This window comes from Salmo salar, chromosome 06, assembly GCF_965601325.2.
Source record: "Salmo salar chromosome 06, fSalSal1, whole genome shotgun sequence".
In the NCBI taxonomy this organism is placed as follows: Eukaryota; Metazoa; Chordata; class Actinopteri; order Salmoniformes; family Salmonidae; genus Salmo; species Salmo salar.
The window spans coordinates 51777345-51921523 of record NC_138296.1 but is presented as its reverse complement, the minus strand read 5'-3'; positions in this window follow the sequence as shown (position 1 = coordinate 51921523).

The following is a 144179-nucleotide window of genomic DNA, read 5'->3' as shown; positions in this document are numbered from 1 at the left end:
TGCTGAAAAGTGTCAACAGGGTTCCTTTCATCGAGTTTAAACAGTACAGCAAAATGGTACTTACAGAGTGACCTTGTTTTTGAGAAACTGTTTATTTCTGTATTTCATGATTGCAACTTGCTGAAAAGTGTCAACAGTGTTCCTTTCATCGAGTTAAACAGTACAGCAAAATGGTACTTACAGAGTGACCTTGTTTTTGAGAAACTGTTTATTTCTGTATTTCATGATTGCAACTTGCTGAAAAGTGTCAACAGTGTTCCTATCATCCTGATTAAGCAATACAGCAAAAATGGTTCTTACAGAGTGCATCAAACATGATTTAGACCTTGTTTGTGAAAAACTATTTATTTCTGTATTTCATGATTGCAACTTGCTGAAAAGTGTTAACAGGGTTCCTTTCATTGAGTTTAAACAGTACAGCAAAATGGTACTTACAGAGTGACCTTGTTTTTGAGAAACTGTTTATTTCTGTATTACATGATTGCAACTTGCTGAAAAGTGTCAACAGTGTTCCTTTCATCGAGCTTAAACAGTACAGCAAACATGGTACTTACAGAGTGACCTTGTTTTTGAGAAACTGTTTATTTCTGTATTACATGATTGCAACTTGCTGAAAAGTGTCAACAGTGTTCCTATCATCCTGATTAAGCAATACAGCAAAAATGGTTCTTACAGAGTGCATCAAACATGATTTAGACCTTGTTTGTGAAAAACTGTTTATTTCTGTATTTCATGATTGCAACTTGCTGAAAAGTGTTAACAGGGTTCCTTTCATTGAGTTTAAACAGTACAGCAAAATGGTACTTTCAGAGTGACCTTGTTTTTGAAGAAACTGTTTATTTCTTTATTACATCATTGCAACTTGCTGAAAAGTGTTAACAGGGTTCCTTTCATCGAGTTTAAACAGTACAGCAAAATGGTACTTACAGAGTGACCTTGTTTTTGAGAAACTGTTTATTTCTGTATTACATCATTGCAACTTGCTGAAAAGTGTCAACAGTGTTCCTATCATCCTGATTAAGCAGTACAGCAAAAATGGTTCTTACAGAGTGCATCAAACATGATTTAGACCTTGTTTGTGAAAAACTGTTTATTTCTGTATTTCATGATTGCAACTTGCTGAAAAGTGTCAACAATGTTCCTTTCATCGAGCTTAAACAGTACAGCAAAATGGTACTTACAGAGTGACTCAAACATGACTTAGACCTTGTTTTTGAAAAACTCTTTATTTCTGTATTTCATGATTGCAACTTGCTGAAAAGTGTTAACAGGGTTCCTTTCATTGAGTTTAAACAGTACAGCAAAATGGTACTTACAGAGTGACCTTGTTTTTGAGAAACTGTTTATTTCTGTATTACATCATTGCAACTTGCTGAAAAGTGTCAACAGTGTTCTTATCATCCTGATTAAGCAGTTCAACAAAAATGGTACTTACAGAGTGACCTTGTTTTTGAGAAACTGTTTATTTCTGTATTACATGATTGCAACTTGCTGAAAAGTGTCAACAGTGTTCCTATCATCCTGATTAAGCAATACAGCAAAAATGGTTCTTACAGAGTGCATCAAACATGATTTAGACCTTGTTTTTGAAAAACTGTTTATTTCTGTATTTCATGATTGCAACTTGCTGAAAAGTGTTAACAGGGTTCCTTTCATCGAGTTTAAACAAGTACAGCAAAATGGTACTTACAGAGTGACCTTGTTTTTGAGAAACTGTTTATTTCTGTATTACATGATTGCAACTTGCTGAAAAGTGTCAACAGTGTTCCTATCATCCTGATTAAGCAATACAGCAAAAATGGTTCTTACAGAATGCATCAAACATGATTTAGACCTTGTTTGTGAAAAACTATTTATTTCTGTATTTCATGATTGCAACTTGCTGAAAAGTGTTAACAGGGTTCCTTTCATCTGAGTTTAAACAGTACAGCAAAATGGTACTTACAGAGTGACCTTGTTTTTGAAGAAACTGTTTATTTCTGTATTACATCATTGCAACTTGCTGAAAAGTGTTAACAGGGTTCCTTTCATCGAGTTTAAACAAGTACAGCAAAATGGTACTTACAGAGTGACCTTGTTTTTGAGAAACTGTTTATTTCTGTATTACATGATTGCAACTTGCTGAAAAGTGTCAACAGTGTTCCTATCATCCTGATTAAGCAATACAGCAAAAATGGTTCTTACAGAGTGCATCAAACATGATTTAGACCTTGTTTGTGAAAAACTATTTATTTCTGTATTTCATGATTGCAACTTGCTGAAAAGTGTCAACAATGTTCCTTTCATCGAGCTTAAACAGTACAGCAAAATGGTACTTACAGAGTGACTCAAACATGACTTAGACCTTGTTTTTGAAAAACTCTTTATTTCTGTATTTCATGATTGCAACTTGCAGAAAAAGTTAACAGGGTTCCTTTCATTGAGTTTAAACAGTACAGCAAAATGGTACTTACAGAGTGACCTTGTTTTTGAGAAACTGTTTATTTCTGTATTACATCATTGCAACTTGCTGAAAAGTGTCAACAGTGTTCTTATCATCCTGATTAAGCAGTTCAACAAACATGGTACTTACAGAGTGACCTTGTTTTTGAGAAACTGTTTATTTCTGTATTACATGATTGCAACTTGCTGAAAAGTGTCAACAGTGTTCCTATCATCCTGATTAAGCAATACAGCAAAAATGGTTCTTACAGAGTGCATCAAACATGATTTAGACCTTGTTTGTGAAAAACTATTTATTTCTGTATTTCATGATTGCAACTTGCTGAAAAGTGTCAACAATGTTCCTTTCATCGAGCTTAAACAGTACAGCAAAATGGTACTTACAGAGTGACTCAAACATGACTTAGACCTTGTTTTGAAAAACTCTTTATTTCTGTATTTCATGATTGCAACTTGCTGAAAAGTGTTAACAGGGTTCCTTTCATTGAGTTTAAACAGTACAGCAAAATGGTACTTACAGAGTGACCTTGTTTTTGAGAAACTGTTTATTTCTGTATTACATCATTGCAACTTGCTGAAAAGTGTCAACAGTGTTCTTATCATCCTGATTAAGCAATACAGCAAAAATGGTTCTTACAGAGTGCATCAAACATGATTTAGACCTTGTTTGTGAAAAACTGTTTATTTCTGTATTTCATGATTGCAACTTGCTGAAAAGTGTCAACAGGGTTCCTTTCATCTGAGTTTAAACAGTACAGCAAAATGGTACTTACAGAGTGACCTTGTTTTTGAAGAAACTGTTTATTTCTGTATTTCATGATTGCAACTTGCTGAAAAGTGTTAACAGGGTTCCTTTCATCGAGTTTAAACAGTACAGCAAAATGGTACTTACAGAGTGACCTTGTTTTTGAGAAACTGTTTATTTCTGTATTACATGATTGCAACTTGCTGAAAAGTGTCAACAGTGTTCCTATCATCCTGATTAAGCAATACAGCAAAAATGGTTCTTACAGAGTGCATCAAACATGATTTAGACCTTGTTTGTGAAAAACTATTTATTTCTGTATTTCATGATTGCAACTTGCTGAAAAGTGTCAACAGTGTTCCTTTCATCTGAGCTTAAACAGTACAGCAAAATGGTACTTACAGAGTGCTCAAACATGAGTTAGACCTTGTTTTTGAAAAACTGTTTATTTCTGTATTTCATGATTGCAACTTGCTGAAAAGTGTTAACAGGGTTCCTTTCATTGAGTTTAAACAGTACAGCAAAATGGTACTTTCAGAGTGACCTTGTTTTTGAGAAACTGTTTATTTCTTTATTACATCATTGCAACTTGCTGAAAAGTGTCAACAGTGTTCTTATCATCCTGATTAAGCAGTTCAACAAACATGGTACTTACAGAGTGACCTTGTTTTTGAGAAACTGTTTATTTCTGTATTACATGATTGCAACTTGCTGAAAAGTGTCAACAGTGTTCCTATCATCCTGATTAAGCAATACAGCAAAAATGGTTCTTACAGAGTGCATCAAACATGATTTAGACCTTGTTTTTGAAAAACTGTTTATTTCTGTATTTCATGATTGCAACTTGCTGAAAAGTGTTAACAGGGTTCCTTTCATCGAGTTTAAACAAGTACAGCAAAATGGTACTTACAGAGTGACCTTGTTTTTGAGAAACTGTTTATTTCTGTATTACATGATTGCAACTTGCTGAAAAGTGTCAACAGTGTTCCTATCATCCTGATTAAGCAATACAGCAAAAATGGTTCTTACAGAGTGCATCAAACATGATTTAGACCTTGTTTTTGAAAAACTATTTATTTCTGTATTTCATGATTGCAACTTGCTGAAAAGTGTTAACAGGGTTCCTTTCATCGAGTTTAAACAGTACAGCAAAATGGTACTTACAGAGTGACCTTGTTTTTGAGAAACTGTTTATTTCTGTATTACATCATTGCAACTTGCTGAAAAGTGTCAACAGTGTTCTTATCATCCTGATTAAGCAGTTCAACAAACATGGTACTTACAGAGTGACCTTGTTTTTGAGAAACTGTTTATTTCTGTATTACATGATTGCAACTTGCTGAAAAGTGTCAACAGTGTTCCTATCATCCTGATTAAGCAATACAGCAAAAATGGTTCTTACAGAGTGCATCAAACATGATTTAGACCTTGTTTGTGAAAAACTATTTATTTCTGTATTTCATGATTGCAACTTGCTGAAAAGTGTCAACAATGTTCCTTTCATCGAGCTTAAACAGTACAGCAAAATGGTACTTACAGAGTGACTCAAACATGACTTAGACCTTGTTTTTGAAAAACTCTTTATTTCTGTATTTCATGATTGCAACTTGCTGAAAAGTGTTAACAGGGTTCCTTTCATTGAGTTTAAACAGTACAGCAAAATGGTACTTACAGAGTGACCTTGTTTTTGAGAAACTGTTTATTTCTTTATTACATCATTGCAACTTGCTGAAAAGTGTCAACAGTGTTCTTATCATCCTGATTAAGCAGTTCAACAAACATGGTACTTACAGAGTGACCTTGTTTTTGAGAAACTGTTTATTTCTGTATTACATGATTGCAACTTGCTGAAAAGTGTCAACAGTGTTCCTATCATCCTGATTAAGCAATACAGCAAAAATGGTTCTTACAGAGTGCATCAAACATGATTTAGACCTTGTTTTTGAAAAACTATTTATTTCTGTATTTCATGATTGCAACTTGCTGAAAAGTGTTAACAGGGTTCCTTTCATCGAGTTTAAACAGTACAGCAAAATGGTACTTTCAGAGTGACCTTGTTTTTGAGAAACTGTTTATTTCTGTATTACATCATTGCAACTTGCTGAAAAGTGTCAACAGTGTTCCTATCATCCTGATTAAGCAGTACAGCAAAAATGGTTCTTACAGAGTGCATCAAACATGATTTAGACCTTGTTTTGAAAAACTGTTTATTTCTGTATTTCATGATTGCAACTTGCTGAAAAGTGTCAACAGGGTTCCTTTCATCGAGTTAAGCAGTACAGCAAAATGGTACTTACAGAGTGACCTTGTTTTTGAGAAACTGTTTATTTCTGTATTACATGATTGCAACTTGCTGAAAAGTGTCAACAGTGTTCCTTTCATCGAGTTAAACAGTACAGCAAAATGGTACTTACAGAGTGACCTTGTTTTTGAGAAACTGTTTATTTCTGTATTACATGATTGCAACTTGCTGAAAAGTGTCAACAGTGTTCCTATCATCCTGATTAAGCAATACAGCAAAAATGGTTCTTACAGAGTGCATCAAACATGATTTAGACCTTGTTTGTGAAAAACTATTTATTTCTGTATTTCATGATTGCAACTTGCTGAAAAGTGTTAACAGGGTTCCTTTCATTGAGTTTAAACAGTACAGCAAAATGGTACTTTCAGAGTGACCTTGTTTTTAAGAAACTGTTTATTTCTTTATTACATCATTGCAACTTGCTGAAAAGTTTTAACAGGGTTCCTTTCATCGAGTTTAAACAGTACAGCAAAATGGTACTTACAGAGTGACCTTGTTTTTGAGAAACTGTTTATTTCTGTATTACATCATTGCAACTTGCTGAAAAGTGTCAACAGTGTTCTTATCATCCTGATTAAGCAGTTCAACAAACATGGTACTTACAGAGTGACCTTGTTTTTGAGAAACTGTTTATTTCTGTATTACATGATTGCAACTTGCTGAAAAGTGTCAACAGTGTTCCTATCATCCTGATTAAGCAATACAGCAAAAATGGTTCTTACAGAGTGCATCAAACATGATTTAGACCTTGTTTGTGAAAAACTATTTATTTCTGTATTTCATGATTGCAACTTGCTGAAAAGTGTCAACAATGTTCCTTTCATCGAGCTTAAACAGTACAGCAAAATGGTACTTACAGAGTGACTCAAACATGACTTAGACCTTGTTTTTGAAAAACTCTTTATTTCTGTATTTCATGATTGCAACTTGCAGGAAAAAGTTAACAGGGTTCCTTTCATTGAGTTTAAACAGTACAGCAAAATGGTACTTACAGAGTGACCTTGTTTTTGAGAAACTGTTTATTTCTGTATTACATCATTGCAACTTGCTGAAAAGTGTCAACAGTGTTCTTATCATCCTGATTAAGCAGTTCAACAAAAATGGTACTTACAGAGTGACCTTGTTTTTGAGAAACTGTTTATTTCTGTATTACATGATTGCAACTTGCTGAAAAGTGTCAACAGTGTTCCTATCATCCTGATTAAGCAATACAGCAAAAATGGTTCTTACAGAGTGCATCAAACATGATTTAGACCTTGTTTGTGAAAAACTATTTATTTCTGTATTTCATGATTGCAACTTGCTGAAAAGTGTTAACAGGGTTCCTTTCATCGAGTTTAAACAGTACAGCAAAATGGTACTTTCAGAGTGACCTTGTTTTTGAGAAACTGTTTATTTCTGTATTTCATGATTGCAACTTGCTGAAAAGTGTTAACAGGGTTCCTTTCATCGAGTTTAAACAAGTACAGCAAAATGGTACTTACAGAGTGACCTTGTTTTTGAGAAACTGTTTATTTCTGTATTACATGATTGCAACTTGCTGAAAAGTGTCAACAGTGTTCCTATCATCCTGATTAAGCAATACAGCAAAAATGGTTCTTACAGAGTGCATCAAACATGATTTAGACCTTGTTTGTGAAAAACTATTTATTTCTGTATTTCATGATTGCAACTTGCTGAAAAGTGTTAACAGGGTTCCTTTCATCGAGTTTAAACAGTACAGCAAAATGGTACTTTCAGAGTGACCTTGTTTTTGAGAAACTGTTTATTTCTGTATTACATGATTGCAACTTGCTGAAAAGTGTTAACAGGGTTCCTTTCATCGAGTTTAAACAGTACAGCAAAATGGTACTTACAGAGTGACCTTGTTTTTGAGAAACTGTTTATTTCTGTATTACATCATTGCAACTTGCTGAAAAGTGTCAACAGTGTTCTTATCATCCTGATTAAGCAGTTCAACAAACATGGTACTTACAGAGTGACCTTGTTTTTGAGAAACTGTTTATTTCTGTATTACATGATTGCAACTTGCTGAAAAGTGTCAACAGTGTTCCTATCATCCTGATTAAGCAATACAGCAAAAATGGTTCTTACAGAGTGCATCAAACATGATTTAGACCTTGTTTGTGAAAAACTATTTATTTCTGTATTTCATGATTGCAACTTGCTGAAAAGTGTCAACAATGTTCCTTTCATCGAGCTTAAACAGTACAGCAAAATGGTACTTACAGAGTGACTCAAACATGACTTAGACCTTGTTTTTGAAAAACTGTTTATTTCTGTATTTCATGATTGCAACTTGCTGAAAAGTGTTAACAGGGTTCCTTTCATTGAGTTTAAACAGTACAGCAAAATGGTACTTACAGAGTGACCTTGTTTTTGAGAAACTGTTTATTTCTGTATTACATCATTGCAACTTGCTGAAAAGTGTCAACAGTGTTCTTATCATCCTGATTAAGCAGTTCAACAAAAATGGTACTTACAGAGTGACCTTGTTTTTGAGAAACTGTTTATTTCTGTATTACATGATTGCAACTTGCTGAAAAGTGTCAACAGTGTTCCTATCATCCTGATTAAGCAATACAGCAAAAATGGTTCTTACAGAGTGCATCAAACATGATTTAGACCTTGTTTTTGAAAAACTGTTTATTTCTGTATTTCATGATTGCAACTTGCTGAAAAGTGTCAACAGTGTTCCTTTCATCGAGTTTAAACAGTACAGCAAAATGGTACTTACAGAGTGACCTTGTTTTTGAGAAACTGTTTATTTCTGTATTACATGATTGCAACTTGCTGAAAAGTGTCAACAGTGTTCCTATCATCCTGATTAAGCAATACAGCAAAAATGGTTCTTACAGAGTGCATCAAACATGATTTAGACCTTGTTTGTGAAAAACTGTTTATTTCTGTATTTCATGATTGCAACTTGCTGAAAAGTGTCAACAGTGTTCCTTTCATCTGAGTTAAACAGTACAGCAAAATGGTACTTACAGAGTGACCTTGTTTTTGAGAAACTGTTTATTTCTGTATTACATGATTGCAACTTGCTGAAAAGTGTTAACAGGGTTCCTTTCATCGAGTTTAAACAGTACAGCAAAATGGTACTTACAGAGTGACCTTGTTTTTGAGAAACTGTTTATTTCTGTATTACATGATTGCAACTTGCTGAAAAGTGTCAACAGTGTTCCTATCATCCTGATTAAGCAGTTCAGCAAAAATGGTTCTTACAGAGTGCATCAAACATGATTTAGACCTTGTTTGTGAAAAACTATTTATTTCTGTATTTCATGATTGCAACTTGCTGAAAAGTGTCAACAATGTTCCTTTCATCGAGCTTAAACAGTACAGCAAAATGGTACTTACAGAGTGACTCAAACATGACTTAGACCTTGTTTTTGAAAAACTGTTTATTTCTGTATTTCATGATTGCAACTTGCTGAAAAGTGTTAACAGGGTTCCTTTCATTGAGTTTAAACAGTACAGCAAAATGGTACTTACAGAGTGACCTTGTTTTTGAGAAACTGTTTATTTCTGTATTACATCATTGCAACTTGCTGAAAAGTGTCAACAGTGTTCTTATCATCCTGATTAAGCAGTTCAACAAAAATGGTACTTACAGAGTGACCTTGTTTTTGAGAAACTGTTTATTTCTGTATTACATGATTGCAACTTGCTGAAAAGTGTCAACAGTGTTCCTATCATCCTGATTAAGCAATACAGCAAAAATGGTTCTTACAGAGTGCATCAAACATGATTTAGACCTTGTTTGTGAAAAACTATTTATTTCTGTATTTCATGATTGCAACTTGCTGAAAAGTGTCAACAATGTTCCTTTCATCGAGCTTAAACAGTACAGCAAAATGGTACTTACAGAGTGACTCAAACATGACTTAGACCTTGTTTTTGAAAAACTGTTTATTTCTGTATTTCATGATTGCAACTTGCTGAAAAGTGTTAACAGGGTTCCTTTCATCGAGTTTAAACAGTACAGCAAAATGGTACTTACAGAGTGACCTTGTTTTTGAGAAACTGTTTATTTCTGTATTACATCATTGCAACTTGCTGAAAAGTGTCAACAGTGTTCTTATCATCCTGATTAAGCAGTTCAACAAAAATGGTACTTACAGAGTGACCTTGTTTTTGAGAAACTGTTTATTTCTGTATTACATGATTGCAACTTGCTGAAAAGTGTCAACAGTGTTCCTATCATCCTGATTAAGCAGTACAGCAAAAATGGTACTTACAGAGTGCATCAAACATGATTTAGACCTTGTTTTGAAAAACTGTTTATTTCTGTATTTCATGATTGCAACTTGCTGAAAAGTGTTAACAGGGTTCCTTTCATCGAGTTTAAACAGTACAGCAAAATGGTACTTACAGAGTGACCTTGTTTTTGAGAAACTGTTTATTTCTGTATTACATGATTGCAACTTGCTGAAAAGTGTCAACAGTGTTCCTATCATCCTGATTAAGCAATACAGCAAAAATGGTTCTTACAGAGTGCATCAAACATGATTTAGACCTTGTTTGTGAAAAACTATTTATTTCTGTATTTCATGATTGCAACTTGCTGAAAAGTGTCAACAGTGTTCCTTTCATCGAGCTTAAACAGTACAGCAAAATGGTACTTACAGAGTGACTCAAACATGACTTAGACCTTGTTTTTGAAAAACTGTTTATTTCTGTATTTCATGATTGCAACTTGCTGAAAAGTGTCAACAGTGTTCCTTTCATCGAGTTAAACAGTACAGCAAAATGGTACTTACAGAGTGCTCCGAGACCTTGTTTTTGAAAAACTGTTTATTTCTGTATTTCATGATTGCAACTTGCTGAAAAGTGTTAACAGGGTTCCTTTCATCGAGTTTAAACAGTACAGCAAAATGGTACTTACAGAGTGACCTTGTTTTTGAGAAACTGTTTATTTCTGTATTACATCATTGCAACTTGCTGAAAAGTGTCAACAGTGTTCTTATCATCCTGATTAAGCAGTTCAACAAAAATGGTACTTACAGAGTGACCTTGTTTTTGAGAAACTGTTTATTTCTGTATTACATGATTGCAACTTGCTGAAAAGTGTCAACAGTGTTCCTATCATCCTGATTAAGCAGTACAGCAAAAATGGTACTTACAGAGTGCATCAAACATGATTTAGACCTTGTTTTTGAAAAACTGTTTATTTCTGTATTTCATGATTGCAACTTGCTGAAAAGTGTTAACAGGGTTCCTTTCATCGAGTTTAAACAGTACAGCAAAATGGTACTTACAGAGTGACCTTGTTTTTGAGAAACTGTTTATTTCTGTATTACATGATTGCAACTTGCTGAAAAGTGTCAACAGTGTTCCTATCATCCTGATTAAGCAATACAGCAAAAATGGTTCTTACAGAGTGCATCAAACATGATTTAGACCTTGTTTGTGAAAAACTATTTATTTCTGTATTTCATGATTGCAACTTGCTGAAAAGTGTCAACAGTGTTCCTTTCATCGAGCTTAAACAGTACAGCAAAATGGTACTTACAGAGTGACTCAAACATGACTTAGACCTTGTTTTTGAAAAACTGTTTATTTCTGTATTTCATGATTGCAACTTGCTGAAAAGTGTTAACAGGGTTCCTTTCATCGAGTTTAAACAGTACAGCAAAATGGTACTTACAGAGTGACCTTGTTTTTGAGAAACTGTTTATTTCTGTATTACATCATTGCAACTTGCTGAAAAGTGTCAACAGTGTTCTTATCATCCTGATTAAGCAGTTCAACAAAAATGGTACTTACAGAGTGACCTTGTTTTTGAGAAACTGTTTATTTCTGTATTACATGATTGCAACTTGCTGAAAAGTGTCAACAGTGTTCCTTATCATCCTGATTAAGCAGTACAGCAAAAATGGTACTTACAGAGTGCCAAACATGACTTAGACCTTGTTTTTGAAAAACTGTTTATTTCTGTATTTCATGATTGCAACTTGCTGAAAAGTGTTAACAGGGTTCCTTTCATCGAGTTTAAACAGTACAGCAAAATGGTACTTACAGAGTGACCTTGTTTTTGAGAAACTGTTTATTTCTGTATTACATGATTGCAACTTGCTGAAAAGTGTCAACAGTGTTCTTATCATCCTGATTAAGCAGTTCAACAAAAATTGTACTTACAGAGTGCATCAAACATGATTTAGACCTTGTTTGTGAAAAACTGTTTATTTCTGTATTTCATGATTGCAACTTGCTGAAAAGTGTCAACAGGGTTCCTTTCATCGAGTTTAAACAGTACAGCAAAATGGTACTTACAGAGTGACCTTGTTTTTGAGAAACTGTTTATTTCTGTATTTCATGATTGCAACTTGCTGAAAAGTGTCAACAGTGTTCTTATCATCCTGATTAAGCAGTTCAACAAAAATGGTACTTACAGAGTGACCTTGTTTTTGAGAAACTGTTTATTTCTGTATTACATGATTGCAACTTGCTGAAAAGTGTCAACAGTGTTCCTATCATCCTGATTAAGCAGTACAGCAAAAATGGTTCTTACAGAGTGCATCAAACATGATTTAGACCTTGTTTGTGAAAAACTATTTATTTCTGTATTTCATGATTGCAACTTGCTGAAAAGTGTCAACAATGTTCCTTTCATCGAGCTTAAACAGTACAGCAAAATGGTACTTACAGAGTGACTCAAACATGACTTAGACCTTGTTTTTGAAAAACTGTTTATTTCTGTATTTCATGATTGCAACTTGCTGAAAAGTGTTAACAGGGTTCCTTTCATCGAGTTTAAACAGTACAGCAAAATGGTACTTACAGAGTGACCTTGTTTTTGAGAAACTGTTTATTTCTGTATTACATCATTGCAACTTGCTGAAAAGTGTCAACAGTGTTCTTATCATCCTGATTAAGCAGTTCAACAAAAATGGTACTTACAGAGTGACCTTGTTTTTGAGAAACTGTTTATTTCTGTATTACATGATTGCAACTTGCTGAAAAGTGTCAACAGTGTTCCTATCATCCTGATTAAGCAATACAGCAAAAATGGTTCTTACAGAGTGCATCAAACATGATTTAGACCTTGTTTGTGAAAAACTATTTATTTCTGTATTTCATGATTGCAACTTGCTGAAAAGTGTCAACAATGTTCCTTTCATCGAGCTTAAACAGTACAGCAAAATGGTACTTACAGAGTGACTCAAACATGACTTAGACCTTGTTTTTGAAAAACTGTTTATTTCTGTATTTCATGATTGCAACTTGCTGAAAAGTGTTAACAGGGTTCCTTTCATCGAGTTTAAACAGTACAGCAAAATGGTACTTACAGAGTGACCTTGTTTTTGAGAAACTGTTTATTTCTGTATTACATGATTGCAACTTGCTGAAAAGTGTCAACAGTGTTCTTATCATCCTGATTAAGCAGTTCAGCAAAAATGGTACTTACAGAGTGACCTTGTTTTTGAGAAACTGTTTATTTCTGTATTACATGATTGCAACTTGCTGAAAAGTGTCAACAGTGTTCCTTATCATCCTGATTAAGCAGTACAGCAAAAATGGTACTTACAGAGTGACTCAAACATGACTTAGACCTTGTTTTTGAAAAACTGTTTATTTCTGTATTTCATGATTGCAACTTGCTGAAAAGTGTTAACAGGGTTCCTTTCATCGAGTTTAAACAGTACAGCAAAATGGTACTTACAGAGTGACCTTGTTTTTGAGAAACTGTTTATTTCTGTATTACATCATTGCAACTTGCTGAAAAGTGTCAACAGTGTTCTTATCATCCTGATTAAGCAGTTCAACAAAAATGGTACTTACAGAGTGACCTTGTTTTTGAGAAACTGTTTATTTCTGTATTACATGATTGCAACTTGCTGAAAAGTGTCAACAGTGTTCCTATCATCCTGATTAAGCAATACAGCAAAAATGGTTCTTACAGAGTGCATCAAACATGATTTAGACCTTGTTTGTGAAAAACTATTTATTTCTGTATTTCATGATTGCAACTTGCTGAAAAGTGTCAACAGTGTTCCTTTCATCGAGCTTAAACAGTACAGCAAAATGGTACTTACAGAGTGACTCAAACATGACTTAGACCTTGTTTTTGAAAAACTGTTTATTTCTGTATTTCATGATTGCAACTTGCTGAAAAGTGTTAACAGGGTTCCTTTCATCGAGTTTAAACAGTACAGCAAAATGGTACTTACAGAGTGACCTTGTTTTTGAGAAACTGTTTATTTCTGTATTACATCATTGCAACTTGCTGAAAAGTGTCAACAGTGTTCTTATCATCCTGATTAAGCAGTTCAACAAAAATGGTACTTACAGAGTGACCTTGTTTTTGAGAAACTGTTTATTTCTGTATTACATGATTGCAACTTGCTGAAAAGTGTCAACAGTGTTCCTATCATCCTGATTAAGCAGTACAGCAAAAATGGTACTTACAGAGTGCTCAAACATGATTTAGACCTTGTTTTTGAAAAACTGTTTATTTCTGTATTTCATGATTGCAACTTGCTGAAAAGTGTTAACAGGGTTCCTTTCATCGAGTTTAAACAGTACAGCAAAATGGTACTTACAGAGTGACCTTGTTTTTGAGAAACTGTTTATTTCTGTATTACATGATTGCAACTTGCTGAAAAGTGTCAACAGTGTTCCTTATCATCCTGATTAAGCAGTACAGCAAAAATGGTACTTACAGAGTGCATCAAACATGATTTAGACCTTGTTTGTGAAAAACTGTTTATTTCTGTATTTCATGATTGCAACTTGCTGAAAAGTGTTAACAGGGTTCCTTTCATCGAGTTTAAACAGTACAGCAAAATGGTACTTACAGTGACTCAAACATGACTTAGACCTTGTTTTTGAAAAACTGTTTATTTCTGTATTTCATGATTGCAACTTGCTGAAAAGTGTTAACAGGGTTCCTTTCATCGAGTTTAAACAGTACAGCAAAATGGTACTTACAGAGTGACCTTGTTTTTGAGAAACTGTTTATTTCTGTATTACATCATTGCAACTTGCTGAAAAGTGTCAACAGTGTTCTTATCATCCTGATTAAGCAGTTCAACAAAAATGGTACTTACAGAGTGACCTTGTTTTTGAGAAACTGTTTATTTCTGTATTACATGATTGCAACTTGCTGAAAAGTGTCAACAGTGTTCCTATCATCCTGATTAAGCAATACAGCAAAAATGGTTCTTACAGAGTGCATCAAACATGATTTAGACCTTGTTTGTGAAAAACTATTTATTTCTGTATTTCATGATTGCAACTTGCTGAAAAGTGTCAACAATGTTCCTTTCATCGAGCTTAAACAGTACAGCAAAATGGTACTTACAGAGTGACTCAAACATGACTTAGACCTTGTTTTTGAAAAACTGTTTATTTCTGTATTTCATGATTGCAACTTGCTGAAAAGTGTTAACAGGGTTCCTTTCATCGAGTTTAAACAGTACAGCAAAATGGTACTTACAGAGTGACCTTGTTTTTGAGAAACTGTTTATTTCTGTATTACATCATTGCAACTTGCTGAAAAGTGTCAACAGTGTTCTTATCATCCTGATTAAGCAGTTCAACAAAAATGGTACTTACAGAGTGACCTTGTTTTTGAGAAACTGTTTATTTCTGTATTACATGATTGCAACTTGCTGAAAAGTGTCAACAGTGTTCCTATCATCCTGATTAAGCAATACAGCAAAAATGGTTCTTACAGAGTGCATCAAACATGATTTAGACCTTGTTTGTGAAAAACTGTTTATTTCTGTATTTCATGATTGCAACTTGCTGAAAAGTGTCAACAGTGTTCCTTTCATCGAGCTTAAACAGTACAGCAAAATGGTACTTACAGAGTGACCTTGTTTTTGAAAAACTGTTTATTTCTGTATTTCATGATTGCAACTTGCTGAAAAGTGTCAACAGTGTTCCTTTCATCGAGTTTAAACAGTACAGCAAAATGGTACTTACAGAGTGACCTTGTTTTTGAGAAACTGTTTATTTCTGTATTTCATGATTGCAACTTGCTGAAAAGTGTTAACAGGGTTCCTTTCATCGAGTTTAAACAGTACAGCAAAATGGTACTTACAGAGTGACCTTGTTTTTGAGAAACTGTTTATTTCTGTATTACATGATTGCAACTTGCTGAAAAGTGTCAACAGTGTTCTTATCATCCTGATTAAGCAGTTCAACAAAAATGGTACTTACAGAGTGACCTTGTTTTTGAGAAACTGTTTATTTCTGTATTACATGATTGCAACTTGCTGAAAAGTGTCAACAGTGTTCCTATCATCCTGATTAAGCAATACAGCAAAAATGGTTCTTACAGAGTGCATCAAACATGATTTAGACCTTGTTTGTGAAAAACTATTTATTTCTGTATTTCATGATTGCAACTTGCTGAAAAGTGTCAACAATGTTCCTTTCATCGAGCTTAAACAGTACAGCAAAATGGTACTTACAGTGACTCAAACATGACTTAGACCTTGTTTTTGAAAAACTGTTTATTTCTGTATTTCATGATTGCAACTTGCTGAAAAGTGTTAACAGGGTTCCTTTCATCGAGTTTAAACAGTACAGCAAAATGGTACTTACAGAGTGACCTTGTTTTTGAGAAACTGTTTATTTCTGTATTACATCATTGCAACTTGCTGAAAAGTGTCAACAGTGTTCTTATCATCCTGATTAAGCAGTTCAACAAAAATGGTACTTACAGAGTGACCTTGTTTTTGAGAAACTGTTTATTTCTGTATTACATGATTGCAACTTGCTGAAAAGTGTCAACAGTGTTCCTATCATCCTGATTAAGCAGTACAGCAAAAATGGTTCTTACAGAGTGCATCAAACATGATGACCTTGTTTGTGAGAAACTGTTTATTTCTGTATTTCATGATTGCAACTTGCTGAAAAGTGTCAACAATGTTCCTTTCATCCGAGCTTAAACAGTACAGCAAAATGGTACTTACAGAGTGACTCAAACATGACTTAGACCTTGTTTTTGAAAAACTGTTTATTTCTGTATTTCATGATTGCAACTTGCTGAAAAGTGTTAACAGGGTTCCTTTCATCGAGTTTAAACAGTACAGCAAAATGGTACTTACAGAGTGACCTTGTTTTTGAGAAACTGTTTATTTCTGTATTACATAATCGCAACTTGCTGAAAAGTGTCAACAGTGTTCTTATCATCCTGATTAAGCAGTTCAACAAAAATGGTACTTACAGAGTGACCTTGTTTTTGAGAAACTGTTTATTTCTGTATTACATGATTGCAACTTGCTGAAAAGTGTCAACAGTGTTCTTATCATCCTGATTAAGCAGTTCAACAAAAATTGTACTTACAGAGTGACTCAAACATGACTTAGACCTTGTTTTTGAAAAACTGTTTATTTCTGTATTTCATGATTGCAACTTGCTGAAAAGTGTTAACAGGGTTCCTTTCATCGAGTTTAAACAGTACAGCAAAATGGTACTTACAGAGTGACCTTGTTTTTGAGAAACTGTTTATTTCTGTATTACATAATCGCAACTTGCTGAAAAGTGTCAACAGTGTTCTTATCATCCTGATTAAGCAGTTCAACAAAAATGGTACTTACAGAGTGACCTTGTTTTTGAGAAACTGTTTATTTCTGTATTACATGATTGCAACTTGCTGAAAAGTGTCAACAGTGTTCTTATCATCCTGATTAAGCAGTTCAACAAAAATTGTACTTACAGAGTGACTCAAACATGACTTAGACCTTGTTTTTGAAAAACTGTTTATTTCTGTATTTCATGATTGCAACTTGCTGAAAAGTGTTAACAGGGTTCCTTTCATCGAGTTTAAACAGTACAGCAAAATGGTACTTACAGAGTGACCTTGTTTTTGAGAAACTGTTTATTTCTGTATTACATAATTGCAACTTGCTGAAAAGTGTCAACAGTGTTCTTATCATCCTGATTAAGCAGTTCAACAAAAATGGTACTTACAGAGTGACCTTGTTTTTGAGAAACTGTTTATTTCTGTATTACATGATTGCAACTTGCTGAAAAGTGTCAACAGTGTTCCTATCATCCTGATTAAGCAATACAGCAAAAATGGTTCTTACAGAGTGCATCAAACATGATTTAGACCTTGTTTGTGAAAAACTATTTATTTCTGTATTTCATGATTGCAACTTGCTGAAAAGTGTCAACAATGTTCCTTTCATCGAGCTTAAACAGTACAGCAAAATGGTACTTACAGAGTGACTCAAACATGACTTAGACCTTGTTTTTGAAAAACTGTTTATTTCTGTATTTCATGATTGCAACTTGCTGAAAAGTGTTAACAGGGTTCCTTTCATCGAGTTTAAACAGTACAGCAAAATGGTACTTACAGAGTGACCTTGTTTTTGAGAAACTGTTTATTTCTGTATTACATGATTGCAACTTGCTGAAAAGTGTCAACAGTGTTCTTATCATCCTGATTAAGCAGTTCAACAAAAATTGTACTTACAGAGTGACATTGTTTTTGAGAAACTGTTTATTTCTGTATTTCATGATTGCAACTTGCTGAAAAGTGTTAACAGGGTTCCTTTCATCGAGTTTAAACAGTACAGCAAAATGGTACTTACAGAGTTACCTTGTTTTTGAGAAACTGTTTATTTCTGTATTACATGATTGCAACTTGCTGAAAAGTGTCAACAGTGTTCTTATCATCCTGATTAAGCAGTTCAACAAAAATTGTACTTACAGAGTGCATCAAACATGATTTAGACCTTGTTTGTGAAAAACTATTTATTTCTGTATTTCATGATTGCAACTTGCTGAAAAGTGTCAACAATGTTCCTTTCATCGAGCTTAAACAGTACAGCAAAATGGTACTTACAGTGACTCAAACATGACTTAGACCTTGTTTTTGAAAAACTGTTTATTTCTGTATTTCATGATTGCAACTTGCTGAAAAGTGTTAACAGGGTTCCTTTCATCGAGTTTAAACAGTACAGCAAAATGGTACTTACAGAGTGACCTTGTTTTTGAGAAACTGTTTATTTCTGTATTACATCATTGCAACTTGCTGAAAAGTGTCAACAGTGTTCTTATCATCCTGATTAAGCAGTTCAACAAAAATGGTACTTACAGAGTGACCTTGTTTTTGAGAAACTGTTTATTTCTGTATTACATGATTGCAACTTGCTGAAAAGTGTCAACAGTGTTCCTATCATCCTGATTAAGCAATACAGCAAAAATGGTTCTTACAGAGTGCATCAAACATGATTTAGACCTTGTTTGTGAAAAACTATTTATTTCTGTATTTCATGATTGCAACTTGCGGAAAAGTGTCAACAATGTTCCTTTCATCGAGCTTAAACAGTACAGCAAAATGGTACTTACAGAGTGACTCAAACATGACTTAGACCTTGTTTTTGAAAAACTGTTTATTTCTGTATTTCATGATTGCAACTTGCTGAAAAGTGTTAACAGGGTTCCTTTCATCGAGTTTAAACAGTACAGCAAAATGGTACTTACAGAGTGACCTTGTTTTTGAGAAACTGTTTATTTCTGTATTTCATCATTGCAACTTGCTGAAAAGTGTCAACAGTGTTCTTATCATCCTGATTAAGCAGTTCAACAAAAATGGTACTTACAGAGTGACCTTGTTTTTGAGAAACTGTTTATTTCTGTATTACATCATTGCAACTTGCTGAAAAGTGTCAACAGTGTTCTTATCATCCTGATTAAGCAGTTCAACAAAAATGGTACTTACAGAGTGACCTTGTTTTTGAGAAACTGTTTATTTCTGTATTACATGATTGCAACTTGCTGAAAAGTGTCAACAGTGTTCCTATCATCCTGATTAAGCAATACAGCAAAAATGGTTCTTACAGAGTGCATCAAACATGATTTAGACCTTGTTTGTGAAAAACTATTTATTTCTGTATTTCATGATTGCAACTTGCTGAAAAGTGTCAACAATGTTCCTTTCATCGAGCTTAAACAGTACAGCAAAATGGTACTTACAGAGTGACTCAAACATGACTTAGACCTTGTTTTTGAAAAACTGTTTATTTCTGTATTTCATGATTGCAACTTGCTGAAAAGTGTCAACAGTGTTCCTTATCATCCTGAGTTAAGCAGTTCAGCAAAAATTGTACTTACAGAGTGACTCAAACATGACTTAGACCTTGTTTTTGAAAAACTGTTTATTTCTGTATTTCATGATTGCAACTTGCTGAAAAGTGTTAACAGGGTTCCTTTCATCGAGTTTAAACAGTACAGCAAAATGGTACTTACAGAGTGACCTTGTTTTTGAGAAACTGTTTATTTCTGTATTACATAATCGCAACTTGCTGAAAAGTGTCAACAGTGTTCTTATCATCCTGATTAAGCAGTTCAACAAAAATGGTACTTACAGAGTGACCTTGTTTTTGAGAAACTGTTTATTTCTGTATTACATGATTGCAACTTGCTGAAAAGTGTCAACAGTGTTCTTATCATCCTGATTAAGCAGTTCAACAAAAATTGTACTTACAGAGTGACTCAAACATGACTTAGACCTTGTTTTTGAAAAACTGTTTATTTCTGTATTTCATGATTGCAACTTGCTGAAAAGTGTTAACAGGGTTCCTTTCATCGAGTTTAAACAGTACAGCAAAATGGTACTTACAGAGTGACCTTGTTTTTGAGAAACTGTTTATTTCTGTATTACATAATCGCAACTTGCTGAAAAGTGTCAACAGTGTTCTTATCATCCTGATTAAGCAGTTCAACAAAAATGGTACTTACAGAGTGACCTTGTTTTTGAGAAACTGTTTATTTCTGTATTACATGATTGCAACTTGCTGAAAAGTGTCAACAGTGTTCTTATCATCCTGATTAAGCAGTTCAACAAAAATGGTACTTACAGAGTGCACTCAAACATGACTTAGACCTTGTTTTTGAAAAACTGTTTATTTCTGTATTTCATGATTGCAACTTGCTGAAAAGTGTTAACAGGGTTCCTTTCATCGAGTTTAAACAGTACAGCAAAATGGTACTTACAGAGTGACCTTGTTTTTGAGAAACTGTTTATTTCTGTATTACATGATTGCAACTTGCTGAAAAGTGTCAACAGTGTTCTTATCATCCTGATTAAGCAGTTCAACAAAAATGGTACTTACAGAGTGACCTTGTTTTTGAGAAACTGTTTATTTCTGTATTACATGATTGCAACTTGCTGAAAAGTGTCAACAGTGTTCCTATCATCCTGATTAAGCAATACAGCAAAAATGGTTCTTACAGAGTGCATCAAACATGATTTAGACCTTGTTTGTGAAAAACTATTTATTTCTGTATTTCATGATTGCAACTTGCTGAAAAGTGTCAACAGTGTTCCTTTCATCGAGCTTAAACAGTACAGCAAAATGGTACTTACAGAGTGACCTTGTTTTTGAGAAACTGTTTATTTCTGTATTTCATGATTGCAACTTGCTGAAAAGTGTCAACAGTGTTCTTATCATCCTGAGTTAAGCAGTTCAACAAAAATGGTACTTACAGAGTGACCTTGTTTTTGAGAAACTGTTTATTTCTGTATTACATGATTGCAACTTGCTGAAAAGTGTCAACAGTGTTCCTATCATCCTGATTAAGCAATACAGCAAAAATGGTTCTTACAGAGTGCATCAAACATGATTTAGACCTTGTTTGTGAAAAACTATTTATTTCTGTATTTCATGATTGCAACTTGCTGAAAAGTGTCAACAATGTTCCTTTCATCGAGCTTAAACAGTACAGCAAAATGGTACTTACAGAGTGACTCAAACATGACTTAGACCTTGTTTTTGAAAAACTGTTTATTTCTGTATTTCATGATTGCAACTTGCTGAAAAGTGTTAACAGGGTTCCTTTCATCGAGTTTAAACAGTACAGCAAAATGGTACTTACAGAGTGACCTTGTTTTTGAGAAACTGTTTATTTCTGTATTACATCATTGCAACTTGCTGAAAAGTGTCAACAGTGTTCTTATCATCCTGATTAAGCAGTTCAACAAAAATGGTACTTACAGAGTGACCTTGTTTTTGAGAAACTGTTTATTTCTGTATTACATGATTGCAACTTGCTGAAAAGTGTCAACAGTGTTCTTATCATCCTGATTAAGCAGTTCAACAAAAATGGTACTTACAGAGTGACCTTGTTTTTGAGAAACTGTTTATTTCTGTATTACATGATTGCAACTTGCTGAAAAGTGTCAACAGTGTTCCTATCATCCTGATTAAGCAATACAGCAAAAATGGTTCTTACAGAGTGCATCAAACATGATTTAGACCTTGTTTGTGAAAAACTATTTATTTCTGTATTTCATGATTGCAACTTGCTGAAAAGTGTCAACAATGTTCCTTTCATCGAGCTTAAACAGTACAGCAAAATGGTACTTACAGAGTGACTCAAACATGACTTAGACCTTGTTTTTGAAAAACTGTTTATTTCTGTATTTCATGATTGCAACTTGCTGAAAAGTGTTAACAGGGTTCCTTTCATCGAGTTTAAACAGTACAGCAAAATGGTACTTACAGAGTGACCTTGTTTTTGAGAAACTGTTTATTTCTGTATTTCATCATTGCAACTTGCTGAAAAGTGTCAACAGTGTTCTTATCATCCTGATTAAGCAGTTCAACAAAAATGGTACTTACAGAGTGACCTTGTTTTTGAGAAACTGTTTATTTCTGTATTACATGATTGCAACTTGCTGAAAAGTGTCAACAGTGTTCTTATCATCCTGATTAAGCAGTTCAACAAAAATTGTACTTACAGAGTGACTCAAACATGACTTAGACCTTGTTTTTGAAAAACTGTTTATTTCTGTATTTCATGATTGCAACTTGCTGAAAAGTGTTAACAGGGTTCCTTTCATCGAGTTTAAACAGTACAGCAAAATGGTACTTACAGAGTGACCTTGTTTTTGAGAAACTGTTTATTTCTGTATTACATCATTGCAACTTGCTGAAAAGTGTCAACAGTGTTCTTATCATCCTGATTAAGCAGTTCAACAAAAATGGTACTTACAGAGTGACCTTGTTTTTGAGAAACTGTTTATTTCTGTATTACATGATTGCAACTTGCTGAAAAGTGTCAACAGTGTTCCTATCATCCTGATTAAGCAATACAGCAAAAATGGTTCTTACAGAGTGCATCAAACATGATTTAGACCTTGTTTGTGAAAAACTATTTATTTCTGTATTTCATGATTGCAACTTGCTGAAAAGTGTCAACAATGTTCCTTTCATCGAGCTTAAACAGTACAGCAAAATGGTACTTACAGAGTGACTCAAACATGACTTAGACCTTGTTTTTGAAAAACTGTTTATTTCTGTATTTCATGATTGCAACTTGCTGAAAAGTGTTAACAGGGTTCCTTTCATCGAGTTTAAACAGTACAGCAAAATGGTACTTACAGAGTGACCTTGTTTTTGAGAAACTGTTTATTTCTGTATTACATGATTGCAACTTGCTGAAAAGTGTCAACAGTGTTCTTATCATCCTGATTAAGCAGTTCAACAAAAATGGTACTTACAGAGTGACCTTGTTTTTGAGAAACTGTTTATTTCTGTATTACATGATTGCAACTTGCTGAAAAGTGTCAACAGTGTTCTTATCATCCTGATTAAGCAGTACAGCAAAAATGGTACTTACAGAGTGCACTCAAACATGATTTAGACCTTGTTTTTGAAAAACTATTTATTTCTGTATTTCATGATTGCAACTTGCTGAAAAGTGTTAACAGTGTTCCTTTCATCGAGTTTAAACAGTACAGCAAAATGGTACTTACAGAGTGACCTTGTTTTTGAGAAACTGTTTATTTCTGTATTACATGATTGCAACTTGCTGAAAAGTGTCAACAGTGTTCCTTATCATCCTGATTAAGCAGTACAGCAAAAATGGTACTTACAGAGTGACCTTGTTTTTGAGAAACTGTTTATTTCTGTATTACATGATTGCAACTTGCTGAAAAGTGTCAACAGTGTTCCTATCATCCTGATTAAGCAGTACAGCAAAAATGGTACTTACAGAGTGACCTTGTTTTTGAGAAACTGTTTATTTCTGTATTTCATGATTGCAACTTGCTGAAAAGTGTCAACAGTGTTCCTATCATCCTGATTAAGCAATACAGCAAAAATGGTTCTTACAGAGTGCATCAAACATGATTTAGACCTTGTTTGTGAAAAACTATTTATTTCTGTATTTCATGATTGCAACTTGCTGAAAAGTGTCAACAATGTTCCTTTCATCGAGCTTAAACAGTACAGCAAAATGGTACTTACAGAGTGACTCAAACATGACTTAGACCTTGTTTTTGAAAAACTGTTTATTTCTGTATTTCATGATTGCAACTTGCTGAAAAGTGTTAACAGGGTTCCTTTCATCGAGTTTAAACAGTACAGCAAAATGGTACTTACAGAGTGACCTTGTTTTTGAGAAACTGTTTATTTCTGTATTTCATCATTGCAACTTGCTGAAAAGTGTCAACAGTGTTCTTATCATCCTGATTAAGCAGTTCAACAAAAATGGTACTTACAGAGTGACCTTGTTTTTGAGAAACTGTTTATTTCTGTATTACATGATTGCAACTTGCTGAAAAGTGTCAACAGTGTTCTTATCATCCTGATTAAGCAGTTCAACAAAAATTGTACTTACAGAGTGCTCAAACATGACTTAGACCTTGTTTTTGAAAAACTGTTTATTTCTGTATTTCATGATTGCAACTTGCTGAAAAGTGTTAACAGGGTTCCTTTCATCGAGTTTAAACAGTACAGCAAAATGGTACTTACAGAGTGACCTTGTTTTTGAGAAACTGTTTATTTCTGTATTTCATGATTGCAACTTGCTGAAAAGTGTCAACAGTGTTCTTATCATCCTGATTAAGCAGTTCAACAAAAATGGTACTTACAGTGCTCAAACATGACTTAGACCTTGTTTTTGAAAAACTGTTTATTTCTGTATTTCATGATTGCAACTTGCTGAAAAGTGTTAACAGGGTTCCTTTCATCGAGTTTAAACAGTACAGCAAAATGGTACTTACAGAGTGACCTTGTTTTTGAGAAACTGTTTATTTCTGTATTTCATCATTGCAACTTGCTGAAAAGTGTCAACAGTGTTCTTATCATCCTGATTAAGCAGTTCAACAAAAATGGTACTTACAGAGTGACCTTGTTTTTGAGAAACTGTTTATTTCTGTATTACATGATTGCAACTTGCTGAAAAGTGTCAACAGTGTTCCTATCATCCTGATTAAGCAATACAGCAAAAATGGTTCTTACAGAGTGCATCAAACATGATTTAGACCTTGTTTGTGAAAAACTATTTATTTCTGTATTTCATGATTGCAACTTGCTGAAAAGTGTCAACAATGTTCCTTTCATCGAGCTTAAACAGTACAGCAAAATGGTACTTACAGTGACTCAAACATGACTTAGACCTTGTTTTTGAAAAACTGTTTATTTCTGTATTTCATGATTGCAACTTGCTGAAAAGTGTTAACAGGGTTCCTTTCATCGAGTTTAAACAGTACAGCAAAATGGTACTTACAGAGTGACCTTGTTTTTGAGAAACTGTTTATTTCTGTATTACATGATTGCAACTTGCTGAAAAGTGTCAACAGTGTTCTTATCATCCTGATTAAGCAGTTCAACAAAAATGGTACTTACAGAGTGACCTTGTTTTTGAGAAACTGTTTATTTCTGTATTACATGATTGCAACTTGCTGAAAAGTGTCAACAGTGTTCCTATCATCCTGATTAAGCAATACAGCAAAAATGGTTCTTACAGAGTGCATCAAACATGATTTAGACCTTGTTTGTGAAAAACTATTTATTTCTGTATTTCATGATTGCAACTTGCTGAAAAGTGTCAACAATGTTCCTTTCATCGAGCTTAAACAGTACAGCAAAATGGTACTTACAGAGTGACTCAAACATGACTTAGACCTTGTTTTTGAAAAACTGTTTATTTCTGTATTTCATGATTGCAACTTGCTGAAAAGTGTTAACAGGGTTCCTTTCATCGAGTTTAAACAGTACAGCAAAATGGTACTTACAGAGTGACCTTGTTTTTGAGAAACTGTTTATTTCTGTATTTCATGATTGCAACTTGCTGAAAAGTGTCAACAGTGTTCCTTATCATCCTGAGTTTAAGCAGTTCAGCAAAAATGGTACTTACAGAGTGACCTTGTTTTTGAGAAACTGTTTATTTCTGTATTACATGATTGCAACTTGCTGAAAAGTGTCAACAGTGTTCTTATCATCCTGATTAAGCAGTTCAACAAAAATGGTACTTACAGAGTGACCTTGTTTTTGAGAAACTGTTTATTTCTGTATTTCATGATTGCAACTTGCTGAAAAGTGTCAACAGTGTTCCTTATCATCCTGAGTTAAGCAGTACAGCAAAAATGGTACTTACAGAGTGACCTTGTTTTTGAGAAACTGTTTATTTCTGTATTACATGATTGCAACTTGCTGAAAAGTGTCAACAGTGTTCCTATCATCCTGATTAAGCAATACAGCAAAAATGGTTCTTACAGAGTGCATCAAACATGATTTAGACCTTGTTTGTGAAAAACTATTTATTTCTGTATTTCATGATTGCAACTTGCTGAAAAGTGTCAACAATGTTCCTTTCATCGAGCTTAAACAGTACAGCAAAATGGTACTTACAGTGACTCAAACATGACTTAGACCTTGTTTTTGAAAAACTGTTTATTTCTGTATTTCATGATTGCAACTTGCTGAAAAGTGTTAACAGGGTTCCTTTCATCGAGTTTAAACAGTACAGCAAAATGGTACTTACAGAGTGACCTTGTTTTTGAGAAACTGTTTATTTCTGTATTTCATCATTGCAACTTGCTGAAAAGTGTCAACAGTGTTCTTATCATCCTGATTAAGCAGTTCAACAAAAATGGTACTTACAGAGTGACCTTGTTTTTGAGAAACTGTTTATTTCTGTATTACATGATTGCAACTTGCTGAAAAGTGTCAACAGTGTTCCTATCATCCTGATTAAGCAATACAGCAAAAATGGTTCTTACAGAGTGCATCAAACATGATTTAGACCTTGTTTGTGAAAAACTATTTATTTCTGTATTTCATGATTGCAACTTGCTGAAAAGTGTCAACAATGTTCCTTTCATCGAGCTTAAACAGTACAGCAAAATGGTACTTACAGAGTGACTCAAACATGACTTAGACCTTGTTTTTGAAAAACTGTTTATTTCTGTATTTCATGATTGCAACTTGCTGAAAAGTGTTAACAGGGTTCCTTTCATCGAGTTTAAACAGTACAGCAAAATGGTACTTACAGAGTGACCTTGTTTTTGAGAAACTGTTTATTTCTGTATTACATCATTGCAACTTGCTGAAAAGTGTCAACAGTGTTCTTATCATCCTGATTAAGCAGTTCAACAAAAATGGTACTTACAGAGTGACCTTGTTTTTGAGAAACTGTTTATTTCTGTATTACATGATTGCAACTTGCTGAAAAGTGTCAACAGTGTTCCTATCATCCTGATTAAGCAGTTCAGCAAAAATGGTACTTACAGAGTGACTCAAACATGACTTAGACCTTGTTTTGAAAAACTGTTTATTTCTGTATTTCATGATTGCAACTTGCTGAAAAGTGTTAACAGGGTTCCTTTCATCGAGTTTAAACAGTACAGCAAAATGGTACTTACAGAGTGACCTTGTTTTTGAGAAACTGTTTATTTCTGTATTACATGATTGCAACTTGCTGAAAAGTGTCAACAGTGTTCCTATCATCCTGATTAAGCAGTACAGCAAAAATGGTACTTACAGAGTGACCTTGTTTTTGAGAAACTGTTTATTTCTGTATTTCATGATTGCAACTTGCTGAAAAGTGTCAACAGTGTTCCTTTCATCCGAGCTTAAACAGTACAGCAAAATGGTACTTACAGAGTGACTCAAACATGACTTAGACCTTGTTTTTGAAAAACTGTTTATTTCTGTATTTCATGATTGCAACTTGCTGAAAAGTGTTAACAGGGTTCCTTTCATCGAGTTTAAACAGTACAGCAAAATGGTACTTACAGAGTGACCTTGTTTTTGAGAAACTGTTTATTTCTGTATTACATCATTGCAACTTGCTGAAAAGTGTCAACAGTGTTCTTATCATCCTGATTAAGCAGTTCAACAAAAATGGTACTTACAGAGTGACCTTGTTTTTGAGAAACTGTTTATTTCTGTATTACATGATTGCAACTTGCTGAAAAGTGTCAACAGTGTTCCTATCATCCTGATTAAGCAGTACAGCAAAAATGGTACTTACAGAGTGCTCAAACATGACTTAGACCTTGTTTTTGAAAAACTGTTTATTTCTGTATTTCATGATTGCAACTTGCTGAAAAGTGTTAACAGTGTTCCTTTCATCGAGTTTAAACAGTACAGCAAAATGGTACTTACAGAGTGACCTTGTTTTTGAGAAACTGTTTATTTCTGTATTTCATGATTGCAACTTGCTGAAAAGTGTCAACAGTGTTCCTTATCATCCTGAGTTTAAGCAGTTCAGCAAAATGGTACTTACAGAGTGACCTTGTTTTTGAGAAACTGTTTATTTCTGTATTTCATGATTGCAACTTGCTGAAAAGTGTCAACAGTGTTCCTATCATCCTGATTAAGCAGTACAGCAAAAATGGTACTTACAGAGTGACCTTGTTTTTGAGAAACTGTTTATTTCTGTATTTCATGATTGCAACTTGCTGAAAAGTGTCAACAGTGTTCCTTTCATCCGAGTTAAACAGTACAGCAAAATGGTACTTACAGAGTGACCTTGTTTTTGAGAAACTGTTTATTTCTGTATTACATGATTGCAACTTGCTGAAAAGTGTCAACAGTGTTCCTATCATCCTGATTAAGCAATACAGCAAAAATGGTTCTTACAGAGTGCATCAAACATGATTTAGACCTTGTTTGTGAAAAACTATTTATTTCTGTATTTCATGATTGCAACTTGCTGAAAAGTGTCAACAATGTTCCTTTCATCGAGCTTAAACAGTACAGCAAAATGGTACTTACAGTGACTCAAACATGACTTAGACCTTGTTTTTGAAAAACTGTTTATTTCTGTATTTCATGATTGCAACTTGCTGAAAAGTGTTAACAGGGTTCCTTTCATCGAGTTTAAACAGTACAGCAAAATGGTACTTACAGAGTGACCTTGTTTTTGAGAAACTGTTTATTTCTGTATTACATCATTGCAACTTGCTGAAAAGTGTCAACAGTGTTCTTATCATCCTGATTAAGCAGTTCAACAAAAATGGTACTTACAGAGTGACCTTGTTTTTGAGAAACTGTTTATTTCTGTATTACATGATTGCAACTTGCTGAAAAGTGTCAACAGTGTTCCTATCATCCTGATTAAGCAATACAGCAAAAATGGTTCTTACAGAGTGCATCAAACATGATTTAGACCTTGTTTGTGAAAAACTATTTATTTCTGTATTTCATGATTGCAACTTGCTGAAAAGTGTCAACAATGTTCCTTTCATCGAGCTTAAACAGTACAGCAAAATGGTACTTACAGAGTGACTCAAACATGACTTAGACCTTGTTTTTGAAAAACTGTTTATTTCTGTATTTCATGATTGCAACTTGCTGAAAAGTGTTAACAGGGTTCCTTTCATCGAGTTTAAACAGTACAGCAAAATGGTACTTACAGAGTGACCTTGTTTTTGAGAAACTGTTTATTTCTGTATTTCATCATTGCAACTTGCTGAAAAGTGTCAACAGTGTTCTTATCATCCTGATTAAGCAGTTCAACAAAAATGGTACTTACAGAGTGACCTTGTTTTTGAGAAACTGTTTATTTCTGTATTACATGATTGCAACTTGCTGAAAAGTGTCAACAGTGTTCCTATCATCCTGATTAAGCAATACAGCAAAAATGGTTCTTACAGAGTGCATCAAACATGATTTAGACCTTGTTTGTGAAAAACTATTTATTTCTGTATTTCATGATTGCAACTTGCTGAAAAGTGTCAACAATGTTCCTTTCATCGAGCTTAAACAGTACAGCAAAATGGTACTTACAGAGTGACTCAAACATGACTTAGACCTTGTTTTTGAAAAACTGTTTATTTCTGTATTTCATGATTGCAACTTGCTGAAAAGTGTCAACAGGGTTCCTTTCATCGAGTTAAACAGTACAGCAAAATGGTACTTACAGAGTGACCTTGTTTTTGAGAAACTGTTTATTTCTGTATTTCATGATTGCAACTTGCTGAAAAGTGTCAACAGTGTTCCTTATCATCCTGATTAAGCAGTACAGCAAAATGGTACTTACAGAGTGACCTTGTTTTTGAGAAACTGTTTATTTCTGTATTTCATGATTGCAACTTGCTGAAAAGTGTTAACAGGGTTCCTTTCATCGAGTTTAAACAGTACAGCAAAATGGTACTTACAGAGTGACCTTGTTTTTGAGAAACTGTTTATTTCTGTATTACATGATTGCAACTTGCTGAAAAGTGTCAACAGTGTTCTTATCATCCTGATTAAGCAGTTCAACAAAAATGGTACTTACAGAGTGACCTGTGTTGTTTGAGAAACTGTTTATTTCTGTATTTCATGATTGCAACTTGCTGAAAAGTGTCAACAGTGTTCCTTATCATCCTGAGTTAAGCAGTTCAGCAAAAATGGTACTTACAGAGTGACTCAAACATGACTTAGACCTTGTTTTTGAAAAACTGTTTATTTCTGTATTTCATGATTGCAACTTGCTGAAAAGTGTTAACAGGGTTCCTTTCATCGAGTTTAAACAGTACAGCAAAATGGTACTTACAGAGTGACCTTGTTTTTGAGAAACTGTTTATTTCTGTATTACATGATTGCAACTTGCTGAAAAGTGTCAACAGTGTTCTTATCATCCTGATTAAGCAGTTCAACAAAAATGGTACTTACAGAGTGACCTTGTTTTTGAGAAACTGTTTATTTCTGTATTTCATGATTGCAACTTGCTGAAAAGTGTCAACAGTGTTCCTTTCATCGAGCTTAAACAGTACAGCAAAATGGTACTTACAGAGTGACTCAAACATGACTTAGACCTTGTTTTTGAAAAACTGTTTATTTCTGTATTTCATGATTGCAACTTGCTGAAAAGTGTTAACAGGGTTCCTTTCATCGAGTTTAAACAGTACAGCAAAATGGTACTTACAGAGTGACCTTGTTTTTGAAAACTGTTTATTTCTGTATTTCATGATTGCAACTTGCTGAAAAGTGTTAACAGGGTTCCTTTCATCGAGTTTAAACAGTACAGCAAAATGGTACTTACAGAGTGACCTTGTTTTTGAGAAACTGTTTATTTCTGTATTACATGATTGCAACTTGCTGAAAAGTGTCAACAGTGTTCTTATCATCCTGATTAAGCAGTTCAACAAAAATGGTACTTACAGAGTGACCTTGTTTTTGAGAAACTGTTTATTTCTGTATTACATGATTGCAACTTGCTGAAAAGTGTCAACAGTGTTCCTATCATCCTGATTAAGCAATACAGCAAAAATGGTTCTTACAGAGTGCATCAAACATGATTTAGACCTTGTTTGTGAAAAACTATTTATTTCTGTATTTCATGATTGCAACTTGCTGAAAAGTGTCAACAATGTTCCTTTCATCGAGCTTAAACAGTACAGCAAAATGGTACTTACAGAGTGACTCAAACATGACTTAGACCTTGTTTTTGAAAAACTGTTTATTTCTGTATTTCATGATTGCAACTTGCTGAAAAGTGTTAACAGGGTTCCTTTCATCGAGTTTAAACAGTACAGCAAAATGGTACTTACAGAGTGACCTTGTTTTTGAGAAACTGTTTATTTCTGTATTTCATCATTGCAACTTGCTGAAAAGTGTCAACAGTGTTCTTATCATCCTGATTAAGCAGTTCAACAAAAATGGTACTTACAGAGTGACCTTGTTTTTGAGAAACTGTTTATTTCTGTATTACATGATTGCAACTTGCTGAAAAGTGTCAACAGTGTTCCTATCATCCTGATTAAGCAATACAGCAAAAATGGTTCTTACAGAGTGCATCAAACATGACTTAGACCTTGTTTGTGAGAAACTGTTTATTTCTGTATTACATGATTGCAACTTGCTGAAAAGTGTCAACAGTGTTCCTATCATCCTGATTAAGCAATACAGCAAAAATGGTTCTTACAGAGTGCATCAAACATGATTTAGACCTTGTTTGTGAAAAACTATTTATTTCTGTATTTCATGATTGCAACTTGCTGAAAAGTGTCAACAATGTTCCTTTCATCGAGCTTAAACAGTACAGCAAAATGGTACTTACAGTGACTCAAACATGACTTAGACCTTGTTTTTGAAAAACTGTTTATTTCTGTATTTCATGATTGCAACTTGCTGAAAAGTGTTAACAGGGTTCCTTTCATCGAGTTTAAACAGTACAGCAAAATGGTACTTACAGAGTGACCTTGTTTTTGAGAAACTGTTTATTTCTGTATTTCATGATTGCAACTTGCTGAAAAGTGTCAACAGTGTTCTTATCATCCTGATTAAGCAGTTCAACAAAAATGGTACTTACAGAGTGACCTTGTTTTTGAGAAACTGTTTATTTCTGTATTACATGATTGCAACTTGCTGAAAAGTGTCAACAGTGTTCCTATCATCCTGATTAAGCAATACAGCAAAAATGGTTCTTACAGAGTGCATCAAACATGATTTAGACCTTGTTTGTGAAAAACTATTTATTTCTGTATTTCATGATTGCAACTTGCTGAAAAGTGTCAACAATGTTCCTTTCATCGAGCTTAAACAGTACAGCAAAATGGTACTTACAGAGTGACCTTGTTTTTGAGAAACTGTTTATTTCTGTATTTCATCATTGCAACTTGCTGAAAAGTGTCAACAGTGTTCTTATCATCCTGATTAAGCAGTTCAACAAAAATGGTACTTACAGAGTGACCTTGTTTTTGAGAAACTGTTTATTTCTGTATTTCATGATTGCAACTTGCTGAAAAGTGTTAACAGTGTTCCTTTCATCGAGTTTAAACAGTACAGCAAAATGGTACTTACAGAGTGACCTTGTTTTTGAGAAACTGTTTATTTCTGTATTTCATGATTGCAACTTGCTGAAAAGTGTTAACAGGGTTCCTTTCATCGAGTTTAAACAGTACAGCAAAATGGTACTTACAGAGTGACCTTGTTTTTGAGAAACTGTTTATTTCTGTATTACATGATTGCAACTTGCTGAAAAGTGTCAACAGTGTTCTTATCATCCTGATTAAGCAGTTCAACAAAAATGGTACTTACAGAGTGACCTTGTTTTTGAGAAACTGTTTATTTCTGTATTACATGATTGCAACTTGCTGAAAAGTGTCAACAGTGTTCCTATCATCCTGATTAAGCAGTACAGCAAAAATGGTACTTACAGAGTGATCAAACATGATTTAGACCTTGTTTGTGAAAAACTGTTTATTTCTGTATTTCATGATTGCAACTTGCTGAAAAGTGTCAACAGTGTTCCTTTCATCGAGTTAAACAGTACAGCAAAATGGTACTTACAGAGTGACCTTGTTTTTGAGAAACTGTTTATTTCTGTATTACATGATTGCAACTTGCTGAAAAGTGTCAACAGTGTTCCTATCATCCTGATTAAGCAGTACAGCAAAAATGGTACTTACAGAGTGACCTTGTTTTTGAAAAACTGTTTATTTCTGTATTTCATGATTGCAACTTGCTGAAAAGTGTCAACAATGTTCCTTTCATCGAGCTTAAACAGTACAGCAAAATGGTACTTACAGTGACTCAAACATGACTTAGACCTTGTTTTTGAAAAACTGTTTATTTCTGTATTTCATGATTGCAACTTGCTGAAAAGTGTTAACAGGGTTCCTTTCATCGAGTTTAAACAGTACAGCAAAATGGTACTTACAGAGTGACCTTGTTTTTGAGAAACTGTTTATTTCTGTATTTCATCATTGCAACTTGCTGAAAAGTGTCAACAGTGTTCTTATCATCCTGATTAAGCAGTTCAACAAAAATGGTACTTACAGAGTGACCTTGTTTTTGAGAAACTGTTTATTTCTGTATTACATGATTGCAACTTGCTGAAAAGTGTCAACAGTGTTCCTATCATCCTGATTAAGCAATACAGCAAAAATGGTTCTTACAGAGTGCATCAAACATGATTTAGACCTTGTTTGTGAAAAACTATTTATTTCTGTATTTCATGATTGCAACTTGCTGAAAAGTGTCAACAATGTTCCTTTCATCGAGCTTAAACAGTACAGCAAAATGGTACTTACAGAGTGACCTTGTTTTTGAGAAACTGTTTATTTCTGTATTACATGATTGCAACTTGCTGAAAAGTGTCAACAGTGTTCTTATCATCCTGATTAAGCAGTTCAACAAAAATGGTACTTACAGAGTGCATCAAACATGACTTAGACCTTGTTTTTGAAAAACTGTTTATTTCTGTATTTCATGATTGCAACTTGCTGAAAAGTGTTAACAGGGTTCCTTTCATCGAGTTTAAACAGTACAGCAAAATGGTACTTACAGAGTGACCTTGTTTTTGAAAAACTGTTTATTTCTGTATTTCATGATTGCAACTTGCTGAAAAGTGTTAACAGGGTTCCTTTCATCGAGTTTAAACAGTACAGCAAAATGGTACTTACAGAGTGACCTTGTTTTTGAGAAACTGTTTATTTCTGTATTACATCATTGCAACTTGCTGAAAAGTGTCAACAGTGTTCTTATCATCCTGATTAAGCAGTTCAACAAAAATGGTACTTACAGAGTGACCTTGTTTTTGAGAAACTGTTTATTTCTGTATTACATGATTGCAACTTGCTGAAAAGTGTCAACAGTGTTCCTATCATCCTGATTAAGCAATACAGCAAAAATGGTTCTTACAGAGTGCATCAAACATGATTTAGACCTTGTTTGTGAAAAACTATTTATTTCTGTATTTCATGATTGCAACTTGCTGAAAAGTGTCAACAATGTTCCTTTCATCGAGCTTAAACAGTACAGCAAAATGGTACTTACAGTGACTCAAACATGACTTAGACCTTGTTTTTGAAAAACTGTTTATTTCTGTATTTCATGATTGCAACTTGCTGAAAAGTGTCAACAGGGTTCCTTTCATCCGAGTTAAGCAGTACAGCAAAAATGGTACTTACAGAGTGACCTTGTTTTTGAGAAACTGTTTATTTCTGTATTTCATGATTGCAACTTGCTGAAAAGTGTCAACAGTGTTCCTATCATCCTGATTAAGCAGTACAGCAAAAATGGTACTTACAGAGTGCTCAAACATGACTTAGACCTTGTTTTGAAAAACTGTTTATTTCTGTATTTCATGATTGCAACTTGCTGAAAAGTGTCAACAGTGTTCCTTTCATCGAGTTTAAACAGTACAGCAAAATGGTACTTACAGTGCTCAAACATGATTAGACCTTGTTTTTGAAAAACTGTTTATTTCTGTATTTCATGATTGCAACTTGCTGAAAAGTGTTAACAGGGTTCCTTTCATCGAGTTTAAACAGTACAGCAAAATGGTACTTACAGAGTGACCTTGTTTTTGAGAAACTGTTTATTTCTGTATTACATCATTGCAACTTGCTGAAAAGTGTCAACAGTGTTCTTATCATCCTGATTAAGCAGTTCAACAAAAATGGTACTTACAGAGTGACCTTGTTTTTGAGAAACTGTTTATTTCTGTATTACATGATTGCAACTTGCTGAAAAGTGTCAACAGTGTTCCTATCATCCTGATTAAGCAATACAGCAAAAATGGTTCTTACAGAGTGCATCAAACATGATTTAGACCTTGTTTGTGAAAAACTATTTATTTCTGTATTTCATGATTGCAACTTGCTGAAAAGTGTCAACAATGTTCCTTTCATCGAGCTTAAACAGTACAGCAAAATGGTACTTACAGAGTGACTCAAACATGACTTAGACCTTGTTTTTGAAAAACTGTTTATTTCTGTATTTCATGATTGCAACTTGCTGAAAAGTGTTAACAGGGTTCCTTTCATCGAGTTTAAACAGTACAGCAAAATGGTACTTACAGAGTGACCTTGTTTTTGAGAAACTGTTTATTTCTGTATTTCATGATTGCAACTTGCTGAAAAGTGTTAACAGTGTTCCTTTCATCGAGTTTAAACAGTACAGCAAAATGGTACTTACAGAGTGACCTTGTTTTTGAGAAACTGTTTATTTCTGTATTACATGATTGCAACTTGCTGAAAAGTGTCAACAGTGTTCTTATCATCCTGATTAAGCAGTTCAACAAAAATGGTACTTACAGAGTGACCTTGTTTTTGAGAAACTGTTTATTTCTGTATTACATGATTGCAACTTGCTGAAAAGTGTCAACAGTGTTCCTATCATCCTGATTAAGCAATACAGCAAAAATGGTTCTTACAGAGTGCATCAAACATGATTTAGACCTTGTTTGTGAAAAACTATTTATTTCTGTATTTCATGATTGCAACTTGCTGAAAAGTGTCAACAATGTTCCTTTCATCGAGCTTAAACAGTACAGCAAAATGGTACTTACAGAGTGACTCAAACATGACTTAGACCTTGTTTTTGAAAAACTGTTTATTTCTGTATTTCATGATTGCAACTTGCTGAAAAGTGTTAACAGGGTTCCTTTCATCGAGTTTAAACAGTACAGCAAAATGGTACTTACAGAGTGACCTTGTTTTTGAGAAACTGTTTATTTCTGTATTTCATCATTGCAACTTGCTGAAAAGTGTCAACAGTGTTCTTATCATCCTGATTAAGCAGTTCAACAAAAATGGTACTTACAGAGTGACCTTGTTTTTGAGAAACTGTTTATTTCTGTATTACATGATTGCAACTTGCTGAAAAGTGTCAACAGTGTTCCTATCATCCTGATTAAGCAAGTTCACAGCAAAAATGGTACTTACAGAGTGCACTCAAACATGACTTAGACCTTGTTTTTGAAAAACTGTTTATTTCTGTATTTCATGATTGCAACTTGCTGAAAAGTGTTAACAGGGTTCCTTTCATCGAGTTTAAACAGTACAGCAAAATGGTACTTACAGAGTGACCTTGTTTTTGAGAAACTGTTTATTTCTGTATTACATGATTGCAACTTGCTGAAAAGTGTCAACAGTGTTCCTATCATCCTGATTAAGCAATACAGCAAAAATGGTTCTTACAGAGTGCATCAAACATGATTTAGACCTTGTTTGTGAAAAACTATTTATTTCTGTATTTCATGATTGCAACTTGCTGAAAAGTGTCAACAATGTTCCTTTCATCGAGCTTAAACAGTACAGCAAAATGGTACTTACAGTGACTCAAACATGACTTAGACCTTGTTTTTGAAAAACTGTTTATTTCTGTATTTCATGATTGCAACTTGCTGAAAAGTGTTAACAGGGTTCCTTTCATCGAGTTTAAACAGTACAGCAAAATGGTACTTACAGAGTGACCTTGTTTTTGAGAAACTGTTTATTTCTGTATTTCATCATTGCAACTTGCTGAAAAGTGTCAACAGTGTTCTTATCATCCTGATTAAGCAGTTCAACAAAAATGGTACTTACAGAGTGACCTTGTTTTTGAGAAACTGTTTATTTCTGTATTACATGATTGCAACTTGCTGAAAAGTGTCAACAGTGTTCCTATCATCCTGATTAAGCAATACAGCAAAAATGGTTCTTACAGAGTGCATCAAACATGATTTAGACCTTGTTTGTGAAAAACTATTTATTTCTGTATTTCATGATTGCAACTTGCTGAAAAGTGTCAACAATGTTCCTTTCATCGAGCTTAAACAGTACAGCAAAATGGTACTTACAGAGTGACTCAAACATGACTTAGACCTTGTTTTTGAAAAACGGTTTATTTCTGTATTTCATGATTGCAACTTGCTGAAAAGTGTTAACAGGGTTCCTTTTCATCGAGTTTAAACAGTACAGCAAAATGGTACTTACAGAGTGACCTTGTTTTTGAAAAGCTGTTTATTTCTGTATTTCATGATTGCAACTTGCTGAAAAGTGTTAACAGGGTTCCTTTCATCGAGTTTAAACAGTACAGCAAAATGGTACTTACAGAGTGACCTTGTTTTTGAGAAACTGTTTATTTCTGTATTACATGATTGCAACTTGCTGAAAAGTGTCAACAGTGTTCTTATCATCCTGATTAAGCAGTTCAACAAAAATGGTACTTACAGAGTGACCTTGTTTTTGAGAAACTGTTTATTTCTGTATTACATGATTGCAACTTGCTGAAAAGTGTCAACAGTGTTCCTATCATCCTGATTAAGCAATACAGCAAAAATGGTTCTTACAGAGTGCATCAAACATGATTTAGACCTTGTTTGTGAAAAACTATTTATTTCTGTATTTCATGATTGCAACTTGCTGAAAAGTGTCAACAATGTTCCTTTCATCGAGCTTAAACAGTACAGCAAAATGGTACTTACAGTGACTCAAACATGACTTAGACCTTGTTTTTGAAAAACTGTTTATTTCTGTATTTCATGATTGCAACTTGCTGAAAAGTGTTAACAGGGTTCCTTTCATCGAGTTTAAACAGTACAGCAAAATGGTACTTACAGAGTGACCTTGTTTTTGAGAAACTGTTTATTTCTGTATTTCATCATTGCAACTTGCTGAAAAGTGTCAACAGTGTTCTTATCATCCTGATTAAGCAGTTCAACAAAAATGGTACTTACAGAGTGACCTTGTTTTTGAGAAACTGTTTATTTCTGTATTACATGATTGCAACTTGCTGAAAAGTGTCAACAGTGTTCCTATCATCCTGATTAAGCAATACAGCAAAAATGGTTCTTACAGAGTGCATCAAACATGATTTAGACCTTGTTTGTGAAAAACTATTTATTTCTGTATTTCATGATTGCAACTTGCTGAAAAGTGTCAACAATGTTCCTTTCATCGAGCTTAAACAGTACAGCAAAATGGTACTTACAGAGTGACTCAAACATGACTTAGACCTTGTTTTTGAAAAACTGTTTATTTCTGTATTTCATGATTGCAACTTGCTGAAAAGTGTTAACAGGGTTCCTTTCATCGAGTTTAAACAGTACAGCAAAATGGTACTTACAGAGTGACCTTGTTTTTGAAAAGCTGTTTATTTCTGTATTTCATGATTGCAACTTGCTGAAAAGTGTCAACAGTGTTCTTATCATCCTGATTAAGCAGTTCAACAAAAATGGTACTTACAGAGTGACCTTGTTTTTGAGAAACTGTTTATTTCTGTATTACATGATTGCAACTTGCTGAAAAGTGTCAACAGTGTTCTTATCATCCTGATTAAGCAGTTCAGCAAAAATGGTACTTACAGAGTGACCTTGTTTTTGAGAAACTGTTTATTTCTGTATTACATGATTGCAACTTGCTGAAAAGTGTCAACAGTGTTCCTATCATCCTGATTAAGCAATACAGCAAAAATGGTTCTTTCAGAGTGCATCAAACATGATTTAGACCTTGTTTGTGAAAAACTATTTATTTCTGTATTTCATGATTGCAACTTGCTGAAAAGTGTCAACAATGTTCCTTTCATCGAGCTTAAACAGTACAGCAAAATGGTACTTACAGTGACTCAAACATGACTTAGACCTTGTTTTTGAAAAACTGTTTATTTCTGTATTTCATGATTGCAACTTGCTGAAAAGTGTTAACAGGGTTCCTTTCATCGAGTTTAAACAGTACAGCAAAATGGTACTTACAGAGTGACCTTGTTTTTGAGAAACTGTTTATTTCTGTATTTCATCATTGCAACTTGCTGAAAAGTGTCAACAGTGTTCTTATCATCCTGATTAAGCAGTTCAACAAAAATGGTACTTACAGAGTGACCTTGTTTTTGAGAAACTGTTTATTTCTGTATTACATGATTGCAACTTGCTGAAAAGTGTCAACAGTGTTCCTATCATCCTGATTAAGCAATACAGCAAAAATGGTTCTTACAGAGTGCATCAAACATGATTTAGACCTTGTTTGTGAAAAACTATTTATTTCTGTATTTCATGATTGCAACTTGCTGAAAAGTGTCAACAATGTTCCTTTCATCGAGCTTAAACAGTACAGCAAAATGGTACTTACAGAGTGACTCAAACATGACTTAGACCTTGTTTTTGAAAAACGGTTTATTTCTGTATTTCATGATTGCAACTTGCTGAAAAGTGTTTACAGGGTTCCTTTTCATCGAGTTTAAACAGTACTGCAAAATGGTACTTACAGAGTGACCTTGTTTTTGAGAAACTGTTTATTTCTGTATTTCATGATTGCAACTTGCTGAAAAGTGTCAACAGTGTTCTTATCATCCTGATTAAGCAGTTCAACAAAAATGGTACTTACAGAGTGACCTTGTTTTTGAGAAACTGTTTATTTCTGTATTACATGATTGCAACTTGCTGAAAAGTGTCAACAGTGTTCTTATCATCCTGATTAAGCAGTTCAACAAAAATGGTACTTACAGAGTGCTCAAACATGACTTAGACCTTGTTTTGAGAAACTGTTTATTTCTGTATTTCATGATTGCAACTTGCTGAAAAGTGTTAACAGGGTTCCTTTCATCGAGTTTAAACAGTACAGCAAAATGGTACTTACAGAGTGACCTTGTTTTTGAGAAACTGTTTATTTCTGTATTACATGATTGCAACTTGCTGAAAAGTGTCAACAGTGTTCCTATCATCCTGATTAAGCAATACAGCAAAAATGGTTCTTACAGAGTGCATCAAACATGATTTAGACCTTGTTTGTGAAAAACTATTTATTTCTGTATTTCATGATTGCAACTTGCTGAAAAGTGTCAACAATGTTCCTTTCATCGAGCTTAAACAGTACAGCAAAATGGTACTTACAGAGTGACTCAAACATGACTTAGACCTTGTTTTTGAAAAACTGTTTATTTCTGTATTTCATGATTGCAACTTGCTGAAAAGTGTTAACAGGGTTCCTTTCATCGAGTTTAAACAGTACAGCAAAATGGTACTTACAGAGTGACCTTGTTTTTGAGAAACTGTTTATTTCTGTATTACATCATTGCAACTTGCTGAAAAGTGTCAACAGTGTTCTTATCATCCTGATTAAGCAGTTCAACAAAAATGGTACTTACAGAGTGACCTTGTTTTTGAGAAACTGTTTATTTCTGTATTACATGATTGCAACTTGCTGAAAAGTGTCAACAGTGTTCCTATCATCCTGATTAAGCAATACAGCAAAAATGGTTCTTACAGAGTGCATCAAACATGATTTAGACCTTGTTTGTGAAAAACTATTTATTTCTGTATTTCATGATTGCAACTTGCTGAAAAGTGTCAACAATGTTCCTTTCATCGAGCTTAAACAGTACAGCAAAATGGTACTTACAGAGTGACTCAAACATGACTTAGACCTTGTTTTTGAAAAACTGTTTATTTCTGTATTTCATGATTGCAACTTGCTGAAAAGTGTTAACAGGGTTCCTTTCATCGAGTTTAAACAGTACAGCAAAATGGTACTTACAGAGTGACCTTGTTTTTGAGAAACTGTTTATTTCTGTATTTCATCATTGCAACTTGCTGAAAAGTGTCAACAGTGTTCTTATCATCCTGATTAAGCAGTTCAACAAAAATGGTACTTACAGAGTGACCTTGTTTTTGAGAAACTGTTTATTTCTGTATTACATGATTGCAACTTGCTGAAAAGTGTCAACAGTGTTCTTATCATCCTGATTAAGCAGTTCAACAAAAATGGTACTTACAGAGTGACCTTGTTTTTGAGAAACTGTTTATTTCTGTATTACATGATTGCAACTTGCTGAAAAGTGTCAACAGTGTTCCTATCATCCTGATTAAGCAATACAGCAAAAATGGTTCTTACAGAGTGCATCAAACATGATTTAGACCTTGTTTGTGAAAAACTATTTATTTCTGTATTTCATGATTGCAACTTGCTGAAAAGTGTCAACAATGTTCCTTTCATCGAGCTTAAACAGTACAGCAAAATGGTACTTACAGTGACTCAAACATGACTTAGACCTTGTTTTTGAAAAACTGTTTATTTCTGTATTTCATGATTGCAACTTGCTGAAAAGTGTTAACAGGGTTCCTTTCATCGAGTTTAAACAGTACAGCAAAATGGTACTTACAGAGTGACCTTGTTTTTGAGAAACTGTTTATTTCTGTATTTCATCATTGCAACTTGCTGAAAAGTGTCAACAGTGTTCTTATCATCCTGATTAAGCAGTTCAACAAAAATGGTACTTACAGAGTGACCTTGTTTTTGAGAAACTGTTTATTTCTGTATTACATGATTGCAACTTGCTGAAAAGTGTCAACAGTGTTCCTATCATCCTGATTAAGCAATACAGCAAAAATGGTTCTTACAGAGTGCATCAAACATGATTTAGACCTTGTTTGTGAAAAACTATTTATTTCTGTATTTCATGATTGCAACTTGCTGAAAAGTGTCAACAATGTTCCTTTCATCGAGCTTAAACAGTACAGCAAAATGGTACTTACAGAGTGACTCAAACATGACTTAGACCTTGTTTTTGAAAAACTGTTTATTTCTGTATTTCATGATTGCAACTTGCTGAAAAGTGTTAACAGGGTTCCTTTCATCGAGTTTAAACAGTACAGCAAAATGGTACTTACAGAGTGACCTTGTTTTTGAGAAACTGTTTATTTCTGTATTTCATGATTGCAACTTGCTGAAAAGTGTCAACAGTGTTCCTTTCATCCGATTTAAGCAGTACAGCAAAATGGTACTTACAGAGTGACCTTGTTTTTGAGAAACTGTTTATTTCTGTATTTCATCATTGCAACTTGCTGAAAAGTGTCAACAGTGTTCTTATCATCCTGATTAAGCAGTTCAACAAAAATGGTACTTACAGAGTGACCTTGTTTTTGAGAAACTGTTTATTTCTGTATTACATGATTGCAACTTGCTGAAAAGTGTCAACAGTGTTCCTATCATCCTGATTAAGCAATACAGCAAAAATGGTTCTTACAGAGTGCATCAAACATGATTTAGACCTTGTTTGTGAAAAACTATTTATTTCTGTATTTCATGATTGCAACTTGCTGAAAAGTGTCAACAATGTTCCTTTCATCGAGCTTAAACAGTACAGCAAAATGGTACTTACAGAGTGACTCAAACATGACTTAGACCTTGTTTTTGAAAAACTGTTTATTTCTGTATTTCATGATTGCAACTTGCTGAAAAGTGTTAACAGGGTTCCTTTCATCGAGTTTAAACAGTACAGCAAAATGGTACTTACAGAGTGACCTTGTTTTTGAGAAACTGTTTATTTCTGTATTTCATCATTGCAACTTGCTGAAAAGTGTCAACAGTGTTCTTATCATCCTGATTAAGCAGTTCAACAAAAATGGTACTTACAGAGTGACCTTGTTTTTGAGAAACTGTTTATTTCTGTATTACATGATTGCAACTTGCTGAAAAGTGTCAACAGTGTTCCTATCATCCTGATTAAGCAATACAGCAAAAATGGTTCTTACAGAGTGCATCAAACATGATTTAGACCTTGTTTGTGAAAAACTATTTATTTCTGTATTTCATGATTGCAACTTGCTGAAAAGTGTCAACAGTGTTCCTTTCATCGAGCTTAAACAGTACAGCAAAATGGTACTTACAGAGTGACCTTGTTTTTGAGAAACTGTTTATTTCTGTATTACATGATTGCAACTTGCTGAAAAGTGTCAACAGTGTTCCTATCATCCTGATTAAGCAATACAGCAAAAATGGTTCTTACAGAGTGCATCAAACATGATTTAGACCTTGTTTGTGAAAAACTATTTATTTCTGTATTTCATGATTGCAACTTGCTGAAAAGTGTCAACAATGTTCCTTTCATCGAGCTTAAACAGTACAGCAAAATGGTACTTACAGAGTGACTCAAACATGACTTAGACCTTGTTTTTGAAAAACTGTTTATTTCTGTATTTCATGATTGCAACTTGCTGAAAAGTGTTAACAGGGTTCCTTTCATCGAGTTTAAACAGTACAGCAAAATGGTACTTACAGAGTGACCTTGTTTTTGAGAAACTGTTTATTTCTGTATTTCATGATTGCAACTTGCTGAAAAGTGTCAACAGTGTTCTTATCATCCTGATTAAGCAGTTCAACAAAAATGGTACTTACAGAGTGACCTTGTTTTTGAGAAACTGTTTATTTCTGTATTACATGATTGCAACTTGCTGAAAAGTGTCAACAGTGTTCTTATCATCCTGATTAAGCAGTACAGCAAAAATGGTACTTACAGAGTGACCTTGTTTTTGAGAAACTGTTTATTTCTGTATTTCATGATTGCAACTTGCTGAAAAGTGTCAACAGTGTTCCTTATCATCCTGAGTTAAGCAGTTCAGCAAAAATGGTACTTACAGAGTGACCTTGTTTTTGAGAAACTGTTTATTTCTGTATTACATGATTGCAACTTGCTGAAAAGTGTCAACAGTGTTCCTATCATCCTGATTAAGCAATACAGCAAAAATGGTTCTTACAGAGTGCATCAAACATGATTTAGACCTTGTTTGTGAAAAACTATTTATTTCTGTATTTCATGATTGCAACTTGCTGAAAAGTGTCAACAATGTTCCTTTCATCGAGCTTAAACAGTACAGCAAAATGGTACTTACAGTGACTCAAACATGACTTAGACCTTGTTTTTGAAAAACTGTTTATTTCTGTATTTCATGATTGCAACTTGCTGAAAAGTGTTAACAGGGTTCCTTTCATCGAGTTTAAACAGTACAGCAAAATGGTACTTACAGAGTGACCTTGTTTTTGAGAAACTGTTTATTTCTGTATTTCATCATTGCAACTTGCTGAAAAGTGTCAACAGTGTTCTTATCATCCTGATTAAGCAGTTCAACAAAAATGGTACTTACAGAGTGACCTTGTTTTTGAGAAACTGTTTATTTCTGTATTACATGATTGCAACTTGCTGAAAAGTGTCAACAGTGTTCCTATCATCCTGATTAAGCAGTACAGCAAAAATGGTACTTACAGAGTGCATCAAACATGATTTAGACCTTGTTTGTGAAAAACTATTTATTTCTGTACCTTGTTTGAAAATGTTATTCTTTCATGATTGCAACTTGCTGAAAAGTGTCAACAATGTTCCTTTCATCTGAGCTTAAACAGTACAGCAAAATGGTTCTTACAGAGTGCACTCAAACATGACTTAGACCTTGTTTTTGAAAAACTGTTTATTTCTGTATTTCATGATTGCAACTTGCTGAAAAGTGTCAACAGTGTTCCTTTCATCGAGTTTAAACAGTACAGCAAAATGGTACTTACAGAGTGACCTTGTTTTTGAAAAACTGTTTATTTCTGTATTTCATGATTGCAACTTGCTGAAAAGTGTTAACAGGGTTCCTTTCATCGAGTTTAAACAGTACAGCAAAATGGTACTTACAGAGTGACCTTGTTTTTGAGAAACTGTTTATTTCTGTATTACATCATTGCAACTTGCTGAAAAGTGTCAACAGTGTTCTTATCATCCTGATTAAGCAGTTCAACAAAAATGGTACTTACAGAGTGACCTTGTTTTTGAGAAACTGTTTATTTCTGTATTACATGATTGCAACTTGCTGAAAAGTGTCAACAGTGTTCCTATCATCCTGATTAAGCAATACAGCAAAAATGGTTCTTACAGAGTGCATCAAACATGATTTAGACCTTGTTTGTGAAAAACTATTTATTTCTGTATTTCATGATTGCAACTTGCTGAAAAGTGTCAACAGTGTTCCTTTCATCGAGCTTAAACAGTACAGCAAAATGGTACTTACAGAGTGACCTTGTTTTTGAGAAACTGTTTATTTCTGTATTTCATGATTGCAACTTGCTGAAAAGTGTTAACAGGGTTCCTTTCATCGAGTTTAAACAGTACAGCAAAATGGTACTTACAGAGTGACCTTGTTTTTGAGAAACTGTTTATTTCTGTATTACATGATTGCAACTTGCTGAAAAGTGTCAACAGTGTTCTTATCATCCTGATTAAGCAGTTCAACAAAAATGGTACTTACAGAGTGACCTTGTTTTTGAGAAACTGTTTATTTCTGTATTTCATGATTGCAACTTGCTGAAAAGTGTTAACAGGGTTCCTTTCATCGAGTTTAAACAGTACAGCAAAATGGTACTTACAGAGTGACCTTGTTTTTGAGAAACTGTTTATTTCTGTATTACATGATTGCAACTTGCTGAAAAGTGTCAACAGTGTTCCTATCATCCTGATTAAGCAATACAGCAAAAATGGTTCTTTCAGAGTGCATCAAACATGATTTAGACCTTGTTTGTGAAAAACTATTTATTTCTGTATTTCATGATTGCAACTTGCTGAAAAGTGTCAACAATGTTCCTTTCATCGAGCTTAAACAGTACAGCAAAATGGTACTTACAGTGACTCAAACATGACTTAGACCTTGTTTTTGAAAAACTGTTTATTTCTGTATTTCATGATTGCAACTTGCTGAAAAGTGTTAACAGGGTTCCTTTCATCGAGTTTAAACAGTACAGCAAAATGGTACTTACAGAGTGACCTTGTTTTTGAGAAACTGTTTATTTCTGTATTTCATCATTGCAACTTGCTGAAAAGTGTCAACAGTGTTCTTATCATCCTGATTAAGCAGTTCAACAAAAATGGTACTTACAGAGTGACCTTGTTTTTGAGAAACTGTTTATTTCTGTATTACATGATTGCAACTTGCTGAAAAGTGTCAACAGTGTTCCTATCATCCTGATTAAGCAATACAGCAAAAATGGTTCTTACAGAGTGCATCAAACATGATTTAGACCTTGTTTGTGAAAAACTATTTATTTCTGTATTTCATGATTGCAACTTGCTGAAAAGTGTCAACAATGTTCCTTTCATCGAGCTTAAACAGTACAGCAAAATGGTACTTACAGAGTGACTCAAACATGACTTAGACCTTGTTTTTGAAAAAAGGTTTATTTCTGTATTTCATGATTGCAACTTGCTGAAAAGTGTTTACAGGGTTCCTTTCATCGAGTTTAAACAGTACTGCAAAATGGTACTTACAGAGTGACCTTGTTTTTGAAAAGCTGTTTATTTCTGTATTTCATGATTGCAACTTGCTGAAAAGCGTTAACAGGGTTCCTTTCATCGAGTTTAAACAGTACAGCAAAATGGTACTTACAGAGTGACCTTGTTTTTGAGAAACTGTTTATTTCTGTATTTCATGATTGCAACTTGCTGAAAAGTGTTAACAGGGTTCCTTTCATCGAGTTTAAACAGTACAGCAAAATGGTACTTACAGAGTGACCTTGTTTTTGAGAAACTGTTTATTTCTGTATTACATGATTGCAACTTGCTGAAAAGTGTCAACAGTGTTCTTATCATCCTGATTAAGCAGTTCAGCAAAAATGGTTCTTACAGAGTGCATCAAACATGATTTAGACCTTGTTTGTGAAAAACTATTTATTTCTGTATTTCATGATTGCAACTTGCTGAAAAGTGTCAACAATGTTCCTTTCATCGAGCTTAAACAGTACAGCAAAATGGTACTTACAGTGACTCAAACATGACTTAGACCTTGTTTTTGAAAAACTGTTTATTTCTGTATTTCATGATTGCAACTTGCTGAAAAGTGTTAACAGGGTTCCTTTCATCGAGTTTAAACAGTACAGCAAAATGGTACTTACAGAGTGACCTTGTTTTTGAGAAACTGTTTATTTCTGTATTTCATCATTGCAACTTGCTGAAAAGTGTCAACAGTGTTCTTATCATCCTGATTAAGCAGTTCAACAAAAATGGTACTTACAGAGTGACCTTGTTTTTGAGAAACTGTTTATTTCTGTATTACATGATTGCAACTTGCTGAAAAGTGTCAACAGTGTTCCTATCATCCTGATTAAGCAATACAGCAAAAATGGTTCTTACAGAGTGCATCAAACATGATTTAGACCTTGTTTGTGAAAAACTATTTATTTCTGTATTTCATGATTGCAACTTGCTGAAAAGTGTCAACAATGTTCCTTTCATCGAGCTTAAACAGTACAGCAAAATGGTACTTACAGTGACTCAAACATGACTTAGACCTTGTTTTTGAAAAACTGTTTATTTCTGTATTTCATGATTGCAACTTGCTGAAAAGTGTTAACAGGGTTCCTTTCATCGAGTTTAAACAGTACAGCAAAATGGTACTTACAGAGTGACCTTGTTTTTGAGAAACTGTTTATTTCTGTATTTCATGATTGCAACTTGCTGAAAAGTGTCAACAGTGTTCTTATCATCCTGATTAAGCAGTTCAACAAAAATGGTACTTACAGAGTGACCTTGTTTTTGAGAAACTGTTTATTTCTGTATTTCATGATTGCAACTTGCTGAAAAGTGTCAACAGTGTTCTTATCATCCTGATTAAGCAGTTCAACAAAAATGGTACTTACAGAGTGACCTTGTTTTTGAGAAACTGTTTATTTCTGTATTACATGATTGCAACTTGCTGAAAAGTGTCAACAGTGTTCCTATCATCCTGATTAAGCAATACAGCAAAAATGGTTCTTACAGAGTGCATCAAACATGATTTAGACCTTGTTTGTGAAAAACTATTTATTTCTGTATTTCATGATTGCAACTTGCTGAAAAGTGTCAACAATGTTCCTTTCATCGAGCTTAAACAGTACAGCAAAATGGTACTTACAGAGTGACTCAAACATGACTTAGACCTTGTTTTTGAAAAACTGTTTATTTCTGTATTTCATGATTGCAACTTGCTGAAAAGTGTTAACAGGGTTCCTTTCATCGAGTTTAAACAGTACAGCAAAATGGTACTTACAGAGTGACCTTGTTTTTGAGAAACTGTTTATTTCTGTATTTCATGATTGCAACTTGCTGAAAAGTGTCAACAGTGTTCTTATCATCCTGATTAAGCAGTTCAACAAAAATGGTACTTACAGAGTGACCTTGTTTTTGAGAAACTGTTTATTTCTGTATTACATGATTGCAACTTGCTGAAAAGTGTCAACAGTGTTCCTATCATCCTGATTAAGCAGTACAGCAAAAATGGTACTTACAGAGTGCTCAAACATGACTTAGACCTTGTTTGTGAAAAACTGTTTATTTCTGTATTTCATGATTGCAACTTGCTGAAAAGTGTCAACAGTGTTCCTTTCATCGAGTTTAAACAGTACAGCAAAATGGTACTTACAGAGTGACCTTGTTTTTGAGAAACTGTTTATTTCTGTATTTCATCATTGCAACTTGCTGAAAAGTGTCAACAGTGTTCTTATCATCCTGATTAAGCAGTTCAACAAAAATGGTACTTACAGAGTGACCTTGTTTTTGAGAAACTGTTTATTTCTGTATTACATGATTGCAACTTGCTGAAAAGTGTCAACAGTGTTCCTATCATCCTGATTAAGCAGTACAGCAAAAATGGTACTTACAGAGTGCATCAAACATGATTAGACCTTGTTTGTGAAAAACTGTTTATTTCTGTATTTCATGATTGCAACTTGCTGAAAAGTGTCAACAGTGTTCCTTTCATCGCGATTAAACAGTACAGCAAAATGGTACTTACAGAGTGACCTTGTTTTTGAGAAACTGTTTATTTCTGTATTACATGATTGCAACTTGCTGAAAAGTGTCAACAGTGTTCCTATCATCCTGATTAAGCAATACAGCAAAAATGGTTCTTACAGAGTGCATCAAACATGATTTAGACCTTGTTTGTGAAAAACTATTTATTTCTGTATTTCATGATTGCAACTTGCTGAAAAGTGTCAACAATGTTCCTTTCATCGAGCTTAAACAGTACAGCAAAATGGTACTTACAGAGTGACTCAAACATGACTTAGACCTTGTTTTTGAAAAACTGTTTATTTCTGTATTTCATGATTGCAACTTGCTGAAAAGTGTTAACAGGGTTCCTTTCATCGAGTTTAAACAGTACAGCAAAATGGTACTTACAGAGTGACCTTGTTTTTGAGAAACTGTTTATTTCTGTATTTCATCATTGCAACTTGCTGAAAAGTGTCAACAGTGTTCTTATCATCCTGATTAAGCAGTTCAACAAAAATGGTACTTACAGAGTGACCTTGTTTTTGAGAAACTGTTTATTTCTGTATTACATGATTGCAACTTGCTGAAAAGTGTCAACAGTGTTCCTATCATCCTGATTAAGCAATACAGCAAAAATGGTTCTTACAGAGTGCATCAAACATGATTTAGACCTTGTTTGTGAAAAACTATTTATTTCTGTATTTCATGATTGCAACTTGCTGAAAAGTGTCAACAATGTTCCTTTCATCGAGCTTAAACAGTACAGCAAAATGGTACTTACAGAGTGACTCAAACATGACTTAGACCTTGTTTTTGAAAAAAGGTTTATTTCTGTATTTCATGATTGCAACTTGCTGAAAAGTGTTTACAGGGTTCCTTTTCATCGAGTTTAAACAGTACTGCAAAATGGTACTTACAGAGTGACCTTGTTTTTGAAAAGCTGTTTATTTCTGTATTTCATGATTGCAACTTGCTGAAAAGTGTTAACAGGGTTCCTTTCATCGAGTTTAAACAGTACAGCAAAATGGTACTTACAGAGTGACCTTGTTTTTGAGAAACTGTTTATTTCTGTATTACATGATTGCAACTTGCTGAAAAGTGTCAACAGTGTTCTTATCATCCTGATTAAGCAGTTCAACAAAAATTGTACTTACAGAGTGACCTTGTTTTTGAGAAACTGTTTATTTCTGTATTACATGATTGCAACTTGCTGAAAAGTGTCAACAGTGTTCCTATCATCCTGATTAAGCAGTACAGCAAAAATGGTACTTACAGAGTGACCTTGTTTTTGAAAAACTGTTTATTTCTGTATTTCATGATTGCAACTTGCTGAAAAGTGTCAACAGTGTTCCTTTCATCGAGTTTAAACAGTACAGCAAAATGGTACTTACAGAGTGACCTTGTTTTTGAGAAACTGTTTATTTCTGTATTACATGATTGCAACTTGCTGAAAAGTGTCAACAGTGTTCCTATCATCCTGATTAAGCAATACAGCAAAAATGGTTCTTACAGAGTGCATCAAACATGATTTAGACCTTGTTTGTGAAAAACTATTTATTTCTGTATTTCATGATTGCAACTTGCTGAAAAGTGTCAACAATGTTCCTTTCATCGAGCTTAAACAGTACAGCAAAATGGTACTTACAGTGACTCAAACATGACTTAGACCTTGTTTTTGAAAAACTGTTTATTTCTGTATTTCATGATTGCAACTTGCTGAAAAGTGTTAACAGGGTTCCTTTCATCGAGTTTAAACAGTACAGCAAAATGGTACTTACAGAGTGACCTTGTTTTTGAGAAACTGTTTATTTCTGTATTTCATCATTGCAACTTGCTGAAAAGTGTCAACAGTGTTCTTATCATCCTGATTAAGCAGTTCAACAAAAATGGTACTTACAGAGTGACCTTGTTTTTGAGAAACTGTTTATTTCTGTATTACATGATTGCAACTTGCTGAAAAGTGTCAACAGTGTTCCTATCATCCTGATTAAGCAATACAGCAAAAATGGTTCTTACAGAGTGCATCAAACATGATTTAGACCTTGTTTGTGAAAAACTATTTATTTCTGTATTTCATGATTGCAACTTGCTGAAAAGTGTCAACAATGTTCCTTTCATCGAGCTTAAACAGTACAGCAAAATGGTACTTACAGAGTGACTCAAACATGACTTAGACCTTGTTTTTGAAAAACGGTTTATTTCTGTATTTCATGATTGCAACTTGCTGAAAAGTGTTAACAGGGTTCCTTTTCATCGAGTTTAAACAGTACTGCAAAATGGTACTTACAGAGTGACCTTGTTTTTGAAAAGCTGTTTATTTCTGTATTTCATGATTGCAACTTGCTGAAAAGTGTTAACAGGGTTCCTTTCATCGAGTTTAAACAGTACAGCAAAATGGTACTTACAGAGTGACCTTGTTTTTGAGAAACTGTTTATTTCTGTATTACATGATTGCAACTTGCTGAAAAGTGTCAACAGTGTTCTTATCATCCTGATTAAGCAGTTCAACAAAAATGGTACTTACAGAGTGACCTTGTTTTTGAGAAACTGTTTATTTCTGTATTACATGATTGCAACTTGCTGAAAAGTGTCAACAGTGTTCCTATCATCCTGATTAAGCAATACAGCAAAAATGGTTCTTACAGAGTGCATCAAACATGATTTAGACCTTGTTTGTGAAAAACTATTTATTTCTGTATTTCATGATTGCAACTTGCTGAAAAGTGTCAACAATGTTCCTTTCATCGAGCTTAAACAGTACAGCAAAATGGTACTTACAGAGTGACTCAAACATGACTTAGACCTTGTTTTTGAAAAACTGTTTATTTCTGTATTTCATGATTGCAACTTGCTGAAAAGTGTCAACAGTGTTCCTTATCATCCTGAGTTAAGCAGTACAGCAAAAATGGTACTTACAGAGTGACCTTGTTTTTGAGAAACTGTTTATTTCTGTATTTCATGATTGCAACTTGCTGAAAAGTGTTAACAGGGTTCCTTTCATCGAGTTTAAACAGTACAGCAAAATGGTACTTACAGAGTGACCTTGTTTTTGAGAAACTGTTTATTTCTGTATTACATGATTGCAACTTGCTGAAAAGTGTCAACAGTGTTCCTATCATCCTGATTAAGCAATACAGCAAAAATGGTTCTTTCAGAGTGCATCAAACATGATTTAGACCTTGTTTGTGAAAAACTATTTATTTCTGTATTTCATGATTGCAACTTGCTGAAAAGTGTCAACAATGTTCCTTTCATCGAGCTTAAACAGTACAGCAAAATGGTACTTACAGTGACTCAAACATGACTTAGACCTTGTTTTTGAAAAACTGTTTATTTCTGTATTTCATGATTGCAACTTGCTGAAAAGTGTTAACAGGGTTCCTTTCATCGAGTTTAAACAGTACAGCAAAATGGTACTTACAGAGTGACCTTGTTTTTGAGAAACTGTTTATTTCTGTATTTCATCATTGCAACTTGCTGAAAAGTGTCAACAGTGTTCTTATCATCCTGATTAAGCAGTTCAACAAAAATGGTACTTACAGAGTGACCTTGTTTTTGAGAAACTGTTTATTTCTGTATTACATGATTGCAACTTGCTGAAAAGTGTCAACAGTGTTCCTATCATCCTGATTAAGCAATACAGCAAAAATGGTTCTTACAGAGTGCATCAAACATGATTTAGACCTTGTTTGTGAAAAACTATTTATTTCTGTATTTCATGATTGCAACTTGCTGAAAAGTGTCAACAATGTTCCTTTCATCGAGCTTAAACAGTACAGCAAAATGGTACTTACAGAGTGACTCAAACATGACTTAGACCTTGTTTTTGAAAAAAGGTTTATTTCTGTATTTCATGATTGCAACTTGCTGAAAAGTGTTAACAGGGTTCCTTTCATCGAGTTTAAACAGTACAGCAAAATGGTACTTACAGAGTGACCTTGTTTTTGAGAAACTGTTTATTTCTGTATTTCATGATTGCAACTTGCTGAAAAGTGTCAACAGTGTTCTTATCATCCTGATTAAGCAGTTCAACAAAAATGGTACTTACAGAGTGACCTTGTTTTTGAGAAACTGTTTATTTCTGTATTACATGATTGCAACTTGCTGAAAAGTGTCAACAGTGTTCCTATCATCCTGATTAAGCAATACAGCAAAAATGGTTCTTACAGAGTGCATCAAACATGATTTAGACCTTGTTTGTGAAAAACTATTTATTTCTGTATTTCATGATTGCAACTTGCTGAAAAGTGTCAACAATGTTCCTTTCATCGAGCTTAAACAGTACAGCAAAATGGTACTTACAGTGACTCAAACATGACTTAGACCTTGTTTTTGAAAAACTGTTTATTTCTGTATTTCATGATTGCAACTTGCTGAAAAGTGTCAACAGTGTTCCTTTCATCGAGTTTAAACAGTACAGCAAAATGGTACTTACAGAGTGACCTTGTTTTTGAGAAACTGTTTATTTCTGTATTTCATGATTGCAACTTGCTGAAAAGTGTCAACAGTGTTCCTTATCATCCTGATTAAGCAGTACAGCAAAATGGTACTTACAGAGTGACCTTGTTTTTGAGAAACTGTTTATTTCTGTATTACATGATTGCAACTTGCTGAAAAGTGTCAACAGTGTTCCTATCATCCTGATTAAGCAATACAGCAAAAATGGTTCTTACAGAGTGCATCAAACATGATTTAGACCTTGTTTGTGAAAAACTATTTATTTCTGTATTTCATGATTGCAACTTGCTGAAAAGTGTCAACAATGTTCCTTTCATCGAGCTTAAACAGTACAGCAAAATGGTACTTACAGAGTGACTCAAACATGACTTAGACCTTGTTTTTGAAAAACTGTTTATTTCTGTATTTCATGATTGCAACTTGCTGAAAAGTGTTAACAGGGTTCCTTTCATCGAGTTTAAACAGTACAGCAAAATGGTACTTACAGAGTGACCTTGTTTTTGAGAAACTGTTTATTTCTGTATTACATGATTGCAACTTGCTGAAAAGTGTCAACAGTGTTCTTATCATCCTGATTAAGCAGTTCAACAAAAATGGTACTTACAGAGTGACCTTGTTTTTGAGAAACTGTTTATTTCTGTATTTCATGATTGCAACTTGCTGAAAAGTGTCAACAGTGTTCCTTTCATCGAGTTTAAACAGTACAGCAAAATGGTACTTACAGAGTGACCTTGTTTTTGAGAAACTGTTTATTTCTGTATTTCATGATTGCAACTTGCTGAAAAGTGTCAACAGTGTTCTTATCATCCTGATTAAGCAGTTCAACAAAAATGGTACTTACAGAGTGACCTTGTTTTTGAGAAACTGTTTATTTCTGTATTACATGATTGCAACTTGCTGAAAAGTGTCAACAGTGTTCCTATCATCCTGATTAAGCAATACAGCAAAAATGGTTCTTACAGAGTGCATCAAACATGATTTAGACCTTGTTTGTGAAAAACTATTTATTTCTGTATTTCATGATTGCAACTTGCTGAAAAGTGTCAACAATGTTCCTTTCATCGAGCTTAAACAGTACAGCAAAATGGTACTTACAGAGTGACTCAAACATGACTTAGACCTTGTTTTTGAAAAACTGTTTATTTCTGTATTTCATGATTGCAACTTGCTGAAAAGTGTTAACAGGGTTCCTTTCATCGAGTTTAAACAGTACAGCAAAATGGTACTTACAGAGTGACCTTGTTTTTGAGAAACTGTTTATTTCTGTATTTCATCATTGCAACTTGCTGAAAAGTGTCAACAGTGTTCTTATCATCCTGATTAAGCAGTTCAACAAAAATGGTACTTACAGAGTGACCTTGTTTTTGAGAAACTGTTTATTTCTGTATTACATGATTGCAACTTGCTGAAAAGTGTCAACAGTGTTCCTATCATCCTGATTAAGCAATACAGCAAAAATGGTTCTTACAGAGTGCATCAAACATGATTTAGACCTTGTTTGTGAAAAACTATTTATTTCTGTATTTCATGATTGCAACTTGCTGAAAAGTGTCAACAATGTTCCTTTCATCGAGCTTAAACAGTACAGCAAAATGGTACTTACAGAGTGACTCAAACATGACTTAGACCTTGTTTTTGAAAAACTGTTTATTTCTGTATTTCATGATTGCAACTTGCTGAAAAGTGTCAACAGGGTTCCTTTCATCGAGTTTAAACAGTACAGCAAAATGGTACTTACAGTGCTCAAACATGATTAGACCTTGTTTTTGAAAAACTGTTTATTTCTGTATTTCATGATTGCAACTTGCTGAAAAGTGTTAACAGGGTTCCTTTCATCGAGTTTAAACAGTACAGCAAAATGGTACTTACAGAGTGACCTTGTTTTTGAGAAACTGTTTATTTCTGTATTTCATGATTGCAACTTGCTGAAAAGTGTTAACAGGGTTCCTTTCATCCGATTAAGCAGTACAGCAAAATGGTACTTACAGAGTGACCTTGTTTTTGAGAAACTGTTTATTTCTGTATTACATGATTGCAACTTGCTGAAAAGTGTCAACAGTGTTCCTATCATCCTGATTAAGCAATACAGCAAAAATGGTTCTTTCAGAGTGCATCAAACATGATTTAGACCTTGTTTGTGAAAAACTATTTATTTCTGTATTTCATGATTGCAACTTGCTGAAAAGTGTCAACAATGTTCCTTTCATCGAGCTTAAACAGTACAGCAAAATGGTACTTACAGTGACTCAAACATGACTTAGACCTTGTTTTTGAAAAACTGTTTATTTCTGTATTTCATGATTGCAACTTGCTGAAAAGTGTTAACAGGGTTCCTTTCATCGAGTTTAAACAGTACAGCAAAATGGTACTTACAGAGTGACCTTGTTTTTGAGAAACTGTTTATTTCTGTATTTCATCATTGCAACTTGCTGAAAAGTGTCAACAGTGTTCTTATCATCCTGATTAAGCAGTTCAACAAAAATGGTACTTACAGAGTGACCTTGTTTTTGAGAAACTGTTTATTTCTGTATTACATGATTGCAACTTGCTGAAAAGTGTCAACAGTGTTCCTATCATCCTGATTAAGCAATACAGCAAAAATGGTTCTTACAGAGTGCATCAAACATGATTTAGACCTTGTTTGTGAAAAACTATTTATTTCTGTATTTCATGATTGCAACTTGCTGAAAAGTGTCAACAATGTTCCTTTCATCGAGCTTAAACAGTACAGCAAAATGGTACTTACAGAGTGACTCAAACATGACTTAGACCTTGTTTTTGAAAAAAGGTTTATTTCTGTATTTCATGATTGCAACTTGCTGAAAAGTGTTTACAGGGTTCCTTTTCATCGAGTTTAAACAGTACTGCAAAATGGTACTTACAGAGTGACCTTGTTTTTGAAAAGCTGTTTATTTCTGTATTTCATGATTGCAACTTGCTGAAAAGCGTTAACAGGGTTCCTTTCATCGAGTTTAAACAGTACAGCAAAATGGTACTTACAGAGTGACCTTGTTTTTGAGAAACTGTTTATTTCTGTATTACATGATTGCAACTTGCTGAAAAGTGTCAACAGTGTTCTTATCATCCTGATTAAGCAGTTCAACAAAAATTGTACTTACAGAGTGACATTGTTTTTGAGAAACTGTTTATTTCTGTATTTCATGATTGCAACTTGCTGAAAAGTGTTAACAGGGTTCCTTTCATCGAGTTTAAACAGTACAGCAAAATGGTACTTACAGAGTGACCTTGTTTTTGAGAAACTGTTTATTTCTGTATTACATGATTGCAACTTGCTGAAAAGTGTCAACAGTGTTCTTATCATCCTGATTAAGCAGTTCAACAAAAATTGTACTTACAGAGTGACCTTGTTTTTGAGAAACTGTTTATTTCTGTATTACATGATTGCAACTTGCTGAAAAGTGTCAACAGTGTTCCTATCATCCTGATTAAGCAATACAGCAAAAATGGTTCTTTCAGAGTGCATCAAACATGATTTAGACCTTGTTTGTGAAAAACTATTTATTTCTGTATTTCATGATTGCAACTTGCTGAAAAGTGTCAACAATGTTCCTTTCATCGAGCTTAAACAGTACAGCAAAATGGTACTTACAGTGACTCAAACATGACTTAGACCTTGTTTTTGAAAAACTGTTTATTTCTGTATTTCATGATTGCAACTTGCTGAAAAGTGTTAACAGGGTTCCTTTCATCGAGTTTAAACAGTACAGCAAAATGGTACTTACAGAGTGACCTTGTTTTTGAGAAACTGTTTATTTCTGTATTTCATCATTGCAACTTGCTGAAAAGTGTCAACAGTGTTCTTATCATCCTGATTAAGCAGTTCAACAAAAATGGTACTTACAGAGTGACCTTGTTTTTGAGAAACTGTTTATTTCTGTATTACATGATTGCAACTTGCTGAAAAGTGTCAACAGTGTTCCTATCATCCTGATTAAGCAATACAGCAAAAATGGTTCTTACAGAGTGCATCAAACATGATTTAGACCTTGTTTGTGAAAAACTATTTATTTCTGTATTTCATGATTGCAACTTGCTGAAAAGTGTCAACAATGTTCCTTTCATCGAGCTTAAACAGTACAGCAAAATGGTACTTACAGAGTGACTCAAACATGACTTAGACCTTGTTTTTGAAAAAAGGTTTATTTCTGTATTTCATGATTGCAACTTGCTGAAAGGTGTTTACAGGGTTCCTTTTCATCGAGTTTAAACAGTACTGCAAAATGGTACTTACAGAGTGACCTTGTTTTTGAAAAGCTGTTTATTTCTGTATTTCATGATTGCAACTTGCTGAAAAGCGTTAACAGGGTTCCTTTCATCGAGTTTAAACAGTACAGCAAAATGGTACTTACAGAGTGACCTTGTTTTTGAGAAACTGTTTATTTCTGTATTACATGATTGCAACTTGCTGAAAAGTGTCAACAGTGTTCCTATCATCCTGATTAAGCAATACAGCAAAAATGGTTCTTTCAGAGTGCATCAAACATGATTTAGACCTTGTTTGTGAAAAACTATTTATTTCTGTATTTCATGATTGCAACTTGCTGAAAAGTGTCAACAATGTTCCTTTCATCGAGCTTAAACAGTACAGCAAAATGGTACTTACAGTGACTCAAACATGACTTAGACCTTGTTTTTGAAAAACTGTTTATTTCTGTATTTCATGATTGCAACTTGCTGAAAAGTGTTAACAGGGTTCCTTTCATCGAGTTTAAACAGTACAGCAAAATGGTACTTACAGAGTGACCTTGTTTTTGAGAAACTGTTTATTTCTGTATTTCATCATTGCAACTTGCTGAAAAGTGTCAACAGTGTTCTTATCATCCTGATTAAGCAGTTCAACAAAAATGGTACTTACAGAGTGACCTTGTTTTTGAGAAACTGTTTATTTCTGTATTACATGATTGCAACTTGCTGAAAAGTGTCAACAGTGTTCCTATCATCCTGATTAAGCAATACAGCAAAAATGGTTCTTACAGAGTGCATCAAACATGATTTAGACCTTGTTTGTGAAAAACTATTTATTTCTGTATTTCATGATTGCAACTTGCTGAAAAGTGTCAACAATGTTCCTTTCATCGAGCTTAAACAGTACAGCAAAATGGTACTTACAGAGTGACTCAAACATGACTTAGACCTTGTTTTGAAAAACTGTTTATTTCTGTATTTCATGATTGCAACTTGCTGAAAAGTGTCAACAGTGTTCCTTTCATCCTGAGTTAAGCAGTACAGCAAAAATGGTACTTACAGAGTGACCTTGTTTTTGAGAAACTGTTTATTTCTGTATTTCATGATTGCAACTTGCTGAAAAGTGTTAACAGGGTTCCTTTCATCGAGTTTAAACAGTACAGCAAAATGGTACTTACAGAGTGACCTTGTTTTTGAGAAACTGTTTATTTCTGTATTTCATGATTGCAACTTGCTGAAAAGTGTTAACAGGGTTCCTTTCATCGAGTTTAAACAGTACAGCAAAATGGTACTTACAGAGTGACCTTGTTTTTGAGAAACTGTTTATTTCTGTATTACATGATTGCAACTTGCTGAAAAGTGTCAACAGTGTTCCTATCATCCTGATTAAGCAATACAGCAAAAATGGTTCTTACAGAGTGCATCAAACATGATTTAGACCTTGTTTGTGAAAAACTGTTTATTTCTGTATTTCATGATTGCAACTTGCTGAAAAGTGTCAACAGTGTTCCTTTCATCGAGCTTAAACAGTACAGCAAAATGGTACTTACAGGTGACTCAAACATGACTTAGACCTTGTTTTTGAAAAACTGTTTATTTCTGTATTTCATGATTGCAACTTGCTGAAAAGTGTTAACAGGGTTCCTTTCATCGAGTTTAAACAGTACAGCAAAATGGTACTTACAGAGTGACCTTGTTTTTGAGAAACTGTTTATTTCTGTATTTCATGATTGCAACTTGCTGAAAAGTGTCAACAGTGTTCTTATCATCCTGATTAAGCAGTTCAGCAAAAATGGTACTTACAGAGTGACCTTGTTTTTGAGAAACTGTTTATTTCTGTATTACATGATTGCAACTTGCTGAAAAGTGTCAACAGTGTTCCTATCATCCTGATTAAGCAGTACAGCAAAAATGGTACTTACAGAGTGATCAAACATGATTTAGACCTTGTTTGTGAAAAACTGTTTATTTCTGTATTTCATGATTGCAACTTGCTGAAAAGTGTCAACAGTGTTCCTTTCATCGAGTTTAAACAGTACAGCAAAATGGTACTTACAGAGTGACCTTGTTTTTGAGAAACTGTTTATTTCTGTATTACATGATTGCAACTTGCTGAAAAGTGTCAACAGTGTTCCTTATCATCCTGATTAAGCAGTACAGCAAAAATGGTACTTACAGAGTGACCTGTGCCTTGTTTGAAAAACTGTTTATTTCTGTATTTCATGATTGCAACTTGCTGAAAAGTGTCAACAGTGTTCCTTTCATCGAGATTAAACAGTACAGCAAAATGGTACTTACAGTGCTCAAACATGATTAGACCTTGTTTTTGAAAAACTGTTTATTTCTGTATTTCATGATTGCAACTTGCTGAAAAGTGTTAACAGGGTTCCTTTCATCGAGTTTAAACAGTACAGCAAAATGGTACTTACAGAGTGACCTTGTTTTTGAGAAACTGTTTATTTCTGTATTTCATGATTGCAACTTGCTGAAAAGTGTCAACAGTGTTCTTATCATCCTGATTAAGCAGTTCAACAAAAATGGTACTTACAGAGTGACCTTGTTTTTGAGAAACTGTTTATTTCTGTATTACATGATTGCAACTTGCTGAAAAGTGTCAACAGTGTTCCTATCATCCTGATTAAGCAGTACAGCAAAAATGGTACTTACAGAGTGACCTTGTTTTTGAGAAACTGTTTATTTCTGTATTTCATGATTGCAACTTGCTGAAAAGTGTCAACAGTGTTCCTTATCATCCTGATTAAGCAGTTCAACAAAAATGGTACTTACAGAGTGACCTTGTTTTTGAGAAACTGTTTATTTCTGTATTACATGATTGCAACTTGCTGAAAAGTGTCAACAGTGTTCCTATCATCCTGATTAAGCAATACAGCAAAAATGGTTCTTTCAGAGTGCATCAAACATGATTTAGACCTTGTTTGTGAAAAACTATTTATTTCTGTATTTCATGATTGCAACTTGCTGAAAAGTGTCAACAATGTTCCTTTCATCGAGCTTAAACAGTACAGCAAAATGGTACTTACAGTGACTCAAACATGACTTAGACCTTGTTTTTGAAAAACTGTTTATTTCTGTATTTCATGATTGCAACTTGCTGAAAAGTGTTAACAGGGTTCCTTTCATCGAGTTTAAACAGTACAGCAAAATGGTACTTACAGAGTGACCTTGTTTTTGAGAAACTGTTTATTTCTGTATTTCATCATTGCAACTTGCTGAAAAGTGTCAACAGTGTTCTTATCATCCTGATTAAGCAGTTCAACAAAAATGGTACTTACAGAGTGACCTTGTTTTTGAGAAACTGTTTATTTCTGTATTACATGATTGCAACTTGCTGAAAAGTGTCAACAGTGTTCCTATCATCCTGATTAAGCAATACAGCAAAAATGGTTCTTACAGAGTGCATCAAACATGATTTAGACCTTGTTTGTGAAAAACTATTTATTTCTGTATTTCATGATTGCAACTTGCTGAAAAGTGTCAACAATGTTCCTTTCATCGAGCTTAAACAGTACAGCAAAATGGTACTTACAGAGTGACTCAAACATGACTTAGACCTTGTTTTTGAAAAACTGTTTATTTCTGTATTTCATGATTGCAACTTGCTGAAAAGTGTCAACAGTGTTCCTATCATCCTGATTAAGCAGTACAGCAAAAATGGTACTTACAGAGTGCTCAAACATGATTAGACCTTGTTTTTGAAAAACTGTTTATTTCTGTATTTCATGATTGCAACTTGCTGAAAAGTGTTAACAGGGTTCCTTTTCATCGAGTTTAAACAGTACAGCAAAATGGTACTTACAGAGTGACCTTGTTTTTGAAAAGCTGTTTATTTCTGTATTTCATGATTGCAACTTGCTGAAAAGTGTTAACAGGGTTCCTTTCATCGAGTTTAAACAGTACAGCAAAATGGTACTTACAGAGTGACCTTGTTTTTGAGAAACTGTTTATTTCTGTATTACATGATTGCAACTTGCTGAAAAGTGTCAACAGTGTTCCTATCATCCTGATTAAGCAATACAGCAAAAATGGTTCTTTCAGAGTGCATCAAACATGATTTAGACCTTGTTTGTGAAAAACTATTTATTTCTGTATTTCATGATTGCAACTTGCTGAAAAGTGTCAACAATGTTCCTTTCATCGAGCTTAAACAGTACAGCAAAATGGTACTTACAGTGACTCAAACATGACTTAGACCTTGTTTTTGAAAAACTGTTTATTTCTGTATTTCATGATTGCAACTTGCTGAAAAGTGTTAACAGGGTTCCTTTCATCGAGTTTAAACAGTACAGCAAAATGGTACTTACAGAGTGACCTTGTTTTTGAGAAACTGTTTATTTCTGTATTTCATCATTGCAACTTGCTGAAAAGTGTCAACAGTGTTCTTATCATCCTGATTAAGCAGTTCAACAAAAATGGTACTTACAGAGTGACCTTGTTTTTGAGAAACTGTTTATTTCTGTATTACATGATTGCAACTTGCTGAAAAGTGTCAACAGTGTTCCTATCATCCTGATTAAGCAATACAGCAAAAATGGTTCTTACAGAGTGCATCAAACATGATTTAGACCTTGTTTGTGAAAAACTATTTATTTCTGTATTTCATGATTGCAACTTGCTGAAAAGTGTCAACAGTGTTCCTTTCATCGAGCTTAAACAGTACAGCAAAATGGTACTTACAGAGTGACCTTGTTTTTGAGAAACTGTTTATTTCTGTATTACATGATTGCAACTTGCTGAAAAGTGTCAACAGTGTTCCTATCATCCTGATTAAGCAGTACAGCAAAAATGGTACTTACAGAGTGCACACTGTGCCTTGTTTGGAGAAACTGTTTATTTCTGTATTTCATGATTGCAACTTGCTGAAAAGTGTCAACAGTGTTCCTTTCATCGAGCTTAAACAGTACAGCAAAATGGTACTTACAGAGTGCTCAAACATGACTTAGACCTTGTTTTGAAAAACTGTTTATTTCTGTATTTCATGATTGCAACTTGCTGAAAAGTGTTAACAGGGTTCCTTTCATCGAGTTTAAACAGTACAGCAAAATGGTACTTACAGAGTGACCTTGTTTTTGAGAAACTGTTTATTTCTGTATTACATGATTGCAACTTGCTGAAAAGTGTCAACAGTGTTCTTATCATCCTGATTAAGCAGTTCAACAAAAATGGTACTTACAGAGTGACCTTGTTTTTGAGAAACTGTTTATTTCTGTATTTCATGATTGCAACTTGCTGAAAAGTGTTAACAGGGTTCCTTTCATCGAGTTTAAACAGTACAGCAAAATGGTACTTACAGAGTGACCTTGTTTTTGAGAAACTGTTTATTTCTGTATTACATGATTGCAACTTGCTGAAAAGTGTCAACAGTGTTCTTATCATCCTGATTAAGCAGTTCAACAAAAATTGTACTTACAGAGTGACCTTGTTTTTGAGAAACTGTTTATTTCTGTATTACATGATTGCAACTTGCTGAAAAGTGTCAACAGTGTTCCTATCATCCTGATTAAGCAATACAGCAAAAATGGTTCTTTCAGAGTGCATCAAACATGATTTAGACCTTGTTTGTGAAAAACTATTTATTTCTGTATTTCATGATTGCAACTTGCTGAAAAGTGTCAACAATGTTCCTTTCATCGAGCTTAAACAGTACAGCAAAATGGTACTTACAGTGACTCAAACATGACTTAGACCTTGTTTTTGAAAAACTGTTTATTTCTGTATTTCATGATTGCAACTTGCTGAAAAGTGTTAACAGGGTTCCTTTCATCGAGTTTAAACAGTACAGCAAAATGGTACTTACAGAGTGACCTTGTTTTTGAGAAACTGTTTATTTCTGTATTTCATCATTGCAACTTGCTGAAAAGTGTCAACAGTGTTCTTATCATCCTGATTAAGCAGTTCAACAAAAATGGTACTTACAGAGTGACCTTGTTTTTGAGAAACTGTTTATTTCTGTATTACATGATTGCAACTTGCTGAAAAGTGTCAACAGTGTTCCTATCATCCTGATTAAGCAATACAGCAAAAATGGTTCTTACAGAGTGCATCAAACATGATTTAGACCTTGTTTGTGAAAAACTATTTATTTCTGTATTTCATGATTGCAACTTGCTGAAAAGTGTCAACAATGTTCCTTTCATCGAGCTTAAACAGTACAGCAAAATGGTACTTACAGAGTGACTCAAACATGACTTAGACCTTGTTTTTGAAAAACGGTTTATTTCTGTATTTCATGATTGCAACTTGCTGAAAAGTGTTAACAGGGTTCCTTTCATCGAGTTTAAACAGTACAGCAAAATGGTACTTACAGAGTGACCTTGTTTTTGAGAAACTGTTTATTTCTGTATTTCATGATTGCAACTTGCTGAAAAGTGTCAACAGTGTTCCTTATCATCCTGATTAAGCAGTTCAGCAAAAATGGTACTTACAGAGTGACCTTGTTTTTGAGAAACTGTTTATTTCTGTATTACATGATTGCAACTTGCTGAAAAGTGTCAACAGTGTTCCTATCATCCTGATTAAGCAGTACAGCAAAAATGGTACTTACAGAGTGATCAAACATGATTAGACCTTGTTTGTGAAAAACTGTTTATTTCTGTATTTCATGATTGCAACTTGCTGAAAAGTGTCAACAGTGTTCCTTTCATCGAGCTTAAACAGTACAGCAAAATGGTACTTACAGAGTGCTCAAACATGACTTAGACCTTGTTTTTGAAAAACTGTTTATTTCTGTATTTCATGATTGCAACTTGCTGAAAAGTGTCAACAGTGTTCCTTTCATCGAGCTTAAACAGTACAGCAAAATGGTACTTACAGAGTGACCTTGTTTTTGAAAAACTGTTTATTTCTGTATTTCATGATTGCAACTTGCTGAAAAGTGTTAACAGGGTTCCTTTCATCGAGTTTAAACAGTACAGCAAAATGGTACTTACAGAGTGACCTTGTTTTTGAGAAACTGTTTATTTCTGTATTACATCATTGCAACTTGCTGAAAAGTGTCAACAGTGTTCTTATCATCCTGATTAAGCAGTTCAACAAAAATGGTACTTACAGAGTGACCTTGTTTTTGAGAAACTGTTTATTTCTGTATTACATGATTGCAACTTGCTGAAAAGTGTCAACAGTGTTCCTATCATCCTGATTAAGCAATACAGCAAAAATGGTTCTTACAGAGTGCATCAAACATGATTTAGACCTTGTTTGTGAAAAACTATTTATTTCTGTATTTCATGATTGCAACTTGCTGAAAAGTGTCAACAGTGTTCCTTTCATCGAGCTTAAACAGTACAGCAAAATGGTACTTACAGAGTGACCTTGTTTTTGAGAAACTGTTTATTTCTGTATTTCATGATTGCAACTTGCTGAAAAGTGTCAACAGTGTTCCTTATCATCCTGAGTTTAAGCAGTACAGCAAAATGGTACTTACAGAGTGACCTTGTTTTTGAGAAACTGTTTATTTCTGTATTTCATGATTGCAACTTGCTGAAAAGTGTTAACAGGGTTCCTTTCATCGAGTTTAAACAGTACAGCAAAATGGTACTTACAGAGTGACCTTGTTTTTGAGAAACTGTTTATTTCTGTATTACATGATTGCAACTTGCTGAAAAGTGTCAACAGTGTTCCTATCATCCTGATTAAGCAATACAGCAAAAATGGTTCTTACAGAGTGCATCAAACATGATTTAGACCTTGTTTGTGAAAAACTATTTATTTCTGTATTTCATGATTGCAACTTGCTGAAAAGTGTCAACAATGTTCCTTTCATCGAGCTTAAACAGTACAGCAAAATGGTACTTACAGTGACTCAAACATGACTTAGACCTTGTTTTTGAAAAACTGTTTATTTCTGTATTTCATGATTGCAACTTGCTGAAAAGTGTTAACAGGGTTCCTTTCATCGAGTTTAAACAGTACAGCAAAATGGTACTTACAGAGTGACCTTGTTTTTGAGAAACTGTTTATTTCTGTATTTCATCATTGCAACTTGCTGAAAAGTGTCAACAGTGTTCTTATCATCCTGATTAAGCAGTTCAACAAAAATGGTACTTACAGAGTGACCTTGTTTTTGAGAAACTGTTTATTTCTGTATTACATGATTGCAACTTGCTGAAAAGTGTCAACAGTGTTCCTATCATCCTGATTAAGCAATACAGCAAAAATGGTTCTTACAGAGTGCATCAAACATGATTTAGACCTTGTTTGTGAAAAACTATTTATTTCTGTATTTCATGATTGCAACTTGCTGAAAAGTGTCAACAATGTTCCTTTCATCGAGCTTAAACAGTACAGCAAAATGGTACTTACAGAGTGACTCAAACATGACTTAGACCTTGTTTTTGAAAAAAGGTTTATTTCTGTATTTCATGATTGCAACTTGCTGAAAAGTGTTTACAGGGTTCCTTTTCATCGAGTTTAAACAGTACTGCAAAATGGTACTTACAGAGTGACCTTGTTTTTGAAAAGCTGTTTATTTCTGTATTTCATGATTGCAACTTGCTGAAAAGTGTCAACAGTGTTCTTATCATCCTGAGTTAAGCAGTTCAACAAAAATGGTACTTACAGAGTGACCTTGTTTTTGAGAAACTGTTTATTTCTGTATTACATGATTGCAACTTGCTGAAAAGTGTCAACAGTGTTCTTATCATCCTGATTAAGCAGTACAGCAAAAATGGTACTTACAGAGTGACCTTGTTTTTGAGAAACTGTTTATTTCTGTATTTCATGATTGCAACTTGCTGAAAAGTGTCAACAGTGTTCCTTTCATCGAGTTTAAACAGTACAGCAAAATGGTACTTACAGAGTGACCTTGTTTTTGAGAAACTGTTTATTTCTGTATTACATGATTGCAACTTGCTGAAAAGTGTCAACAGTGTTCCTATCATCCTGATTAAGCAATACAGCAAAAATGGTTCTTTCAGAGTGCATCAAACATGATTTAGACCTTGTTTGTGAAAAACTATTTATTTCTGTATTTCATGATTGCAACTTGCTGAAAAGTGTCAACAATGTTCCTTTCATCGAGCTTAAACAGTACAGCAAAATGGTACTTACAGTGACTCAAACATGACTTAGACCTTGTTTTTGAAAAACTGTTTATTTCTGTATTTCATGATTGCAACTTGCTGAAAAGTGTTAACAGGGTTCCTTTCATCGAGTTTAAACAGTACAGCAAAATGGTACTTACAGAGTGACCTTGTTTTTGAGAAACTGTTTATTTCTGTATTACATCATTGCAACTTGCTGAAAAGTGTCAACAGTGTTCTTATCATCCTGATTAAGCAGTTCAACAAAAATGGTACTTACAGAGTGACCTTGTTTTTGAGAAACTGTTTATTTCTGTATTACATGATTGCAACTTGCTGAAAAGTGTCAACAGTGTTCCTATCATCCTGATTAAGCAGTACAGCAAAAATGGTTCTTACAGAGTGCATCAAACATGATTTAGACCTTGTTTGTGAAAAACTGTTTATTTCTGTATTTCATGATTGCAACTTGCTGAAAAGTGTCAACAGTGTTCCTTTCATCGAGCTTAAACAGTACAGCAAAATGGTACTTACAGAGTGACCTTGTTTTTGAGAAACTGTTTATTTCTGTATTACATGATTGCAACTTGCTGAAAAGTGTCAACAGTGTTCCTATCATCCTGATTAAGCAATACAGCAAAAATGGTTCTTACAGAGTGCATCAAACATGATTTAGACCTTGTTTGTGAAAAACTATTTATTTCTGTATTTCATGATTGCAACTTGCTGAAAAGTGTCAACAATGTTCCTTTCATCGAGCTTAAACAGTACAGCAAAATGGTACTTACAGTGACTCAAACATGACTTAGACCTTGTTTTTGAAAAACTGTTTATTTCTGTATTTCATGATTGCAACTTGCTGAAAAGTGTTAACAGGGTTCCTTTCATCGAGTTTAAACAGTACAGCAAAATGGTACTTACAGAGTGACCTTGTTTTTGAGAAACTGTTTATTTCTGTATTTCATCATTGCAACTTGCTGAAAAGTGTCAACAGTGTTCTTATCATCCTGATTAAGCAGTTCAACAAAAATGGTACTTACAGAGTGACCTTGTTTTTGAGAAACTGTTTATTTCTGTATTACATGATTGCAACTTGCTGAAAAGTGTCAACAGTGTTCCTATCATCCTGATTAAGCAATACAGCAAAAATGGTTCTTACAGAGTGCATCAAACATGATTTAGACCTTGTTTGTGAAAAACTATTTATTTCTGTATTTCATGATTGCAACTTGCTGAAAAGTGTCAACAATGTTCCTTTCATCGAGCTTAAACAGTACAGCAAAATGGTACTTACAGAGTGACTCAAACATGACTTAGACCTTGTTTTTGAAAAACTGTTTATTTCTGTATTTCATGATTGCAACTTGCTGAAAAGTGTCAACAGTGTTCCTTTCATCGAGTTTAAACAGTACAGCAAAATGGTACTTACAGAGTGACCTTGTTTTTGAGAAACTGTTTATTTCTGTATTTCATGATTGCAACTTGCTGAAAAGTGTTAACAGGGTTCCTTTCATCGAGTTTAAACAGTACAGCAAAATGGTACTTACAGAGTGACCTTGTTTTTGAGAAACTGTTTATTTCTGTATTACATCATTGCAACTTGCTGAAAAGTGTCAACAGTGTTCTTATCATCCTGATTAAGCAGTTCAACAAAAATGGTACTTACAGAGTGACCTTGTTTTTGAGAAACTGTTTATTTCTGTATTACATGATTGCAACTTGCTGAAAAGTGTCAACAGTGTTCCTATCATCCTGATTAAGCAATACAGCAAAAATGGTTCTTACAGAGTGCATCAAACATGATTTAGACCTTGTTTGTGAAAAACTATTTATTTCTGTATTTCATGATTGCAACTTGCTGAAAAGTGTCAACAATGTTCCTTTCATCGAGCTTAAACAGTACAGCAAAATGGTACTTACAGAGTGACTCAAACATGACTTAGACCTTGTTTTTGAAAAACTGTTTATTTCTGTATTTCATGATTGCAACTTGCTGAAAAGTGTTAACAGGGTTCCTTTCATCGAGTTTAAACAGTACAGCAAAATGGTACTTACAGAGTGACCTTGTTTTTGAGAAACTGTTTATTTCTGTATTTCATCATTGCAACTTGCTGAAAAGTGTCAACAGTGTTCTTATCATCCTGATTAAGCAGTTCAACAAAAATGGTACTTACAGAGTGACCTTGTTTTTGAGAAACTGTTTATTTCTGTATTACATGATTGCAACTTGCTGAAAAGTGTCAACAGTGTTCCTATCATCCTGATTAAGCAATACAGCAAAAATGGTTCTTACAGAGTGCATCAAACATGATTTAGACCTTGTTTGTGAAAAACTATTTATTTCTGTATTTCATGATTGCAACTTGCTGAAAAGTGTCAACAATGTTCCTTTCATCGAGCTTAAACAGTACAGCAAAATGGTACTTACAGAGTGACCTTGTTTTTGAGAAACTGTTTATTTCTGTATTACATGATTGCAACTTGCTGAAAAGTGTCAACAGTGTTCTTATCATCCTGATTAAGCAGTTCAACAAAAATGGTACTTACAGAGTGACTCAAACATGACTTAGACCTTGTTTTGAAAAACTGTTTATTTCTGTATTTCATGATTGCAACTTGCTGAAAAGTGTTAACAGGGTTCCTTTCATCGAGTTTAAACAGTACAGCAAAATGGTACTTACAGAGTGACCTTGTTTTTGAAAAACTGTTTATTTCTGTATTTCATGATTGCAACTTGCTGAAAAGTGTTAACAGGGTTCCTTTCATCGAGTTTAAACAGTACAGCAAAATGGTACTTACAGAGTGACCTTGTTTTTGAGAAACTGTTTATTTCTGTATTACATCATTGCAACTTGCTGAAAAGTGTCAACAGTGTTCTTATCATCCTGATTAAGCAGTTCAACAAAAATGGTACTTACAGAGTGACCTTGTTTTTGAGAAACTGTTTATTTCTGTATTACATGATTGCAACTTGCTGAAAAGTGTCAACAGTGTTCCTTTCATCGAGTTTAAACAGTACAGCAAAATGGTACTTACAGAGTGACCTTGTTTTGAGAAACTGTTTATTTCTGTATTACATGATTGCAACTTGCTGAAAAGTGTCAACAGTGTTCTTATCATCCTGATTAAGCAGTTCAACAAAAATGGTACTTACAGAGTGACCTTGTTTTTGAGAAACTGTTTATTTCTGTATTACATGATTGCAACTTGCTGAAAAGTGTCAACAGTGTTCCTATCATCCTGATTAAGCAATACAGCAAAAATGGTTCTTACAGAGTGCATCAAACATGATTTAGACCTTGTTTGTGAAAAACTATTTATTTCTGTATTTCATGATTGCAACTTGCTGAAAAGTGTCAACAATGTTCCTTTCATCGAGCTTAAACAGTACAGCAAAATGGTACTTACAGAGTGACTCAAACATGACTTAGACCTTGTTTTTGAAAAACTGTTTATTTCTGTATTTCATGATTGCAACTTGCTGAAAAGTGTTAACAGGGTTCCTTTCATCGAGTTTAAACAGTACAGCAAAATGGTACTTACAGAGTGACCTTGTTTTTGAGAAACTGTTTATTTCTGTATTTCATCATTGCAACTTGCTGAAAAGTGTCAACAGTGTTCTTATCATCCTGATTAAGCAGTTCAACAAAAATGGTACTTACAGAGTGACCTTGTTTTTGAGAAACTGTTTATTTCTGTATTACATGATTGCAACTTGCTGAAAAGTGTCAACAGTGTTCCTATCATCCTGATTAAGCAATACAGCAAAAATGGTTCTTACAGAGTGCATCAAACATGATTTAGACCTTGTTTGTGAAAAACTATTTATTTCTGTATTTCATGATTGCAACTTGCTGAAAAGTGTCAACAATGTTCCTTTCATCGAGCTTAAACAGTACAGCAAAATGGTACTTACAGAGTGACTCAAACATGACTTAGACCTTGTTTTTGAAAAACTGTTTATTTCTGTATTTCATGATTGCAACTTGCTGAAAAGTGTTAACAGGGTTCCTTTCATCGAGTTTAAACAGTACAGCAAAATGGTACTTACAGAGTGACCTTGTTTTTGAGAAACTGTTTATTTCTGTATTTCATCATTGCAACTTGCTGAAAAGTGTCAACAGTGTTCTTATCATCCTGATTAAGCAGTTCAACAAAAATGGTACTTACAGAGTGACCTTGTTTTTGAGAAACTGTTTATTTCTGTATTACATGATTGCAACTTGCTGAAAAGTGTCAACAGTGTTCCTATCATCCTGATTAAGCAGTACAGCAAAAATGGTTCTTACAGAGTGCTCAAACATGACTTAGACCTTGTTTGTGAAAAACTATTTATTTCTGTATTTCATGATTGCAACTTGCTGAAAAGTGTTAACAGTGTTCCTTTCATCGAGTTTAAACAGTACAGCAAAATGGTACTTACAGAGTGACCTTGTTTTTGAAAAACTGTTTATTTCTGTATTACATCATTGCAACTTGCTGAAAAGTGTCAACAGTGTTCTTATCATCCTGATTAAGCAGTTCAACAAAAATGGTACTTACAGAGTGACCTTGTTTTTGAGAAACTGTTTATTTCTGTATTTCATGATTGCAACTTGCTGAAAAGTGTCAACAGTGTTCCTTTCATCGAGTTTAAACAGTACAGCAAAATGGTACTTACAGAGTGACCTTGTTTTTGAGAAACTGTTTATTTCTGTATTACATGATTGCAACTTGCTGAAAAGTGTCAACAGTGTTCCTTTCATCCTGAGTTAAGCAGTACAGCAAAAATGGTACTTACAGAGTGACCTTGTTTTTGAGAAACTGTTTATTTCTGTATTTCATGATTGCAACTTGCTGAAAAGTGTCAACAGTGTTCCTTATCATCCTGATTAAGCAGTACAGCAAAATGGTACTTACAGAGTGACCTTGTTTTTGAGAAACTGTTTATTTCTGTATTTCATGATTGCAACTTGCTGAAAAGTGTTAACAGGGTTCCTTTCATCGAGTTTAAACAGTACAGCAAAATGGTACTTACAGAGTGACCTTGTTTTTGAGAAACTGTTTATTTCTGTATTACATGATTGCAACTTGCTGAAAAGTGTCAACAGTGTTCTTATCATCCTGATTAAGCAGTTCAACAAAAATGGTACTTACAGAGTGCTCAAACATGACTTAGACCTTGTTTGTGAAAAACTGTTTATTTCTGTATTTCATGATTGCAACTTGCTGAAAAGTGTCAACAGTGTTCCTTTCATCGAGCTTAAACAGTACAGCAAAATGGTACTTACAGAGTGCTCAAACATGACTTAGACCTTGTTTTTGAAAAACTGTTTATTTCTGTATTTCATGATTGCAACTTGCTGAAAAGTGTTAACAGGGTTCCTTTCATCGAGTTTAAACAGTACAGCAAAATGGTACTTACAGAGTGACCTTGTTTTTGAGAAACTGTTTATTTCTGTATTACATCATTGCAACTTGCTGAAAAGTGTCAACAGTGTTCTTATCATCCTGATTAAGCAGTTCAACAAAAATGGTACTTACAGAGTGACCTTGTTTTTGAGAAACTGTTTATTTCTGTATTACATGATTGCAACTTGCTGAAAAGTGTCAACAGTGTTCCTATCATCCTGATTAAGCAGTACAGCAAAAATGGTTCTTACAGAGTGCATCAAACATGATTTAGACCTTGTTTGTGAAAAACTATTTATTTCTGTATTTCATGATTGCAACTTGCTGAAAAGTGTCAACAGTGTTCCTTTCATCGAGCTTAAACAGTACAGCAAAATGGTACTTACAGAGTGACCTTGTTTTTGAGAAACTGTTTATTTCTGTATTACATGATTGCAACTTGCTGAAAAGTGTCAACAGTGTTCCTATCATCCTGATTAAGCAATACAGCAAAAATGGTTCTTACAGAGTGCATCAAACATGATTTAGACCTTGTTTGTGAAAAACTATTTATTTCTGTATTTCATGATTGCAACTTGCTGAAAAGTGTCAACAATGTTCCTTTCATCGAGCTTAAACAGTACAGCAAAATGGTACTTACAGAGTGACTCAAACATGACTTAGACCTTGTTTTTGAAAAACTGTTTATTTCTGTATTTCATGATTGCAACTTGCTGAAAAGTGTTAACAGGGTTCCTTTCATCGAGTTTAAACAGTACAGCAAAATGGTACTTACAGAGTGACCTTGTTTTTGAGAAACTGTTTATTTCTGTATTACATGATTGCAACTTGCTGAAAAGTGTCAACAGTGTTCTTATCATCCTGATTAAGCAGTTCAACAAAAATGGTACTTACAGAGTGACCTTGTTTTTGAGAAACTGTTTATTTCTGTATTTCATGATTGCAACTTGCTGAAAAGTGTCAACAGTGTTCCTTTCATCGAGCTTAAACAGTACAGCAAAATGGTACTTACAGAGTGACTCAAACATGACTTAGACCTTGTTTTTGAAAAACTGTTTATTTCTGTATTTCATGATTGCAACTTGCTGAAAAGTGTTAACAGGGTTCCTTTCATCGAGTTTAAACAGTACAGCAAAATGGTACTTACAGAGTGACCTTGTTTTTGAGAAACTGTTTATTTCTGTATTACATCATTGCAACTTGCTGAAAAGTGTCAACAGTGTTCTTATCATCCTGATTAAGCAGTTCAACAAAAATGGTACTTACAGAGTGACCTTGTTTTTGAGAAACTGTTTATTTCTGTATTACATGATTGCAACTTGCTGAAAAGTGTCAACAGTGTTCCTATCATCCTGATTAAGCAATACAGCAAAAATGGTTCTTACAGAGTGCATCAAACATGATTTAGACCTTGTTTGTGAAAAACTATTTATTTCTGTATTTCATGATTGCAACTTGCTGAAAAGTGTCAACAATGTTCCTTTCATCGAGCTTAAACAGTACAGCAAAATGGTACTTACAGAGTGACTCAAACATGACTTAGACCTTGTTTTGAAAAACTGTTTATTTCTGTATTTCATGATTGCAACTTGCTGAAAAGTGTTAACAGGGTTCCTTTCATCGAGTTTAAACAGTACAGCAAAATGGTACTTACAGAGTGACCTTGTTTTTGAGAAACTGTTTATTTCTGTATTACATGATTGCAACTTGCTGAAAAGTGTCAACAGTGTTCTTATCATCCTGATTAAGCAGTTCAACAAAAATGGTACTTACAGAGTGACCTTGTTTTTGAGAAACTGTTTATTTCTGTATTTCATGATTGCAACTTGCTGAAAAGTGTTAACAGGGTTCCTTTCATCGAGTTTAAACAGTACAGCAAAATGGTACTTACAGAGTGACCTTGTTTTTGAGAAACTGTTTATTTCTGTATTACATCATTGCAACTTGCTGAAAAGTGTCAACAGTGTTCTTATCATCCTGATTAAGCAGTTCAACAAAAATGGTACTTACAGAGTGACCTTGTTTTTGAGAAACTGTTTATTTCTGTATTACATGATTGCAACTTGCTGAAAAGTGTCAACAGTGTTCCTATCATCCTGATTAAGCAATACAGCAAAAATGGTTCTTACAGAGTGCATCAAACATGATTTAGACCTTGTTTGTGAAAAACTATTTATTTCTGTATTTCATGATTGCAACTTGCTGAAAAGTGTCAACAATGTTCCTTTCATCGAGCTTAAACAGTACAGCAAAATGGTACTTACAGAGTGACTCAAACATGACTTAGACCTTGTTTTTGAAAAACTGTTTATTTCTGTATTTCATGATTGCAACTTGCTGAAAAGTGTTAACAGGGTTCCTTTCATCGAGTTTAAACAGTACAGCAAAATGGTACTTACAGAGTGACCTTGTTTTTGAGAAACTGTTTATTTCTGTATTACATCATTGCAACTTGCTGAAAAGTGTCAACAGTGTTCCTTATCATCCTGATTAAGCAGTACAGCAAAAATGGTACTTACAGAGTGACCTTGTTTTTGAGAAACTGTTTATTTCTGTATTACATGATTGCAACTTGCTGAAAAGTGTCAACAGTGTTCCTATCATCCTGATTAAGCAGTACAGCAAAAATGGTACTTACAGGTCAAACATGATTAGACCTTGTTTTTGAAAAACTGTTTATTTCTGTATTTCATGATTGCAACTTGCTGAAAAGTGTTAACAGGGTTCCTTTCATCGAGTTTAAACAGTACAGCAAAATGGTACTTACAGAGTGACCTTGTTTTTGAGAAACTGTTTATTTCTGTATTACATGATTGCAACTTGCTGAAAAGTGTCAACAGTGTTCCTATCATCCTGATTAAGCAGTACAGCAAAAATGGTACTTACAGAGTGATCAAACAGATTGCTTTTTGAGAAACTGTTTATTTCTGTATTTCATGATTGCAACTTGCTGAAAAGTGTCAACAGTGTTCCTTTCATCGAGCTTAAACAGTACAGCAAAATGGTACTTACAGAGTGACTCAAACATGACTTAGACCTTGTTTTTGAAAAACTGTTTATTTCTGTATTTCATGATTGCAACTTGCTGAAAAGTGTTAACAGGGTTCCTTTCATCGAGTTTAAACAGTACAGCAAAATGGTACTTACAGAGTGACCTTGTTTTTGAGAAACTGTTTATTTCTGTATTACATCATTGCAACTTGCTGAAAAGTGTCAACAGTGTTCTTATCATCCTGATTAAGCAGTTCAACAAAAATGGTACTTACAGAGTGACCTTGTTTTTGAGAAACTGTTTATTTCTGTATTACATGATTGCAACTTGCTGAAAAGTGTCAACAGTGTTCCTTATCATCCTGATTAAGCAGTTCAACAAAAATGGTACTTACAGAGTGACCTTGTTTTTGAGAAACTGTTTATTTCTGTATTTCATGATTGCAACTTGCTGAAAAGTGTCAACAGTGTTCCTTTCATCGAGCTTAAACAGTACAGCAAAATGGTACTTACAGAGTGACCTTGTTTTTGAGAAACTGTTTATTTCTGTATTACATGATTGCAACTTGCTGAAAAGTGTCAACAGTGTTCCTATCATCCTGATTAAGCAGTACAGCAAAAATGGTACTTACAGAGTGCTCAAACATGACTTAGACCTTGTTTTGAAAAACTGTTTATTTCTGTATTTCATGATTGCAACTTGCTGAAAAGTGTCAACAATGTTCCTTTCATCGAGCTTAAACAGTACAGCAAAATGGTACTTACAGAGTGACTCAAACATGACTTAGACCTTGTTTGAAAAACTGTTTATTTCTGTATTTCATGATTGCAACTTGCTGAAAAGTGTTAACAGGGTTCCTTTCATCGAGTTTAAACAGTACAGCAAAATGGTACTTACAGAGTGACCTTGTTTTTGAGAAACTGTTTATTTCTGTATTACATGATTGCAACTTGCTGAAAAGTGTTAACAGAGTTCCTTTCATCGAGTTTAAACAGTACAGCAAAATGGTACTTACAGAGTGACCTTGTTTTTGAAAAACTATTTATTTCTGTATTTCATGATTGCAACTTGCTGAAAAGTGTCAACAGTGTTCCTTTCATCGAGTTTAAACAGTACAGCAAAATGGTCCTTACAGAGTGACCTTGTTTTTGAAAAACTGTTTATTTCTGTATTACATCATTGCAACTTGCTGAAAAGTGTCAACAGTGTTCCTTATCATCCTGAGTTAAGCAGTTCAACAAAAATGGTACTTACAGAGTGACCTTGTTTTTGAGAAACTGTTTATTTCTGTATTTCATCATTGCAACTTGCTGAAAAGTGTCAACAGTGTTCTTATCATCCTGATTAAGCAGTTCAACAAAATGGTACTTACAGAGTGACCTTGTTTTTGAGAAACTGTTTATTTCTGTATTTCATGATTGCAACTTGCTGAAAAGTGTCAACAGTGTTCCTTTCATCGAGCTTAAACAGTACAGCAAAATGGTACTTACAGAGTGACTCAAACATGACTTAGACCTTGTTTTTGAAAAACTGTTTATTTCTGTATTTCATGATTGCAACTTGCTGAAAAGTGTTAACAGGGTTCCTTTCATCGAGTTTAAACAGTACAGCAAAATGGTACTTACAGAGTGACCTTGTTTTTGAGAAACTGTTTATTTCTGTATTACATCATTGCAACTTGCTGAAAAGTGTCAACAGTGTTCCTATCATCCTGATTAAGCAGTACAGCAAAAATGGTACTTACAGAGTGCATCAAACATGATTAGACCTTGTTTGTGAAAAACTATTTATTTCTGTATTTCATGATTGCAACTTGCTGAAAAGTGTCAACAATGTTCCTTTCATCGAGCTTAAACAGTACAGCAAAATGGTACTTACAGAGTGACTCAAACATGACTTAGACCTTGTTTTTGAAAAACTGTTTATTTCTGTATTTCATGATTGCAACTTGCTGAAAAGTGTTAACAGGGTTCCTTTCATCGAGTTTAAACAGTACAGCAAAATGGTACTTACAGAGTGACCTTGTTTTTGAGAAACTGTTTATTTCTGTATTACATCATTGCAACTTGCTGAAAAGTGTCAACAGTGTTCTTATCATCCTGATTAAGCAGTTCAACAAAAATGGTACTTACAGAGTGACCTTGTTTTTGAGAAACTGTTTATTTCTGTATTACATGATTGCAACTTGCTGAAAAGTGTCAACAGTGTTCCTTTCATCGAGTTTAAACAGTACAGCAAAATGGTACTTACAGAGTGACCTTGTTTTTGAGAAACTGTTTATTTCTGTATTTCATGATTGCAACTTGCTGAAAAGTGTCAACAGTGTTCCTTTCATCGAGTTTAAACAGTACAGCAAAATGGTACTTACAGAGTGACCTTGTTTTTGAGAAACTGTTTATTTCTGTATTACATCATTGCAACTTGCTGAAAAGTGTCAACAGTGTTCCTATCATCCTGATTAAGCAATACAGCAAAAATGGTTCTTACAGAGTGCATCAAACATGATTAGACCTTGTTTGTGAAAAACTGTTTATTTCTGTATTTCATGATTGCAACTTGCTGAAAAGTGTCAACAATGTTCCTTTCATCGAGCTTAAACAGTACAGCAAAATGGTACTTACAGAGTGACTCAAACATGACTTAGACCTTGTTTTTGAAAAACTGTTTATTTCTGTATTTCATGATTGCAACTTGCTGAAAAGTGTTAACAGGGTTCCTTTCATCGAGTTTAAACAGTACAGCAAAATGGTACTTACAGAGTGACCTTGTTTTTGAGAAACTGTTTATTTCTGTATTACATGATTGCAACTTGCTGAAAAGTGTCAACAGTGTTCCTTATCATCCTGATTAAGCAGTACAGCAAAAATGGTACTTACAGAGTGACCTTGTTTTTGAGAAACTGTTTATTTCTGTATTACATGATTGCAACTTGCTGAAAAGTGTCAACAGTGTTCCTTATCATCCTGATTAAGCAGTACAGCAAAAATGGTACTTACAGAGTGCTCAAACATGACTTAGACCTTGTTTTTGAAAAACTGTTTATTTCTGTATTTCATGATTGCAACTTGCTGAAAAGTGTTAACAGGGTTCCTTTCATCGAGTTTAAACAGTACAGCAAAATGGTACTTACAGAGTGACCTTGTTTTTGAGAAACTGTTTATTTCTGTATTACATGATTGCAACTTGCTGAAAAGTGTCAACAGTGTTCCTTATCATCCTGATTAAGCAGTACAGCAAAAATGGTACTTACAGAGTGACCTTGTTTTTGAGAAACTGTTTATTTCTGTATTTCATGATTGCAACTTGCTGAAAAGTGTCAACAGTGTTCCTTTCATCCTGATTAAGCAGTACAGCAAAAATGGTACTTACAGAGTGACCTGTGCTTGTTTGAAAAACTGTTTATTTCTGTATTTCATGATTGCAACTTGCTGAAAAGTGTCAACAGTGTTCCTTTCATCGAGTTTAAACAGTACAGCAAAATGGTACTTACAGAGTGACCTTGTTTTTGAGAAACTGTTTATTTCTGTATTACATGATTGCAACTTGCTGAAAAGTGTCAACAGTGTTCTTATCATCCTGATTAAGCAGTTCAACAAAAATGGTACTTACAGAGTGACCTTGTTTTTGAGAAACTGTTTATTTCTGTATTACATGATTGCAACTTGCTGAAAAGTGTCAACAGTGTTCCTATCATCCTGATTAAGCAGTACAGCAAAAATGGTACTTACAGAGTGCATCAAACATGATTTAGACCTTGTTTGTGAAAAACTATTTATTTCTGTATTTCATGATTGCAACTTGCTGAAAAGTGTTAACAGTGTTCCTTTCATCGAGTTTAAACAGTACAGCAAAATGGTACTTACAGAGTGACCTTGTTTTTGAGAAACTGTTTATTTCTGTATTACATCATTGCAACTTGCTGAAAAGTGTCAACAGTGTTCCTATCATCCTGATTAAGCAGTACAGCAAAAATGGTACTTACAGAGTGCACCTGTGCCTTGTTTGGAGAAACTGTTTATTTCTGTATTTCATGATTGCAACTTGCTGAAAAGTGTCAACAATGTTCCTTTCATCGAGCTTAAACAGTACAGCAAAATGGTACTTACAGAGTGACTCAAACATGACTTAGACCTTGTTTTTGAAAAACTGTTTATTTCTGTATTTCATGATTGCAACTTGCTGAAAAGTGTTAACAGGGTTCCTTTCATCGAGTTTAAACAGTACAGCAAAATGGTACTTACAGAGTGACCTTGTTTTTGAAAAGCTGTTTATTTCTGTTTTACATCATTGCAACTTGCTGAAAAGTGTCAACAGTGTTCTTATCATCCTGATTAAGCAGTTCAACAAAAATGGTACTTACAGAGTGACCTTGTTTTTGAGAAACTATTTATTTCTGTATTACATGATTGCAACTTGCTGAAAAGTGTCAACAGTGTTCCTTTCATCGAGTTTAAACAGTACAGCAAAATGGTACTCATCAAACATGACTTAGACCTTGTTTTTGAAAAACTGTTTATTTCTGTATTTCATGATTGCAACTTGCTGAAAAGTGTTAACAGGGTTCCTTTCATCGAGTTTAAACAGTACAGCAAAATGGTACTTACAGAGTGACCTTGTTTTTGAGAAACTGTTTATTTCTGTATTACATCATTGCAACTTGCTGAAAAGTGTCAACAGTGTTCTTATCATCCTGATTAAGCAGTTCAACAAAAATGGTACTTACAGAGTGACCTTGTTTTTGAGAAACTGTTTATTTCTGTATTTCATGATTGCAACTTGCTGAAAAGTGTCAACAGTGTTCCTTTCATCGAGCTTAAACAGTACAGCAAAATGGTACTTACAGAGTGACTCAAACATGACTTAGACCTTGTTTTGAAAAACTGTTTATTTCTGTATTTCATGATTGCAACTTGCTGAAAAGTGTTAACAGGGTTCCTTTCATCGAGTTTAAACAGTACAGCAAAATGGTACTTACAGAGTGACCTTGTTTTTGAAAAGCTGTTTATTTCTGTATTACATCATTGCAACTTGCTGAAAAGTGTCAACAGTGTTCTTATCATCCTGATTAAGCAGTACAGCAAAAATGGTTCTTACAGAGTGCATCAAACATGATTAGACCTTGTTTGTGAAAAACTATTTATTTCTGTATTTCATGATTGCAACTTGCTGAAAAGTGTCAACAATGTTCCTTTCATCGAGCTTAAACAGTACAGCAAAATGGTACTTACAGAGTGACTCAAACATGACTTAGACCTTGTTTTTGAAAAACTGTTTATTTCTGTATTTCATGATTGCAACTTGCTGAAAAGTGTTAACAGGGTTCCTTTCATCGAGTTTAAACAGTACAGCAAAATGGTACTTACAGAGTGACCTTGTTTTTGAGAAACTGTTTATTTCTGTATTACATCATTGCAACTTGCTGAAAAGTGTCAACAGTGTTCTTATCATCCTGATTAAGCAGTTCAACAAAAATGGTACTTACAGAGTGACCTTGTTTTTGAGAAACTGTTTATTTCTGTATTTCATGATTGCAACTTGCTGAAAAGTGTCAACAGTGTTCCTTTCATCGAGCTTAAACAGTACAGCAAAATGGTACTTACAGAGTGCACTCAAACATGACTTAGACCTTGTTTTTGAAAAACTGTTTATTTCTGTATTTCATGATTGCAACTTGCTGAAAAGTGTTAACAGGGTTCCTTTCATCGAGTTTAAACAGTACAGCAAAATGGTACTTACAGAGTGACCTTGTTTTTGAAAAGCTGTTTATTTCTGTATTACATCATTGCAACTTGCTGAAAAGTGTCAACAGTGTTCCTTATCATCCTGAGTTTAAGCAGTTCAGCAAAATGGTACTTACAGAGTGACCTTGTTTTTGAAAAACTGTTTATTTCTGTATTTCATGATTGCAACTTGCTGAAAAGTGTTAACAGGGTTCCTTTCATCGAGTTTAAACAGTACAGCAAAATGGTACTTACAGAGTGACCTTGTTTTTGAGAAACTGTTTATTTCTGTATTACATCATTGCAACTTGCTGAAAAGTGTCAACAGTGTTCTTATCATCCTGATTAAGCAGTTCAACAAAAATGGTACTTACAGAGTGACCTTGTTTTTGAGAAACTGTTTATTTCTGTATTACATGATTGCAACTTGCTGAAAAGTGTCAACAGTGTTCCTATCATCCTGATTAAGCAGTACAGCAAAAATGGTTCTTACAGAGTGCATCAAACATGATTAGACCTTGTTTGTGAAAAACTGTTTATTTCTGTATTTCATGATTGCAACTTGCTGAAAAGTGTCAACAGGGTTCCTTTCATCGAGCTTAAACAGTACAGCAAAATGGTACTTACAGAGTGACTCAAACATGACTTAGACCTTGTTTTTGAAAAACTGTTTATTTCTGTATTTCATGATTGCAACTTGCTGAAAAGTGTTAACAGGGTTCCTTTCATCGAGTTTAAACAGTACAGCAAAATGGTACTTACAGAGTGACCTTGTTTTTGAGAAACTGTTTATTTCTGTATTACATCATTGCAACTTGCTGAAAAGTGTCAACAGTGTTCTTATCATCCTGATTAAGCAGTTCAACAAAAATGGTACTTACAGAGTGACCTTGTTTTTGAGAAACTGTTTATTTCTGTATTACATGATTGCAACTTGCTGAAAAGTGTCAACAGTGTTCCTATCATCCTGATTAAGCAATACAGCAAAAATGGTTCTTACAGAGTGCATCAAACATGATTTAGACCTTGTTTGTGAAAAACTGTTTATTTCTGTATTTCATGATTGCAACTTGCTGAAAAGTGTCAACAATGTTCCTTTCATCGAGCTTAAACAGTACAGCAAAATGGTACTTACAGAGTGACTCAAACATGACTTAGACCTTGTTTTTGAAAAACTGTTTATTTCTGTATTTCATGATTGCAACTTGCTGAAAAGTGTTAACAGGGTTCCTTTCATCGAGTTTAAACAGTACAGCAAAATGGTACTTACAGAGTGACCTTGTTTTTGAAAAGCTGTTTATTTCTGTATTTCATGATTGCAACTTGCTGAAAAGTGTCAACAGTGTTCCTTTCATCGAGTTAAACAGTACAGCAAAATGGTACTTACAGAGTGATCAAACATGACTAGACCTTGTTTGAAAAACTGTTTATTTCTGTATTTCATGATTGCAACTTGCTGAAAAGTGTTAACAGGGTTCCTTTCATCGAGTTTAAACAGTACAGCAAAATGGTACTTACAGAGTGACCTTGTTTTTGAAAAACTGTTTATTTCTGTATTTCATGATTGCAACTTGCTGAAAAGTGTTAACAGGGTTCCTTTCATCGAGTTTAAACAGTACAGCAAAATGGTACTTACAGAGTGACCTTGTTTTTGAGAAACTGTTTATTTCTGTATTACATCATTGCAACTTGCTGAAAAGTGTCAACAGTGTTCTTATCATCCTGATTAAGCAGTTCAACAAAATGGTACTTACAGAGTGACCTTGTTTTTGAGAAACTGTTTATTTCTGTATTACATGATTGCAACTTGCTGAAAAGTGTCAACAGTGTTCCTATCATCCTGATTAAGCAATACAGCAAAAATGGTTCTTACAGAGTGCATCAAACATGATTTAGACCTTGTTTTGAAAAACTGTTTATTTCTGTATTTCATGATTGCAACTTGCTGAAAAGTGTTAACAGGGTTCCTTTCATCGAGTTTAAACAGTACAGCAAAATGGTACTTACAGAGTGACCTTGTTTTTGAGAAACTGTTTATTTCTGTATTACATCATTGCAACTTGCTGAAAAGTGTCAACAGTGTTCTTATCATCCTGATTAAGCAGTTCAACAAAAATGGTACTTACAGAGTGACCTTGTTTTTGAGAAACTGTTTATTTCTGTATTACATGATTGCAACTTGCTGAAAAGTGTCAACAGTGTTCCTATCATCCTGATTAAGCAATACAGCAAAAATGGTTCTTACAGAGTGCATCAAACATGATTTAGACCTTGTTTTGAAAAACTGTTTATTTCTGTATTTCATGATTGCAACTTGCTGAAAAGTGTCAACAGTGTTCCTTTCATCGAGTTTAAACAGTACAGCAAAATGGTACTTACAGAGTGACCTTGTTTTTGAGAAACTGTTTATTTCTGTATTACATGATTGCAACTTGCTGAAAAGTGTCAACAGTGTTCCTATCATCCTGATTAAGCAGTACAGCAAAAATGGTACTTACAGAGTGCATCAAACATGATTTAGACCTTGTTTGTGAAAAACTGTTTATTTCTGTATTTCATGATTGCAACTTGCTGAAAAGTGTCAACAATGTTCCTTTCATCGAGCTTAAACAGTACAGCAAAATGGTACTTACAGAGTACTCAAACATGACTTAGACCTTGTTTTTGAAAAACTGTTTATTTCTGTATTTCATGATTGCAACTTGCTGAAAAGTGTTAACAGGGTTCCTTTCATCGAGTTTAAACAGTACAGCAAAATGGTACTTACAGAGTGACCTTGTTTTTGAGAAACTGTTTATTTCTGTATTACATGATTGCAACTTGCTGAAAAGTGTTAACAGTGTTCCTTTCATCCGAGTTTAAACAGTACAGCAAAATGGTACTTACAGAGTGACCTTGTTTTTGAAAAACTGTTTATTTCTGTATTACATCATTGCAACTTGCTGAAAAGTGTCAACAGTGTTCCTTATCATCCTGAGTTAAGCAGTACAGCAAAAATGGTACTTACAGAGTGACCTTGTTTTTGAAAAACTGTTTATTTCTGTATTTCATGATTGCAACTTGCTGAAAAGTGTTAACAGGGTTCCTTTCATCGAGTTTAAACAGTACAGCAAAATGGTACTTACAGAGTGACCTTGTTTTTGAGAAACTGTTTATTTCTGTATTACATCATTGCAACTTGCTGAAAAGTGTCAACAGTGTTCTTATCATCCTGATTAAGCAGTTCAACAAAAATGGTACTTACAGAGTGACCTTGTTTTTGAGAAACTGTTTATTTCTGTATTACATGATTGCAACTTGCTGAAAAGTGTCAACAGTGTTCCTATCATCCTGATTAAGCAGTACAGCAAAAATGGTTCTTACAGAGTGCATCAAACATGATTTAGACCTTGTTTGTGAAAAACTGTTTATTTCTGTATTTCATGATTGCAACTTGCTGAAAAGTGTTAACAGGGTTCCTTTCATCGAGTTTAAACAGTACAGCAAAATGGTACTTACAGAGTGACCTTGTTTTTGAGAAACTGTTTATTTCTGTATTACATCATTGCAACTTGCTGAAAAGTGTCAACAGTGTTCTTATCATCCTGATTAAGCAGTTCAACAAAAATGGTACTTACAGAGTGACCTTGTTTTTGAGAAACTGTTTATTTCTGTATTTCATGATTGCAACTTGCTGAAAAGTGTCAACAGTGTTCCTTTCATCCTGAGTTAAGCAGTACAGCAAAATGGTACTTACAGAGTCTCAAACATGATTAGACCTTGTTTTTGAAAAACTGTTTATTTCTGTATTTCATGATTGCAACTTGCTGAAAAGTGTTAACAGGGTTCCTTTCATCGAGTTTAAACAGTACAGCAAAATGGTACTTACAGAGTGACCTTGTTTTTGAGAAACTGTTTATTTCTGTATTTCATCATTGCAACTTGCTGAAAAGTGTCAACAGTGTTCTTATCATCCTGATTAAGCAGTTCAACAAAATGGTACTTACAGAGTGACCTTGTTTTTGAAAAACTGTTTATTTCTGTATTTCATGATTGCAACTTGCTGAAAAGTGTTAACAGGGTTCCTTTCATCGAGTTTAAACAGTACAGCAAAATGGTACTTACAGAGTGACCTTGTTTTTGAGAAACTGTTTATTTCTGTATTACATGATTGCAACTTGCTGAAAAGTGTCAACAGTGTTCCTATCATCCTGATTAAGCAGTACAGCAAAAATGGTTCTTACAGAGTGCACTCAAACATGACTTAGACCTTGTTTTTGAAAAACTGTTTATTTCTGTATTTCATGATTGCAACTTGCTGAAAAGTGTTAACAGGGTTCCTTTCATCGAGTTTAAACAGTACAGCAAAATGGTACTTACAGAGTGACCTTGTTTTTGAAAAACTGTTTATTTCTGTATTACATGATTGCAACTTGCTGAAAAGTGTTAACAGGGTTCCTTTCATCGAGTTTAAACAGTACAGCAAAATGGTACTTACAGAGTGACCTTGTTTTTGAGAAACTGTTTATTTCTGTATTACATCATTGCAACTTGCTGAAAAGTGTCAACAGTGTTCTTATCATCCTGATTAAGCAGTTCAACAAAATGGTACTTACAGAGTGACCTTGTTTTTGAGAAACTGTTTATTTCTGTATTACATGATTGCAACTTGCTGAAAAGTGTCAACAGTGTTCCTATCATCCTGATTAAGCAATACAGCAAAAATGGTTCTTACAGAGTGCATCAAACATGATTTAGACCTTGTTTGTGAAAAACTATTTATTTCTGTATTTCATGATTGCAACTTGCTGAAAAGTGTCAACAATGTTCCTTTCATCGAGCTTAAACAGTACAGCAAAATGGTACTTACAGAGTGACTCAAACATGACTTAGACCTTGTTTTTGAAAAACTGTTTATTTCTGTATTTCATGATTGCAACTTGCTGAAAAGTGTTAACAGGGTTCCTTTCATCGAGTTTAAACAGTACAGCAAAATGGTACTTACAGAGTGACCTTGTTTTTGAGAAACTGTTTATTTCTGTATTACATCATTGCAACTTGCTGAAAAGTGTCAACAGTGTTCTTATCATCCTGATTAAGCAGTTCAACAAAAATGGTACTTACAGAGTGACCTTGTTTTTGAGAAACTGTTTATTTCTGTATTACATGATTGCAACTTGCTGAAAAGTGTCAACAGTGTTCCTATCATCCTGATTAAGCAATACAGCAGAAATGGTTCTTACAGAGTGCATCAAACATGATTAGACCTTGTTTTTGAAAAACTGTTTATTTCTGTATTTCATGATTGCAACTTGCTGAAAAGTGTCAACAGGGTTCCTTTCATCGAGTTTAAACAGTACAGCAAAATGGTACTTACAGAGTGACCTTGTTTTTGAGAAACTGTTTATTTCTGTATTACATGATTGCAACTTGCTGAAAAGTGTCAACAGTGTTCCTATCATCCTGATTAAGCAATACAGCAAAAATGGTTCTTACAGAGTGCATCAAACATGATTTAGACCTTGTTTGTGAAAAACTATTTATTTCTGTATTTCATGATTGCAACTTGCTGAAAAGTGTCAACAATGTTCCTTTCATCGAGCTTAAACAGTACAGCAAAATGGTACTTACAGAGTACTCAAACATGACTTAGACCTTGTTTTTGAAAAACTCTTTATTTCTGTATTTCATGATTGCAACTTGCTGAAAAGTGTTAACAGGGTTCCTTTCATCGAGTTTAAACAGTACAGCAAAATGGTACTTACAGAGTGACCTTGTTTTTGAGAAACTGTTTATTTCTGTATTACATCATTGCAACTTGCTGAAAAGTGTCAACAGTGTTCTTATCATCCTGATTAAGCAGTTCAACAAACATGGTACTTACAGAGTGACCTTGTTTTTGAGAAACTGTTTATTTCTGTATTACATGATTGCAACTTGCTGAAAAGTGTCAACAGTGTTCCTATCATCCTGATTAAGCAATACAGCAGAAATGGTTCTTACAGAGTGCATCAAACATGATTTAGACCTTGTTTTTGAAAAACTGTTTATTTCTGTATTTCATGATTGCAACTTGCTGAAAAGTGTTAACAGGGTTCCTTTCATCGAGTTTAAACAGTACAGCAAAATGGTACTTACATAGTGACCTTGTTTTTGAGAAACTGTTTATTTCTGTATTACATGATTGCAACTTGCTGAAAAGTGTCAACAGTGTTCCTATCATCCTGATTAAGCAGTTCAGCAAAAATGGTTCTTACAGAGTGCATCAACATGATTTAGACCTTGTTTGTGAAAAACTGTTTATTTCTGTATTTCATGATTGCAACTTGCTGAAAAGTGTCAACAGTGTTCCTTTCATCGAGCTTAAACAGTACAGCAAAATGGTACTTACAGAGTCTCAAACATGACTTAGACCTTGTTTTTGAAAAACTGTTTATTTCTGTATTTCATGATTGCAACTTGCTGAAAAGTGTTAACAGGGTTCCTTTCATCGAGTTTAAACAGTACAGCAAAATGGTACTTACATAGTGACCTTGTTTTTGAGAAACTGTTTATTTCTGTATTACATCATTGCAACTTGCTGAAAAGTGTCAACAGTGTTCTTATCATCCTGATTAAGCAGTTCAACAAACATGGTACTTACAGAGTGACCTTGTTTTTGAGAAACGGTTTATTTCTGTATTACATGATTGCAACTTGCTGAAAAGTGTCAACAGTGTTCCTATCATCCTGATTAAGCAATACAGCAAAAATGGTTCTTACAGAGTGCATCAAACATGATTTAGACCTTGTTTTTGAAAAACTGTTTATTTCTGTATTTCATGATTGCAACTTGCTGAAAAGTGTTAACAGGGTTCCTTTCATCGAGTTTAAACAAGTACAGCAAAATGGTACTTACAGAGTGACCTTGTTTTTGAGAAACTGTTTATTTCTGTATTACATCATTGCAACTTGCTGAAAAGTGTCAACAGTGTTCCTATCATCCTGATTAAGCAATACAGCAAAAATGGTTCTTACAGAGTGCATCAAACATGATTTAGACCTTGTTTGTGAAAAACTCTTTATTTCTGTATTTCATGATTGCAACTTGCTGAAAAGTGTCAACAATGTTCCTTTCATCGAGCTTAAACAGTACAGCAAAATGGTACTTACAGAGTGACTCAAACATGACTTAGACCTTGTTTTTGAAAAACTCTTTATTTCTGTATTTCATGATTGCAACTTGCTGAAAAGTGTTAACAGGGTTCCTTTCATCGAGTTTAAACAAGTACAGCAAAATGGTACTTACAGAGTGACCTTGTTTTTGAAAAACTGTTTATTTCTGTATTACATGATTGCAACTTGCTGAAAAGTGTTAACAGGGTTCCTTTCATCGAGTTTAAACAAGTACAGCAAAATGGTACTTACAGAGTGACCTTGTTTTTGAAAAACTGTTTATTTCTGTATTTCATGATTGCAACTTGCTGAAAAGTGTCAACAGTGTTCCTTTCATCGAGTTAAACAGTACAGCAAAATGGTCACTTCAAACATGACTTAGACCTTGTTTTTGAAAAACTCTTTATTTCTGTATTTCATGATTGCAACTTGCTGAAAAGTGTTAACAGGGTTCCTTTCATCGAGCTTAAACAGTACAGCAAAATGGTACTTACAGAGTGACCTAGTCTTTGAGAAACTGTTTATTTCTTTATTACATCATTGCAACTTGCTGAAAAGTGTCAACAGTGTTCTTATCATCCTGATTAAGCAGTTCAACAAACATGGTACTTACAGAGTGACCTTGTTTTTGAGAAACTGTTTATTTCTGTATTACATGATTGCAACTTGCTGAAAAGTGTCAACAGTGTTCCTATCATCCTGATTAAGCAATACAGCAGAAATGGTTCTTACAGAGTGCATCAAACATGATTTAGACCTTGTTTTTGAAAAACTGTTTATTTCTGTATTTCATGATTGCAACTTGCTGAAAAGTGTTAACAGGGTTCCTTTCATTGAGTTTAAACAGTAGAGCAAAATGGTACTTACATAGTGACCTTGTTTTTGAGAAACTGTTTATTTCTGTATTACATCATTGCAACTTGCTGAAAAGTGTCAACAGTGTTCTTATCATCCTGATTAAGCAGTTCAACAAACATGGTACTTACAGAGTGACCTTGTTTTTGAGAAACTGTTTATTTCTGTATTACATGATTGCAACTTGCTGAAAAGTGTCAACAGTGTTCCTATCATCCTGAGTTAAGCAATACAGCAAAAATGGTTCTTACAGAGTGCATCAAACATGATTTAGACCTTGTTTTTGAAAAACTGTTTATTTCTGTATTTCATGATTGCAACTTGCTGAAAAGTGTTAACAGGGTTCCTTTCATCGAGTTTAAACAAGTACAGCAAAATGGTACTTACAGAGTGACCTTGTTTTTGAGAAACTGTTTATTTCTGTATTACATCATTGCAACTTGCTGAAAAGTGTCAACAGTGTTCCTATCATCCTGATTAAGCAATACAGCAAAAATGGTTCTTACAGAGTGCATCAAACATGATTTAGACCTTGTTTGTGAAAAACTCTTTATTTCTGTATTTCATGATTGCAACTTGCTGAAAAGTGTCAACAATGTTCCTTTCATCGAGCTTAAACAGTACAGCAAAATGGTACTTACAGAGTGACTCAAACATGACTTAGACCTTGTTTTTGAAAAACTCTTTATTTCTGTATTTCATGATTGCAACTTGCTGAAAAGTGTTAACAGGGTTCCTTTCATCGAGTTTAAACAAGTACAGCAAAATGGTACTTACAGAGTGACCTTGTTTTTGAGAAACTGTTTATTTCTGTATTTCATGATTGCAACTTGCTGAAAAGTGTTAACAGGGTTCCTTTCATCCGAGTTTAAACAAGTACAGCAAAATGGTACTTACAGAGTGACCTTGTTTGTGAAAAACTATTTATTTCTGTATTTCATGATTGCAACTTGCTGAAAAGTGTCAACAATGTTCCTTTCATCGAGCTTAAACAGTACAGCAAAATGGTACTCATAACATGACTTAGACCTTGTTTTTGAAAAACTCTTTATTTCTGTATTTCATGATTGCAACTTGCTGAAAAGTGTTAACAGGGTTCCTTTCATCGAGCTTAAACAGTACAGCAAAATGGTACTTACAGAGTGACCTTGTCTTTGAGAAACTGTTTATTTCTTTATTACATCATTGCAACTTGCTGAAAAGTGTCAACAGTGTTCTTATCATCCTGATTAAGCAGTTCAACAAACATGGTACTTACAGAGTGACCTTGTTTTTGAGAAACTGTTTATTTCTGTATTACATGATTGCAACTTGCTGAAAAGTGTCAACAGTGTTCCTATCATCCTGATTAAGCAATACAGCAGAAATGGTTCTTACAGAGTGCATCAAACATGATTTAGACCTTGTTTTTGAAAAACTGTTTATTTCTGTATTTCATGATTGCAACTTGCTGAAAAGTGTTAACAGGGTTCCTTTCATCGAGTTTAAACAAGTACAGCAAAATGGTACTTACATAGTGACCTTGTTTTTGAGAAACTGTTTATTTCTGTATTACATGATTGCAACTTGCTGAAAAGTGTCAACAGTGTTCCTATCATCCTGATTAAGCAATACAGCAAAAATGGTTCTTACAGAGTGCATCAAACATGATTTAGACCTTGTTTGTGAAAAACTATTTATTTCTGTATTTCATGATTGCAACTTGCTGAAAAGTGTCAACAATGTTCCTTTCATCGAGCTTAAACAGTACAGCAAAATGGTACTTCAAACATGACTTAGACCTTGTTTTTGAAAAACTCTTTATTTCTGTATTTCATGATTGCAACTTGCTGAAAAGTGTTAACAGGGTTCCTTTCATCGAGTTTAAACAGTAGAGCAAAATGGTACTTACATAGTGACCTTGTTTTTGAGAAACTGTTTATTTCTGTATTACATCATTGCAACTTGCTGAAAAGTGTCAACAGTGTTCTTATCATCCTGATTAAGCAGTTCAACAAACATGGTACTTACAGAGTGACCTTGTTTTTGAGAAACGGTTTATTTCTGTATTACATGATTGCAACTTGCTGAAAAGTGTCAACAGTGTTCCTATCATCCTGATTAAGCAATACAGCAAAAATGGTTCTTACAGAGTGCATCAAACATGATTTAGACCTTGTTTGTGAAAAACTATTTATTTCTGTATTTCATGATTGCAACTTGCTGAAAAGTGTCAACAATGTTCCTTTCATCGAGCTTAAACAGTACAGCAAAATGGTACTCAAACATGACTTAGACCTTGTTTTTGAAAAACTCTTTATTTCTGTATTTCATGATTGCAACTTGCTCAAAAGTGTTAACAGGGTTCCTTTCCTTGAGTTTAAACAGTAGAGCAAAATGGTACTTACATAGTGACCTTGTTTTTGAGAAACTGTTTATTTCTGTATTACATCATTGCAACTTGCTGAAAAGTGTCAACAGTGTTCTTATCATCCTGATTAAGCAGTTCAACAAACATGGTACTTACAGAGTGACCTTGTTTTTGAGAAACGGTTTATTTCTGTATTACATGATTGCAACTTGCTGAAAAGTGTCAACAGTGTTCCTATCATCCTGATTAAGCAATACAGAAAAAATGGTTCTTACAGAGTGCATCAAACATGATTTAGACCTTGTTTTTGAAAAACTGTTTATTTCTGTATTTCATGTTTGCAACTTAATGAAAAGTGTTAACAGGGTTCGTTTCATCGAGTTTAAACAAGTACAGCAAAATGGTACTTACAGAGTGACCTTGTTTTTGAGAAACTGTTTATTTCTGTATTACGTCATTGCAACTTGCTGAAAAGTGTCAACAGTGTTCCTATCATCCTGATTAAGCAATACAGCAAAAATGGTTCTTACAGAGTGCATCAAACATGATTTAGACCTTGTTTGTGAAAAACTCTTTATTTCTGTATTTCATGATTGCAACTTGCTGAAAAGTGTCAACAATGTTCCTTTCATCGAGCTTAAACAGTACAGCAAAATGGTACTTACAGAGTGACTCAAACATGACTTAGACCTTGTTTTTGAAAAACTCTTTATTTCTGTATTTCATGATTGCAACTTGCTGAAAAGTGTTAACAGGGTTCCTTTCATCGAGTTTAAACAAGTACAGCAAAATGGTACTTACAGAGTGACCTTGTTTTTGAAAAACTGTTTATTTCTGTATTTCATGATTTCAACTTGCTGAAAAGTGTTAACAGGGTTCCTTTCATCGAGTTTAAACAAGTACAGCAAAATGGTACTTACAGAGTGACCTTGTTTGTGAAAAACTATTTATTTCTGTATTTCATGATTGCAACTTGCTGAAAAGTGTCAACAATGTTCCTTTCATCGAGCTTAAACAGTACAGCAAAATGGTACTCAAACATGACTTAGACCTTGTTTTTGAAAAACTCTTTATTTCTGTATTTCATGATTGCAACTTGCTGAAAAGTGTTAACAGGGTTCCTTTCATCGAGCTTAAACAGTACAGCAAAATGGTACTTACAGAGTGACCTAGTCTTTGAGAAACTGTTTATTTCTTTATTACATCATTGCAACTTGCTGAAAAGTGTCAACAGTGTTCTTATCATCCTGATTAAGCAGTTCAACAAACATGGTACTTACAGAGTGACCTTGTTTTTGAGAAACTGTTTATTTCTGTATTACATGATTGCAACTTGCTGAAAAGTGTCAACAGTGTTCCTATCATCCTGATTAAGCAATACAGCAGAAATGGTTCTTACAGAGTGCATCAAACATGATTTAGACCTTGTTTTTGAAAAACTGTTTATTTCTGTATTTCATGATTGCAACTTGCTGAAAAGTGTTAACAGGGTTCCTTTCATCGATTTTAAACAAGTACAGCAAAATGGTACTTACATAGTGACCTTGTTTTTGAGAAACTGTTTATTTCTGTATTACATGATTGCAACTTGCTGAAAAGTGTCAACAGTGTTCCTATCATCCTGATTAAGCAATACAGCAAAAATGGTTCTTACAGAGTGCATCAAACATGATTTAGACCTTGTTTGTGAAAAACTCTTTATTTCTGTATTTCATGATTGCAACTTGCTGAAAAGTGTCAACAAAAGTGTCAACAAATAAACTGTTTATTTCTGTATTTCATGATTGCAACTTGCTGAAAAGTGTCAACAATGTTCCTTTCATCGAGCTTAAACAGTACAGCAAAATGGTACTCAAACATGACTTAGACCTTGTTTTTGAAAAACTCTTTATTTCTGTATTTCATGATTGCAACTTGCTCAAAAGTGTTAACAGGGTTCCTTTCCTTGAGTTTAAACAGTAGAGCAAAATGGTACTTACATAGTGACCTTGTTTTTGAGAAACTGTTTATTTCTGTATTACATCATTGCAACTTGCTGAAAAGTGTCAACAGTGTTCTTATCATCCTGATTAAGCAGTTCAACAAACATGGTACTTACAGAGTGACCTTGTTTTTGAGAAACGGTTTATTTCTGTATTACATGATTGCAACTTGCTGAAAAGTGTCAACAGTGTTCCTATCATCCTGATTAAGCAATACAGAAAAAATGGTTCTTACAGAGTGCATCAAACATGATTTAGACCTTGTTTTTGAAAAACTGTTTATTTCTGTATTTCATGTTTGCAACTTAATGAAAAGTGTTAACAGGGTTCGTTTCATCGAGTTTAAACAAGTACAGCAAAATGGTACTTACAGAGTGACCTTGTTTTTGAGAAACTGTTTATTTCTGTATTACGTCATTGCAACTTGCTGAAAAGTGTCAACAGTGTTCCTATCATCCTGATTAAGCAATACAGCAAAAATGGTTCTTACAGAGTGCATCAAACATGATTTAGACCTTGTTTGTGAAAAACTCTTTATTTCTGTATTTCATGATTGCAACTTGCTGAAAAGTGTCAACAATGTTCCTTTCATCGAGCTTAAACAGTACAGCAAAATGGTACTTACAGAGTGACTCAAACATGACTTAGACCTTGTTTTTGAAAAACTCTTTATTTCTGTATTTCATGATTGCAACTTGCTGAAAAGTGTTAACAGGGTTCCTTTCATCGAGTTTAAACAAGTACAGCAAAATGGTACTTACAGAGTGACCTTGTTTTTGAAAAACTGTTTATTTCTGTATTTCATGATTTCAACTTGCTGAAAAGTGTTAACAGGGTTCCTTTCATCGAGTTTAAACAAGTACAGCAAAATGGTACTTACAGAGTGACCTTGTTTGTGAAAAACTATTTATTTCTGTATTTCATGATTGCAACTTGCTGAAAAGTGTCAACAATGTTCCTTTCATCGAGCTTAAACAGTACAACAGAAATGGTACTCAAACATGACTTAGACCTTGTTTTTGAAAAACTGTTTATTTCTGTATTTCATGATTTCAACTTGCTGAAAAGTGTTAACAGGGTTCCTTTCATCGAGCTTAAACAGTACAGCAAAATGGTACTTACAGAGTGACCTAGTCTTTGAGAAACTGTTTATTTCTTTATTACATCATTGCAACTTGCTGAAAAGTGTCAACAGTGTTCTTATCATCCTGATTAAGCAGTTCAACAAACATGGTACTTACAGAGTGACCTTGTTTTTGAGAAACTGTTTATTTCTGTATTACATGATTGCAACTTGCTGAAAAGTGTCAACAGTGTTCCTATCATCCTGATTAAGCAATACAGCAGAAATGGTTCTTACAGAGTGCATCAAACATGATTTAGACCTTGTTTTTGAAAAACTGTTTATTTCTGTATTTCATGATTGCAACTTGCTCAAAAGTGTTAACAGGGTTCCTTTCCTTGAGTTTAAACAGTAGAGCAAAATGGTACTTACATAGTGACCTTGTTTTTGAGAAACTGTTTATTTCTGTATTACATCATTGCAACTTGCTGAAAAGTGTCAACAGTGTTCTTATCATCCTGATTAAGCAGTTCAACAAACATGGTACTTACAGAGTGACCTTGTTTTTGAGAAACGGTTTATTTCTGTATTACATGATTGCAACTTGCTGAAAAGTGTCAACAGTGTTCCTATCATCCTGATTAAGCAATACAGAAAAAATGGTTCTTACAGAGTGCATCAAACATGATTTAGACCTTGTTTTTGAAAAACTGTTTATTTCTGTATTTCATGTTTGCAACTTAATGAAAAGTGTTAACAGGGTTCGTTTCATCGAGTTTAAACAAGTACAGCAAAATGGTACTTACAGAGTGACCTTGTTTTTGAGAAACTGTTTATTTCTGTATTACGTCATTGCAACTTGCTGAAAAGTGTCAACAGTGTTCCTATCATCCTGATTAAGCAATACAGCAAAAATGGTTCTTACAGAGTGCATCAAACATGATTTAGACCTTGTTTGTGAAAAACTCTTTATTTCTGTATTTCATGATTGCAACTTGCTGAAAAGTGTCAACAATGTTCCTTTCATCGAGCTTAAACAGTACAGCAAAATGGTACTTACAGAGTGACTCAAACATGACTTAGACCTTGTTTTTGAAAAACTCTTTATTTCTGTATTTCATGATTGCAACTTGCTGAAAAGTGTTAACAGGGTTCCTTTCATCGAGTTTAAACAAGTACAGCAAAATGGTACTTACAGAGTGACCTTGTTTTTGAAAAACTGTTTATTTCTGTATTTCATGATTTCAACTTGCTGAAAAGTGTTAACAGGGTTCCTTTCATCGAGTTTAAACAAGTACAGCAAAATGGTACTTACAGAGTGACCTTGTTTGTGAAAAACTATTTATTTCTGTATTTCATGATTGCAACTTGCTGAAAAGTGTCAACAATGTTCCTTTCATCGAGCTTAAACAGTACAGCAAAATGGTACTCAAACATGACTTAGACCTTGTTTTTGAAAAACTCTTTATTTCTGTATTTCATGATTGCAACTTGCTGAAAAGTGTTAACAGGGTTCCTTTCATCGAGCTTAAACAGTACAGCAAAATGGTACTTACAGAGTGACCTAGTCTTTGAGAAACTGTTTATTTCTTTATTACATCATTGCAACTTGCTGAAAAGTGTCAACAGTGTTCTTATCATCCTGATTAAGCAGTTCAACAAACATGGTACTTACAGAGTGACCTTGTTTTTGAGAAACTGTTTATTTCTGTATTACATGATTGCAACTTGCTGAAAAGTGTCAACAGTGTTCCTATCATCCTGATTAAGCAATACAGCAGAAATGGTTCTTACAGAGTGCATCAAACATGATTTAGACCTTGTTTTTGAAAAACTGTTTATTTCTGTATTTCATGATTGCAACTTGCTGAAAAGTGTTAACAGGGTTCCTTTCATCGAGTTTAAACAAGTACAGCAAAATGGTACTTACAGAGTGACCTTGTTTTTGAGAAACTGTTTATTTCTGTATTACATCATTGCAACTTGCTGAAAAGTGTCAACAGTGTTCTTATCATCCTGATTAAGCAGTTCAACAAACATGGTACTTACAGAGTGACCTTGTTTGTGAAAAACTATTTATTTCTGTATTTCATGATTGCAACTTGCTGAAAAGTGTCAACAATGTTCCTTTCATCGAGCTTAAACAGTACAGCAAAATGGTACTTACAGAGTAACTCAAACATGACTTAGACCTTGTTTTTGAAAAACTCTTTATTTCTGTATTTCATGATTGCAACTTGCTGAAAAGTGTTAACAGGGTTCCTTTCCTTGAGTTTAAACAGTAGAGCAAAATGGTACTTACATAGTGACCTTGTTTTTGAGAAACTGTTTATTTCTGTATTACATCATTGCAACTTGCTGAAAAGTGTCAACAGTGTTCTTATCATCCTGATTAAGCAGTTCAACAAACATGGTACTTACAGAGTGACCTTGTTTTTGAGAAACGGTTTATTTCTGTATTACATGATTGCAACTTGCTGAAAAGTGTCAACAGTGTTCCTATCATCCTGATTAAGCAATACAGAAAAAATGGTTCTTACAGAGTGCATCAAACATGATTTAGACCTTGTTTTTGAAAAACTGTTTATTTCTGTATTTCATGATTGCAACTTGCTGAAAAGTGTCAACAGTGTTCCTATCATCCTGATTAAGCAATACAGCAGAAATGGTTCTTACAGAGTGCATCAAACATGATTTAGACCTTGTTTTAGAAAAACTGTTTATTTCTGTATTTCATGATTGCAACTTGCTGAAAAGTGTTAACAGGGTTCCTTTCATCGAGTTTAGCAAGTACAGCAAAATGGTACTTACAGAGTGACCTTGTTTTTGAAAAACTGTTTATTTCTGTATTTCATGATTTCAACTTGCTGAAAAGTGTTAACAGGGTTCCTTTCATCGAGTTTAAACAAGTACAGCAAAATGGTACTTACAGAGTGACCTTGTTTTTGAGAAACTGTTTATTTCTGTATTACATCATTGCAACTTGCTGAAAAGTGTCAACAGTGTTCTTATCATCCTGATTAAGCAGTTCAACAAACATGGTACTTACAGAGTGACCTTGTTTTTGAGAAACTGTTTATTTCTGTATTACATGATTGCAACTTGCTGAAAAGTGTCAACAGTGTTCCTATCATCCTGATTAAGCAATACAGCAGAAATGGTTCTTACAGAGTGCATCAAACATGATTTAGACCTTGTTTTTGAAAAACTGTTTATTTCTGTATTTCATGATTGCAACTTGCTGAAAAGTGTTAACAGGGTTCCTTTCATCGAGTTTAAACAAGTACAGCAAAATGGTACTTACATAGTGACCTTGTTTTTGAGAAACTGTTTATTTCTGTATTACATGATTGCAACTTGCTGAAAAGTGTCAACAGTGTTCCTATCATCCTGATTAAGCAATACAGCAAAAATGGTTCTTACAGAGTGCATCAAACATGATTTAGACCTTGTTTGTGAAAAACTCTTTATTTCTGTATTTCATGATTGCAACTTGCTGAAAAGTGTCAACAATGTTCCTTTCATCGAGCTTAAACAGTACAGCAAAATGGTACTCAAACATGACTTAGACCTTGTTTTTGAAAAACTCTTTATTTCTGTATTTCATGATTGCAACTTGCTGAAAAGTGTTAACAGGGTTCCTTTCATCGAGCTTAAACAGTACAGCAAAATGGTACTTACAGAGTGACCTAGTCTTTGAGAAACTGTTTATTTCTTTATTACGTCATTGCAACTTGCTGAAAAGTGTCAACAGTGTTCTTATCATCCTGATTAAGCAGTTCAACAAACATGGTACTTACAGAGTGACCTTGTTTTTGAGAAACTGTTTATTTCTGTATTACATGATTGCAACTTGCTGAAAAGTGTCAACAGTGTTCCTATCATCCTGATTAAGCAATACAGCAGAAATGGTTCTTACAGAGTGCATCAAACATGATTTAGACCTTGTTTTTGAAAAACTGTTTATTTCTGTATTTCATGATTGCAACTTGCTGAAAAGTGTTAACAGGGTTCCTTTCATCGAGTTTAAACAAGTACAGCAAAATGGTACTTACATAGTGACCTTGTTTTTGAGAAACTGTTTATTTCTGTATTACATGATTGCAACTTGCTGAAAAGTGTCAACAGTGTTCCTATCATCCTGATTAAGCAATACAGCAGAAATGGTTCTTACAGAGTGCATCAAACATGATTTAGACCTTGTTTTTGAAAAACTGTTTATTTCTGTATTTCATGATTTCAACTTGCTGAAAAGTGTTAACAGGGTTCCTTTCATCGAGTTTAAACAAGTACAGCAAAATGGTACTTACAGAGTGACCTTGTTTTTGAGAAACTGTTTATTTCTGTATTACGTCATTGCAACTTGCTGAAAAGTGTCAACAGTGTTCCTATCATCCTGATTAAGCAATACAGCAAAAATGGTTCTTACAGAGTGCATCAAACATGATTTAGACCTTGTTTGTGAAAAACTCTTTATTTCTGTATTTCATGATTGCAACTTGCTGAAAAGTGTTAACAGGGTTCCTTTCATCGAGTTTAAACAAGTACAGCAAAATGGTACTTACAGAGTGACCTTGTTTTTGAAAAACTGTTTATTTCTGTATTTCATGATTTCAACTTGCTGAAAAGTGTTAACAGGGTTCCTTTCATCGAGTTTAAACAAGTACAGCAAAATGGTACTTACAGAGTGACCTTGTTTTTGAGAAACTGTTTATTTCTGTATTACATCATTGCAACTTGCTGAAAAGTGTCAACAGTGTTCTTATCATCCTGATTAAGCAGTTCAACAAACATGGTACTTACAGAGTGACCTTGTTTTTGAGAAACTGTTTATTTCTGTATTACATGATTGCAACTTGCTGAAAAGTGTCAACAGTGTTCCTATCATCCTGATTAAGCAATACAGCAAAAATGGTTCTTACAGAGTGCATCAAACATGATTTAGACCTTGTTTGTGAAAAACTCTTTATTTCTGTATTTCATGATTGCAACTTGCTGAAAAGTGTCAACAATGTTCCTTTCATCGAGCTTAAACAGTACAGCAAAATGGTACTTACAGAGTGACTCAAACATGACTTAGACCTTGTTTTTGAAAAACTCTTTATTTCTGTATTTCATGATTGCAACTTGCTGAAAAGTGTTAACAGGGTTCCTTTCATTGAGTTTAAACAGTAGAGCAAAATGGTACTTACATAGTGACCTTGTTTTTGAGAAACTGTTTATTTCTTTATTACATCATTGCAACTTGCTGAAAAGTGTCAACAGTGTTCTTATCATCCTGATTAAGCAGTTCAACAAACATGGTACTTACAGAGTGACCTTGTTTTTGAGAAACTGTTTATTTCTGTATTACATGATTGCAACTTGCTGAAAAGTGTCAACAGTGTTCCTATCATCCTGATTAAGCAATACAGCAGAAATGGTTCTTACAGAGTGCATCAAACATGATTTAGACCTTGTTTTTGAAAAACTGTTTATTTCTGTATTTCATGATTGCAACTTGCTGAAAAGTGTTAACAGGGTTCCTTTCATCGAGTTTAAACAAGTACAGCAAAATGGTACTTACATAGTGACCTTGTTTTTGAGAAACTGTTTATTTCTGTATTACATGATTGCAACTTGCTGAAAAGTGTCAACAGTGTTCCTATCATCCTGATTAAGCAATACAGCAGAAATGGTTCTTACAGAGTGCATCAAACATGATTTAGACCTTGTTTTTGAAAAACTGTTTATTTCTGTATTTCATGATTGCAACTTGCTGAAAAGTGTTAACAGGGTTCCTTTCATCGAGTTTAAACAAGTACAGCAAAATGGTACTTACATAGTGACCTTGTTTTTGAGAAACTGTTTATTTCTGTATTACATGATTGCAACTTGCTGAAAAGTGTCAACAGTGTTCCTATCATCCTGATTAAGCAATACAGCAAAAATGGTTCTTACAGAGTGCATCAAACATGATTTAGACCTTGTTTGTGAAAAACTATTTATTTCTGTATTTCATGATTGCAACTTGCTGAAAAGTGTCAACAATGTTCCTTTCATCGAGCTTAAACAGTACAGCAAAATGGTACTTACAGAGTAACTCAAACATGACTTAGACCTTGTTTTTGAAAAACTCTTTATTTCTGTATTTCATGATTGCAACTTGCTGAAAAGTGTTAACAGGGTTCCTTTCCTTGAGTTTAAACAGTAGAGCAAAATGGTACTTACATAGTGACCTTGTTTTTGAGAAACTGTTTATTTCTCTATTACATCATTGCAACTTGCTGAAAAGTGTCAACAGTGTTCTTATCATCCTGATTAAGCAGTTCAACAAACATGGTACTTACAGAGTGACCTTGTTTTTGAGAAACTGTTTATTTCTGTATTACATGATTGCAACGTGCTGAAAAGTGTCAACAGTGTTCCTATCATCCTGATTAAGCAATACAGCAGAAATGGTTCTTACAGAGTGCATCAAACATGATTTAGACCTTGTTTTTGAAAAACTGTTTATTTCTGTATTTCATGATTGTAACTTGCTGAAAAGTGTTAACAGGGTTCCTTTCATCGATTTTAAACAAGTACAGCAAAATGGTACTTACATAGTGACCTTGTTTTTGAGAAACTGTTTATTTCTGTATTACATGATTGCAACTTGCTGAAAAGTGTCAACAGTGTTCCTATCATCCTGATTAAGCAATACAGCAAAAATGGTTCTTACAGAGTGCATCAAACATGATTTAGACCTTGTTTGTGAAAAACTCTTTATTTCTGTATTTCATGATTGCAACTTGCTGAAAAGTGTCAACAATGTTCCTTTCATCGAGCTTAAACAGTACAGCAAAATGGTACTCAAACATGACTTAGACCTTGTTTTTGAAAAACTCTTTATTTCTGTATTTCATGATTGCAACTTGCTCAAAAGTGTTAACAGGGTTCCTTTCCTTGAGTTTAAACAGTAGAGCAAAATGGTACTTACATAGTGACCTTGTTTTTGAGAAACTGTTTATTTCTGTATTACATCATTGCAACTTGCTGAAAAGTGTCAACAGTGTTCTTATCATCCTGATTAAGCAGTTCAACAAACATGGTACTTACAGAGTGACCTTGTTTTTGAGAAACGGTTTATTTCTGTATTACATGATTGCAACTTGCTGAAAAGTGTCAACAGTGTTCCTATCATCCTGATTAAGCAATACAGAAAAAATGGTTCTTACAGAGTGCATCAAACATGATTTAGACCTTGTTTTTGAAAAACTGTTTATTTCTGTATTTCATGTTTGCAACTTAATGAAAAGTGTTAACAGGGTTCGTTTCATCGAGTTTAAACAAGTACAGCAAAATGGTACTTACAGAGTGACCTTGTTTTTGAGAAACTGTTTATTTCTGTATTACGTCATTGCAACTTGCTGAAAAGTGTCAACAGTGTTCCTATCATCCTGATTAAGCAATACAGCAAAAATGGTTCTTACAGAGTGCATCAAACATGATTTAGACCTTGTTTGTGAAAAACTCTTTATTTCTGTATTTCATGATTGCAACTTGCTGAAAAGTGTCAACAATGTTCCTTTCATCGAGCTTAAACAGTACAGCAAAATGGTACTTACAGAGTGACTCAAACATGACTTAGACCTTGTTTTTGAAAAACTCTTTATTTCTGTATTTCATGATTGCAACTTGCTGAAAAGTGTTAACAGGGTTCCTTTCATCGAGTTTAAACAAGTACAGCAAAATGGTACTTACAGAGTGACCTTGTTTTTGAAAAACTGTTTATTTCTGTATTTCATGATTGCAACTTGCTGAAAAGTGTTAACAGGGTTCCTTTCATCGAGTTTAAACAAGTACAGCAAAATGGTACTTACAGAGTGACCTTGTTTGTGAAAAACTATTTATTTCTGTATTTCATGATTGCAACTTGCTGAAAAGTGTCAACAATGTTCCTTTCATCGAGCTTAAACAGTACAGCAAAATGGTACTCAAACATGACTTAGACCTTGTTTTTGAAAAACTCTTTATTTCTGTATTTCATGATTGCAACTTGCTGAAAAGTGTTAACAGGGTTCCTTTCATCGAGTTTAAACAGTACAGCAAAATGGTACTTACAGAGTGACCTTGTTTTTGAGAAACTGTTTATTTCTGTATTACATCATTGCAACTTGCTGAAAAGTGTCAACAGTGTTCTTATCATCCTGATTAAGCAGTTCAACAAACATGGTACTTACAGAGTGACCTTGTTTTTGAGAAACTGTTTATTTCTGTATTACATGATTGCAACTTGCTGAAAAGTGTCAACAGTGTTCCTATCATCCTGATTAAGCAATACAGCAGAAATGGTTCTTACAGAGTGCATCAAACATGATTTAGACCTTGTTTTTGAAAAACTGTTTATTTCTGTATTTCATGATTGCAACTTGCTGAAAAGTGTCAACAGTGTTCTTATCATCCTGATTAAGCAGTTCAACAAAATGGTACTTACAGAGTGACCTTGTTTTTGAGAAACTGTTTATTTCTGTATTACATGATTGCAACTTGCTGAAAAGTGTCAACAGTGTTCCTATCATCCTGATTAAGCAATACAGCAAAAATGGTTCTTACAGAGTGCATCAAACATGATTTAGACCTTGTTTGTGAAAAACTATTTATTTCTGTATTTCATGATTGCAACTTGCTGAAAAGTGTCAACAATGTTCCTTTCATCGAGCTTAAACAGTACAGCAAAATGGTACTTACAGGACTCAAACATGACTTAGACCTTGTTTTTGAAAAACTGTTTATTTCTGTATTTCATGATTGCAACTTGCTGAAAAGTGTTAACAGGGTTCCTTTCATCGAGTTTAAACAGTACAGCAAAATGGTACTTACAGAGTGACCTTGTTTTTGAGAAACTGTTTATTTCTGTATTACATCATTGCAACTTGCTGAAAAGTGTCAACAGTGTTCTTATCATCCTGATTAAGCAGTTCAACAAACATGGTACTTACAGAGTGACCTTGTTTTTGAGAAACTGTTTATTTCTGTATTACATGATTGCAACTTGCTGAAAAGTGTCAACAGTGTTCCTATCATCCTGATTAAGCAATACAGCAAAAATGGTTCTTACAGAGTGCATCAAACATGATTTAGACCTTGTTTGTGAAAAACTATTTATTTCTGTATTTCATGATTGCAACTTGCTGAAAAGTGTCAACAATGTTCCTTTCATCGAGCTTAAACAGTACAGCAAAATGGTACTTACAGAGTGACTCAAACATGACTTAGACCTTGTTTTTGAAAAACTGTTTATTTCTGTATTTCATGATTGCAACTTGCTGAAAAGTGTTAACAGGGTTCCTTTCATCGAGTTTAAACAGTACAGCAAAATGGTACTTACAGAGTGACCTTGTTTTTGAGAAACTGTTTATTTCTGTATTTCATGATTGCAACTTGCTGAAAAGTGTCAACAGTGTTCCTTATCATCCTGATTAAGCAGTTCAACAAAATGGTACTTACAGAGTGACCTTGTTTTTGAGAAACTGTTTATTTCTGTATTACATGATTGCAACTTGCTGAAAAGTGTCAACAGTGTTCCTATCATCCTGATTAAGCAATACAGCAAAAATGGTTCTTACAGAGTGCATCAAACATGATTTAGACCTTGTTTGTGAAAAACTATTTATTTCTGTATTTCATGATTGCAACTTGCTGAAAAGTGTCAACAATGTTCCTTTCATCGAGCTTAAACAGTACAGCAAAATGGTACTTACAGAGTGACTCAAACATGACTTAGACCTTGTTTTTGAAAAACTGTTTATTTCTGTATTTCATGATTGCAACTTGCTGAAAAGTGTTAACAGGGTTCCTTTCATCGAGTTTAAACAGTACAGCAAAATGGTACTTACAGAGTGACCTTGTTTTTGAGAAACTGTTTATTTCTGTATTACATCATTGCAACTTGCTGAAAAGTGTCAACAGTGTTCTTATCATCCTGATTAAGCAGTTCAACAAAAATGGTACTTACAGAGTGACCTTGTTTTTGAGAAACTGTTTATTTCTGTATTACATGATTGCAACTTGCTGAAAAGTGTCAACAGTGTTCCTATCATCCTGATTAAGCAGTACAGCAAAATGGTACTTACAGAGTGACCTTGTTTTTGAGAAACTGTTTATTTCTGTATTTCATGATTGCAACTTGCTGAAAAGTGTCAACAGTGTTCTTATCATCCTGATTAAGCAGTTCAACAAAAATGGTACTTACAGAGTGACCTTGTTTTTGAGAAACTGTTTATTTCTGTATTACATGATTGCAACTTGCTGAAAAGTGTCAACAGTGTTCCTATCATCCTGATTAAGCAATACAGCAAAAATGGTTCTTACAGAGTGCATCAAACATGATTTAGACCTTGTTTGTGAAAAACTATTTATTTCTGTATTTCATGATTGCAACTTGCTGAAAAGTGTCAACAATGTTCCTTTCATCGAGCTTAAACAGTACAGCAAAATGGTACTTACAGTGACTCAAACATGACTTAGACCTTGTTTTTGAAAAACTGTTTATTTCTGTATTTCATGATTGCAACTTGCTGAAAAGTGTTAACAGGGTTCCTTTCATCGAGTTTAAACAGTACAGCAAAATGGTACTTACAGAGTGACCTTGTTTTTGAGAAACTGTTTATTTCTGTATTACATCATTGCAACTTGCTGAAAAGTGTCAACAGTGTTCTTATCATCCTGATTAAGCAGTTCAACAAAAATGGTACTTACAGAGTGACCTTGTTTTTGAGAAACTGTTTATTTCTGTATTACATGATTGCAACTTGCTGAAAAGTGTCAACAGTGTTCCTATCATCCTGATTAAGCAATACAGCAAAAATGGTTCTTACAGAGTGCATCAAACATGATTTAGACCTTGTTTTTGAAAAACTGTTTATTTCTGTATTTCATGATTGCAACTTGCTGAAAAGTGTTAACAGGGTTCCTTTCATCGAGTTTAAACAGTACAGCAAAATGGTACTTACAGAGTGACCTTGTTTTTGAGAAACTGTTTATTTCTGTATTACATGATTGCAACTTGCTGAAAAGTGTCAACAGTGTTCCTATCATCCTGATTAAGCAATACAGCAAAAATGGTTCTTACAGAGTGCATCAAACATGATTTAGACCTTGTTTGTGAAAAACTGTTTATTTCTGTATTTCATGATTGCAACTTGCTGAAAAGTGTCAACAATGTTCCTTTCATCGAGCTTAAACAGTACAGCAAAATGACTTACGTGACTCAAACATGACTTAGACCTTGTTTTTGAAAAACTGTTTATTTCTGTATTTCATGATTGCAACTTGCTGAAAAGTGTTAACAGGGTTCCTTTCATCGAGTTTAAACAGTACAGCAAAATGGTACTTACAGAGTGACCTTGTTTTTGAGAAACTGTTTATTTCTGTATTACATCATTGCAACTTGCTGAAAAGTGTCAACAGTGTTCTTATCATCCTGATTAAGCAGTTCAACAAAAATGGTACTTACAGAGTGACCTTGTTTTTGAGAAACTGTTTATTTCTGTATTACATGATTGCAACTTGCTGAAAAGTGTCAACAGTGTTCCTATCATCCTGATTAAGCAATACAGCAAAAATGGTTCTTACAGAGTGCATCAAACATGATTTAGACCTTGTTTGTGAAAAACTATTTATTTCTGTATTTCATGATTGCAACTTGCTGAAAAGTGTCAACAATGTTCCTTTCATCGAGCTTAAACAGTACAGCAAAATGGTACTTACAGAGTGACTCAAACATGACTTAGACCTTGTTTTTGAAAAACTGTTTATTTCTGTATTTCATGATTGCAACTTGCTGAAAAGTGTTAACAGGGTTCCTTTCATCGAGTTTAAACAGTACAGCAAAATGGTACTTACAGAGTGACCTTGTTTTTGAAAAGCTGTTTATTTCTGTATTTCATGATTGCAACTTGCTGAAAAGTGTTAACAGGGTTCCTTTCATCGAGTTTAAACAGTACAGCAAAATGGTACTTACAGAGTGACCTTGTTTTTGAGAAACTGTTTATTTCTGTATTACATGATTGCAACTTGCTGAAAAGTGTCAACAGTGTTCTTATCATCCTGATTAAGCAGTTCAACAAAAATGGTACTTACAGAGTGACCTTGTTTTTGAGAAACTGTTTATTTCTGTATTACATGATTGCAACTTGCTGAAAAGTGTCAACAGTGTTCCTATCATCCTGATTAAGCAATACAGCAAAAATGGTTCTTACAGAGTGCATCAAACATGATTTAGACCTTGTTTGTGAAAAACTATTTATTTCTGTATTTCATGATTGCAACTTGCTGAAAAGTGTCAACAATGTTCCTTTCATCGAGCTTAAACAGTACAGCAAAATGGTACTTACAGTGACTCAAACATGACTTAGACCTTGTTTTTGAAAAACTGTTTATTTCTGTATTTCATGATTGCAACTTGCTGAAAAGTGTTAACAGGGTTCCTTTCATCGAGTTTAAACAGTACAGCAAAATGGTACTTACAGAGTGACCTTGTTTTTGAGAAACTGTTTATTTCTGTATTTCATGATTGCAACTTGCTGAAAAGTGTCAACAGTGTTCTTATCATCCTGATTAAGCAGTTCAACAAAAATGGTACTTACAGAGTGACCTTGTTTTTGAGAAACTGTTTATTTCTGTATTACATGATTGCAACTTGCTGAAAAGTGTCAACAGTGTTCCTATCATCCTGATTAAGCAATACAGCAAAAATGGTTCTTACAGAGTGCATCAAACATGATTTAGACCTTGTTTGTGAAAAACTATTTATTTCTGTATTTCATGATTGCAACTTGCTGAAAAGTGTCAACAATGTTCCTTTCATCGAGCTTAAACAGTACAGCAAAATGGTACTTACAGAGTGACTCAAACATGACTTAGACCTTGTTTTTGAAAAACTGTTTATTTCTGTATTTCATGATTGCAACTTGCTGAAAAGTGTTAACAGGGTTCCTTTCATCGAGTTTAAACAGTACAGCAAAATGGTACTTACAGAGTGACCTTGTTTTTGAGAAACTGTTTATTTCTGTATTTCATCATTGCAACTTGCTGAAAAGTGTCAACAGTGTTCTTATCATCCTGATTAAGCAGTTCAACAAAAATGGTACTTACAGAGTGACCTTGTTTTTGAGAAACTGTTTATTTCTGTATTACATGATTGCAACTTGCTGAAAAGTGTCAACAGTGTTCCTATCATCCTGATTAAGCAGTACAGCAAAAATGGTTCTTACAGAGTGATCAAACATGATTTAGACCTTGTTTTGAAAAACTGTTTATTTCTGTATTTCATGATTGCAACTTGCTGAAAAGTGTCAACAGTGTTCCTTATCATCCTGAGTTAAGCAGTTCAGCAAAATGGTACTTACAGAGTGACCTTGTTTTTGAGAAACTGTTTATTTCTGTATTACATGATTGCAACTTGCTGAAAAGTGTCAACAGTGTTCCTATCATCCTGATTAAGCAATACAGCAAAAATGGTTCTTACAGAGTGCATCAAACATGATTTAGACCTTGTTTGTGAAAAACTATTTATTTCTGTATTTCATGATTGCAACTTGCTGAAAAGTGTCAACAATGTTCCTTTCATCGAGCTTAAACAGTACAGCAAAATGGTACTTACAGTGACTCAAACATGACTTAGACCTTGTTTTTGAAAAACTGTTTATTTCTGTATTTCATGATTGCAACTTGCTGAAAAGTGTTAACAGGGTTCCTTTCATCGAGTTTAAACAGTACAGCAAAATGGTACTTACAGAGTGACCTTGTTTTTGAGAAACTGTTTATTTCTGTATTTCATCATTGCAACTTGCTGAAAAGTGTCAACAGTGTTCTTATCATCCTGATTAAGCAGTTCAACAAAAATGGTACTTACAGAGTGACCTTGTTTTTGAGAAACTGTTTATTTCTGTATTACATGATTGCAACTTGCTGAAAAGTGTCAACAGTGTTCCTATCATCCTGATTAAGCAATACAGCAAAAATGGTTCTTACAGAGTGCATCAAACATGATTTAGACCTTGTTTTGAAAAACTGTTTATTTCTGTATTTCATGATTGCAACTTGCTGAAAAGTGTCAACAGTGTTCCTTTCATCGAGTTAAACAGTACAGCAAAATGGTACTTACAGAGTGACCTTGTTTTTGAGAAACTGTTTATTTCTGTATTACATGATTGCAACTTGCTGAAAAGTGTCAACAGTGTTCCTATCATCCTGATTAAGCAATACAGCAAAAATGGTTCTTACAGAGTGCATCAAACATGATTTAGACCTTGTTTGTGAAAAACTATTTATTTCTGTATTTCATGATTGCAACTTGCTGAAAAGTGTCAACAATGTTCCTTTCATCGAGCTTAAACAGTACAGCAAAATGGTACTTACAGAGTGACTCAAACATGACTTAGACCTTGTTTTTGAAAAACTGTTTATTTCTGTATTTCATGATTGCAACTTGCTGAAAAGTGTTAACAGGGTTCCTTTCATCGAGTTTAAACAGTACAGCAAAATGGTACTTACAGAGTGACCTTGTTTTTGAGAAACTGTTTATTTCTGTATTTCATGATTGCAACTTGCTGAAAAGTGTCAACAGTGTTCTTATCATCCTGATTAAGCAGTTCAACAAAAATGGTACTTACAGAGTGACCTTGTTTTTGAGAAACTGTTTATTTCTGTATTACATGATTGCAACTTGCTGAAAAGTGTCAACAGTGTTCCTATCATCCTGATTAAGCAGTACAGCAAAAATGGTACTTACAGAGTGATCAAACATGATTTAGACCTTGTTTGTGAAAAACTGTTTATTTCTGTATTTCATGATTGCAACTTGCTGAAAAGTGTCAACAGTGTTCCTTTCATCGAGCTTAAACAGTACAGCAAAATGGTACTTACAGAGTGACTCAAACATGACTTAGACCTTGTTTTTGAAAAACTGTTTATTTCTGTATTTCATGATTGCAACTTGCTGAAAAGTGTTAACAGGGTTCCTTTCATCGAGTTTAAACAGTACAGCAAAATGGTACTTACAGAGTGACCTTGTTTTTGAGAAACTGTTTATTTCTGTATTTCATCATTGCAACTTGCTGAAAAGTGTCAACAGTGTTCTTATCATCCTGATTAAGCAGTTCAACAAAAATGGTACTTACAGAGTGACCTTGTTTTTGAGAAACTGTTTATTTCTGTATTACATGATTGCAACTTGCTGAAAAGTGTCAACAGTGTTCTTATCATCCTGATTAAGCAGTTCAACAAAAATGGTACTTACAGAGTGACCTTGTTTTTGAGAAACTGTTTATTTCTGTATTTCATGATTGCAACTTGCTGAAAAGTGTCAACAGTGTTCCTTTCATCGAGTTAAACAGTACAGCAAAATGGTACTTACAGAGTGACTCAAACATGACTTAGACCTTGTTTTTGAAAAACTGTTTATTTCTGTATTTCATGATTGCAACTTGCTGAAAAGTGTCAACAGTGTTCCTTTCATCCGAGTTTAAACAGTACAGCAAAATGGTACTTACAGAGTGACCTTGTTTTTGAGAAACTGTTTATTTCTGTATTACATGATTGCAACTTGCTGAAAAGTGTCAACAGTGTTCCTATCATCCTGATTAAGCAATACAGCAAAAATGGTTCTTACAGAGTGCATCAAACATGATTTAGACCTTGTTTGTGAAAAACTATTTATTTCTGTATTTCATGATTGCAACTTGCTGAAAAGTGTCAACAATGTTCCTTTCATCGAGCTTAAACAGTACAGCAAAATGGTACTTACAGAGTGACTCAAACATGACTTAGACCTTGTTTTTGAAAAACTGTTTATTTCTGTATTTCATGATTGCAACTTGCTGAAAAGTGTTAACAGGGTTCCTTTCATCGAGTTTAAACAGTACAGCAAAATGGTACTTACAGAGTGACCTTGTTTTTGAGAAACTGTTTATTTCTGTATTTCATCATTGCAACTTGCTGAAAAGTGTCAACAGTGTTCTTATCATCCTGATTAAGCAGTTCAACAAAAATGGTACTTACAGAGTGACCTTGTTTTTGAGAAACTGTTTATTTCTGTATTACATGATTGCAACTTGCTGAAAAGTGTCAACAGTGTTCCTATCATCCTGATTAAGCAATACAGCAAAAATGGTTCTTACAGAGTGCATCAAACATGATTTAGACCTTGTTTGTGAAAAACTATTTATTTCTGTATTTCATGATTGCAACTTGCTGAAAAGTGTCAACAATGTTCCTTTCATCGAGCTTAAACAGTACAGCAAAATGGTACTTACAGAGTGACTCAAACATGACTTAGACCTTGTTTTTGAAAAACTGTTTATTTCTGTATTTCATGATTGCAACTTGCTGAAAAGTGTTAACAGGGTTCCTTTCATCGAGTTTAAACAGTACAGCAAAATGGTACTTACAGAGTGACCTTGTTTTTGAGAAACTGTTTATTTCTGTATTACATGATTGCAACTTGCTGAAAAGTGTCAACAGTGTTCTTATCATCCTGATTAAGCAGTTCAACAAAAATGGTACTTACAGAGTGACCTTGTTTTTGAGAAACTGTTTATTTCTGTATTACATGATTGCAACTTGCTGAAAAGTGTCAACAGTGTTCCTATCATCCTGATTAAGCAATACAGCAAAAATGGTTCTTTCAGAGTGCATCAAACATGATTTAGACCTTGTTTGTGAAAAACTATTTATTTCTGTATTTCATGATTGCAACTTGCTGAAAAGTGTCAACAATGTTCCTTTCATCGAGCTTAAACAGTACAGCAAAATGGTACTTACAGAGTGACTCAAACATGACTTAGACCTTGTTTTTGAAAAACTGTTTATTTCTGTATTTCATGATTGCAACTTGCTGAAAAGTGTTAACAGGGTTCCTTTCATCGAGTTTAAACAGTACAGCAAAATGGTACTTACAGAGTGACCTTGTTTTTGAGAAACTGTTTATTTCTGTATTTCATCATTGCAACTTGCTGAAAAGTGTCAACAGTGTTCTTATCATCCTGATTAAGCAGTTCAACAAAAATGGTACTTACAGAGTGACCTTGTTTTTGAGAAACTGTTTATTTCTGTATTACATGATTGCAACTTGCTGAAAAGTGTCAACAGTGTTCCTATCATCCTGATTAAGCAATACAGCAAAAATGGTTCTTACAGAGTGCATCAAACATGATTTAGACCTTGTTTGTGAAAAACTATTTATTTCTGTATTTCATGATTGCAACTTGCTGAAAAGTGTCAACAATGTTCCTTTCATCGAGCTTAAACAGTACAGCAAAATGGTACTTACAGAGTGACTCAAACATGACTTAGACCTTGTTTTTGAAAAAAGGTTTATTTCTGTATTTCATGATTGCAACTTGCTGAAAAGTGTTTACAGGGTTCCTTTTCATCGAGTTTAAACAGTACTGCAAAATGGTACTTACAGAGTGACCTTGTTTTTGAAAAGCTGTTTATTTCTGTATTTCATGATTGCAACTTGCTGAAAAGCGTTAACAGGGTTCCTTTCATCGAGTTTAAACAGTACAGCAAAATGGTACTTACAGAGTGACCTTGTTTTTGAGAAACTGTTTATTTCTGTATTACATGATTGCAACTTGCTGAAAAGTGTCAACAGTGTTCTTATCATCCTGATTAAGCAGTTCAACAAAAATTGTACTTACAGAGTGACCTTGTTTTTGAGAAACTGTTTATTTCTGTATTACATGATTGCAACTTGCTGAAAAGTGTCAACAGTGTTCCTATCATCCTGATTAAGCAATACAGCAAAAATGGTTCTTACAGAGTGCATCAAACATGATTTAGACCTTGTTTGTGAAAAACTATTTATTTCTGTATTTCATGATTGCAACTTGCTGAAAAGTGTCAACAATGTTCCTTTCATCGAGCTTAAACAGTACAGCAAAATGGTACTTACAGAGTGACTCAAACATGACTTAGACCTTGTTTTTGAAAAACTGTTTATTTCTGTATTTCATGATTGCAACTTGCTGAAAAGTGTTAACAGGGTTCCTTTCATCGAGTTTAAACAGTACAGCAAAATGGTACTTACAGAGTGACCTTGTTTTTGAGAAACTGTTTATTTCTGTATTTCATCATTGCAACTTGCTGAAAAGTGTCAACAGTGTTCTTATCATCCTGATTAAGCAGTTCAACAAAAATGGTACTTACAGAGTGACCTTGTTTTTGAGAAACTGTTTATTTCTGTATTACATGATTGCAACTTGCTGAAAAGTGTCAACAGGGTTCCTTTCATCCTGAGTTTAAGCAGTACAGCAAAAATGGTACTTACAGAGTGACCTTGTTTTTGAGAAACTGTTTATTTCTGTATTTCATGATTGCAACTTGCTGAAAAGTGTCAACAGTGTTCTTATCATCCTGATTAAGCAGTTCAACAAAAATGGTACTTACAGAGTGACCTTGTTTTTGAGAAACTGTTTATTTCTGTATTACATGATTGCAACTTGCTGAAAAGTGTCAACAGTGTTCCTATCATCCTGATTAAGCAATACAGCAAAAATGGTTCTTACAGAGTGCATCAAACATGATTTAGACCTTGTTTGTGAAAAACTATTTATTTCTGTATTTCATGATTGCAACTTGCTGAAAAGTGTCAACAATGTTCCTTTCATCGAGCTTAAACAGTACAGCAAAATGGTACTTACAGAGTGACTCAAACATGACTTAGACCTTGTTTTTGAAAAACTGTTTATTTCTGTATTTCATGATTGCAACTTGCTGAAAAGTGTTAACAGGGTTCCTTTCATCGAGTTTAAACAGTACAGCAAAATGGTACTTACAGAGTGACCTTGTTTTTGAGAAACTGTTTATTTCTGTATTTCATCATTGCAACTTGCTGAAAAGTGTCAACAGTGTTCTTATCATCCTGATTAAGCAGTTCAACAAAAATGGTACTTACAGAGTGACCTTGTTTTTGAGAAACTGTTTATTTCTGTATTACATGATTGCAACTTGCTGAAAAGTGTCAACAGTGTTCCTATCATCCTGATTAAGCAGTACAGCAAAAATGGTTCTTACAGAGTGCTCAAACATGACTTAGACTTGTTTTGAAAAACTGTTTATTTCTGTATTTCATGATTGCAACTTGCTGAAAAGTGTTAACAGGGTTCCTTTCATCGAGTTTAAACAGTACAGCAAAATGGTACTTACAGAGTGACCTTGTTTTTGAGAAACTGTTTATTTCTGTATTACATGATTGCAACTTGCTGAAAAGTGTCAACAGTGTTCCTATCATCCTGATTAAGCAATACAGCAAAAATGGTTCTTACAGAGTGCATCAAACATGATTTAGACCTTGTTTGTGAAAAACTATTTATTTCTGTATTTCATGATTGCAACTTGCTGAAAAGTGTCAACAGTGTTCCTTTCATCGAGCTTAAACAGTACAGCAAAATGGTACTTACAGAGTGCTCAAACATGACTTAGACCTTGTTTTGAAAAACTGTTTATTTCTGTATTTCATGATTGCAACTTGCTGAAAAGTGTTAACAGGGTTCCTTTCATCGAGTTTAAACAGTACAGCAAAATGGTACTTACAGAGTGACCTTGTTTTTGAGAAACTGTTTATTTCTGTATTTCATGATTGCAACTTGCTGAAAAGTGTTAACAGGGTTCCTTTCATCGAGTTTAAACAGTACAGCAAAATGGTACTTACAGAGTGACCTTGTTTTTGAGAAACTGTTTATTTCTGTATTACATCATTGCAACTTGCTGAAAAGTGTCAACAGTGTTCTTATCATCCTGATTAAGCAGTTCAACAAAAATGGTACTTACAGAGTGACCTTGTTTTTGAGAAACTGTTTATTTCTGTATTACATGATTGCAACTTGCTGAAAAGTGTCAACAGTGTTCCTATCATCCTGATTAAGCAATACAGCAAAAATGGTTCTTACAGAGTGCATCAAACATGATTTAGACCTTGTTTGTGAAAAACTATTTATTTCTGTATTTCATGATTGCAACTTGCTGAAAAGTGTCAACAATGTTCCTTTCATCGAGCTTAAACAGTACAGCAAAATGGTACTTACAGAGTGACTCAAACATGACTTAGACCTTGTTTTTGAAAAACTGTTTATTTCTGTATTTCATGATTGCAACTTGCTGAAAAGTGTTAACAGGGTTCCTTTCATCGAGTTTAAACAGTACAGCAAAATGGTACTTACAGAGTGACCTTGTTTTTGAGAAACTGTTTATTTCTGTATTTCATGATTGCAACTTGCTGAAAAGTGTTAACAGGGTTCCTTTCATCGAGTTTAAACAGTACAGCAAAATGGTACTTACAGAGTGACCTTGTTTTTGAGAAACTGTTTATTTCTGTATTACATCATTGCAACTTGCTGAAAAGTGTCAACAGTGTTCTTATCATCCTGATTAAGCAGTTCAACAAAAATGGTACTTACAGAGTGACCTTGTTTTTGAGAAACTGTTTATTTCTGTATTACATGATTGCAACTTGCTGAAAAGTGTCAACAGTGTTCCTATCATCCTGATTAAGCAATACAGCAAAAATGGTTCTTACAGAGTGCATCAAACATGATTTAGACCTTGTTTGTGAAAAACTATTTATTTCTGTATTTCATGATTGCAACTTGCTGAAAAGTGTCAACAATGTTCCTTTCATCGAGCTTAAACAGTACAGCAAAATGGTACTTACAGTGACTCAAACATGACTTAGACCTTGTTTTTGAAAAACTGTTTATTTCTGTATTTCATGATTGCAACTTGCTGAAAAGTGTTAACAGGGTTCCTTTCATCGAGTTTAAACAGTACAGCAAAATGGTACTTACAGAGTGACCTTGTTTTTGAGAAACTGTTTATTTCTGTATTTCATCATTGCAACTTGCTGAAAAGTGTCAACAGTGTTCTTATCATCCTGATTAAGCAGTTCAACAAAAATGGTACTTACAGAGTGACCTTGTTTTTGAGAAACTGTTTATTTCTGTATTACATGATTGCAACTTGCTGAAAAGTGTCAACAGTGTTCCTATCATCCTGATTAAGCAATACAGCAAAAATGGTTCTTACAGAGTGCATCAAACATGATTTAGACCTTGTTTGTGAAAAACTATTTATTTCTGTATTTCATGATTGCAACTTGCTGAAAAGTGTCAACAATGTTCCTTTCATCGAGCTTAAACAGTACAGCAAAATGGTACTTACAGAGTGACTCAAACATGACTTAGACCTTGTTTTTGAAAAACTGTTTATTTCTGTATTTCATGATTGCAACTTGCTGAAAAGTGTTAACAGGGTTCCTTTCATCGAGTTTAAACAGTACAGCAAAATGGTACTTACAGAGTGACCTTGTTTTTGAGAAACTGTTTATTTCTGTATTACATGATTGCAACTTGCTGAAAAGTGTCAACAGTGTTCCTATCATCCTGATTAAGCAATACAGCAAAAATGGTTCTTACAGAGTGCATCAAACATGATTTAGACCTTGTTTGTGAAAAACTATTTATTTCTGTATTTCATGATTGCAACTTGCTGAAAAGTGTCAACAATGTTCCTTTCATCGAGCTTAAACAGTACAGCAAAATGGTACTTACAGTGACTCAAACATGACTTAGACCTTGTTTTTGAAAAACTGTTTATTTCTGTATTTCATGATTGCAACTTGCTGAAAAGTGTTAACAGGGTTCCTTTCATCGAGTTTAAACAGTACAGCAAAATGGTACTTACAGAGTGACCTTGTTTTTGAGAAACTGTTTATTTCTGTATTACATCATTGCAACTTGCTGAAAAGTGTCAACAGTGTTCTTATCATCCTGATTAAGCAGTTCAACAAAAATGGTACTTACAGAGTGACCTTGTTTTTGAGAAACTGTTTATTTCTGTATTACATGATTGCAACTTGCTGAAAAGTGTCAACAGTGTTCCTATCATCCTGATTAAGCAGTACAGCAAAAATGGTACTTACAGAGTGCATCAAACATGATTTAGACCTTGTTTTGAAAAACTGTTTATTTCTGTATTTCATGATTGCAACTTGCTGAAAAGTGTCAACAGTGTTCCTTTCATCGAGTTAAACAGTACAGCAAAATGGTACTTACAGAGTGACCTTGTTTTTGAGAAACTGTTTATTTCTGTATTACATGATTGCAACTTGCTGAAAAGTGTCAACAGTGTTCCTATCATCCTGATTAAGCAATACAGCAAAAATGGTTCTTACAGAGTGCATCAAACATGATTTAGACCTTGTTTGTGAAAAACTATTTATTTCTGTATTTCATGATTGCAACTTGCTGAAAAGTGTCAACAATGTTCCTTTCATCGAGCTTAAACAGTACAGCAAAATGGTACTTACAGAGTGACTCAAACATGACTTAGACCTTGTTTTTGAAAAACTGTTTATTTCTGTATTTCATGATTGCAACTTGCTGAAAAGTGTTAACAGGGTTCCTTTCATCGAGTTTAAACAGTACAGCAAAATGGTACTTACAGAGTGACCTTGTTTTTGAGAAACTGTTTATTTCTGTATTACATCATTGCAACTTGCTGAAAAGTGTCAACAGTGTTCTTATCATCCTGATTAAGCAGTTCAACAAAAATGGTACTTACAGAGTGACCTTGTTTTTGAGAAACTGTTTATTTCTGTATTACATGATTGCAACTTGCTGAAAAGTGTCAACAGTGTTCCTATCATCCTGATTAAGCAATACAGCAAAAATGGTTCTTACAGAGTGCATCAAACATGATTTAGACCTTGTTTGTGAAAAACTATTTATTTCTGTATTTCATGATTGCAACTTGCTGAAAAGTGTCAACAATGTTCCTTTCATCGAGCTTAAACAGTACAGCAAAATGGTACTTACAGAGTGACTCAAACATGACTTAGACCTTGTTTTTGAAAAACTGTTTATTTCTGTATTTCATGATTGCAACTTGCTGAAAAGTGTTAACAGGGTTCCTTTCATCGAGTTTAAACAGTACAGCAAAATGGTACTTACAGAGTGACCTTGTTTTTGAGAAACTGTTTATTTCTGTATTTCATCATTGCAACTTGCTGAAAAGTGTCAACAGTGTTCTTATCATCCTGATTAAGCAGTTCAACAAAAATGGTACTTACAGAGTGACCTTGTTTTTGAGAAACTGTTTATTTCTGTATTACATGATTGCAACTTGCTGAAAAGTGTCAACAGTGTTCCTATCATCCTGATTAAGCAATACAGCAAAAATGGTTCTTACAGAGTGCATCAAACATGATTTAGACCTTGTTTGTGAAAAACTATTTATTTCTGTATTTCATGATTGCAACTTGCTGAAAAGTGTCAACAATGTTCCTTTCATCGAGCTTAAACAGTACAGCAAAATGGTACTTACAGAGTGACTCAAACATGACTTAGACCTTGTTTTTGAAAAACTGTTTATTTCTGTATTTCATGATTGCAACTTGCTGAAAAGTGTTAACAGGGTTCCTTTCATCGAGTTTAAACAGTACAGCAAAATGGTACTTACAGAGTGACCTTGTTTTTGAGAAACTGTTTATTTCTGTATTACATGATTGCAACTTGCTGAAAAGTGTCAACAGTGTTCTTATCATCCTGATTAAGCAGTTCAACAAAAATGGTACTTACAGAGTGACCTTGTTTTTGAGAAACTGTTTATTTCTGTATTACATGATTGCAACTTGCTGAAAAGTGTCAACAGTGTTCCTATCATCCTGATTAAGCAATACAGCAAAAATGGTTCTTACAGAGTGCATCAAACATGATTTAGACCTTGTTTGTGAAAAACTATTTATTTCTGTATTTCATGATTGCAACTTGCTGAAAAGTGTCAACAATGTTCCTTTCATCGAGCTTAAACAGTACAGCAAAATGGTACTTACAGAGTGACCTTGTTTTTGAGAAACTGTTTATTTCTGTATTACATGATTGCAACTTGCTGAAAAGTGTCAACAGTGTTCCTATCATCCTGATTAAGCAATACAGCAAAAATGGTTCTTACAGAGTGCATCAAACATGATTTAGACCTTGTTTGTGAAAAACTGTTTATTTCTGTATTTCATGATTGCAACTTGCTGAAAAGTGTCAACAATGTTCCTTTCATCGAGCTTAAACAGTACAGCAAAATGGTACTCATAACATGACTTAGACCTTGTTTTTGAAAAACTGTTTATTTCTGTATTTCATGATTGCAACTTGCTGAAAAGTGTTAACAGGGTTCCTTTCATCGAGTTTAAACAGTACAGCAAAATGGTACTTACAGAGTGACCTTGTTTTTGAGAAACTGTTTATTTCTGTATTACATCATTGCAACTTGCTGAAAAGTGTCAACAGTGTTCTTATCATCCTGATTAAGCAGTTCAACAAAAATGGTACTTACAGAGTGACCTTGTTTTTGAGAAACTGTTTATTTCTGTATTACATGATTGCAACTTGCTGAAAAGTGTCAACAGTGTTCCTATCATCCTGATTAAGCAATACAGCAAAAATGGTTCTTACAGAGTGCATCAAACATGATTTAGACCTTGTTTTTGAAAAACTGTTTATTTCTGTATTTCATGATTGCAACTTGCTGAAAAGTGTCAACAGTGTTCCTTTCATCGAGTTTAAACAGTACAGCAAAATGGTACTTACAGAGTGACCTTGTTTTTGAGAAACTGTTTATTTCTGTATTACATGATTGCAACTTGCTGAAAAGTGTCAACAGTGTTCCTATCATCCTGATTAAGCAATACAGCAAAAATGGTTCTTACAGAGTGCATCAAACATGATTTAGACCTTGTTTGTGAAAAACTATTTATTTCTGTATTTCATGATTGCAACTTGCTGAAAAGTGTCAACAATGTTCCTTTCATCGAGCTTAAACAGTACAGCAAAATGGTACTTACAGAGTGACTCAAACATGACTTAGACCTTGTTTTTGAAAAACTGTTTATTTCTGTATTTCATGATTGCAACTTGCTGAAAAGTGTTAACAGGGTTCCTTTCATCGAGTTTAAACAGTACAGCAAAATGGTACTTACAGAGTGACCTTGTTTTTGAGAAACTGTTTATTTCTGTATTACATCATTGCAACTTGCTGAAAAGTGTCAACAGTGTTCTTATCATCCTGATTAAGCAGTTCAACAAAAATGGTACTTACAGAGTGACCTTGTTTTTGAGAAACTGTTTATTTCTGTATTACATGATTGCAACTTGCTGAAAAGTGTCAACAGTGTTCCTATCATCCTGATTAAGCAATACAGCAAAAATGGTTCTTACAGAGTGCATCAAACATGATTTAGACCTTGTTTGTGAAAAACTATTTATTTCTGTATTTCATGATTGCAACTTGCTGAAAAGTGTCAACAGTGTTCCTTTCATCGAGCTTAAACAGTACAGCAAAATGGTACTTACAGAGTGACCTTGTTTTTGAGAAACTGTTTATTTCTGTATTACATGATTGCAACTTGCTGAAAAGTGTCAACAGTGTTCCTATCATCCTGATTAAGCAATACAGCAAAAATGGTTCTTACAGAGTGCATCAAACATGATTTAGACCTTGTTTGTGAAAAACTGTTTATTTCTGTATTTCATGATTGCAACTTGCTGAAAAGTGTCAACAGTGTTCCTTTCATCGAGCTTAAACAGTACAGCAAAATGGTACTTACAGAGTGACTCAAACATGACTTAGACCTTGTTTTTGAAAAACTGTTTATTTCTGTATTTCATGATTGCAACTTGCTGAAAAGTGTTAACAGGGTTCCTTTCATCGAGTTTAAACAGTACAGCAAAATGGTACTTACAGAGTGACCTTGTTTTTGAGAAACTGTTTATTTCTGTATTACATCATTGCAACTTGCTGAAAAGTGTCAACAGTGTTCTTATCATCCTGATTAAGCAGTTCAACAAAAATGGTACTTACAGAGTGACCTTGTTTTTGAGAAACTGTTTATTTCTGTATTACATGATTGCAACTTGCTGAAAAGTGTCAACAGTGTTCCTATCATCCTGATTAAGCAATACAGCAAAAATGGTTCTTACAGAGTGCATCAAACATGATTTAGACCTTGTTTGTGAAAAACTGTTTATTTCTGTATTTCATGATTGCAACTTGCTGAAAAGTGTCAACAGTGTTCCTTTCATCGAGCTTAAACAGTACAGCAAAATGGTACTTACAGAGTGACCTTGTTTTTGAGAAACTGTTTATTTCTGTATTTCATGATTGCAACTTGCTGAAAAGTGTCAACAGTGTTCCTTTCATCGAGATTAAACAGTACAGCAAAATGGTACTTACAGAGTGCTCAAACATGACTTAGACCTTGTTTTTGAAAAACTGTTTATTTCTGTATTTCATGATTGCAACTTGCTGAAAAGTGTTAACAGGGTTCCTTTCATCGAGTTTAAACAGTACAGCAAAATGGTACTTACAGAGTGACCTTGTTTTTGAGAAACTGTTTATTTCTGTATTTCATCATTGCAACTTGCTGAAAAGTGTCAACAGTGTTCTTATCATCCTGATTAAGCAGTTCAACAAAAATGGTACTTACAGAGTGACCTTGTTTTTGAGAAACTGTTTATTTCTGTATTACATGATTGCAACTTGCTGAAAAGTGTCAACAGTGTTCCTATCATCCTGATTAAGCAATACAGCAAAAATGGTTCTTACAGAGTGCATCAAACATGATTTAGACCTTGTTTGTGAAAAACTGTTTATTTCTGTATTTCATGATTGCAACTTGCTGAAAAGTGTCAACAATGTTCCTTTCATCGAGCTTAAACAGTACAGCAAAATGGTACTTACAGAGTGACTCAAACATGACTTAGACCTTGTTTTTGAAAAACTGTTTATTTCTGTATTTCATGATTGCAACTTGCTGAAAAGTGTTAACAGGGTTCCTTTCATCGAGTTTAAACAGTACAGCAAAATGGTACTTACAGAGTGACCTTGTTTTTGAGAAACTGTTTATTTCTGTATTACATGATTGCAACTTGCTGAAAAGTGTCAACAGTGTTCCTATCATCCTGATTAAGCAATACAGCAAAAATGGTTCTTACAGAGTGCATCAAACATGATTTAGACCTTGTTTGTGAAAAACTATTTATTTCTGTATTTCATGATTGCAACTTGCTGAAAAGTGTCAACAATGTTCCTTTCATCGAGCTTAAACAGTACAGCAAAATGGTACTTACAGTGACTCAAACATGACTTAGACCTTGTTTTTGAAAAACTGTTTATTTCTGTATTTCATGATTGCAACTTGCTGAAAAGTGTTAACAGGGTTCCTTTCATCGAGTTTAAACAGTACAGCAAAATGGTACTTACAGAGTGACCTTGTTTTTGAGAAACTGTTTATTTCTGTATTACATCATTGCAACTTGCTGAAAAGTGTCAACAGTGTTCTTATCATCCTGATTAAGCAGTTCAACAAACATGGTACTTACAGAGTGACCTTGTTTTTGAGAAACTGTTTATTTCTGTATTACATGATTGCAACTTGCTGAAAAGTGTCAACAGTGTTCCTATCATCCTGATTAAGCAATACAGCAAAAATGGTTCTTACAGAGTGCATCAAACATGATTTAGACCTTGTTTTTGAAAAACTGTTTATTTCTGTATTTCATGATTGCAACTTGCTGAAAAGTGTTAACAGGGTTCCTTTCATCGAGTTTAAACAAGTACAGCAAAATGGTACTTACAGAGTGACTCAAACATGACTTAGACCTTGTTTTTGAAAAACTGTTTATTTCTGTATTTCATGATTGCAACTTGCTGAAAAGTGTTAACAGGGTTCCTTTCATTGAGTTTAAACAGTACAGCAAAATGGTACTTACATAGTGACCTTGTTTTTGAGAAACTGTTTATTTCTGTATTACATCATTGCAACTTGCTGAAAAGTGTCAACAGTGTTCTTATCATCCTGATTAAGCAGTTCAACAAACATGGTACTTACAGAGTGACCTTGTTTTTGAGAAACTGTTTATTTCTGTATTACATGATTGCAACTTGCTGAAAAGTGTCAACAGTGTTCCTATCATCCTGATTAAGCAATACAGCAGAAATGGTTCTTACAGAGTGCATCAAACATGACTTAGACCTTGTTTTTGAAAAACTCTTTATTTCTGTATTTCATGATTGCAACTTGCTGAAAAGTGTTAACAGTTCCTTTCATTGAGTTTAAACAGTACAGCAAAATGGTACTTACATAGTGACCTTGTTTTTGAGAAACTGTTTATTTCTGTATTACGTCATTGCAACTTGCTGAAAAGTGTCAACAGTGTTCCTATCATCCTGATTAAGCAATACAGCAAAAATGGTTCTTACAGAGTGCATCAAACATGATTTAGACCTTGTTTGTGAAAAACTATTTATTTCTGTATTTCATGATTGCAACTTGCTGAAAAGTGTCAACAATGTTCCTTTCATCGAGCTTAAACAGTACAGCAAAATGGTACTTACAGAGTGACCTTGTTTTTGAGAAACGGTTTATTTCTGTATTACATCATTGCAACTTGCTGAAAAGTGTCAACAGTGTTCTTATCATCCTGATTAAGCAGTTCAACAAACATGGTACTTACAGAGTGACCTTGTTTTTGAGAAACTGTTTATTTCTGTATTACATGATTGCAACTTGCTGAAAAGTGTCAACAGTGTTCCTATCATCCTGATTAAGCAATACAGCAAAAATGGTTCTTACAGAGTGCATCAAACATGATTTAGACCTTGTTTTTGAAAAACTGTTTATTTCTGTATTTCATGATTGCAACTTGCTGAAAAGTGTGTTTATTTCTGTATTTCATGATTGCAACTTGCTGAAAAGTGTTAACAGGGTTCGTTTCATCGAGTTTAAACAAGTACAGCAAAATCGTACTTACAGAGTGACCTTGTTTTTGAGAAACTGTTTATTTCTGTATTACGTCATTGCAACTTGCTGAAAAGTGTCAACAGTGTTCCTATCATCCTGATTAAGCAATACAGCAAAAATGGTTCTTACAGAGTGCATCAAACATGATTTAGACCTTGTTTGTGAAAAACTATTTATTTCTGTATTTCATGATTGCAACTTGCTGAAAAGTGTCAACAATGTTCCTTTCATCGAGCTTAAACAGTACAGCAAAATGGTACTTACAGAGTGACTCAAACATGACTTAGACCTTGTTTTTGAAAAACTATTTATTTCTGTATTTCATGATTGCAACTTGCTGAAAAGTGTCAACAATGTTCCTTTCATCGAGCTTAAACAGTACAGCAAAATGGTACTTACAGAGTGACTCAAACATGACTTAGACCTTGTTTTTGAAAAACTCTTTATTTCTGTATTTCATGATTGCAACTTGCTGAAAAGTGTTAACAGGGTTCCTTTCATTGAGTTTAAACAGTACAGCAAAATGGTACTTACATAGTGACCTTGTTTTTGAGAAACTGTTTATTTCTTTATTACATCATTGCAACTTGCTGAAAAGTGTCAACAGTGTTCTTATCATCCTGATTAAGCAGTTCAACAAACATGGTACTTACAGAGTGACCTTGTTTTTGAGAAACTGTTTATTTCTGTATTACATGATTGCAACTTGCTGAAAAGTGTCAACAGTGTTCCTATCATCCTGATTAAGCAATACAGCAGAAATGGTTCTTACAGAGTGCATCAAACATGATTTAGACCTTGTTTTTGAAAAACTGTTTATTTCTGTATTTCATGATTGCAACTTGCTGAAAAGTGTTAACAGGGTTCCTTTCATCGAGTTTAAACAAGTACAGCAAAATGGTACTTACATAGTGACCTTGTTTTTGAGAAACTGTTTATTTCTGTATTACATGTTTGCAACTTGCTGAAAAGTGTCAACAGTGTTCCTATCATCCTGATTAAGCAATACAGCAAAAATGGTTCTTACAGAGTGCATCAAACATGATTTAGACCTTGTTTGTGAAAAACTATTTATTTCTGTATTTCATGATTGCAACTTGCTGAAAAGTGTCAACAATGTTCCTTTCATCGAGCTTAAACAGTACAGCAAAATGGTACTTACAGAGATACTCAAACATGACTTAGACCTTGTTTTTGAAAAACTCTTTATTTCTGTATTTCATGATTGCAACTTGCTGAAAAGTGTTAACAGGGTTCCTTTCATTGAGTTTAAACAGTAGAGCAAAATGGTACTTACATAGTGACCTTGTTTTTGAGAAACTGTTTATTTCTTTATTACATCATTGCAACTTGCTGAAAAGTGTCAACAGTGTTCTTATCATCCTGATTAAGCAGTTCAACAAACATGGTACTTACAGAGTGACCTTGTTTTTGAGAAACTGTTTATTTCTGTATTACATGATTGCAACTTGCTGAAAAGTGTCAACAGTGTTCCTATCATCCTGATTAAGCAATACAGCAGAAATGGTTCTTACAGAGTGCATCAAACATGATTTAGACCTTGTTTTTGAAAAACTGTTTATTTCTGTATTTCATGATTGCAACTTGCTGAAAAGTGTTAAAAGGGTTCCTTTCATCGATTTTAAACAAGTACAGCAAAATGGTACTTACATAGTGACCTTGTTTTTGAGAAACTGTTTATTTCTGTATTACATGATTGCAACTTGCTGAAAAGTGTCAACAGTGTTCCTATCATCCTGATTAAGCAATACAGCAAAAATGGTTCTTACAGAGTGCATCAAACATGATTTAGACCTTGTTTGTGAAAAACTATTTATTTCTGTATTTCATGATTGCAACTTGCTGAAAAGTGTCAACAATGTTCCTTTCATCGAGCTTAAACAGTACAGCAAAATGGTACTCAAACATGACTTAGACCTTGTTTTTGAAAAACTCTTTATTTCTGTATTTCATGATTGCAACTTGCTGAAAAGTGTCAACAATGTTCCATTCATCGAGCTTAAACAGTACAGCAAAATGGTACTTACAGAGTGACTCAAACATGACTTAGACCTTGTTTTTGAAAAACTCTTTATTTCTGTATTTCATGATTGCAACTTGCTGAAAAGTGTTAACAGGGTTCCTTTCATTGAGTTTAAACAGTACAGCAAAATGGTACTTACATAGTGACCTTGTTTTTGAGAAACTGTTTATTTCTTTATTACATCATTGCAACTTGCTGAAAAGTGTCAACAGTGTTCTTATCATCCTGATTAAGCAGTTCAACAAACATGGTACTTACAGAGTGACCTTGTATTTGAGAAACTGTTTATTTCTGTATTACATGATTGCAACTTGCTGAAAAGTGTCAACAGTGTTCCTATCATCCTGATTAAGCAATACAGCAGAAATGGTTCTTACAGAGTGCATCAAACATGATTTAGACCTTGTTTTTGAAAAACTGTTTATTTCTGTATTTCATGATTGCAACTTGCTGAAAAGTGTTAAAAGGGTTCCTTTCATCGATTTTAAACAAGTACAGCAAAATGGTACTTACATAGTGACCTTGTTTTTGAGAAACTGTTTATTTCTGTATTACATGATTGCAACTTGCTGAAAAGTGTCAACAGTGTTCCTATCATCCTGATTAAGCAATACAGCAAAAATGGTTCTTACAGAGTGCATCAAACATGATTTAGACCTTGTTTGTGAAAAACTATTTATTTCTGTATTTCATGATTGCAACTTGCTGAAAAGTGTCAACAATGTTCCTTTCATCGAGCTTAAACAGTACAGCAAAATGGTACTTACAGAGTGACTCAAACATGACTTAGACCTTGTTTTTGAAAAACTCTTTATTTCTGTATTTCATGATTGCAACTTGCTGAAAAGTGTTAACAGGGTTCCTTTCATTGAGTTTAAACAGTAGAGCAAAATGGTACTTACATAGTGACCTTGTTTTTGAGAAACTGTTTATTTCTTTATTACATCATTGCAACTTGCTGAAAAGTGTCAACAGTGTTCTTATCATCCTGATTAAGCAGTTCAACAAATATGGTACTTACAGAGTGACCTTGTTTTTGAGAAACTGTTTATTTCTGTATTACATGATTGCAACTTGCTGAAAAGTGTCAACAGTGTTCCTATCATCCTGATTAAGCAATACAGCAGAAATGGTTCTTACAGAGTGCATCAAACATGATTTAGACCTTGTTTTTGAAAAACTGTTTATTTCTGTATTTCATGATTGCAACTTGCTGAAAAGTGTTAACAGGGTTCCTTTCATCGATTTTAAACAAGTACAGCAAAATGGTACTTACATAGTGACCTTGTTTTTGAGAAACTGTTTATTTCTGTATTACATCATTGCAACTTGCTGAAAAGTGTCAACAATGTTCCTTTCATCGAGCTTAAACAGTACAGCAAAATGGTACTCAAACATGACTTAGACCTTGTTTTTGAAAAACTCTTTATTTCTGTATTTCATGATTGCAACTTGCTGAAAAGTGTTAACAGGGTTCCTTTCATCGAGCTTAAACAGTACAGCAAAATGGTACTTACAGAGTGACCTAGTTTTTGAGAAACTGTTTATTTCTTTATTACATCATTGCAACTTGCTGAAAAGTGTCAACAGTGTTCTTATCATCCTGATTAAGCAGTTCAACAAACATGGTACTTACAGAGTGACCTTGTTTTTGAGAAACTGTTTATTTCTGTATTACATGATTGCAACTTGCTGAAAAGTGTCAACAGTGTTCCTATCATCCTGATTAAGCAATACAGCAAAAATGGTTCTTACAGAGTGCATCAAACATGATTTAGACCTTGTTTTTGAAAAACTGTTTATTTCTGTATTTCATGATTGCAACTTGCTGAAAAGTGTCAACAGGGTTCCTTTCATCGAGTTTAAACAAGTACAGCAAAATGGTACTTACAGAGTGACTCAAACATGACTTAGACCTTGTTTTTGAAAAACTCTTTATTTCTGTATTTCATGATTGCAACTTGCTGAAAAGTGTTAACAGGGTTCCTTTCATTGAGTTTAAACAGTAGAGCAAAATGGTACTTACATAGTGACCTTGTTTTTGAGAAACTGTTTATTTCTTTATTACATCATTGCAACTTGCTGAAAAGTGTCAACAGTGTTCTTATCATCCTGATTAAGCAGTTCAGCAAAAATGGTACTTACAGAGTGCACCTGTGCCTTGTTGTGAGAAACTGTTTATTTCTGTATTTCATGATTGCAACTTGCTGAAAAGTGTCAACAGTGTTCCTTTCATCGAGCTTAAGCAGTACAGCAAAATGGTACTTACAGAGTGCACTCAAACATGACTTAGACCTTGTTTTTGAAAAACTCTTTATTTCTGTATTTCATGATTGCAACTTGCTGAAAAGTGTTAACAGGGTTCCTTTCATTGAGTTTAAACAGTACAGCAAAATGGTACTTACATAGTGACCTTGTTTTTGAGAAACTGTTTATTTCTGTATTACATCATTGCAACTTGCTGAAAAGTGTCAACAGTGTTCCTATCATCCTGATTAAGCAGTACAGCAAAAATGGTTCTTACAGAGTGCATCAAACATGATTTAGACCTTGTTTGTGAGAAACTGTTTATTTCTGTATTTCATGATTGCAACTTGCTGAAAAGTGTCAACAGTGTTCCTTTCATCGAGCTTAAACAGTACAGCAAAATGGTACTTACAGAGTGCTCAAACATGACTTAGACCTTGTTTTGAAAAACTGTTTATTTCTGTATTTCATGATTGCAACTTGCTGAAAAGTGTCAACAGGGTTCCTTATCATCCTGAGTTAAGCAGTTCAGCAAACATGGTACTTACAGAGTGACCTTGTTTTTGAGAAACTGTTTATTTCTGTATTACATGATTGCAACTTGCTGAAAAGTGTCAACAGTGTTCCTATCATCCTGATTAAGCAATACAGCAAAAATGGTTCTTACAGAGTGCATCAAACATGATTTAGACCTTGTTTTTGAAAAACTGTTTATTTCTGTATTTCATGATTGCAACTTGCTGAAAAGTGTCAACAGTGTTCCTTTCATCGAGCTTAAACAGTACAGCAAAATGGTACTTACAGAGTGACCATGACTTAGACCTTGTTTTGAAAAACTGTTTATTTCTGTATTTCATGATTGCAACTTGCTGAAAAGTGTCAACAGGGTTCCTTTCATCTGAGTTTAAACAGTACAGCAAAATGGTACTTACAGAGTGACCTTGTTTTTGAGAAACTGTTTATTTCTGTATTACATCATTGCAACTTGCTGAAAAGTGTCAACAGTGTTCCTTATCATCCTGATTAAGCAGTTCAGCAAACATGGTACTTACAGAGTGCTCAAACATGACTTAGACCTTGTTTTGAGAAACTGTTTATTTCTGTATTACATGATTGCAACTTGCTGAAAAGTGTCAACAGTGTTCCTATCATCCTGAGCTTAAGCAATACAGCAAAAATGGTTCTTACAGAGTGCATCAAACATGACTTAGACCTTGTTTTTGAAAAACTCTTTATTTCTGTATTTCATGATTGCAACTTGCTGAAAAGTGTCAACAATGTTCCTTTCATCGAGCTTAAACAGTACAGCAAAATGGTACTTACAGAGTGACTCAAACATGACTTAGACCTTGTTTTTGAAAAACTCTTTATTTCTGTATTTCATGATTGCAACTTGCTGAAAAGTGTTAACAGGGTTCCTTTCATTGAGTTTAAACAGTACAGCAAAATGGTACTTACATAGTGACCTTGTTTTTGAGAAACTGTTTATTTCTTTATTACATCATTGCAACTTGCTGAAAAGTGTCAACAGTGTTCTTATCATCCTGATTAAGCAGTTCAACAAACATGGTACTTACAGAGTGACCTTGTTTTTGAGAAACTGTTTATTTCTGTATTACATGATTGCAACTTGCTGAAAAGTGTCAACAGTGTTCCTATCATCCTGATTAAGCAATACAGCAGAAATGGTTCTTACAGAGTGCATCAAACATGATTTAGACCTTGTTTTTGAAAAACTGTTTATTTCTGTATTTCATGATTGCAACTTGCTGAAAAGTGTTAACAGGGTTCCTTTCATCGATTTTAAACAAGTACAGCAAAATGGTACTTACATAGTGACCTTGTTTTTGAGAAACTGTTTATTTCTGTATTACATGATTGCAACTTGCTGAAAAGTGTCAACAGTGTTCCTATCATCCTGATTAAGCAATACAGCAAAAATGGTTCTTACAGAGTGCATCAAACATGATTTAGACCTTGTTTGTGAAAAACTATTTATTTCTGTATTTCATGATTGCAACTTGCTGAAAAGTGTCAACAATGTTCCTTTCATCGAGCTTAAACAGTACAGCAAAATGGTACTCAAACATGACTTAGACCTTGTTTTTGAAAAACTCTTTATTTCTGTATTTCATGATTGCAACTTGCTGAAAAGTGTTAACAGGGTTCCTTTCATCGAGCTTAAACAGTACAGCAAAATGGTACTTACAGAGTGACCTAGTTTTTGAGAAACTGTTTATTTCTTTATTACATCATTGCAACTTGCTGAAAAGTGTCAACAGTGTTCTTATCATCCTGATTAAGCAGTTCAACAAACATGGTACTTACAGAGTGACCTTGTTTTTGAGAAACTGTTTATTTCTGTATTACATGATTGCAACTTGCTGAAAAGTGTCAACAGTGTTCCTATCATCCTGATTAAGCAATACAGCAGAAATGGTTCTTACAGAGTGCATCAAACATGATTTAGACCTTGTTTTTGAAAAACTGTTTATTTCTGTATTTCATGATTGCAACTTGCTGAAAAGTGTTAACAGGGTTCCTTTCATCGAGTTTAAACAAGTACAGCAAAATGGTACTTACATAGTGACCTTGTTTTTGAGAAACTGTTTATTTCTGTATTACATGATTGCAACTTGCTGAAAAGTGTCAACAGTGTTCCTATCATCCTGATTAAGCAATACAGCAAAAATGGTTCTTACAGAGTGCATCAAACATGATTTAGACCTTGTTTGTGAAAAACTCTTTATTTCTGTATTTCATGATTGCAACTTGCTGAAAAGTGTCAACAATGTTCCTTTCATCGAGCTTAAACAGTACAGCAAAATGGTACTTACAGAGTGACTCAAACATGACTTAGACCTTGTTTTTGAAAAACTCTTTATTTCTGTATTTCATGATTGCAACTTGCTGAAAAGTGTTAACAGGGTTCCTTTCATTGAGTTTAAACAGTAGAGCAAAATGGTACTTACATAGTGACCTTGTTTTTGAGAAACTGTTTATTTCTTTATTACATCATTGCAACTTGCTGAAAAGTGTCAACAGTGTTCTTATCATCCTGATTAAGCAGTTCAACAAACATGGTACTTACAGAGTGACCTTGTTTTTGAGAAACTGTTTATTTCTGTATTACATGATTGCAACTTGCTGAAAAGTGTCAACAGTGTTCCTATCATCCTGATTAAGCAATACAGCAGAAATGGTTCTTACAGAGTGCATCAAACATGATTTAGACCTTGTTTTTGAAAAACTGTTTATTTCTGTATTTCATGATTGCAACTTGCTGAAAAGTGTTAACAGGGTTCCTTTCATCGATTTTAAACAAGTACAGCAAAATGGTACTTACATAGTGACCTTGTTTTTGAGAAACTGTTTATTTCTGTATTACATGATTGCAACTTGCTGAAAAGTGTCAACAGTGTTCCTATCATCCTGATTAAGCAATACAGCAAAAATGGTTCTTACAGAGTGCATCAAACATGATTTAGACCTTGTTTGTGAAAAACTATTTATTTCTGTATTTCATGATTGCAACTTGCTGAAAAGTGTCAACAATGTTCCTTTCATCGAGCTTAAACAGTACAGCAAAATGGTACTTACAGAGTGACTCAAACATGACTTAGACCTTGTTTTTGAAAAACTCTTTATTTCTGTATTTCATGATTGCAACTTGCTGAAAAGTGTTAACAGGGTTCCTTTCATTGAGTTTAAACAGTAGAGCAAAATGGTACTTACATAGTGACCTTGTTTTTGAGAAACTGTTTATTTCTGTATTACATGATTGCAACTTGCTGAAAAGTGTCAACAGTGTTCCTATCATCCTGATTAAGCAATACAGCAGAAATGGTTCTTACAGAGTGCATCAAACATGATTTAGACCTTGTTTTTGAAAAACTGTTTATTTCTGTATTTCATGATTGCAACTTGCTGAAAAGTGTTAACAGGGTTCCTTTCATCGATTTTAAACAAGTACAGCAAAATGGTACTTACATAGTGACCTTGTTTTTGAGAAACTCTTTATTTCTGTATTTCATGATTGCAACTTGCTGAAAAGTGTCAACAATGTTCCTTTCATCGAGCTTAAACAGTACAGCAAAATGGTACTTACAGAGTAACTCAAACATGACTTAGACCTTGTTTTTGAAAAACTCTTTATTTCTGTATTTCATGATTGCAACTTGCTGAAAAGTGTTAACAGGGTTCCTTTCATTGAGTTTAAACAGTAGAGCAAAATGGTACTTACATAGTGACCTTGTTTTTGAGAAACTGTTTATTTCTTTATTACATCATTGCAACTTGCTGAAAAGTGTCAACAGTGTTCTTATCATCCTGATTAAGCAGTTCAACAAACATGGTACTTACAGAGTGACCTTGTTTTTGAGAAACTGTTTATTTCTGTATTACATGATTGCAACTTGCTGAAAAGTGTCAACAGTGTTCCTATCATCCTGATTAAGCAATACAGCAGAAATGGTTCTTACAGAGTGCATCAAACATGATTTAGACCTTGTTTTTGAAAAACTGTTTATTTCTGTATTTCATGATTGCAACTTGCTGAAAAGTGTTAACAGGGTTCCTTTCATCGATTTTAAACAAGTACAGCAAAATGGTACTTACATAGTGACCTTGTTTTTGAGAAACTGTTTATTTCTGTATTACATGATTGCAACTTGCTGAAAAGTGTCAACAGTGTTCCTATCATCCTGATTAAGCAATACAGCAAAAATGGTTCTTACAGAGTGCATCAAACATGATTTAGACCTTGTTTGTGAAAAACTATTTATTTCTGTATTTCATGATTGCAACTTGCTGAAAAGTGTCAACAATGTTCCTTTCATCGAGCTTAAACAGTACAGCAAAATGGTACTCAAACATGACTTAGACCTTGTTTTTGAAAAACTCTTTATTTCTGTATTTCATGATTGCAACTTGCTGAAAAGTGTTAACAGGGTTCCTTTCATCGAGCTTAAACAGTACAGCAAAATGGTACTTACAGAGTGACCTAGTTTTTGAGAAACTGTTTATTTCTTTATTACATCATTGCAACTTGCTGAAAAGTGTCAACAGTGTTCTTATCATCCTGATTAAGCAGTTCAACAAACATGGTACTTACAGAGTGACCTTGTTTTTGAGAAACTGTTTATTTCTGTATTACATGATTGCAACTTGCTGAAAAGTGTCAACAGTGTTCCTATCATCCTGATTAAGCAATACAGCAGAAATGGTTCTTACAGAGTGCATCAAACATGATTTAGACCTTGTTTTTGAAAAACTGTTTATTTCTGTATTTCATGATTGCAACTTGCTGAAAAGTGTTAACAGGGTTCCTTTCATCGAGTTTAAACAAGTACAGCAAAATGGTACTTACAGACGTGACCTTGTTTTTGAAAAACTGTTTATTTCTGTATTTCATGATTGCAACTTGCTGAAAAGTGTTAACAATGTTCCTTTCATCGAGTTTAAACAAGTACAGCAAAATGGTACTTACAGAGTGACCTTGTTTTTGAGAAACTGTTTATTTCTGTATTACATCATTGCAACTTGCTGAAAAGTGTCAACAGTGTTCTTATCATCCTGATTAAGCAGTTCAACAAACATGGTACTTACAGAGTGACCTTGTTTTTGAGAAACTGTTTATTTCTGTATTACATGATTGCAACTTGCTGAAAAGTGTCAACAGTGTTCCTATCATCCTGATTAAGCAATACAGCAAAAATGGTTCTTACAGAGTGACTCAAACATGACTTAGACCTTGTTTGTGAAAAACTATTTATTTCTGTATTTCATGATTGCAACTTGCTGAAAAGTGTCAACAATGTTCCTTTCATCGAGCTTAAACAGTACAGCAAAATGGTACTTACAGAGTGACTCAAACATGACTTAGACCTTGTTTTTGAAAAACTCTTTATTTCTGTATTTCATGATTGCAACTTGCTGAAAAGTGTTAACAGGGTTCCTTTCATCGAGTTTAAACAAGTACAGCAAAATGGTACTTACAGAGTGACCTTGTTTTTGAAAAACTGTTTATTTCTGTATTTCATGATTTCAACTTGCTGAAAAGTGTTAACAGGGTTCCTTTCATCGAGTTTAAACAAGTACAGCAAAATGGTACTTACAGAGTGACCTTGTTTTTGAGAAACTGTTTATTTCTGTATTACATCATTGCAACTTGCTGAAAAGTGTCAACAGTGTTCTTATCATCCTGATTAAGCAGTTCAACAAACATGGTACTTACAGAGTGACCTTGTTTGTGAGAAACTGTTTATTTCTGTATTACATGATTGCAACTTGCTGAAAAGTGTCAACAGTGTTCCTATCATCCTGATTAAGCAATACAGCAAAAATGGTTCTTACAGAGTGCATCAAACATGATTTAGACCTTGTTTTTGAAAAACTGTTTATTTCTGTATTTCATGATTTCAACTTGCTGAAAAGTGTTAACAGGGTTCCTTTCATCGAGTTTAAACAAGTACAGCAAAATGGTACTTACAGAGTGACCTTGTTTTTGAGAAACTGTTTATTTCTGTATTACATGATTGCAACTTGCTGAAAAGTGTCAACAGTGTTCCTATCATCCTGATTAAGCAATACAGCAAAAATGGTTCTTACAGAGTGCATCAAACATGATTTAGACCTTGTTTGTGAAAAACTCTTTATTTCTGTATTTCATGATTGCAACTTGCTGAAAAGTGTCAACAGTGTTCCTATCATCCTGATTAAGCAATACAGCAGAAATGGTTCTTACAGAGTAACTCAAACATGACTTAGACCTTGTTTTTGAAAAACTCTTTATTTCTGTATTTCATGATTGCAACTTGCTGAAAATGTCAACAATGTTCCTTTCATCGAGCTTAAACAGTACAGCAAAATGGTACTCAAACATGACTTAGACCTTTTTTTTGAAAAACTCTTTATTTCTGTATTTCATGATTGCAACTTGCTGAAAAGTGTCAACAGTGTTCCTATCATCCTGATTAAGCAATACAGCAGAAATGGTTCTTACAGAGTGCATCAAACATGATTTAGACCTTGTTTTTGAAAAACTGTTTATTTCTGTATTTCATGATTGCAACTTGCTGAAAAGTGTTAACAGGGTTCCTTTCATCGATTTTAAACAAGTACAGCAAAATGGTACTTACATAGTGACCTTGTTTTTGAGAAACTCTTTATTTCTGTATTTCATGATTGCAACTTGCTGAAAAGTGTTAACAGGGTTCCTTTCATCGAGTTTAAACAAGTACAGCAAAATGGTACTTACATAGTGACCTTGTTTTTGAGAAACTGTTTATTTCTGTATTACATGATTGCAACTTGCTGAAAAGTGTCAACAGTGTTCCTATCATCCTGATTAAGCAATACAGCAGAAATGGTTCTTACAGAGTGCATCAAACATGATTTAGACCTTGTTTTTGAAAAACTGTTTATTTCTGTATTTCATGATTGCAACTTGCTGAAAAGTGTTAACAGGGTTCCTTTCATCGAGTTTAAACAAGTACAGCAAAATGGTACTTACATAGTGACCTTGTTTTTGAGAAACTGTTTATTTCTTTATTACATGATTGCAACTTGCTGAAAAGTGTCAACAGTGTTCCTATCATCCTGATTAAGCAATACAGCAAAAATGGTTCTTACAGAGTGCATCAAACATGATTTAGACCTTGTTTGTGAAAAACTCTTTATTTCTGTATTTCATGATTGCAACTTGCTGAAAAGTGTCAACAATGTTCCTTTCATCGAGCTTAAACAGTACAGCAAAATGGTACTTACAGAGTAACTCAAACATGACTTAGACCTTGTTTTTGAAAAACTCTTTATTTCTGTATTTCATGATTGCAACTTGCTGAAAAGTGTTAACAGGGTTCCTTTCATTGAGTTTAAACAGTAGAGCAAAATGGTACTTACATAGTGACCTTGTTTTTGAGAAACTGTTTATTTCTCTATTACATCATTGCAACTTGCTGAAAAGTGTCAACAGTGTTCTTATCATCCTGATTAAGCAGTTCAACAAACATGGTACTTACAGAGTGACCTTGTTTTTGAGAAACTGTTTATTTCTGTATTACATGATTGCAACTTGCTGAAAAGTGTCAACAGTGTTCCTATCATCCTGATTAAGCAATACAGCAGAAATGGTTCTTACAGAGTGCATCAAACATGATTTAGACCTTGTTTTTGAAAAACTATTTCTGTATTTCATGATTGCAACTTGCTGAAAAGTGTTAACAGGGTTCCTTTCATCGATTTTAAACAAGTACAGCAAAATGGTACTTACATAGTGACCTTGTTTTTGAGAAACTGTTTATTTCTGTATTACATGATTGCAACTTGCTGAAAAGTGTCAACAGTGTTCCTATCATCCTGATTAAGCAATACAGCAAAAATGGTTCTTACAGAGTGCATCAAACATGATTTAGACCTTGTTTGTGAAAAACTCTTTATTTCTGTATTTCATGATTGCAACTTGCTGAAAAGTGTCAACAATGTTCCTTTCATCGAGCTTAAACAGTACAGCAAAATGGTACTCAAACATGACTTAGACCTTGTTTGTGAAAAACTCTTTATTTCTGTATTTCATGATTGCAACTTGCTGAAAAGTGTTAACAGGGTTCCTTTCATCGAGCTTAAACAGTACAGCAAAATGGTACTTACAGAGTGACCTAGTCTTTGAGAAACTGTTTATTTCTTTATTACATCATTGCAACTTGCTGAAAAGTGTCAACAGTGTTCTTATCATCCTGATTAAGCAGTTCAACAAACATGGTACTTACAGAGTGACCTTGTTTTTGAGAAACTGTTTATTTCTGTATTACATGATTGCAACTTGCTGAAAAGTGTCAACAGTGTTCCTATCATCCTGATTAAGCAATACAGCAGAAATGGTTCTTACAGAGTGACTCAAACATGACTTAGACCTTGTTTTTGAAAAACTCTTTATTTCTGTATTTCATGATTGCAACTTGCTGAAAAGTGTTAACAGGGTTCCTTTCATCGAGTTTAAACAAGTACAGCAAAATGGTACTTACAGAGTGACCTTGTTTTTGAAAAACTGTTTATTTCTGTATTTCATGATTTCAACTTGCTGAAAAGTGTTAACAATGTTCCTTTCATCGAGTTTAAACAAGTACAGCAAAATGGTACTTACAGAGTGACCTTGTTTTTGAGAAACTGTTTATTTCTGTATTACATCATTGCAACTTGCTGAAAAGTGTCAACAGTGTTCTTATCATCCTGATTAAGCAGTTCAACAAACATGGTACTTACAGAGTGACCTTGTTTTTGAGAAACGGTTTATTTCTGTATTACATGATTGCAACTTGCTGAAAAGTGTCAACAGTGTTCCTATCATCCTGATTAAGCAATACAGAAAAAATGGTTCTTACAGAGTGACTCAAACATGACTTAGACCTTGTTTGTGAAAAACTATTTATTTCTGTATTTCATGATTGCAACTTGCTGAAAAGTGTCAACAATGTTCCTTTCATCGAGCTTAAACAGTACAGCAAAATGGTACTTACAGAGTGACTCAAACATGACTTAGACCTTGTTTTTGAAAAACTCTTTATTTCTGTATTTCATGATTGCAACTTGCTGAAAAGTGTTAACAGGGTTCCTTTCATCGAGTTTAAACAAGTACAGCAAAATGGTACTTACAGAGTGACCTTGTTTTTGAAAAACTGTTTATTTCTGTATTTCATGATTTCAACTTGCTGAAAAGTGTTAACAGGGTTCCTTTCATCGAGTTTAAACAAGTACAGCAAAATGGTACTTACAGAGTGACCTTGTTTTTGAGAAACTGTTTATTTCTGTATTACATCATTGCAACTTGCTGAAAAGTGTCAACAGTGTTCTTATCATCCTGATTACAGTTCAACAAACATGGTACTTACAGAGTGACCTTGTTTGTGAAAAACTGTTTATTTCTGTATTACATGATTGCAACTTGCTGAAAAGTGTCAACAGTGTTCCTATCATCCTGATTAAGCAATACAGCAAAAATGGTTCTTACAGAGTGCATCAAACATGATTTAGACCTTGTTTTTGAAAAACTGTTTATTTCTGTATTTCATGATTTCAACTTGCTGAAAAGTGTTAACAGGGTTCCTTTCATCGAGTTTAAACAAGTACAGCAAAATGGTACTTACAGAGTGACCTTGTTTTTGAAAAACTGTTTATTTCTGTATTTCATGATTTCAACTTGCTGAAAAGTGTTAACAGGGTTCCTTTCATCGAGTTTAAACAAGTACAGCAAAATGGTACTTACAGAGTGACCTTGTTTTTGAGAAACTGTTTATTTCTGTATTACATCATTGCAACTTGCTGAAAAGTGTCAACAGTGTTCTTATCATCCTGATTAAGCAGTTCAACAAACATGGTACTTACAGAGTGACCTTGTTTTTGAGAAACGGTTTATTTCTGTATTACATGATTGCAACTTGCTGAAAAGTGTCAACAGTGTTCCTATCATCCTGATTAAGCAATACAGAAAAAATGGTTCTTACAGAGTGCATCAAACATGATTTAGACCTTGTTTTTGAAAAACTGTTTATTTCTGTATTTCATGATTGCAACTTAATGAAAAGTGTTAACAGGGTTCGTTTCATCGAGTTTAAACAAGTACAGCAAAATGGTACTTACAGAGTGACCTTGTTTTTGAGAAACTGTTTATTTCTGTATTACGTCATTGCAACTTGCTGAAAAGTGTCAACAGTGTTCCTATCATCCTGATTAAGCAATACAGCAGAAATGGTTCTTACAGAGTGACTCAAACATGACTTAGACCTTGTTTGTGAAAAACTATTTATTTCTGTATTTCATGATTGCAACTTGCTGAAAAGTGTCAACAATGTTCCTTTCATCGAGCTTAAACAGTACAGCAAAATGGTACTCAAACATGACTTAGACCTTGTTTTTGAAAAACTCTTTATTTCTGTATTTCATGATTGCAACTTGCTGAAAAGTGTTAACAGGGTTCCTTTCATCGAGCTTAAACAGTACAGCAAAATGGTACTTACAGAGTGACCTAGTCTTTGAGAAACTGTTTATTTCTTTATTACATCATTGCAACTTGCTGAAAAGTGTCAACAGTGTTCTTATCATCCTGATTAAGCAGTTCAACAAACATGGTACTTACAGAGTGACCTTGTTTTTGAGAAACTGTTTATTTCTGTATTACATGATTGCAACTTGCTGAAAAGTGTCAACAGTGTTCCTATCATCCTGATTAAGCAATACAGCAAAAATGGTTCTTACAGAGTGCATCAAACATGACTTAGACCTTGTTTTTGAAAAACTCTTTATTTCTGTATTTCATGATTGCAACTTGCTGAAAAGTGTTAACAGGGTTCCTTTCATTGAGTTTAAACAGTAGAGCAAAATGGTACTTACATAGTGACCTTGTTTTTGAGAAACTGTTTATTTCTCTATTACCTCATTGCAACTTGCTGAAAAGTGTCAACAGTGTTCTTATCATCCTGATTAAGCAGTTCAACAAACATGGTACTTACAGAGTGACCTTGTTTTTGAGAAACTGTTTATTTCTGTATTACATGATTGCAACTTGCTGAAAAGTGTCAACAGTGTTCCTATCATCCTGATTAAGCAATACAGCAGAAATGGTTCTTACAGAGTGCATCAAACATGATTTAGACCTTGTTTTTGAAAAACTGTTTATTTCTGTATTTCATGATTGCAACTTGCTGAAAAGTGTTAACAGGGTTCCTTTCATCGATTTTAAACAAGTACAGCAAAATGGTACTTACATAGTGACCTTGTTTTTGAGAAACTGTTTATTTCTGTATTACATGATTGCAACTTGCTGAAAAGTGTCAACAGTGTTCCTATCATCCTGATTAAGCAATACAGCAAAAATGGTTCTTACAGAGTGCATCAAACATGATTTAGACCTTGTTTGTGAAAAACTCTTTATTTCTGTATTTCATGATTGCAACTTGCTGAAAAGTGTCAACAATGTTCCTTTCATCGAGCTTAAACAGTACAGCAAAATGGTACTCAAACATGACTTAGACCTTGTTTTTGAAAAACTTTATTTCTGTATTTCATGATTGCAACTTGCTGAAAAGTGTTAACAGGGTTCCTTTCATCGAGCTTAAACAGTACAGCAAAATGGTACTTACAGAGTGACCTAGTCTTTGAGAAACTGTTTATTTCTTTATTACATCATTGCAACTTGCTGAAAAGTGTCAACAGTGTTCTTATCATCCTGATTAAGCAGTTCAACAAACATGGTACTTACAGAGTGACCTTGTTTTTGAGAAACTGTTTATTTCTGTATTACATGATTGCAACTTGCTGAAAAGTGTCAACAGTGTTCCTATCATCCTGATTAAGCAATACAGCAAAAATGGTTCTTACAGAGTGCATCAAACATGATTTAGACCTTGTTTGTGAAAAACTCTTTATTTCTGTATTTCATGATTGCAACTTGCTGAAAAGTGTCAACAATGTTCCTTTCATCGAGCTTAAACAGTACAGCAAAATGGTACTTACAGAGTGACTCAAACATGACTTAGACCTTGTTTTTGAAAAACTCTTTATTTCTGTATTTCATGATTGCAACTTGCTGAAAAGTGTTAACAGGGTTCCTTTCATTGAGTTTAAACAGTAGAGCAAAATGGTACTTACATAGTGACCTTGTTTTTGAGAAACTGTTTATTTCTTTATTACATCATTGCAACTTGCTGAAAAGTGTCAACAGTGTTCCTATCATCCTGATTAAGCAGTACAGCAAAAATGGTTCTTACAGAGTGCATCAAACATGATTTAGACCTTGTTTGTGAAAAACTATTTATTTCTGTATTTCATGATTGCAACTTGCTGAAAAGTGTCAACAATATTCCTTTCATCGAGCTTAAACAGTACAGCAAAATGGTACTTACAGAGTAACTCAAACATGACTTAGACCTTGTTTTTGAAAAACTCTTTATTTCTGTATTTCATGATTGCAACTTGCTGAAAAGTGTTAACAGGGTTCCTTTCATTGAGTTTAAACAGTAGAGCAAAATGGTACTTACATAGTGACCTTGTTTTTGAGAAACTGTTTATTTCTCTATTACATCATTGCAACTTGCTGAAAAGTGTCAACAGTGTTCTTATCATCCTGATTAAGCAGTTCAACAAACATGGTACTTACAGAGTGACCTTGTTTTTGAGAAACTGTTTATTTCTGTATTACATGATTGCAACTTGCTGAAAAGTGTCAACAGTGTTCCTATCATCCTGATTAAGCAATACAGCAGAAATGGTTCTTACAGAGTGCATCAAACATGATTTAGACCTTGTTTTTGAAAAACTGTTTATTTCTGTATTTCATGATTGCAACTTGCTGAAAAGTGTTAACAGGGTTCCTTTCATCGAGTTTAAACAAGTACAGCAAAATGGTACTTACATAGTGACCTTGTTTTTGAGAAACTGTTTATTTCTTTATTACATGATTGCAACTTGCTGAAAAGTGTCAACAGTGTTCCTATCATCCTGATTAAGCAATACAGCAAAAATGGTTCTTACAGAGTGCATCAAACATGATTTAGACCTTGTTTGTGAAAAACTCTTTATTTCTGTATTTCATGATTGCAACTTGCTGAAAAGTGTCAACAATGTTCCTTTCATCGAGCTTAAACAGTACAGCAAAATGGTACTTACAGAGTAACTCAAACATGACTTAGACCTTGTTTTTGAAAAACTCTTTATTTCTGTATTTCATGATTGCAACTTGCTGAAAAGTGTTAACAGGGTTCCTTTCATTGAGTTTAAACAGTAGAGCAAAATGGTACTTACATAGTGACCTTGTTTTTGAGAAACTGTTTATTTCTCTATTACATCATTGCAACTTGCTGAAAAGTGTCAACAGTGTTCTTATCATCCTGATTAAGCAGTTCAACAAACATGGTACTTACAGAGTGACCTTGTTTTTGAGAAACTGTTTATTTCTGTATTACATGATTGCAACTTGCTGAAAAGTGTCAACAGTGTTCCTATCATCCTGATTTAAGCAATACAGCAGAAATGGTTCTTACAGAGTGCATCAAACATGATTTAGACCTTGTTTTTGAAAAACTGTTTATTTCTGTATTTCATGATTGCAACTTGCTGAAAAGTGTTAACAGGGTTCCTTTCATCGATTTTAAACAAGTACAGCAAAATGGTACTTACATAGTGACCTTGTTTTTGAGAAACTCTTTATTTCTGTATTTCATGATTGCAACTTGCTGAAAAGTGTCAACAATGTTCCTTTCATCGACCTTAAACAGTACAGCAAAATGGTACTTACAGAGTAACTCAAACATGACTTAGACCTTGTTTTTGAAAAACTCTTTATTTCTGTATTTCATGATTGCAACTTGCTGAAAAGTGTTAACAATGTTCCTTTCATCGAGTTTAAACAAGTACAGCAAAATGGTACTTACAGAGTGACCTTGTTTTTGAGAAACTGTTTATTTCTGTATTACATCATTGCAACTTGCTGAAAAGTGTCAACAGTGTTCTTATCATCCTGATTAAGCAGTTCAACAAACATGGTACTTACAGAGTGACCTTGTTTTTGAGAAACGGTTTATTTCTGTATTACATGATTGCAACTTGCTGAAAAGTGTCAACAGTGTTCCTATCATCCTGATTAAGCAATACAGAAAAAATGGTTCTTACAGAGTGACTCAAACATGACTTAGACCTTGTTTGTGAAAAACTATTTATTTCTGTATTTCATGATTGCAACTTGCTGAAAAGTGTCAACAATGTTCCTTTCATCGAGCTTAAACAGTACAGCAAAATGGTACTTACAGAGTGACTCAAACATGACTTAGACCTTGTTTTTGAAAAACTCTTTATTTCTGTATTTCATGATTGCAACTTGCTGAAAAGTGTTAACAGGGTTCCTTTCATCGAGTTTAAACAAGTACAGCAAAATGGTACTTACAGAGTGACCTTGTTTTTGAAAAACTGTTTATTTCTGTATTTCATGATTTCAACTTGCTGAAAAGTGTTAACAGGGTTCCTTTCATCGAGTTTAAACAAGTACAGCAAAATGGTACTTACAGAGTGACCTTGTTTTTGAGAAACTGTTTATTTCTGTATTACATCATTGCAACTTGCTGAAAAGTGTCAACAGTGTTCTTATCATCCTGATTAAGCAGTTCAACAAACATGGTACTTACAGAGTGACCTTGTTTGTGAAAAACTGTTTATTTCTGTATTACATGATTGCAACTTGCTGAAAAGTGTCAACAGTGTTCCTATCATCCTGATTAAGCAATACAGCAAAAATGGTTCTTACAGAGTGCATCAAACATGATTTAGACCTTGTTTTTGAAAAACTGTTTATTTCTGTATTTCATGATTTCAACTTGCTGAAAAGTGTTAACAGGGTTCCTTTCATCGAGTTTAAACAAGTACAGCAAAATGGTACTTACAGAGTGACCTTGTTTTTGAAAAACTGTTTATTTCTGTATTTCATGATTTCAACTTGCTGAAAAGTGTTAACAGGGTTCCTTTCATCGAGTTTAAACAAGTACAGCAAAATGGTACTTACAGAGTGACCTTGTTTTTGAGAAACTGTTTATTTCTGTATTACATCATTGCAACTTGCTGAAAAGTGTCAACAGTGTTCTTATCATCCTGATTAAGCAGTTCAACAAACATGGTACTTACAGAGTGACCTTGTTTTTGAGAAACGGTTTATTTCTGTATTACATGATTGCAACTTGCTGAAAAGTGTCAACAGTGTTCCTATCATCCTGATTAAGCAATACAGAAAAAATGGTTCTTACAGAGTGCATCAAACATGATTTAGACCTTGTTTTTGAAAAACTGTTTATTTCTGTATTTCATGATTGCAACTTAATGAAAAGTGTTAACAGGGTTCGTTTCATCGAGTTTAAACAAGTACAGCAAAATGGTACTTACAGAGTGACCTTGTTTTTGAGAAACTGTTTATTTCTGTATTACGTCATTGCAACTTGCTGAAAAGTGTCAACAGTGTTCCTATCATCCTGATTAAGCAATACAGCAGAAATGGTTCTTACAGAGTGACTCAAACATGACTTAGACCTTGTTTGTGAAAAACTATTTATTTCTGTATTTCATGATTGCAACTTGCTGAAAAGTGTCAACAATGTTCCTTTCATCGAGCTTAAACAGTACAGCAAAATGGTACTTACAGAGTGACTCAAACATGACTTAGACCTTGTTTTTGAAAAACTCTTTATTTCTGTATTTCATGATTGCAACTTGCTGAAAAGTGTTAACAGGGTTCCTTTCATCGAGTTTAAACAAGTACAGCAAAATGGTACTTACAGAGTGACCTTGTTTTTGAAAAACTCTTTATTTCTGTATTTCATGATTGCAACTTGCTGAAAAGTGTTAACAGGGTTCCTTTCATCGAGTTTAAACAAGTACAGCAAAATGGTACTTACAGAGTGACCTTGTTTTTGAAAAACTGTTTATTTCTGTATTTCATGATTTCAACTTGCTGAAAAGTGTTAACAGGGTTCCTTTCATCGAGTTTAAACAAGTACAGCAAAATGGTACTTACAGAGTGACCTTGTTTTTGAGAAACTGTTTATTTCTGTATTACATGATTGCAACTTGCTGAAAAGTGTCAACAGTGTTCCTATCATCCTGATTAAGCAATACAGCAGAAATGGTTCTTACAGAGTGCATCAAACATTATTTAGACCTTGTTTGTGAAAAACTATTTATTTCTGTATTTCATGATTGCAACTTGCTGAAAATGTCAACAATGTTCCTTTCATCGAGCTTAAACAGTACAGCAAAATGGTACTCAAACATGACTTAGACCTTTTTTTTGAAAAACTCTTTATTTCTGTATTTCATGATTGCAACTTGCTGAAAAGTGTCAACAGTGTTCCTATCATCCTGATTAAGCAATACAGCAAAAATGGTTCTTACAGAGTGCATCAAACATGATTTAG